Source organism: Scyliorhinus torazame, chromosome 9 (assembly GCF_047496885.1).
Source record: "Scyliorhinus torazame isolate Kashiwa2021f chromosome 9, sScyTor2.1, whole genome shotgun sequence".
NCBI lineage: Eukaryota > Metazoa > Chordata > Chondrichthyes > Carcharhiniformes > Scyliorhinidae > Scyliorhinus > Scyliorhinus torazame.
The window spans coordinates 70,898,990-71,011,708 of NC_092715.1; the positions used below are offsets into that span (position 1 = coordinate 70,898,990).

At 45.2% G+C, this 112,719-nt stretch overlaps 2 protein-coding genes across 7 annotated transcripts; one reads left to right on the forward strand and one right to left on the reverse strand.

Moving 5' to 3' along the window:
- Nucleotides 1–3,633: 3,633 nt before the first annotated feature.
- utp15 (UTP15 small subunit processome component) lies at nucleotides 3,634–26,277 on the reverse strand. Of its 2 annotated transcripts, none has more exons than XM_072516097.1 (13): nucleotides 26,121–26,277; nucleotides 23,169–23,306; nucleotides 22,493–22,585; nucleotides 17,913–18,097; nucleotides 15,949–16,127; nucleotides 15,055–15,180; nucleotides 14,440–14,575; nucleotides 13,042–13,126; nucleotides 12,499–12,651; nucleotides 11,721–11,822; nucleotides 10,715–10,848; nucleotides 8,694–8,752; nucleotides 3,634–6,075 (listed from the first exon to the last, which is right to left on the reverse strand). In XM_072516097.1, the coding sequence occupies exons 2-13, from the start codon at nucleotides 23,256–23,258 to the stop codon at nucleotides 5,846–5,848; spliced, it is 1,572 nt and encodes a 523-aa protein (XP_072372198.1). In that variant the 5' UTR covers nucleotides 23,259–23,306; nucleotides 26,121–26,277; the 3' UTR covers nucleotides 3,634–5,845. The 2 variants fall into 2 exon arrangements, with proteins under 2 accessions (XP_072372198.1, XP_072372199.1); XM_072516098.1 differs by having other exon boundaries at nucleotides 26,031–26,130.
- A 109-nt stretch (nucleotides 26,278–26,386) lies between these two features.
- Nucleotides 26,387–79,782, forward strand: LOC140429291 (ankyrin repeat family A protein 2-like). Of its 5 annotated transcripts, none has more exons than XM_072516101.1 (9): nucleotides 26,404–26,655; nucleotides 35,144–35,469; nucleotides 48,429–48,587; nucleotides 49,121–49,186; nucleotides 49,324–49,421; nucleotides 54,878–55,003; nucleotides 56,529–56,595; nucleotides 75,596–75,676; nucleotides 78,168–79,782. In XM_072516101.1, the coding sequence occupies exons 2-9, from the start codon at nucleotides 35,181–35,183 to the stop codon at nucleotides 78,221–78,223; spliced, it is 942 nt and encodes a 313-aa protein (XP_072372202.1). In that variant the 5' UTR covers nucleotides 26,404–26,655; nucleotides 35,144–35,180; the 3' UTR covers nucleotides 78,224–79,782. The 5 variants fall into 5 exon arrangements, with proteins under 5 accessions (XP_072372204.1, XP_072372202.1, XP_072372200.1 ...); XM_072516099.1 differs by having other exon boundaries at nucleotides 26,406–26,675; XM_072516102.1 differs by lacking the exon at nucleotides 26,404–26,655 and adding an exon at nucleotides 26,685–26,838.
- Nucleotides 79,783–112,719: the final 32,937 nt, after the last annotated feature.

Genomic DNA, 112,719 nt, shown 5'->3' on the forward strand with positions numbered 1-112,719 from the left:
GAATATCTGTGGGAGGTACTGGGACGGTTCGTATTTGGCCGAGTCTTAATTGACTGGGTCAGGTTGCTGCATCAGGCTCTTGTGGCGGGTGTACAGACAAAATCAGACTATTTTAGGCTGCAGTGGGGAACGAGACAGGGATGCCCCCTCTCCCCACTGTTGTTCACATTAGCCATAGAGCCGCTGGCAATTCCACGGAGAGAGGGGTGGGGGGGGGAAAAGAGGGGAGGAGGAGGAATGGAACAGAGACTCGCGTTATGCAGACGAGCTGCTCCTGTATGTATCGGACTGCCGTTTAGAGTGGTAGGGGGAAGCTTTTGGTATCTAGGCATCCAAGTGGCACGGAAATGGGAATGGCTGCACAAACTAAATCTGGCCTGACTAGTTGACCAAATGAAGGTCGATTTCCGAAGGTGGGACGGGCTCCCGTTGTCACTAGCTGGGAGGGTGCAGACGGAGAAGATTCCTGTTTGTGTTTTAGTGTCTCCCCATCTTTATTCCGCTGTTCTTTTTTTAAACGGGTCAACAAAGTGATCAAGGGCAGCACGGTGGGTTAGCCCTGTTGCCTCACGGCGCGGAGGTCCCTGCTCTGTGTCACTATTCATGTGGAGTTTGCACATTCTCCCCGTGTTTGCGTGGGTTTCGCCCCCACAACCCAAAGATTTGCAGGCTAGGTAGATTGGCTATGCTAAATTGCCCCTCAATTGAAAAAAATTAATTGGGTACTCTAAATATAAAAAAACAACAAAGGGATCACTGGTTTTGTATGGGCGGGCAAGACCCCACGAGTAAAGAGGGGGATGCTTGAGCAGAGCCGAGGAGTGGGCGGACTGGCACTGCCAAACATCTGTAACCACTATTGGGCGGCGAATATAGCCATGATCAGGAAGTGGGTGGTGGGGGAGGGTCGGCATGGAAGCGGCTTCCTGTAAGGGCACTAGCTTGGGGCATTGATAACGGCGCCTCTGCCATTCGCGCTGGCACGGTATCCACCAGCCCCGTGGTGCTGGCGGCCCCGAGAGTCTGGGGGCAATGGAGGAAGCATGTGGGAGCGGAGGGAGCATCGGTCTGGTCCCCAATTTGTAATAATCACCGGTTTGCCCAGGAAGGCTGGATGGAGGGTTCCGGAGATGGCAGAGAGCAGGGATTGAGAGGATGGGGGTTACGTTTATAGAGGAAGCTTTCCCAGCCTGAGGGAGTTGGAGGAGAAATTTGGATTGGCGAGGGGAAACAAATTTAGGTACCTGCAGGTGCGGCACCCCCTACGTAGGCAAGTTTCAACCTTCCCGCTCCTACCATCAAGGGGGATACAGGACAAGGTAGTTTCCAGAGTGTGGGTGGGAGAAGGGAAGGTCTCTGACATCTTTAAGGAGCTCATGGGGTCAGAGGATACGCAGGCTGGGGAGCTGAAGCACAAGTGAGAGATAGAGGATGGTCTCTGGGCGGACGCGTTGAGTAGTCAACGCGTCCACATGTGCCAGGCTCAGCCTGATGCAATTCAAGGTCGTTCACCGGGCTCACATGACAGTGGCCCGGATGAGCAGGTTCTTTGGGGTAGAAGATAGGTGTGCAAAGTGTGCGGGAGGACCAGCGAACCATGTCCACATGTTCTGGACATGTCCAAAGCTTAGGGGATTCTGGCAGGGGTTTGCGGATGTCATGTCCAAGGTGTTGAAAAAAGAGGGGTGGCGCCGAGTCCAGAGGTGCCGATTTTCGGAGTCGGAAGACCCAGGAATCCAGGAGAAAGAGGCAGGCGTTCTGGCCTTTGCCTCTCTGGTAGCCCAGAGACAGATATTATTAGCTTGAAGGGACTTAAAGCCCCCCGAACTCAGAGATTTGGCTAACCGACATGGCTAGCTTTCTCTGTTTGGAGAAAATCAAGTTCGCCTTGAGGGTCAATGTTAGGGTTCGCCCAGAGGTGGCAACCGTTCATCCACTTCTTTGTGGAAAATTAATGGCCACCAGAAGGGGGGGTGGTTACTTTAGCTTGGAGTAGGGGGTTAATAAAGGTGGGACCTGTAAGGGAGGGTGACGGCTTTTGCACTACGTTTATAGATTCATGCACAGTTTATTTTGTTGTTGTGAAACCAAAAATACCTCAACAAAATGTTTATTAAAAAAAAAAAACTACTTTGCATCGGTATTCGCAAAGGAGAGACACATGTTGATTGGTGGCACCTCAGAGGGATGTGTAAACACTTTAGAACAGGTCATTATTACAAGGGAGGAAGTGTTGGGGGTGCTGAAAAGCATTAAGGTAGAGAAACCCCCAGGGCCAGATGGCATCTCCCCCAGATTACTGAAGGAGACAAGAGATGAAATCATAAAGATAGATGTTTACAGCGTGGAAACAGGCCCTTCGGCCCAGCTTGTCCCTGCCGCCAAGTTTCTATCATTAAGCTAGGCCTACTTGTCCACATTTGGCCCATATCCTCTATACCCACCCTGCCTAATGAAAGGTTTAACTTTTTAAAAAAAAAAAAGGCAAATATTGTACCCGCCTCTAACACTGCAATTGCTGGGCCTCTAACAGAAATCTTTGTTAGCCTCGTTGGCCACAGAAGAGATCCCTGAGGGTAGCCAATGTTATATTGTTATTTAAGGGTTGCAAGGATAACCAGGGTAATTATAGGCCAGTGAGCTTGACGTCAGTGATAGTGAAATTGTTGGAAAAGATTCTCAGTGATAGAATCTATGTACATTTGGAAGTGAATGGTCTTATTAGCGGCATGGTTTTGTACGATTACAAACATAAAGACACCACCCAGCTACAGTAATTTATGTATAACACTTAATGAATTAAAACCCCTTTTCAAGGGCATGGCCCAACACTCTGCATTGGCACTTGAATAAGACTGGCTTTCCCAGGGAGTCTGACCGTCTCACCAGCAAATTTAAACCCTTCTGGAAAGCAAACTATAAAAACCCATCTGGTTCACTAATGTCCTTTAGGGAAAGAAATCTGCCATCCTTACCTGGTCTGGCCTACATGTGACTCCAGGCCCACAGCAATGTGGTTGACTCTTAACTGCCTCCTTAAAGGGCAAATAGGGATAGGCAATGAATGCTGGGATAGCCTGTGATGCCCAAGTCCGATGAACTAAAAAAAAAAAAAATTGCTGATGTTTACACCAAGGAATTTGAAGCTGTCCATCTCCTATACGGCACCATTGATGCAGACAGGGACGTGGACAACACTTTGCTTCCTGAAGTTGATGACCAGCTCCTTAGTTTGCAGACATTGAGGGAGAGAATGTTGCCAATGTACCATGCCACTAAATTTGCTTGCCAATGTACCATGCCACTAAATTCGCTAACTCCCTCCTGTACTGTAACTCGGTGTTTCCAGATCCGACACACTACTGTTGTGACATCTGCAAACTTATAGGTGGAGTTGGAGCTGAATGGAGTTGAATTTTGCCACACAGTCGTGTGTGTATAGGGAGCATAGTAGAGGGCTAAGTACGTAGTTTTGCAGGATTCCGGTATGGAGGATATCGGAGAGATTTAAGCTTTGAAAATTAAAGAGGACATATATAGCAAGGGCAGGATTGAAAAGTCAGTGATTTGAAAGCCAAATGTAGACAGCTGGAAACAATAAAAAAGGTAAAATAATAGCAGCCTTAGACACCATACTGAAGCTAAATTTATAAAGGATGATCATAAACAAGAATCAGGTACTTACAATGAAAAGTATAGCATTCTTCCTCGTTAAGAATTTAATTGATCATTCATACATATAAATTAGTCATACTTTACTGAACCAATTATATTTTTAATTTTTAAATAAAACCATGCTTTAGAAAAAACATCCATTGGATATTTTGACATGTGCTGGATTTAACACTGTTGCACACCATTTGAAACTCGCACTGAATGATTCCACAATGTTCTGACAATTATTTTTACAAAGCACTTGCTGTCTGTAGTTATTTGTCTACTCCATCATTGTGTTGCTAAGAGCAGGAGGGCAATGGGTTCTGGGTCTCTACCTCTTAGTACTAGGTACTATTAGAATGACATGGGCTCACCCCAACTTCTGATTTTTCCTTCTTCAGAATTAGACCACAGGAGATCAAGCTCTCATTACATGAATCATAACTCAATATTCAATTTGTGGCAAGATGATCACAAATCCACTGATGCGCTGCATAAACAAGTTTACAATTATTTCCTGATAATTGTACTGCTTTCCACCATCTAACTGCTAAAATCAGGTGCACAAGAAATTATTGAATGTGTTGCCAAGGACATATTGAAATGACATACAATAAAAAACCCTTTCTGAATCAGTGCTCCTGTTGATCACTATTGAACATCATGGCTCACGTGCTCACCTGCTGGTGCTACAGTTTTATTAAAATTATGAAATAAACTAAAATCCAAATGTCTACACTGGACAATTTGATGCAAATGACATCAAACGTTACACATATAAAGCCTTGACAATCTGATTGAACTTTACCAATGACAGTTAATTCCTTAAATCTTGAATGCCGTTAGTGGTCTAATAATTAACATTCTGTTCATATTGACCGCTTTCAGTCACTTCATATCCTTGTTTCTAATTCCCCTTACCATGCAGAACATTATTAAAAAGGTGCAAAAATTCTGTAATAACTTATATTGAAAACAGAGCAACAAAGATATCTCAAGATAAAATGACATGAAAGAGGAACTTCCTGACAAATAATCATTTCACCGTATAAATCAAATCTACCTTTTATAATTGGGTCACTATGCTTACTCGTACTTTTCAAAAGCTGATGTTAATTTTTATCCTTCACAAATTTCCTTCCCTCTATTATGAAAGAAGCACTTCCAGTGTGAGGGACGACTCCGTCCCTCTATTATGAAAGAAGCACTTCCAGTGTGAGGGACGACTCCATCCCTCTATTATGAAAGAAGCACTTAGTGTGAGGGACGACTCCATAAGTTCCTTTAATTGAGTGGTTAATTTAAATGTGGGTCTGGACAATAAGTACCAGCAGCGGAGAGCATAGGAAAGTTGAATTACCTCACTAAATATTCACTTCAACAGCAGTTAATAGATAGCAAATAGGAGCGAGAACAATGGTACATTTTTCTCTCCTTTACCCGGGGAGGATGAAGCCAATTATAGTTTTCCCATCACAATAGCTAGCTTAAGACATATCCTGCAATTTACTGACCTTTATGTTTCAGTACCATGGCACACAAGTATGCTTACACTGAACTGCTAGATGAGATTTGATACAATATACAACCATTCACCTTGTGACAAACATTGTTAACTTCCTATTCTTGTCTTAAAATATACGGCTCTTCTTGCGACTAGTTCAGTATAAATAATGTACAAAATGAACTTGGTCTTCCTGTGGGACAGTCAAACAGGAATGCTGTACTGTGAAAGCCCAGGGTGACCAAGGCAGACTGATGTTTAAAACTTCACTGTCCCCCATGATAGATATATAATTTTCAGGGCACAAAATGCAAGTTTCTGAACTAAAATATTAATTTTACAGAATACAATTGTCTCTTTTTCTACCCATCACTTAGAGCTGTGAGAGTTTGATGGCAGAACCCCACAATTAGAAAATATTCTTTACCTCAACTTGTACAACATCACAGTGTTTATTCCCCAAAGTATCTTGGTCATATAGAATTTCACATATCCTGTATTCTCTTTGCATCACCCCAAATATGAACAAGTTTGTCTTTGGCTATAACAGAATAGCAAATAAGTAGGTAAATGCTCCATTAGCATTTACAATGTTCACTTTCAATTCATTGGGGATTATTTCAGGATAGATTTGTATGCAAGTGTGCTTAATCCAGTTTTTAATGTTAGTGAAGAAGTGTGCCTTTAGGCAACTGCCATTGGTTCTTCTTGCTCAGGTCCAGCAACTACGGCACAGTTTTGATATCCAGGAACAACTACTTTTTTGGTTGTCATGGTTGCAAAAATTGTATCCATCATTCCAAGGACTTCGAGCAGTTCTTCCTGATAATCAATTTCTTTCTCCAGGAGATCTTTCAACTTCAGGAACTGGTTGTCAACTATTGATGACTCACCAATCACAGAACTATAAATATCTAAAGAAGGCAAAAATAAATGATTAAAGTGAATAGGCAATTTTGCCATCAACCCTTTCATTCCAAAAGGAAGGCACTTTCTCTTGATTTCAACTCAAAAAGTCTACCTTTTTTGTGAAGTTGCAAAGCCACTTAGAGGGTTCATTCTTCTGTATTCTCCAACACCCAGTCTGTCTTAGCCCAACTGAAATGGACCTTCTCCTAGGTTTCTTGCAATGTTGTTGAGTTTGGGATGTGGTCATGTGATGCTGGAAAAAGTGGGTGTTCATTTTTTTTGTTTTCCCTAATTCCCATCACTTTGTGAATGTATTAATAAGTGGGTTTGCAAACAATCACTTATTCATCAAATTACTCTACAATAAAATCACAACTCAAATCAGTTATTATAAATACTCATGTACACAGTTGTGAATGCATTAACTTGAAAATTAACACGTTCTAATTCCAGGTGAATTACAAGCAGGACCAGGAAATGGGCCCATACTTCAATAGTCAGCTGCCAGCTTTCACTGGCAGTTTCTGGATGGGAATGTTGTTTCAGTTGGAACCTTCAATTACCCATACACAGTCCTCTATGTCAGAGGAGGCCAGCACTCTCAGTACTAAGGGTTTCTTATATGCCACGTGACCTGTAGCTGTAGACCACTATGTCCTAGAAAAGGAGCTGCACTGACTTACTGTAGGATTGTGACAGGCACAATCCAAATGTGCAAACTGGGCCCAAAAAACATTTCGGCTAGAGGGACGCATCATCATCTTGTTTGGGCTTGCAGGTATCCAAGACAAGCCTTAAGTGGTGCATGCACCCAATGGCTCCATACTAATTAGGTGCCCTCCCACCTACCCTACACCCTGAAAGGATCAGTGCTAGAAGATAAATGCGTCTTATCAAGAGAATGGGGTGGGGGTGTTAAGAAACTTAAACATTTACCTCATATAGCTTGGTGAACCAACCACAATTTACCTTTTAATTCACATTACCTCATTCTTATCCTAAATGTTAGAGTATAAGAGATATTGGAAATAATTTTATCTTTCTGAACTTATGGTAAAATTTATTTTTTTGTTCAAAACTCATGGAAGCTTGTGGCATTATTCATTTAAATGTCTTGAATCTCATTATTGGTCCCTAACCAGATCTCCCCCAACATCTTTGGGTCTGGCCAAGGATCATAGCAGGGAAGGCGGCAGCAAAATATGGAACTGCAAATATGCAGATTCAAAGACCTTTTAGAACCATAGAAACGTTACACTGCAGAAAGAGGTCATTCAGCCCATCGTGCGCACTGGCCAAAAAAAAGTGTTTTTTTAATAAAGCTGGCTGTTCATTTTAATCCCATTTTCCAGCACTTGGTCCGTAGCCTTGCAAGTAACAACACTTAATATTGCCCATTTCACATTGAAATGCTTATATATAATAGACAAACTGCAAATTTTGACTGATGCAATAAAACTACTAAAAAAGTCAACATGGGAGCGTATATATGCATTTGTGTCACAGAACTATATTGGTAGATGAATAATGCATACGTTTACAGGAGTGAACTTTTTTCTTTCAAACAATATAAAAATGCATAACAACATTCTAGAGTGGGGTCATTTTCACCCCAGGCAGGCAAGTTGCCATCTTGCTGATCTTTCAGGGATGGAGGAGAAAACTAGGACAAGTTGCTTGCTATTGGCAGGGAGAGGAAAATGACTCCAAACTGATATGGAATACATTCTAGTGGCCAGATCAATAATGTGCTGTCCTGCACCCTCCCAAAAAGAATGACAGACAATGAATCAGGAAAATGTCCCAAGGTGTTTCAAAAGTGCATGCAGTTCTATATCAAGACACATACGGAGATATTAGGCCAGGGGCAGATTCCAAGCTGTGTCTAAAGAAGAGCGACGGAGGTGAAGAGATTTATGGAAAACTTCCAGAGGGCCCAGGCAGCTGAATGCCAATCACAACCCAAAGAAAACAAAGTGCACTGGTCAGAATTGGAGGAGCGTAAGGATATTTGAGGATTGTACAGCTGGAAGCAGTTACAGAGTTAGTGAAGGATTTGTAAATAAGGATGGGAATTTTTGTGCATGGGGGGGGGGGGGGGGGGGAAGAGAAATGAGTGAGCTGCGCTTAGTGTGAGCTAGGATACAGGCAGAGTTTTGGATGAGCTACATTTACAGAAGATGTAAGATGGGAGCTCACTGGGATAATTGAATCCAAAGGCAATAATTAATGGCATGAATGAGCTGAAGTAGGCAGTGCTCGAGGTGGAAGCAGGCAGATTTAGTGATGGACAAAATATGGGTCAGAAGCTCAGTTCAATTGGATGTCAAACTGGTGAAAGGTCTGAATCAACAGCCAATGGCCAGTAAGAGGGATAGAGTTCATAGTAAGGACCAAAGACAATAGTTTTGATCTCCCCAATATTCAATGTGTGAATTTACTTATTCAATACTGGATTTCAGACAAACAGCATGGCATATCAAAGTGCGGTGATCAAAAGAGGTGATATTGTAGATGTCTTCAGGCCAACCCAGACATTGTGTTTTCCATTAATGTCACTGAGAGGCAGGAAGCTGAAGATGAACGTTAAAAGCTAAGGTACAAGAAAAAAAAGCTAACTTACCAATTACAATCTCTGCAACATTCATCAGAACAGATGCAAACCTTGGATCGACAACATTTCTAAAAATAAGATATACAATAATTGTATCCAGTAATCCACAAGAAGCAGCAGCTTGATCTTTGTGCCAAATAAACCTCAATATTTATATTTTTGATGTACAAGGTTTCATATTTCCTCATTTCAGTACACAGCAACAAACAACAATTGTAGAGCACAAAGGTGAAATGTGCAGGGATGGTCTCAGCAGCTGTTAAAGCATATATTACCTTTACACACTGGGAATTCATATTAATGCAATGAACCATGGCTCTAATTTGCTGTTGTTTCCACTGGCGGGTGAAAGCAGAACTAAGGGGCATAGCCTCAAAATAAGGGGAAGTAGATTTAGGACTGAGCTCAGGAGGAACTTCTTCACCCAAAGGGTTGTGAAGCTATGGAATTCCCGGCCCAGTGAAGCAGTTGAGGCTACTTCATTGACTGTTTTCAAGATAAAGGCAGATAGTTTTTTGAAGAATAAAGGGTTATGGTGTTCGGGCAGAAAAGTGGAGCTGAGTCCACAATGGATCAGCCATGATCTCATTGAATGGCGGAGCAGGCTCGAAGGGCCAGATGGCCTACTCCTGCTCCTAGTTCTTATGTTCTCAAGAGCATGGTACTAAACATTTGATGTGGCATACAGTAATTCTTATCTCAAGTAAATTGTTAGGGAGAAGATATACCAAGTAAATATAATTCCAAGTAAACCAGGGAAGGTTCTCTCAATTGATAACAAAAAACAGATTATCTGATCATTAACAGCCATGCTATTTGTAGGAATTTGTGGTGTGCAAATTGGCTGCCGCATTTCTACATTATAACGGTGAATACATTTCAAAATTCAACGACAAAGGCCTGTCAGATGGTCATCTGTGCTGTTTGCGTGGCACAGTGGTTAGCATTGCTGCTTCACGGCTTAGAGGATCCGGTTACGATCCCTGCCTCGGGTCACTGACCGTGGGGAGTTTGTACATTCTCCCAGTGTCTGCGTAGGTCTCACCCCCACAACCAAAAGGTGTGCAGGCAGGCGGATTGGCCATGCTAAATTGCCTTTTAATTGGGGGAAAAAAAAGAATTGGGCAGTTTAAATTTAAAAAAAACATTAATCTGTGCTGCTCAGCTAGGGGTTCCAAAAATAGCACTGAAAATGTGAAAGAAAATTGATTAATTAGATACTCTTTAAACTCAGATGGGGAGTAGAGATCCTAGTAGTAATATTACCACAATCTGGGCACAAAAGACCATGACATTTTAAATGCAAGTGAGCTGGATCCAAGTCATTTACATTTGTGTTTTATGCTTGTTCAAAGTTCAATTTGCCCATATCAGGCTCGCCCGCAAAACTGATCACATAGGCAGGACAAACTGTGATATGCTGCTAATTGCATTGGTTAGAAATGGCTCTTCAAATGGTGCTCATTTTCTTTGGCCCACAGGCACATTTTAGAATGCTTTGCATATTGAATATTCAATGTAATCATAAACTATTTTGAATTCACCAATTAAACTGAAAGTTTCAGAATTTTTAAAAAAGTAATTTGTACAAATGAAAATTCTTATTTTTGGTGATAAACCCATTTTCAATTCAGATAACCATTCTTGAATACATCAAAGAATATAAAATAAATTATATTATGCTGCAGGATTATGCTGGTCAATTGGGATTAATTGAAGAGTTTTACACAAATGAATAGTAGAACGCTGAAGTGCAAATGAACCAACATAACTTCAAGTCCACTTTGAGTCCAATTTCTAGATTTCACATCATGCATGAATAATTGACATGTTACAAATGCCAAATCTTCTGCTATTAGCATGAGTACTGTTAACCCATGTTCACACAATTTACATCATGGTAAACGCATTACACTTGTTAGAAAAAAAGTAAAAGTCAGATTCAAAAATTAAGCAGCAATTTAATTTTGACAATTTATACCTATGGTGTATAGTTCTGAGAAGCACATGCAAAGATGAAGTCTCATTACCTGATAAGGAAGCCAAGGAGAATGCTAAGTTGTTTTTCATCTCTTCCTGCAAGTGCATTTTGAAGCGTCCCTCGGCGGTTAAGTTCTTGCATAACTCCTGTGGTAATCTCTGGTGTCTTTATCCTGATTTTTGACTTCAAGATAATATTACTCAGTTCAGAACAGCACAGGATGCCAAACTCACTAAATCTACACACTATGACTTAATAAAGTGGTGAATTTAGATGTTGCACACATTGCAAGATATAAATATAAACAATAAGAGTTCAATCTGTGAATTTTAAATATAGTTTGACCCGCTCTGCATTCACTCAAGGAGTTTACTCAGAACAGAAAAAGTTGTAGGTTCTCAGTCTGTGCAAGAAGGATAACTGATAATTCTCCGTACATACAACTCTGTACGTAGAGAACACCGAAATGATACAGGGCCTTGATTTAATTCAAGAAGACAGGGCCTTGATTTAATTCAAAAAGACAAAGTCCATTTCAGGGACCTTGTGCTGAACCATTAAGAGAAAACAAATACATAAAAATCCAGTTCAAATTGTTACTTTAAGAGTTGGAGTAGCTGATACACATTGCAAGAATCTAAATCTCATTAAAAGGGTACTTACACTGTCAAGTATCAGCCCTAACTTTCCAAGGTCAGTTTAATTGGCAATTAATATACTAATGTAGCAACTTTATGAAACTGACAGGGAGGTTCAGGGCGAGCTGCTATTTTTGGAAGCCGCACAAACCATCAGCAACTTGGTGACTCAGAACGTAGCTCTTATTTGCTACAAGTTGCAACACGCATTATTACATGTTCCATTATTTTAACAGCAAAATCTGAGCCATTACTTTTACAGCAGAAACACACTGAAGCTGAAGATATATTCCAAAGTTGAAAAAGCAATCAAATACCCTTCATTATGTTGTGTGATTCATTGCCAAAAATCCACTTAAGCACGAGTTGCAAACCAAAGATTGTGTATTGTGGAATCAAAGAGCTTTTTTTTTTTACCTCCAATACAGCATCGAGTGCCAGGGACACTTGGAAACTTTTCAATAGCTTGTCATACTTCTTCAGCTGCAACCTCACGGGATTACTGACCAAAACATCATCCTAGAAAATAAAAGAAACATGAAAATAAATTTGTTGCATTATTGATAAAAATATATAACATTGGTTAATTCTTAAAGCAAGAATTCATATTTTCAGCATGAAAAAGTGATCCATTTTTTCTAAATACAAAATATCTGATTGTTGAAGAAAAGCAGCTTCTAGAAATCACTCCCATCTAAACAGCAACAATGAATGCCAGAGTAAAATTCAAGTCTAAGCTGACACCTGTATAGAACATGTACCAATAATTAATGTGATAAAATAAACGGTAGATTAGAGGATCAATGCAAGCTGCCGAAATAACAGAAAATAGTTAAAATTTGAAAGCAGTCAAGCATGGGGTGGGGAAGATGAAAACAGTAAAGGAATATAGTCAAGGTGGAAAATGAACATCTAGATGATCACTGAAACATTTTTTTAAAAAGTTATGGGGAGTCATGTACTACAAGCTAATTTGTAAATCTTTTTATCCTTTGCTTGAAGATATTTGTCCCCATTGACAACATTTCCAGCACATTTTACAAATAAAATTAAACTAATTAAATTTGACCACTAAATAAAAAGAAACCTTGACACGTATGAGAGCACCCATTTATAAAGTACATTATTTCAGGTCTTTCTACAAGTTGACACATAAATAAAACAGCCATGATTATACATTTTACAAATATCTCACCTTTTTTGGCATGTAATCTTTCCCTTTTACGAAATATCTGTAAGATGGTCCCCTCTTCTTACTTGCAATGTCAAGCTTCTTTTCATTGCATTTCCGATGCTGGATATTCAAGACACTATTGGTCATTCCTACAACAATAGCTTCATCTTCAGGCTAAATTTGAATTAAAATATAAATTAAGGTATTTTGTATCAACGGACTTAACCGCTAGCATTTATTATTTTTAGAACCTTTACACTACACAGAAAATGTGACAACTGGCCTCAGTCCCCAAGCTTTGAGAAGGAGGGGAGAAATTTTCCTTTGCATTATCGCTCTTAATCACGAGCCAGCAATTAGTGACGTAAAACACACATCTAAATAAGTGTGGATAATAGCTACAAACAACCAATCTCAGCTTTGGTACCACACAAAAAGAACTGCTCGACCACAATACATCTAACTGTACAAATTTCAAAAAGCATAAGTAAAAGGATTTAAGTGATTCTGAATATGCTGGGGAAAGGCCATCGTCACCCATTTTGTAACAAAACATATACTTACTGCTAAAGCCAAGCTTAGGATGGCTGCTGCATAATCCAAACTGTGGACCACTTTGTACGTGGATGTACTATAGATTTTGACGTGCCTGCAAATTAAGATTCTAAAATATTATCAGCGTAGACACAAAAAAGCTTAATGCTAGTGTTATGAATGTGCGGTTTTAGAAGATGGTTGTTTTGGACTGTCTCTTTTATTTTAAGGTAAATAGGATGCTCTGGAAAAGGGAGGATAGTGTGAAGTTATATTGGGATCTGGGGAAAAGGCTGTCTTTAATCTGTTCACTTCCAGACAGAATGTGGATGGGAAAATGTTCTCTGATTGAGACGTGGAAATTTGATGACCCTGGGAGATTTATCCTGGCGAGGCCGGAGTAAAGAATCTCCAGAGGGAGATGTACTACTGGAAATTGTACAGGGATTTTTCAGAAGACTGATGGAAAGGATCTTTGACAGAGACTCTACATTATGACTCAGCGAAACAAGGAGAAGGGAGCCTGTTGGAAGCTGGGAGTAACTTTGGACTGTTTCACGTAAACACTGAAATTCTGCAGAGAATATGCTGTAATGTATAAATGTGGTATGTGGTTTTAGAGTGGGTTAAAACTAATGAGGGATGTATTTTCCATACTTAAGAGTATTAGTTGCCCACGTGATATTTTGATTTCACATTGCAGTGTTAATGTAAGCCTATTGTGACACTAATAAAGATTATTATTAGTTATTTTGTTTTAGTTTACCTACTTGTTGAAACAAGTCTTAAAACTACGAATCTGGTTGTGCAATTCCTTCAAGTTCTTGAAGATATCAGTTTCTGAGGATTTTAACACTACCTAGAAAGCCCATATATCAAAGAGCACCAACAATAATACCATTAGGACTGCCCTGTCCGATGAGAGTTGTCCTATCTCAATTCAATATCTTCCCCATTTTTAAAATATTTACCCACTCCACTTTAAAATCTATTTGCCCATTCTACCACCATAAATCTGAGAGTCTCTCCTTTCAATTATCTTAAATTATATCCCCCAACTACTGACTAATGTAAAATGCTGTTCCCTATTTAGCTCCTCTTAAATTTTAAATATTTTAATCTATAAACTCTCAGAATGAACATAAATGGAAAATCAGATTTTAACCAAACCAAATTCAATGGGCTGGATTCTCCGTTGGCGGGATCCTCCGCTTCGCCGGCAGCGCACTCCCACTCTCCGATTTCCAAACGCCGTGGGGGTTCCCACAATGGGAAGCCCCTTTGGCTGGCTACCGGGTCGGAGGGTCCCGCTGCTGGCAGGGCCTCGCCACAGCAGAAAACGGGTGCAGCGGGACGGAGAATCCCAACCAATACCTATCTTAGAAAAAAAAAGCACAATTTACATGCTGATTCCAATGAGATTCCTACCTATCAAGAGAGGCTGAGAGTAGCCTCTGTCCCGACTTGCTCAGACATAGACACGTGACAGTCTTGTGATGGTTTCGTAATGAAGCCAGCAGCTGTCCTCCTTTCAACATATCCCAGACTTTTACATACCGGCCACCTTTATAAAAAAAAGTTGATTAGGAGGAAAAATTAACAAACATACATAAAAGCTTTGGCTATTATTAAGCCAGTAGCTAAAGTTTTTGGAGAAAAATGTGCTGAATAATAAATAGATTTTATAAAGGAATATATTTCAAAAAGCCAGTGCAAAGGTTAACTCGTGTCAGCAGCTGCATCAACAATTTTGCAGTTATAGAAAAAGTGACTACGGATACAAAAACAAAAAAATATTCTCTAGACTGCAAAGATTGGAAAGTATATTAACCAAGAATTGGTTTACTCTCCAGGCTGCAGGGCACCGAATGATGTACGTGACACAATATATTGATCTAATGTCAATGAAGACCATGGAGAGAGGGAGAAGATACGAAAGGCAGTCAACTCAATTAAAACTAGGAGGCTACCTGAGCCGGCTCCTTTATATTTGACAACAGCTAAATAAAAACCACTAGTTTAGAACAACCAAAGTATACTGACCTGCTGATACCAGAAGACCACCTGATGGAAACATCAACACACTCTCTACTGGTTGCCCATGTTCCATAGTTATCACACTTTTATCTATTCGGGCATCAAATACCTTCACTGTATGATCGTAGGAACCTATTATTAGGAAGAATATTATAAATTGTTGGAAGAGCAGATTCAATGTACAGCACTGAATGCGCGCAATGTGAACATTGATGCACTTTAAATCACAAATGTGTTCAAGTAATGACTAGTGAAAATATTTTTTCAATTCCCACGTTCAATGTCAATAACCGCAAGAAATCAGAGCTTAAGCAACAGTAGATAAGCATTGAATTATATTGCACTAGCAAACAGCCATATAGGCTGGAATGCACTAGCACCCAAGAGACAGAGCATATTTAGAATCACAGAACCACTACAGTGCATTTGGGCCATCGAGTCGGCACCGACCCGCTGAAAGAGCACCTTAGCTCCCTCCCTATCCCTGCAACTCCATAACCCCATCTAACCCGCACATCCCTGGTAGTAAAGGGCAATTTAGCATGGTCAATCCACCTAACCTGCACATCTTGGACTGTGAGAGGAAACTGGAGCACCTGAAGGGAACCCTGGGGAGAACGGGCAAACTGCACACAGATAGTCATCCAAAGCCAGAATTGAACTCGGGTCCTTGGCGCTGTCAGGCAGCAGCCTCATCGCGGCACCCAAGTTGAAAAAGAAAGATGGCTATTAAACACTATTTACATACAAATATAAGAATAAACATAGGAGTAGGCCATTTAGAAAGCCTGCTCCACCATTCAATAAGATGATGGTTGATCTGATTGTTGCCTCAAATCCACATTCCCTACCCCCAGTAACCTTTGACAACAGATTGCTGTACCAATAGGAACTACTTACCCGTAACAAAGAGGTCTGCATTCAAATTGCTGGTGCAGCCACACCGTATATAATCAGTATGTTCTTTAAAGCAGAGAAGCTCTGTTGAGGTTGAAATATCCCAAAGCCGCACTGAGTAATCATCTGATCCAGAGATCAAACGATAGTCATCAGATGTGAACGCAGTGACTTGAACTGCTCTGGAAAAGAGATTTTAGCAACTCAGTTGATGTTTATATTTACAAATATCAAGCTCGCTCCAAAACTTTTTCCATTCTGTCTGATGAAATGTCATCGATCCGGAACTGTACCTCATTTCCCTCCACAGATGCGGCTTGACCTGCTGAGTATTCAGAGCATTTTTGGTTTTTATTTCAATTTTTCAGCACCTGCGTTATTTTGTTCCTGTCTCTCCTATGTAATCTGATTAGGACTTTTTAAATTTATTAATTTGCAAGAGGCAGAGAGTACTGACTGTATTTAACCAGCTCGAGCTTGCAAAATTTAGAATGCAATGTCTAACAATAGATGTAATCCTGCGATTGGCACTTGTTGAATAATCCAGAATGTGCTAAGAATTACACTAACAGCCATTTTAAAGATCATCAGTCAGGTTCACAATGTAGCTAAATTATACTCGTTAGAAGCTGCATATGTTCATAGGCAGGAGTCTGTCTTCTGCAGGTAAAAGGAATATGTCCAAACATTGCACCTTCTTTGGACAAACAAAGCATTGGTCAACAACAATGCCTTGGTGCATTTGTCACGGCAATGTCTCGGACAATCACAGCAATGTCTCGGACAATCACAGCTGACTTGTCAACCAATCTGCACCCTTTTTCTCATGCAGTGAAAATTGTTGTTCCTTTGAAATATTGCATCCTTGCATCGCATCCTGATGAGGGCAAGACAAAAAGCTTCAACAATATGGTTCTTTTTCAGCAATTCACAAAAAGCTTCAACAATATGGTTCTTTTTCAGCAATTCACAAGATATATTAAATTAAAAACATAAGTAGATAGTTGTTTAACACGCAAGGCGTGTTTGATGGAGGGCGCGGATAATAGAACCGTGGTTCTGGCAAGAATGGGAAATGACAAAAGCTGTAGTGTGGAAAATGGAGCAGACATGGTTGAGGGTCCCATCAACCATAATGGAGGGACACCCACATTTAAGGAAAAGGAAGAAATATCAGAAGCATTGGTATTTAAGATGGCAGTGCCGGACAGCCGTAATGAAGATGAAGAAACTCAGAAAATAGAAGAGTTCTGAAAGGGAGCGGAGTGGAAGAATGTGTAATCGAGATAGCTGTTGGAGTAGGTGGGCTTTTAGTAAATATTCCTCGACAGCCTCTCTCCAGAAATGGGAGTACAGATGTCGAGGAAGGGAGGATAGACCATGTGGCAAAGTTGATGAAATTAAGCTGGAAAGCAAGGATAGGATGGGATATATATAGATTTATGCACAGCTAATAATTTCTAAAAACACTTACAAGCACATTAAAAGCTATCTGATTGTAAATTGCACACCCACTTCCAAGAGGCCAAGGGGCTTAATAATAACTCTGTAATGCAACTCCAGTAGATTTCCGATAAACATTGAAAGCAGACGATGGGACTTGTGGGAGGAAATCCATGCAGACACAGAGAACGTGCAGAGTCCGCAGACAGTGACCCAAGCCGGGAATCGAACCTGGGACCCTGGCGCTGTGAAGCAACAGTGCTAACCACTGTGCTACTGTGCCACCACTCCTCGGGGAAAGTTGGAGGGCAATGAAAATTAATCTTCAATGGGACAGAAAACAGAATTCTCACTCTGAAGGGAAGTGCAGAAGAGGGATCTCCACTCCAGGCAAAATATTTCTTCCAAAGTGAAACCTTTTAAAACTGGCATTAAGAATCTTTATTGACAATTGTCCATCATCAAAAGCATTTAGCCACATAAGCTACCTTCTCCACCAAGCCTGGTCTTAGAAAACAACTTACTTAGTGTGTCCACTGTACTGTCGGAGTGCTGCTCGGCCATCGACATCAAAAAGGCGAACAATACCATCCTCGCTGCCTGCAACAAGCAGCTTTCCGTCATTTCTGTACGTACCACAATATGCTGTGTCTTTAAATCGGGAGAATGTTTTTATGGGTTCTTGAGAATATCGACCATATATGTGGATCTAAAATATAATTGATATTATTAACTTATCCATCAAATGTATCGAGAACAACTCAGTGCAGCAGCTGTTATAAGAACATATGAAAAGTACCAATTATGCAATTCACCAAGTTTCCTTTTTAGAAACTTAATTTAGCACCAACTGACCCTACATCTGGAATTGCAGGTCATGAGGCATTGAGACTAAATTGCTGAGAACATGGAGAGGCTGAGAAAGGTCTGGTCATATTACTGCAACCATAGCATCTTCAGGAGCCAAAAGCTCGACTCCCAACGACCAAGAGGTTAAAGACCATGCACAAGTAATGGTCTTTGAACTAATGAACTACAGCTTGATTCACGGTAGCATGCTCATTTCTAATTCAGAAGACTGTGGGTTCAAACCCCACTCTAGAGCACATAATCCATGCACATACTTAACAATGTTAACGGTATCGCTGTATCGTCTGAGGTGCAGTCTTTTAAATGTAACATTAAATCAATGCCCCCTGTGGTGGATTGGAAATTGTCATGGTATTCTTTTTCTTTTTTCTGGTCTTTTTAATTTGATTCTGTTTGAAGGTGTTCGACTAGATAAGATTTTGTTAAGGGAGATGGGGTAGGCCTTTGTGCTCGGACCTTGGGAGGGACTGTTTGTTTGTCTTTTGCTCTTTGCCATTGTCCTGGGAACCTATACGAGTGGGGGGGCGGGGGGGGCACTGTTGATGAGGAGGGGACTTTCAAGGTGTTAGAGGAGGAGAGCGGACGACGGTAGCTGCCGGGGGGTGGGCCAGATGAGGTGCGGGGCATGGGCCAAGGGCTGGCCGAGGAAAGGTCATGGCTGATTGACAGAGGAGGAGGTAGTGTGCCCCGACCAGATTGGTCACATGGAACGTACGTGGGCTGAATGGGCCAGGCAAAAGGGCCCGTGTGTTCGCACACTTGAGGCAGCTGAAGGCAGACATGGCCATGTTGCAGGAGACGCATTTGAAGCTGGGAGACCAAGTTAGATTGAAGAAGGGATGGGTCGGGCAGGTGTTTCATTCAGGATTAGACTTTAAAACAAGGGGGGCAGCAATTCTGGTTAACAAAAGGTGGCATTCGAGGTGGGGAGATAAGAGGCAGACCCGGGAGGGGTAGATTTATTATGGTTAGTGGGAAACTGGAGGGAATGGCTGTGGTGCTGGTGAATATATATGCCCCAAACTGGGACGATGTCACGTTTTTCAGGAGGGTGTTGGGGAAGATTCCGGATCCGGACCTGGACTCGCACCGGCTGATTATGGGAGGCAATTTTAACATGGTTCTAGATCCTAGACTAGACCAGTCGAGTTCCAGGTTGGGAAAGGTGTCAATAATGGCGAAAGAGCTGCGGGGGTTCATGGAACGCATGGGAGGGGTGGATCCGTGGAGATTTGGGAGGCCCAGGAGCAAGGAGTACTCATTTTACTCCCATGTGCACAAGGTGTATTCCAGGATCGACTTTTATGTACTGGACAAAACACTGTTCGGTGGGGTGGTGGGCACGGAATATTCAGCAATCGTGGTGTCGGATCACCCCACACTGGATAGACCTATGAGTATGGCACAGAAAATACCCAGCGTCCACAATGGAGGTTAGATGTAGGGCTGTTAGCAGAGGATGAGATCTGTGAGGTGAGGGAGGCCATCAAAGGGTACATAAAGAGCAACGACACAGTGAGAACATGGCAGGGGTGGTTTGGGAAGCACTGAAGGCAGTTATCACAGAGGAATTAATCTTGATTCGGGTCCACAGGGAGAAGACTGAACGGGCGGAGCTGGACAGGCTGGTAGGGGAAATTTTACAGGTGGACAGGAGATATGCGGAGTTTCCGGATGAGGAGCTCCTGAAGGAGCGTCAAAACTTCAAATGGAATTTGGGCAGCTGAGGAGGGTAAAAGGGGAGGTGTACAAATATGGGGAGAAAGCTAGACGGATGTTAGCTCATCAGCTGAGGAAACAGAAAGCTGCGAGAGAAATTGGGAAGGTAAAGGATGTGAGGGGGAAGGTGGTGGTGGACCCAAGAGCAGTAAATGGGTTTCGTGAATTCTATAGTCGACTTTATAAATCGGAACCCCCGGCCGGGGAGGAGGGTATGAACCGATTCCTTGGGGGGGGGGGGGGGGGGGGGGGAGGTAATCGGTGAGGATCAGACTGGATTTGTGAAGGGTAGGCACCGGATGTCCAACATTAGACGACTCTTAAATGTCATAATGATGCAATCAGAGGGGTGCGAGGTTAATGTGGTAGTAGCCATGGATGCAGAAAAAGCCTTTGACCAGGTGGAGTGGAAGTACCTATGGGATATTCTAGGCAGGTTTGGGTTTGGCCAGGGATTTGTGGATTGGGTCCAGTTGCTGTACCAGGCTCCGGTGGTGAATGCAAGAACCAACCGAGCCCGGTCAGAATATGTTAGTCTTTGTATGGGGACAAGACAAGGGTGTCCGCTCTCCCCACTGCTGTTTGCCCTGCCAATAGAGCCCTTGGCAATAGCCCTTAGGTCATCGAATGTCTGGCAGGTGATAGTGAGGGGGGAGGGGGGTGGAGGATAGGGTCTTGTTCTACTCCTTTATATCACAGACCCGTTGGGGGATGGCTGGAATTATAGAGGCACTGGAAGAATTTGGGCGGTTTTCAGGCTACAAGCTAAATATGGGAAAGAGCGAGGTGTTTGCAATTCAGGCATGGGGGCAGCAAAGAAGATTGAGGGAGTTACCTTTTAATGTAGTGGGGAGCAATTTCAGGTATCTGGGGATTCAGGTGGCTAAGGATTGGGGGCAGCTTCACAAGTTAAATTTGGGTAGAGCGGTCAATCAGATGAAAAGGGATTTCCGCAGGTGGGACATGCTGCCACTGACACTGGCGGGGAGTGTACAGACAGTGAAGATGAGTCCTCTTCAGGCTGCTGTTCTTTTCTCAATGTCTCCCGATTTTTGTCCCGAAGGCCTTTTTAGGGAAATAAATGTGGTGACCTCGGGTTGTGTGGACTGGTAAAACCCCCGAGGGTGAAGAAGGCACTCCTGGAACGGGGTCGCGGGGAAGGCAGGCTTGGCCCTCCCGAGTTTTAACTATTAGTGGGCGGCCAACATATCGATGGTCAGGAAGTGGGTAGTGGGGAGGGGTTGGTTTGGGAGCGAGTAGAGGCTGCATCTTGTAAGGGCACGAGCTTGAAGGCTTTACTAACAGCACCCCTGCCGTTCTTGCTGGCTCGGTACTCGGCGGTGGTGGCAGCACTGAGGGTGTGGGGGCAATGGAGACAGCACATGCGATTGGAGGGGGAGCAAGTGTGGCCACCGATGTGATAATATTCGTTTTGCTCCGGGGGGGGGGGGGGGGGGGGGCTTTAGGAGGTGGCAGCGGGCAGAGACTGAGAGATTTGGGGTTTCCCCGAGCCTGGAAGCATTGGAGGAGGAGTTTGTGTTGCCGGGTGGGAGAAATGGTAGTGTAAGACAAGGACAGGGAACTTAATATATGGGTAATCAGGAGTTGGGCGGGGGGGTAGTAGGGTATGTTATTTTAATATTGTTGCATGTGTTGGCCCGCTCGGTTATTTAAGAAATAATAAATTGTTAAACTGAAAATTACAAATGCTTCATATATATATAATTTTTTTTTTATTTTTTTTTATAAAAGAAAATTGTCATGGGTTCTTCTGCAAGAGTGGGGGAGTTTGCCAGGTGGCCAGGCCAATATTCATCGCTCAACCAACACCTGTTTTTTCACAAAAAAAAAAATCTAGTAACGCATCGCATTGCTGTTTCTAGGATCTTGCTGTGTGCAAATTGACTGCCATGTTCCCTTACTTTGCAACATCGACGACACCTCAACTGCACTTAATTGGCTGAAAAGCACTTTGGGATCTCCTGAAGTCCCGAAATATACTATATAAATTTACTTTCTTTCTGCAAATTATATTTGGTCTGTCACAAATCCTATCCAACTTATTCAATTTCTATTTTAAAGTTCTGTGAAATTTCTTCCAATTCCCAAAGAATCAAGAAAAACACCTTAATGCTAAGCTAATATAACATTTCTGACCGATTGCATTCCACAAATTATTCCGCCATTGCAAAAGCACTTGTTCTTCAAATGTCTTTTCATTTCTATCCTTACAATCTTCAAACTTATTCAATATATTTATCTGTACAGGTTGTCTTTTTTAAAATAAACTATTACCGACAGATACTGGAAACACAGAAGTTATAAAACAAAGTTTTTAAATGAAATACTCTACCATGTGTAACTATACCTCTCGGAACACTAGATTGGAATGGTTAATGTGAGAATGTTGTTTCAGATCTGAATACTTTTGAAAATCACAGACAGATTGGTACTACCAAATGACACAATTGATCAAATCTTATTTATTTTTAATCTAAAAGAATGCTGGACTCACCCTTGTAGAAGCAGTTACCGCATAGTTGTAGGGAGCAATCGGAGAAAAATCTATATTTGTCACAGCACCAAACTCTTTTATTTGAACTGGAGCCTGAAACACAAGATAAAGTTAAGCCATTACTGGCATTTCCATCAGGTGACCGTTTCATCTGTTGGTGATGTAGGGCTACAGATAGATTCTTTTGCATAAGATATGCAATATATCAAAATTCAGAGATGTGGACAGAGTTTTAAATATCATTACTCACATAATTCCTAGTCTCATATACTGTAAATAAACATGACAAATCTTTCAATTCCAACAAAGCGGGCAGATTTTCCGGCTGCTCCTGCTGGTGGGATCTTCCGGTCCAGCCGATGGCGACCCCTCCAGCACGAGTTACCTCGTGGCGGAGGGTGCGAACAACAGGAAACCCCATTGCCGACGGCAGGGTGTTGCCAAAGGCAGGCCACCTCCCCCACAGCAAAACATGCCACAGGGAGTGCGGAAAATTTTGCTCTGTATGTGTAACAATGACATTGGGATGGTGGCCAATTGGCTTAAATAAGGAGCAATGGTTTACAAGATTAATGAATTAGCATTTGCACCAACAACAAATAAAGACACAACATAATATCCTCACAGGTACTAATTCTGCTTCATGAGCAGCAAAACTCATCCATTCTGATCTTACCTTGTAATTTTTCCAATATACCGTGTCTCTAGTGACCTTTTTTCCAAGTTTTGGGTAGCTGGAAATCACAGCTGGTTTGTATGAAGCCATCTCTTCTAATTTTTGTTCTAGCAGAAGTTGCACCCCTCACTCTGACACCTGAAAAATAATCAAGTTAGTATTAATTTTGTCTTTTTCTGAAGAGATCAAACAGACCAGCAGCACAAGCAGCTCCTTTAATTTTATCATGATTATCATTCATCTCCTTTAAATAGCTCAGTAAACACCTGATTTGACTAAAAGAGTACAAGGACATTATCTTGCAGTTCCAGCAGCAAATGTTTCTGGTTATGGCTCAGTATAAATTAAGGTTCCCCATCTTTGGAGGCCTCCAGTAGAGTCATAAATATGAATTGCTCAGTCCAATTCTCAGCCTCTCTTTTAACCAAGAAGAACTTGGACTTTTGGGCTCCTTTTCCCTGAACCATTCTACAGAAGCTTAAGTACCTAAAAACAGTCCATCATTAGAGAAGAGAACAAATAGCCAATTTTAAAAATGGTCGTAACATCCAGGAGATTCTGAGCATTCTCTGCCATACCCACAGACATTTCAAACATCTTGCATTTATTATAGCACCTTTCAACATGAAAATAATTAAGATGGAGCAGGGGTTTAGCAGAACCAAAAGCAAAGTTCAAAGAATAGTTTGAGGCTGTAAGGAGAATTTAGTTTAGTGAAGGGATTCTAGATAGCCGAGAGCATAGGATGCATTCCAATGCGGTCTACATAATTTCTTTAGTTTCTTTATTAAGTTGACATCCCTCCCTTCAGCTCACAGCATTCAGAAATCTCAGACATTAATCCAAGATAGCTACTAATAAATCTAATAGGGAAATAATGAGAAGTTTCTTGACTCAATGGTTAGAATATGGAACTCAATCATAAGAAATGGTTAAGGCCAGAGGCTTAGATGCTTTCAAAAGTAAACATGTTGAGCATATGGAAGAAAAGGGAATAGAAAGAAAAGATGAAAGGCTAAGGTGATGCAGATGGAATAAGAGGATACTCGTGAACAGTAGAACCACAGACTAGTTTAGCCAAATGATTGGTTTCTGTGCTGTAATGCTTTTCATCTAATCTCTGGACTGTCCAATCAAACTTCCAATTCGTCTTCTTATTACTTCAGCCTTTAAAACTATTTCTCAAAACCCATCTTTCAGACACCTTTTTAGCTTTCACTGGGCCCACTTTTGCTACTCTTTTGTTAAAATTAATTTCTTCCTGGATAAAACACCTGTAGCATTTTTGGCATTAAAGATAGTATGGGATGCAATTTTTTGTTCCAAGTCACACTTCCTCACATTATACCCCACTTGCCACCTCACTGCGCACTCACGTAACCTGTCTGCATCTTCTTCCAGCCTCTTGTGTCTTTCTCACAACTCCCACATTGCTGTGTATCATCAGTAAACATCGATACAATACTCGCAGTCTATCCGTCAGTCATTAATGTAGATTATAATAGCTGTGGCCCTTGTGGTGCTCACTAGTCACAGCCTTTCAACTTGAAAATGCCCCAGTTATCCGCACTCTCAGCTCCCTGTCCGTTAAACAATCCTCTGTCCATTGCTAATATATTACCATTGATGTTGGTTGAAACTTTGATCAAGACAGTGAAAAGCCCCTGTTCCACCAGAAATAGTAATGGAATCTTTACATGCATCTGAATGCAGGTGGGGTCTTGTGTTAATGTCACATCCAAAAGACAACATCTCTGACCGTGCTGCATCAAAGTATCAGCCTAGATTAGGAGCTTTGACAAAGAGTCATTTGATTTGAAACGTTAGCTCTTTTCTCTCCCTAGAGATGCTGCCAGACCTGCTGAGATTTTCCAGCATTTTCTCTTTCGTTTTGGATTCCAGCATCCACAGTAATTTGCTTTTATCAGCCTAGATTATGCGCTCAAGTGTCCAGAGTGCTCCCACAGCCTTCTGCCTCAAGGGTGGGAATGATTTTTACTGAGCCCAGTGAGTGGGAACCCCGCTTACCCGCTGAACCCCAGCACAGGGCTAAATCGTTGGCTTTGAAAGCAGACCAACGCAGGCCAGCAGACCGGTTCGATTCCCGTAACAGCCTCCCCGAACAGGCGCCGGAATGTGGCGACTAGGGGCTTTTCACAGTAACTTCATTTGAAGCCTACTTGTGACAATAAGCGATTTTCATTTCATTTTCATTCAAACACTGGCTTTTAAGCTGCAGCTGCAAAGAATAAAACACTGCAATAAAAATAGAAAGGGTGCTGTTCGCAAAAATGAATCTCAGGAAGAGGGGTTTTGGTTACATGGATGGATTGGAGACACTGGGGGTGGTCTTCTGAAGAGAGAAGGTTGAAAGGAGACATGATAAAGAGGTATCCACAATCAACAGGGATTTAGACTGAGCAGAGAGAAACTTCCAATTTTCAGAAGAGCCGAGAATCAGGGGACACAAATTTAAGACGAATAGCCAAATCACCAAAGGCAGCATGAGGAAAAATTACAGGGAAATGAGTAACAGGGGACGGGGGGTGGGGGAGGTGAGCTGCTCTTGCGGAAAATACAGAACAGGTGGACGAATGGCCTCTTTGTGGGCTGCACAACCACCCAGTGCGCCTTTAGCACCGCATGGGTCTGGGGCGGGAGAAGTAATACTGGACACCTCTCCATACAGAATGGAGATGTCCATCGCTGCACCTTTACCAAGCAGGGGATGCGGAATCTGCGGGGAGGGGTAATGCTAGTAAAACAGTCTAAGCCCCGCCACACAGCCTGCATCTTGCAAACTCTGAGGCAGCGCTGGCCCCAGGGGGCCGGGCTCGCGCCGCCCAGCCATGCTGTAATTACCGAAAGTCATTCGAACGCCGCTCGCCTTTTAAACGCGAACCGTCACCCGGACACCGGCCCGCGCTGCCACTCACGCGGCTCCCCACTCACCCTATTCCTCCACCGACAGCCGCCATGCCGCTCTCGACACGTCACGTCCGCCCCTCTCAATCAACTTTATCAATACCGACACATCGAAAAGCAGAGTTCGAGCTTTGTTTGATGTGTCCGAGTTCTCCTTATTGAAACGGTGCTAGTTCCCATGTTCGAGTGTATGATGAAAGTTCTGGCCTCGAGATGATTTTCTTTTGTGGGGCGGGAGAAAAGGAGGAGGGAGAACGCCCCGTACAAAGATGGCGCCCAGACCAACAGGCATTTCCTGAACTTGACAGAAAATACTCAGCAAGCTCAGGAGAGCATCTGTCTGGAGAAGGAGAGTTAATGTTCCAGGGCAGTTAACTTTCGTCACGTTGTTTTCTATGAGTTTGGGAAGTAACCGGAGTTTCCTCTGTCGGAGGCGAGTGCTGCCAATTTTGAACAAACTTTATTGACATCGACATTGGTTGCTGCTGGGACTCATGGGAAGAGGGAGAGGAATCGGCTGATGACATTTAAACAGCGGAGCCACTGGGGGGGGTTCTCGCAAGTAAGCAACACTGATCACAAGTAAGCAACACTCATTAAATCGAACTATTCACAGGCCCTCTCGTCGGCCTTCACAGATTGAATTTGAACAGCCAGCCGACCTTATGGTTAAATTAACGGAGTGGTTGTTGACATCGTAGGCGCCCTGTCTCCATCAGTGGGTCCTGAAATCAGAGACTTGACGGTAGGATCCCTCATCGCCGCTGTTTTGTGCGCACAGAGGGGCCTGAACTTTTTGCAGAATGGCCAGTAAGTGGGCGCACGAGCAATTGGAAGAGATAACACCTGAGTGAGACAATCAGAGTATGCATATTTGGGAATTTGGTGCCATGGGGAAAGAGTTGCTATTTTGCTTTCCAGCTTTTTCATCTTCAGAAAGTGGCCTTGCCCTGCTGCAGGAATAGAGGCTACAAGGGGGAGAGCAGGGGCTGGTTTAGCACAGTGGGCTAAACAGCTGGCTTGTAATGCAGAACAAGGCCAGCAGCGCAGGTTCAATTCCCGTACCAGCCTCCCCGAACAGGCACCGGATCCACCCCAGAATACTGAAAGAGGCAAGAGAGGAAATTGCTGAGGCCTTGACAGAAATCTTTGGATGGTCTTCAGGTGATGTCCCGGAGGACTGGAGAATCACCAATGTTGTTCCTTTGTTGAAGAAGGGTAGCAACGATAATCCAGGGAACTACAGGCCGATGAGCCTTGCGTCAGTGGTAGGGAAATTACTGGAGAGAATTCTTTGAGACAGGATCTACTCCCATTTGGAAGCAAGTGGACATATTAGCGAGAGGCAGCACGGTTTTGTGAAGGGGAGGTTGTGTCACACTAACTTGATAGAGTTTTTTTGAGGAGAACACAAAGATGATTGATGCAGGTAGGGCAGTGGATGTTGTCTATATGGACTTCAGTAAGGCCTTTGGCAAGGTCCCTTCATGGCAGACTGGCACAAAAGGTGAAGTCACACAGGATCATAGGTGAGCTGGCAAGATGGATACAGAACTGGCTAGGTCATAGAAAGTAGAGAGTAGCAATGGAAGGGTGCTTTTCTGATTGGAAGGCTGTGACTAGTGGTGTTCCGCAGGGCTCAGTGCTGGGACCTTTGCTGTTCGCACTATATATAAATGATTTGAAGGAAAATGTAACTGGTCTGATTAGTAAGTTTGCAATGACACAAAGGTTGGTGGACTTGCGGATAGCGATGAGGACTGTCAGAAGATACAGCAAGATTTAGATTGTTTGGAGATTTGGGCAGAGAGTCGGCAGATAGAGTTTAATCCGGACAAATGTGAGGTAATGCACTTTGGAAGGTCTAATACAGGTAGGAATAGAACCCTCAAGAGTATTGACAGTCAGAGAGATCTAGGTGTACAGGTCCACAGGTCACTGAAAGGGGCAACACAGGTGGAGAAGGTAGTCAAGAAGGCATACGGCATGCTTGCCTTCATTGGCCGGGGCATTGAGTATAAAAATTGGCAAGTCATGTTGCAGCTGTATAGAACCTTAGTTACTTGGGAGTATAGTGTTCAATTGTGGTTGCCACACTACCAGAAGGTTGTGGAGGCTTTGAAGAGGGTGCAGAAGAGATTTACCAGGATGTTGCCTGGTATGGAGGGCATTAGCTATGAGGAGAGGTTGAATAAACTTGGTTTGTTCTCACTGGAACAAAGGAAGTTGAGGGGTGACCTGATTGAGGTCTACAAAATTACGAGGGGCATAGACAGGGTGGATAGTCAGACTTTTTACCAGGGTAGAGGGGTCAATTACTAGCAGGCATAGTTTTAAGGTGCGAGGGCAAGGTATAGAGGAGATGTACGAGGCAAGTTTTTTACACAGAGGGTAGTGGGTGCCTGGAACTCGCTGCAGGAGGAGGTGGTGGAAGCAGGGACGATAGTGACATTTAAGGGGCATCTTGACAAATACATGAATAGGATGGGAATAGAGGGATATGGACCCTGGAAGTGTAGAAGATTTTAGTTTAGACAGGCAGCATGGTCGGCGCAGGCTTGGAGGGCCTAACGGCCTGTTCCTGTGCTGTACTTTTCTTTGTTCTTTGGAATATGGTGACTAGGGGCTTTTCACAGTAACTTCGTTGAAGCCTATTTGTGACAATAAACGATTATAAATTTTAAAAAATTTAAATATATAAAATAAATGAGAAGGTAACGGGTAAATTGATTTCTCCACTTTAAAGCAAGAGTTATAGCTTTTTAAAAAAAATAACCAAAATAATTTTGTACTTGACATGAATTTAAGAAAGAGTCTTGTCACTAAAAGTATATCAGGGGAGCCCAGTCCTGTGTTTTGCACAGCCTGCAACATGTTGGAATTCTTACACAGTCCTTGCAGCCTGGATGACAGGAAGTGACACCGGTTTGACCAGCTTGAGAGATTGTTTTCGGTTCTTGAGCACGGCGATGCATCCACAAGGTTGAGAAGTTTGTGGATAGCACGTTTTTCGTCGTGGTCATCTCGCATTTAAGTGCAGTGAGAGAGTGAATGGGTGACCAGCAGTCGGAAGAAGAGGAGTGGGGGGAGCAAACTAGTTGTCAGGAAAGCCCCAGAGTGTATCTCACTCAACCATTTTTCTGTGTTGGAAAAAGATGAAAGTGACGGTTACTTTGGGAAGTGCAGCCAGAGCCAAGTTCACGGCACTGTGGGTGGCTCAGCTGCACAAAGAGAGAGGAGTAAGAGTGGAAGAGCAATAATGGTAGGAGACTCAATCGTGAGGGGTGCAGACATGACTCCTGGTGGTCGCAGATGTGACTCCCGGATGGTCTATTGCCTCCCTGGTGCCAGGGTCAAGTGTGTTACTGAATGGTGCAGGATAATCTGAAGAGGAAGGGTGAACGGTCAGAGGTCATAGTTCACATTTGTACTAATGACATAGGTAGAAAGAGGGAAGAGCATATATTTATGGAACTAGGTAGCAGATTGAAACTGGGATGCATGGACAAGCTGGGACGAAGGGCCAGTTTCATGCTGTAAACATCTATGAGTCTATTGAAAAGCAGGACCTCAAAAGGTTCTAATCTCTGGATTACTCCGAGTGCCACGTGCTAGAGCGTATAGGAATAGGGGGATAGAGCAGATGAATACGTGGCTGAAGTGATGGTGCTGGAGAGAGGGATTACTGGGTCCATTTCTGGGGAAGGTGAGACCTGTACAAGTTGGACGAATTGCACCTGAACTGAAATGGGACTAACATCCTTTCATGGAGGTTTGTTAATGTTGTTTGGGGGAGTGGGGGTTAAGCTAATTTAGCAGGGGGTGTGTTCGGAGTGGCGATAGAGTAGGGGATGATGCACAGCCAAATAAAAACCGAGACTGTCTGGAGGGCAAAGAAATGATATCTTAGCAGGCTTGAGACAAAATGGGTGGAACCTAACAACAAAAAAGGGACAATCGCAAAGAACAAAAGAAAGAAAAGTACAGCACAGGAACAGGCCCTCCAAGACTGCATTGACCATGTTGCCATTCTAACCTAAAATCATCTACACTTCTGGGGTCCCAATCCCTCTATTATTTATTTATTTATTATAATCTTTATTGTCACAAGCGATTCTATTCATGTATTTGTCAAGATGTCCCTTAAACGTCACTATCATACCTGCTTGACCACCACCTCCAGCAGCGATTTCCAGACACCCAGTGCCTTCTGTGTAAGAAAGTTTCCCTCTTACATCTCCCCTAAACTTTGCCCATCGCACCTTAAACCCATGTCCCCTAGTAATTGACTCTTCCACCCTGGGAAAAATGGGAGTGCACGATAGATGGCAAAAAGTCTGAGAGAGATAGAAGAGCAGATGTGGAGGTAAATCTCAGAGAAGTGTCAAAATAATGGAGTAATAATAGTAGGGGATCTCAGCTTCCCCAATATTAATTGGGATGGGCAAAGTGTGGAAGGCTTACAGGGGACAGAAGTACATTCAGGAGAGCTTTTTGAGCCTGTACGTAGAAGGTTCTACAAGAGAGGTGAGGTACTAGACCTAATTTTAGGAAATGAAGCTGGGCCGGTGATAGTGTCAGTGGGAGAGAATTTTACAATGATAAGACTGGATCTGGCCAAAATGGACTGGGAACAGTTACTTATAAGAAAATCCGCAGCAGAGCAAGGGGTATCATTTAAAAAGGAAATAAAGAGTACAAAGCCAACATGTTCTCGTGAAGGTAAAGGGTGGGACCAACATGTCCTGGAAATCAAGGGAAATACAGATTGGCTAAAGAAAAAAAAGGAGACTGATAGTGTAAAATGCATAGAACCCCTACATGCAGAAGGAGGGCATTCAGCCCATCGAATCTGCACCAACCCTCCAAAAGATACATGGGCTAGTGGAAGCCCGAGAGGACTATAGGAAGTGCAGGGGGTATCTAAAAAAGAAAGGAGAACGAAGAGCGGGTATGAAAAAACATTTGCAGGCAAAATAAAGGAAAATCCCACCGTGTTTTTATAAGTATTTTAAAGGCAAGAGGGCAACCAGGGAAAGAGACTGGCTCATTAGGGACCAAAGTGGCAACCTGGGTGTGGAGCGGGAAGACTTAGGCGACGTATTAAATGAATATTTTGCATCTCTGTTCATTATGGAGAAGCATGATGTTGGTATTGAAAGCAGAGAGGGGGACTAAGATATAATTGAATAGATTAGCATAGAGAGGGAGCAGGCTTAAAAGTGGATAAATCCCCAGACCCAGGTGAAATTATCCTAGGCTGCTGTGTGAGGCAAGGGAAGAGATTGCAGGGACTCTTGACACTAATTTTCAAATGCTCTCTGGCCACAGAAGAGGTGCCAGAGGACTGGAGGCAGCTAATATGGTATCATTATTCAAGAGGGGAAGTAGGGAAAAACAGGTAATTACAAGACAATGAGTCTCACATCGATAGTTGGAAAATTATTGGAAAAAATTCTGAGGGACCGAATGAATCACCACTTGGAGAGGTGAGGATTAATCAGTGATCATCAGCATGACTTTCAGGAGGTGACTAGCTGTGTAGATGAGGAGAGTGCAGTTGATGTAAAGGTAAAGTCGCCATCGTCCCAGATGACTACAGACTGCTTTCCCCTTTGAGGATCACCGCACCTCAGACGAGGGGCAAGATTGAGAAGGCGGGTCTTCATTAGTGGATGTAGTCTACATTCAACTTCAGTAAGACTTTTGACAAGGTCCCACGTGGGGGAGACTGATCAAGAAGATAAAAAAGCCATGGGATCCAGGGCAAATTGGATCCAAAGTTGGCTTAGTGACAGGAGGCAGAGGATGATGGTCGAAGGTTGTTTTTGTGACTGGAAGCCTGTGTCCAATGGTGCTGGGTCCCTTGCTGTTTCTAGTGTACATTAATGATCAGTCCAAAGATATGCAGATTAGGTGGATTGGCAACAATAAATTGCCCCTTAGTGTCTAAAAGGTTAGGTGTGGTTACTGGGTTATGGTGATAGAGTCAGGGCATGGGTACTCTTCCCAAGGGTTGGTGCAAACATGATGGGCTGAATGGCCTTCTGCACTGTAGAGATTCTAAGATTCTAGACTTGAATGGGAGGTGTGAACAGTAAGTTCACAGACAACATGAAAATTGGTGATGTGGTAAATAGCGAGGAAGAAAGCCTTAAATTGCAGGATGACACAGACAGGCTGGTCAGATGGGTAGAACAGTGGCATTGGAATTTAACCCTGAAAAGTATGAGGTGATGCATTTTGGGAGGACTAATAGGGCATTAGAACACACAATGAGCGGTAGGACTCTAGGAAGTACAGAGGACCAGAGGGACCTTGGAGTGCATGTCCAAAGATGCCTGAAGGCAACAGGACAGGCAGAAAAGGTGGTTAAGAATACATATGAAATACTTGCCTTTATGAGCCAAGGCATAGAATGTAAGAGCAGTTAGGTTATTATGGAGCTGTTTAAAATGCTCGTTAGGCCACAGCTAGAGGACTGTGTGCAGTTATGGTTGGCACACAATAGGAAGGATGTGATTGCACTAAAAAGGGTGCAGAGGAAATTCACCACAATGTTGCCTGGCTGGACGTTTCAGCTATGAGGAGAGGTTGACTGGGCTGGTGGTACTTTCCTTAGAGCAGAAAAGTGTGACGGGGAACCTGATTGAGGTGTACAAAATTATGAAGGACATAGATAACGTAGATAGGATGAACTATTCCCCTTAGTAGAAGAGTCAATAAACAGCGGGCTTACAGTGTAAGGGAAAGGAGATTTAGAGGGGATGTGAGGAAAAACTTTAATCCACATGGTGGTGGGAATCTGGAACTCGCTGCCAGAAAGGGTGATGGAAGCGGGAACCCTCACAATATTTAAGAATCATTTAGATGGGCACTTTGAAACATCTTATCATACAAGGCTATGGACCAAGTGCTGGAAAATGGGATTAGAATAGATGGGTACTTGCTGGCCTGTGCAGACACGATGGACTGAAGGGCCTCTTTCTCTGCTGTAAGACTCTATGACTCCATGGCTCTATAGCTGTCAGGAGCAAAGAACTTGTAACCCATTTTTCCAATCTTATTTATTCTTAACATATGAAAACACCGCAACAGACCCTTTAAACCAAAATTATTAAAAGTCTATAGATATGTTTGTCAGGGTGAGTGAGCAGTGAGACATCAATTGAGTGTGTAACCCCAACTTTTTAGCCTAATTAGGAATGTCGGGTGAAAATTCTTAATTTTTCACATTTCGTGGCCTTTGTAACCACTCTGAGAACTCTGCGTTCCTCTTGTTCTGGTTTTGTGTATCTCTGTCACACCCTTCATTCAACTATTGGGACTATGTCTGCAACTGTTTAATCTCCTCCGTAAACCTTTCTGCCTTTCCTCCTTTAAAATCCTGATTGAAACACATCTTTTAGCAACTTATCTCTATTTAGCTCAGCTTTTATTCTTATCCTTCTCTGAAGTAGTTTGGGACATATTTTTTGATATTAAAGGCAATATATTATGTAAATTATTTTGTTACATTTTAATTTAATTAATTATATTAAAGTCAATCAATATGTGGAACAAATTTAAACTTGATGATACCAAAGCAAAATACCATAGATGTTGGAAATCTGAACTAAAAAAACAGAAAATGCTGTCAACAATGAGCAGACCAGGTGCATCTGTGCCCCAAGCTTTTTTTCTTTCTGGGTCTGCTTTGGTGTCTGCCCAGTATAGCCATCTACAGATCCATAAGACATAGGAACAGAAGAAGGTCATTTGGCCCATTGAGTCTGCTCCACCATTCAATGAGATCATGGCTGATCTGGTATAATAGTCCTTAACTCCACTTTCCCATCTTACCCCCATAACCCTTGATTCCCTTGCTGATTAAAAATCTGTCAATCTCAGCCTTGAACATACTTAACAACCCAGCCTCTAGAGATCTCTGCAGTAAAGAATTCCACATGGTTCACTACCCTTAGAGAAGAGATTCCTCCTCATCCCCGTTTTAAATGGGCAACCTCTTACTTTGAGATCATGCCCTCTGGTCCTAGACTCTCCCACAAGAAGAAACAGCATCGACCCTGTCAAGCCCCCTGAGAATCCTATATGTCTCAATAAGATGCCTCTCATTCTTCTAAACTCTAATGAGAATAGGCCCAACCCATTCAACCTCTCCTCATAAGAAAATCCGCCCATACACCCGATCAGTCTAATAAATCTCTGGGCGTCCTCCAATGCTGTTATCTCTTTACTTTTTTTTAAAGAAATTTAGTGTACCCAATTCGTTCTTTCCAATTAAGGGGCAATTTAGCGTGGCCAATCCACCTAGCCTGCACATCTTTGTGTTGGGGTGAAACCCACACAAACACGGGAGAATGTACAAACTCCACACGGACAGTGACCCAGAGCCAGGATCGAACCTGGGACCTCAGCGCCATGAGGCAGCAGGGCTAACCCACTGCACCACTGTGCTGCCCTTGTTATATATTTCCTTAGATAAGATTGGACACAGCCCCTGGAGGGGGGGCTGATTTAGCTGCACGTCCGCTTCTGTGGCTTTATCTGCACCAAGATGGCCCTAAAGAAGTAGAATGCAGCATCCATATTGGTTCTTTGCAAAACCAACTATGCTAGTCCCACGACTCTGCCCTGTTCCCGTATCCCTATAAATTGTTTCCCTTCAGACCCTTACCCCCCACCCCCCCCGGCATCGTTTGGTCCCTCTGTACTTGCTTTCCTTGCCCTCTGGGTGTTGCCTCATCTTCCCCTGTGGACTTTAACCGAGTGTTGTAAGACTTCTTACCCAGCCCAGTCCAACGCATCTCCACATCATGTTTTAATCTATGAGAGCTGGTTTAGCTCAGTGGGCTAGACAGCTGGTTTGCAATGCAGAACAAGGCCAGCAGCGCAGGTTCAATTCCCATACCAGCTTACCCCAACAAGCACCGGAATGTGGCGACTAGGGGCTTTTCACAGTAACTTCATACTTGTGACAATAAAAGGATTATTATAGTGTTCAAATTCATGTCAGCTAACCGAAAGGTAATTCAATGTTGTACCAACAGATGGAGTAGCAGATTGTACCAACTGAATTGAGCAGCAATGGCTGAGGTAGGAAACCCAGCCACTGACGCTGAACCTTCCGGAGGTGAAAACGGGAATCATTCCTCCTTTGCTGAAATTCCATACATCAAGGTGGAGCCACATGCAGATATTCATACGGAAGGTGGCCCTTCCCACAATGTTGCCATGGGAATGAAATTTGTCCTGCCCAGTAGATTTGATATGAATGTCTGCTCTCGATTTGTGAAATCTCTAAATGAAGAAGAGAGTAAAAACATTCAGGATCAGGTGAACTCTGACCTAGAAGTCGCCTCTGTGTTATTTAAAGGTAGGTAATATATCAGCAATTTAGTTGGGCTCCAGAACAGCAGCACCAACTAGGAAGAAACTCTTTTGCTCACTGATTTCCCCCATTAGAAGGAATAGTTGTCATATATGCCAATTCCATTCCTTATTTTGAATACCCCTAACTTCAAGAGATTGTGTAATCAGCTGTGGCTCAATTTAGTTCTTTCTCCTCTTGAGTCATAGATTGTGGATTTAATTCCCGCTTCAGGACCTGAGCACAAATATCAAAGCTGACAATCCAGCAATCCAGTGCAGTACTGAGTAATTGCTGCATTGTCGGAGGTTCTATCTTTTGGGTGTTAAACTGAGGCCTCATCTGACCTCTCAGGTGGATGTAAAATATCCCATTGGCACTATTTAAAAGACATGTAGGGGAGTTATCCCCAATGTCCTAGCCTATATTTATCCCTCAACCAATATCACAAAACAAATTATCTAGTCATTATCACATTGTGGTTTGCGAGAGCTTGCTATGTGCAATTGGTAGTACCTACATTACAACTGTGACTACACTTCAGAAGTACTTCATTGGCTGTAAAGTGCTTTCATAGAATTATAGAATTTACAGTGCAGAAGGAGGCCATTCGGCCCATCGAGTCTGCAACGGCTCTTGGAATGAGCACCCTACCCAAGCCCACACCTCCACCCTATCCCCATAACCCAGTAACCCCACCCAATACTAAGGGCAATTTTGGACACTAAGGGCAATTTAGCATGACCAATCCACCTAACCTGCACATCTCTGGACTGTGGGAGGAAACCGGAGCACCCGGAGGAAACCCATACACACACGGGGAGAAAGTGCAGACTCCGCACAGACAGTGACCAAAGACCGGGAATCGAACCTGGGATCCTGGAGCTGTGAAGCAATTATGCTAACCACTATGCTACTGTGCTGCCCTGCTGTGGGACATCCTGTCATCATGAAAGGCATAAAATAAATATAAATTTCTTTCTCTCTTTCATTCTCTCTCTTTCTTTTTCTTGCCCTTTCTCTCTCTCTCGCTCTCTCTCTTATTTTCCTCACCGAAAGGGAATGCAACTCTAGTTTAATGGATTGCCTTCTTATAGCCAAGTGCCTTTAGCCTAGGTATTATCCTGGTTAAAGAACAAAACAAATTATCGAAAACACTGGATCAACTCAGCAGGTCTTTCAGCATCTGTGGAGAGAGTGTCATGTGAGAGTACCTTTAAGAAATGGCTGTTTATAAAATGGGTTTGTATATAAATATCTGTAGTGAGAGTACCTGTAAGAAATGGGTGTTTATTACTACAGTGATGTCAGAGAGTGGGTGGAGCTGGGCTGTCTGTCAGCTTTTTACTTTAGTTTTAGGCTTTTAGTTTCGTTTTCGGAGCTGGATAGCTGCAGTCACAGCCAGAAGGTGTATCAGAGTCTCTCTCTGTAATCTAAAGACTGTAAATTGATCCTGGTGATTTAAAACTAATAACAGTAGTGACTTTAACCTGATGTGCCTCAGGTAAAAGGTGTTTTAAGTCTTATGGATGTTAAAAGGAAAGCTTAAACAATTACTGCGTGTTGTATTCTTTGAGGGTTGTATTTGAATTAATGGTTGCTAAGATGTTCACTGTATGTTTTAAAAAGGTTAACTTGAGTTTGTAGAATAAATATTGTTTTGCTTTAAAATATTCTTTTCCATTTCTGCTGTACCACACCTGTAGAGTGGGCCGTGTGCCCCCATAACGCAACCTATTAAAAGTTGTGGGTCAGGTGAACTCCATGATACACTTTGGGGTTCTCTAAACCCTGGCCCATAACAAATTGGGGGCTAGTCCGGGATAAAAGTCTATCTATTGGATTGGCTTAGTGAACTTAAAAACAGTGAGGGGTGAGCATATTGTGGTTGCTTTTCAGGTGTGGTATTTTAGTTTAAGTAGGGAGTGTGTTGTGGACAATGGCTCTTTCAGAGGCTCAGAAGTTTTTAATGGTGGAGACGGTCTCATGCAGTACCTTACGGACAGAGACTAAAAGCAGACTGTTAGATTTGGCAAAAACATTGCAGTTAACGTTACCTGACAAAATGCAAAAAGATGAGGTCATTATGGCGGTGGCTAAGCATTTAAAGTTGCCTGAGATACAGTTTGACTCATTGGAAATGGCAAAAATTCAGTTACAAATTAAACAAATGGAACATGAGAAAGAATTAAAGCAGCTTGAATATGAAAGAGAGAGAGAGGAAAAAGAAAGAGAGATAGAGAGAGATGAAAGGAAAACAGAAAGAATAGCCCTTGCAGAACAAAAAGAAAGAGAAAGGGAGATACAGATCAGGGAAAAAGATAAAGAGAGAGAGTTTGAAATTCAGAAAATGACCATGAAACATGACAGTTAAAATTGGCAGACGTAAAGGGAAACGTACAGTTGGTGGATAGTGATCAAGATAGTGAGAAAGAGCGGCAAAGTCGAAGGCTTGATGGGGATCTATTTAAATATGTCCAAGCATTGCCAAGGTTTGATGAGAAGGAGGTAGAAGCCTTTTTCATTTCATTTGAGAAGGTAGCTAAACAAATACAATGGCCATAGGACAAGTGGGTATTACTGATTCAAACAAAGCTGGTAGGTAGGGCGAGTGAAGTGTTTGCACCACTACCGAAGGAGGTATCTGAGACGTATGAGGAGGTGAAAAAAATCCATCTTAGGTGCATATGAACTAGTGCCTGAAGCCTACAGACAAAGGTTTAGAAATTTAAGGAAAGAATTGGGTCAAACATACATGGAGTTTGAAAGGATCAAACAGTAATTTTGATAGGTGGATAAGGGCTTTGAAAATAGACCAAACGTATGAAGCTCTCAGAGAAATTATACTTTTGGAGGAGTTTAAAAGTTCAATTCCTGATGTAGTGAGAACTCATGTGGAAGAGCAGAGGATTAAAACTGCGAGATTAGCAGCAGAAATGGCAGATGATTATGAATTAGTTCATAAATCAAAGCTTGGTTTCCGACATCAGTTTCAGCCTGTGAGGGATAGAAACTGGGGACATGAGAAATACTCAAGTGGTAAAGGTAAAGGTGATCTGATGGGAGATAATAAGGAGAGTGTACCTCAGATTAAAAAATAAATCCAGTAAGGTGGAAATGAAATGAAAAATGTAAATGTTTTCACAGTCACAAACTAGGCCATGTAAAGTCACAGTGTTGGTGGTTGAAGAAAAGCACTGGGAAGGCTGATGTGGTAAAACAGGACGAGACAGTGGGGCTTGTTAAAGTGGTAAAGGAAAGCCCAAGTGAAGCGAAGGAGGTGCAAAGGATTGTACAGCCTGATCAAGAGGTGATTGATAAGAAGGTGCCAGATCTCTTTCAAGAAGTTACTTGTGTGGATAAAGTTTACTCGTGTATCAGGAGGAGCAGGTAAAGAAGTCACAGTTTTAAGAGATACGGGAGCTAGTCAATCTTTAATGGTAAGAGATGAAGAGTTATGTAGTTTAGGAAGAATGTTGCCAGAAAAGGTGGTAAGAGCGTTAGAAAGGTGGCACCAGACATTAAAGACAATGTTGAGGGCTTATTGTCAAGATTATCCAGAGGATTGGGATAAAGGAATTCCATTCGTACTGTTTGCAATTAGGGATGCACCTACTGAGTCAACCAAATTTAGTCCTTTTGAACTAATTTTTGGTCATGAGGTAAGGGGACCACTTAAATTGATTAAGGAAAAATTGGTGAGTGAGAAATCGGAAATTACATTATTGGATTACGTGTCAAATTTTAGGGAACGATTAAATAGAGCAGGTGAATTGGCTAGACAACATTTAAACGTTGCACAAAATGTGATGAAACGGGTAGCGGACAAGAAATCCAAAGTTCGTAGTTTTGCCAGTGGAGATAAAGTTTTAGTGTTGTTACCCGTGATAGGTGAACCTTTAAAAGCTAGGTTTTGTGGACCTTATCAGATTGAAAGGAAATTAAGTGAAGTGAATTATGTGGTTTAAAAACACCGATAGAAGGAAAACTCACCGAGTGTGTCATGTGAATATGCTTAAAATGAAAGGGAAGGAGAGAAAAAGGAGGAGGTTTTAATGATTCTAACTCAAAGTGATGAACCAAATCCAAATGACTGTGAATTTGACATACCTCAAATTAAATTGGAAAATGAGGATGTTAAAAATTGGGATAAATTGTTGAGTTACCTTCCAGAGGAAAAACAGACTGACCTGAAAGATCATAGAATTAACAGCGCAGAAGGGGGCCATTCAGCCCATCGAGTCTGCACTGGCCCTTAGAAAGAGCACCCTATTATGCCCACACCTCCACCCTATCCCTGTAACCCAATAACCCCACCGAACCTTTTGACACTAAAGGGAATTTAGCACAGCCAGTCCACCTAACCTGCACATCTTTGGACTGTGGGAGGAAACCGGAGCACCTGGAAGAAACCCACGCAGACACAGGGAAAATGTGCAGACTCCACACAGACAGTGACCCAAGCCAGGAATTCAATCTGGGACCCTGGAGCTGTGAAGCAACTGTGCTAATCACTATGCTACCGTGCTTCCCGTAAAGAGTTATTGATATAACGTGGGCAAGTTTGTAGAGATAATTTGGGAAGTACTAAAATGGCTATACATGTTGTAGATGTGGGAAAGGCTGTTCCAATCAAACAACATCCATACAGACATAACCCTTTAAAATTGGCACAGGTTAACAAAAGATTGAGAGTATGGTTAAAAATGGCATAATTGAAGTGGGTTGCGGCCAATGGAGCTCACCCATAGTGATTGTACCTAAACCAGACGGTACCCAATGGTTGTGTGTGGACTATAGAAAGGTTAATGCAGTTACAAGAATGGACCCTTATCCTATCCCACATTTGGAGGATTGCATTGAGAAAGTGGGACAATCGGCTTTTATTTCCAAACTGGATTTACTTAAAGGTTACTGGCAGGTACCTTTATCCGAAAGGGTGAAGGAAATTTCAGCTTTTGTGACTCCAGATGGTATACACCAATTCAAAGTTATGCCATTTGGCATGAAAAAAGCCCCAGCCACATTTCAACGGTTAACTAACAAAGTCTTTTCAGGATTACCCAATTGTCCGGTAAACTTCGACGATCTGGTAATTATCATCCAGACATGGAAAGAACATTTAAAACATCTGATGGAGTTATTTGATCGACTTCAGGGGCGGGTTTGGTGAATAAACCTAGTCAAAAGTGAATTTGGAAAAGTCCAAGTCACTTTCCTTGGCCATACAAATGGACAGGGTCGAATGGTCACACGGGATGTGAAACCCAACAGTTATTGAGGAGTTTCCAATACCCTCAAGACGAAGGGAAATAATGCGATTTCTTTGCATGAGTGGATTTGATTGAACATTTGTGCAAAACTCTTGTAGCGTGGTTGCTCCACTGATGGACTTGCTGAATAAACGATAAAAATTTCAGTGGACAGCACACTTTCAACAGGCATTTGACTGCCTGAAAGCTGTGATAATCAATGCACTTGTGTTGGAGAATTACAAGGGACTCTGTGATCAGATTGAACTAAAGTATCTGACTTTAAAGAGAAATGCCGAGGCATAGAGAAATGGATGGATCGTGCAGAGACCTTCTTGTTCAAAGAGACTGTCAATCGAGAAGGATTTCAGTTGGAGGAAGAAGAACAAAAATGGACTATATTATTGTGCCTGTTTGCGTGTGTTGGTTTTTTTGAAACAAAAAAGTATATTTACTGTGTGCATTTCTTAAAGGATAGTGAAAAGGTGAAAAATGAAACCATCTTGAAGTTGATGGTTTATTTATTTTTTCTTGGGTGGAGGTGTCATGTGAGAGTACCTTTAAGAAATGGGTGTTTAAGAAATGTACCTTTAAGAAATGGGTGTCTTTCAGTGATGTCAGAGTGTGGGTGGAGCTGGGCTTGTCTGTCAGCTTTTTACTTTCGTTTTAGGCTGTTTGCTGCAGAGTGTGTTTTAGTTTCGTTTTCGGTGTTGGAGTTGAAGCCTGACAAAGCAGGTGTACTGCTGTTCTCTCTGCCATGGAAAGACTATCTCTTGATCATTTGGTGAATTCAGAATTATAAATGTTCTCAGTAGTGAATGTAAAACTAATGTGCTTCTGTTAAAAGGTGTTTCTTTTGTCTTCTGGATGTTGTTTGGGAAGTTATTAAGGATTACTTCGTGTTGTATTATTCAGGGGTTATATTTGAATTGATGGTTGCTAAGATGGTCACTGTATGTTTTAAAAAGGTTAACTTGAGTTCATAGAATAAACATTGTTTTGCTTTAAAAAATACTTTTTGATTTCTGCTGTACCACACCTGTAGAGTGGGCCGTGTACTCCCCATACCACAATCTATTTAAAAGTTGTGGGTCAGGTGAACTCCGTGATACACTTTGGGGTTCTCTAAACCCTGGCCCATAACATCTCAAAGTGGTTCACAGTCACTAAATACCTTTTGAAGTGTGGTCACCCTTGCACAAACAAGAGACGGCATTCTCTAGCCCTTCCTTCCGGTCCTGCCGAACCTGACCCTCGCTGTGGGTTCCCTGGCAGTAACAATGGAAAAACCTGTCGCGGGGGGGGGGGCTGGAGAATTCCACCGAAAGGCGACAGTCAATTGGCACAGGTTCTCTTTTCGATTTGCAGTGATTAAAATTTGACATAATATTCTGACTAAGATCTTAACAGTATAATCTGCAATGAGCGGCTCTTTGATTTTATCAAGAGGCACAGACTACAATGCTCCATCAGTCTCCTAATTGTTCTTTGCATCTGTGGGTCTGAATCTCTAATATTGTTGTCCAACTTCCTCCTTTAGAGTCCTTCATAGTTGCAGTCTAATGATTCATTAAATGGCATCTTAGAACAACGAAAGGTACAGCACAGGAACAGCCCTTCGGCCCGCCAGCCTGCGCCAACTATGCTGCCCATCTAACCTAAAACCTTCTACACTTCCAGGGTCCATATCCCTCTATTCTCATCCTGGTCATGAATTTGTCAAGACGCCCCTTAAAGCCTTCACATCCTTCTGGTAGTGTGGTGACTAGAATTGAACACGATATTCCAAGTCTGGCCCAACTAAGGTTCTATACAGCTGCAGCATCAAGGTCAGTGGGCTAGACAGCTGGTTTGTGATGCAGAACAAGCTAGAAGCGCGGGTTCAATTCCCGCACCAGCTGAGAATTCTGAATTCTCCCTGTGTACCCAAACAGGCACCGGAATGTGGCGACTAGGGGCTTTTCGCAGTAACTTTATTGTAGTGTTAATGTAAGCCTACTTGTGACAATAAAGGTTATTAACTTATATTTATACTTTATGCCCTGACCAATGAAGACAAGCATGCCATATGCCTTTTTGACTAGCTTATCCACCTGCATTGCAACTTCCAGTGATTTGTGGACCTGTACGCCCAGATCTCTCTTCCAGTCAATACTCCCAAGGGTTCTGTATATTTCCCACCTGTATTAGACCTTCCAAAATGCATGACTTCACATTTGTCTGAATTAAACTCCATCTGCCATCTCTCCGCCCAAGTCTCCAACGGATCTAAATCCTGCTGTATCCTGTGATGGTCCTCATCGGTATCCACAATTCCACCAACCTTTGTGTCATCTGCAAACTTACTAATCAAACCAGTTACATTTTCCTCCAAATCATTTATATAAACTACAAACAGCAAAGATCCCAGCATTGATCCCCGTGGAATACCACTAGTCACAGCCCTCCATTCAGAAATGCGCTGTTCCACTGCTACCCTCTGTCTTCTATGACTGAGCCAGTTCTGTATCCAACTTGCCAGCTCATCTCTGATCCCGTGTGACTTCACCTTCTATGCCAGCCTGCCATTAGAGACCTCGTCAAAGGTCTTACTAAAGTCCATGTTGACAACGTCCACTGCCCTACCTTCATCAATCATCTTCGTCACTTCCTCGAAAAACTCGATCACGTTAGTGAGACACGACCTACCCTTCACAAAACCATGCTGCCTTTCGCTAATATGTCCACTTGCTCCCAAATGGGAGTAAATCCTGACTTGAAGAATCCTCTTCAATAATTTCCCTATTACTGACATAAGGCTCACTGGCCTCTAATTTCCTGGATTATCCTTGCTACCCTTCTTAAACAAAGGAACAACATTAGCTATTCTCCAGTCCACTGGGACTTCACCTGCAGCCAGTGGATACAAAGATTTCTACCAAGGCCACAGCGATTTGAAAAATGAAATGAAATGAAAATCGCTTATTGTCACAAGTAGGCTTCAAATGAAGTTACTGTGAAAAGCCCCTAGTCACATTCCAGCACCTGCTCGGGGAGGCTGTTACGGGAATTGAACCCTGCTGCTGGCCTGCCTTGGTCTGCTTTAAAAGCTAGCGGTTTAGCCCAGCCCCTCCCTCCCTTGCCTCTCAGTATTCTGGGGTAGATCCCATCAGGCCCTGGGGACTTTATCTACTTTAATGTTTTTCAGGGCGCCCAACACCACCTCCTTTTTGATATCAATGTGACCCAGACTATCTTCACACCCTTCCCCAGACCAAGTCCTTCTCTTTGGTTAACACTGACGCAAAGTACCCATTTAGTACTTCACCCATTTCCTCTGGCTCCACGCATAGATTCCCTCCCCTGTCCTTGAGTGAGCCAACCCTTTCCCTGACTACCCCCTTGCTCCTTATAAATGTATAAAAAGCCTTGGGATTTCCTTAATCCTGTTTGGCAATGACTTTTCGGGACCCCTTTTAGCCCTCCTGACTTCTTGCTTAAGTTCCTTTCTACTTTCCTTACATACCTTGTGGGCTTTGTCTGTTCCCAGCCTTCCAGCCCTCACAAATGCTTCCTTTTTCTTTTGGGCTAGGTTCACAATATACCTCGTTATCCAAGGTTCCCGAAACTCGCCATATTTATCCTTCTTCCTCACAGGTACATGCCGGTCCTGAATTCCTATCGACATTTGAAAGCCTGCTGCATGCCATATTTGATTTAGTTCCTGCCTAATATTGTTATAATTAGCCTTTCCCCAATAAGCCTTCTCCTGCGGTCTACTCTTATCTTTATCCAACAGTACCTTAAAACTTACTGAATGATGGTCACTGTTCCCGAAATGCTCCCCTAATGAAACTTCGACCACCTGGCTGGGCTCATTCCCCAGAACCAGGTCCAGTTCAGCCCCTTCCCTAGTTGGACTATCTACACATTGTTTCAAGAAGCCCTCCTGGATTCTCCTTACAAACTCTGCCCCATTAAGCCCCTAGCACTAAGTGAGTCCCAGTCAATATAGGGAAGTTAAAATCACCCACCACAACAACCCTATTGCTTTTACACCTTTCCAAAATCTGCCTACATATCTGCTCCTCGATCTCTAGCTGGGTGTTGGGAGGCCTGTAGTAAACCCCCAAAATTGTGACTGCACTCTTCCTATTCCTGAGCTCTATCCATATTGCCTCGCTGCATGAGCTCTCTGAGGTGTCCTCCCACAGTACAGCTGTGATTTTCTCCTGAACCATCTTAATAATCTTTATTATTATTGTCACAAGCAGGCTTACATTAACATTGCAATGAAGTACTGTGAAAATCCCCTAGTCGTTACAATCTGGTGCCTGTTCGGGTACACTGAGGGAGAATTCAGAATGTCCAAATTACCTAACAAACCATTTGGGACTTGTGGGAGGAAACTGGACCACCCAGAGGAAACCCATGCAGACACGGGGAGAACGTGCAGACTCCGCACAGACAGTGACCCATAACGGGAATCGAACTTGGAACCCTGGCGCTGTGAAGCAACAGTGCTAACCACTATGCTACCGTGCTGCCCAACTGTGCTAGCAGTAGTACAACTCCCCCATCCCTTTTACGTCCCCTTCTATCCCACCTGAAACATCTAAATTCTGGAAAGTTTAGCTGCCAATCCTGTCCCTCCCTCAACCAAGTCTCTTAATGGCAACAACATCATAGTTCCAAGTACTAATCCAAGCTCTTAAGTTCATCTGCCTTATCTGTTATACTTCTCAGGCCAGCAGCACGGTTCAATTCCCGTAACAGCCTCCCCGAACAGGCGCCGGAATGTGGCGACTAGGGGCTTTTCACAGTAACTTCATTTGAAGCCTACTTTTAACAATAAGCGATTTTCATTTCATCTCCCTGCCTGCTCTTTGAGTCTTATTGGCCCTGGTCTCTAGTTCCCCCTCAGTTATTTCACCATCTGACCTCTTGCTCCGGTTCCCATCCCCCTGCCACACTTGTGTAAACCCTCCCGTGTGACACTAGCAAACCTCGAGGCCAGGATATTTATGCCCCTCCAGTTGAGACGAAACCGATCCTTCTTGTACAGGTCCCAACTGCACCGGAAGAGATCCCAATGACCCAGATGTCTGAAACCTTCCCTCCTATACCACTGTTTAGCCATATGTTTAGCTGTACTATCTTCCTATTTCTAGCCTCACTGGTACGTGGCACAGGGAGTAATCTCGAGATTACAATCCTCGAGGTCCTGTTTTTAACTTTCTACCTGACGCCCTGAACTCCTGCTGCAGGACCTCATCACTCTTCCTGCCTATGTCGTCAGTACTAATATGTACCACAACCTCTGGCTGTTCACCTTCCCCCTTCAGAATGCACCTTGTCCGTTCAGACATCCTGGACCCTGGTACCAGGGAGGCAACATACCATCCTGCAATCTCTTTCACGTCCACAGAAGCACCTATCTGTGCCCCTGACTATAGAATCCCCTATAACTAATTCTCTTCTGCACTTTGTCCCTCCCTGGTTAACAACAGAACCAGCATGGTGCCACTGCTCTAGCTGCTGCTGCTGTTTTCCCCTGATAGGCCATCCCCCGCAACAGTATCCAAAACTGTATACTTGATAAAGAGAGGGACAGTCACAGGGCATTCCTGCAATGACTGCCTACGCCTGTTAGCCATCTACCTTCCTGCACCTTGGGTGTAACCACGTCTCTAAAACTCCATCTGTGACGCTTTCCGCCACCTGCATGCTCCTAACTGCATCCAACTGCTGCTCCAACTGATTCATGCGGTTTGTGAGGTGCTGCAATTGGGTGCACTTCCTGCAGATGTAGTTGTCCGGAATGCTGAAAACTTCCCTCGTCTCACAAGTGAAGCATTTTACCCCTCTAACTGCCATTTCCAGAACAAATTAATACATTCATTTTTAAATAAATGTTTATTAAATTATTAATAAGTTACAGTTAGCTACATGCTTCCTAGCACCAGATTTCTGCTATAAATGTAAAATGCTGAATACAGTAATCTCCTGCCTCTGGTTTAGATACCCCACTACTTATGATTAATTAATTAATTAGGTTTTATTTTCAAATTGAGTGCAGATTCCCTACTAGCCAACAGGTCACAACTTTCCTGTGATGTCACATTTTTTGTTTTTGTTCACCTGAGGTCAGTTACTGTGTTTACTCACTGGCTGGAACTCCGTCCTCCGACTCTGCTCCCAGTCAGCTGACTCACACTCTTGAGGTACTGCAGGAAATGAAAGGGGTACCTCGCTTCCCCCTCACCAAACTTCCTCAGTCACCAAACTCCCACTTTCGGACTCTAATGCACTCTGAAGTCAGTACTCCAGTACAAAATGTTGCTATCATTCTGTTCACTTGGTTAAGCTATAGACTTTTACAATTTTCTATGTGTTACCATTCATTGTATCTTTGTAGCATCATCTATAAACTCAAATACATTCTTCTATTTCAAACTTCTGAAAATTGTAGCAAGTTAGGAGCGATTGGGTACCAAAGTGGCAAAACTGTGGTGATATGCATCACTGTAAATACACAAGGGGTTAATGCAAATACACTAAGACTAAGTAAACACTAGAGGGAGCACCAGAGACATCATGCCATGCAGACATACAGCTAATGAACACATAGAATAGGACACGACCAATGGGCAGTCAAGACGCCCAGAGGTGACACTACCACAAGGGGGCAACCCATATAAAAGGACAGGGCACACATGCTCTTTCTCTTTCCACAGGCGACACTCGGAGAGAAGGACAGGGGCAGATCAGAAGCATCACACCCACCGCATGGCTTAGAGCAGACTGGTTAGTTAGACTGAGTTACTATAGCAAGATTAGCAGGAGAGTCCAACTCAAGTAGGAGAATTGTTAACTGTTCAATAAATGTGTTAAACCTATCTCCAAGTCTGAACCTTCCTTTGTCAGAGCATACATCAAGGAAGCAGCTTATGCTACATAGAATTTATCATAGAATTTACAGTGCAGAAGGAGGCCATTCAGCCCATCGAGTCTGCACCGGCTCTTGGAAAGAGCACCCTATCCAAGGTCAACACCTCCACCCTATCCCCATAACCCAGTAACCCCACCCAATACTAAGGGCAATTTTGGACACTAAGGGCAATTTATCATGGCCAATCCACCTAACCTGTACATCTTTAGACTGTGGGAGGAAACCGGAGCACCTGGAGGAAACCCACGCACACACGGGGAGAACGTGCAGACTCCGCACAGACAGCGACCCAAGCCGGAATCGAACCTGGGACCCTGGAGCTGTGAAGCAATTGTGCTATCCACAATGCTACCGTGCTGCCCTTACATGAAGAAACATAACATAACATGGCAACATGGTACCAGTGAGTACCTGTTGAATCTATATAGTTCAAAACACAACAGCAAACTTCAGTCGACTGGATGACGTTTTGGGAAAGATTGTAACTCATCCAAAATAGTTTCACATGCACAAAATTTAAAAGGAAGCCTGTTATCTTTGTTAGATCTTCTAACATTTTGTGGGTAGGGAAAAGAGGGAACATTGTTGCATTATTCTGTGGCCTGATCACTAAGTTAAAGGAAGAGGCACAGAGACGTGCAACAATTTAAAGCAAAAGAGTTTAGGAAGGCTGCTTACAATTGCAATTTACTTGGAATTGTAAACGTTAGTGTGTGAACAGGAGTGTCAGGTTTCTTATATTGTCAATTTTCTGGTGTTAAATTTACTTCTGTTGTTTGCAGCTGAATGCAACATACACACCTCTGCTTCTCCTGGAATTCAAGTAAGACACGTGTACACGCCATCGGTAACCAAGCATTTCTCACCCATTAAACAGTCAACAACCCTGACGAACAAACATCGTGGAAATGAAATCTCTGCGGCACCCTTACTCTTGCACTGTAAGTCTCGTGTAAACATAATTGATTTTCATGCAAGTAATGTTGGATTTAATATGTACTGCTAAACTTAATCTTTGATAATAGTTACATAAATGTTTGAAGACTAGATAGCTCACCAGTGCCAAAGTCTAAATCGGTTGTTGTTTTACAAAAGAAAGGATCAAGTTATTTTATGGTGTGTTTTCACCTTCCCTATATTTTTAAATGAATATATCATATTTCCTTTCCCTTGTTTGTCTTTTCGTCAGTTGAGGAAGTAGTTAAACTGTTATCAGGCTTCTAAATGTGCTATCTGTACTACTTTCCAGGATGTGCATGCAGTGGCATGAGGTGACAGCTCCACAGTGAAACAAGGAACAATTGGAGTGAAAAGAAACAAAATTGGGGGGGGGGGGGGATGTGGTTAGTTTTGATAAGTGGTAGTTCTTAAGAAAACTACTGCTCTAATGAAACTTGCTCCTGGTGTGAACTATATGAAATAAATCACATCAGCAGATTTCTATTGTGCACTAATTTTAAATGTATTTTTCTAGCTTTGTCTGTACATCAACTAGCAGCGCAAGGGGAATTAATTCATTTGGCAAGCCGTATAGAGCAAGGTAAGACCGTAACGGTTTATTTTATTATGTTCTATGCACCAGTGATATACAGAAATTGCAAAATTATGTTGATGCCCATTGAGTTTGTAACATGACCATAGACTGGCATGAACACCTTTATTTTATTACATTTCTAGACAATCTGCTAAACATGCAAGATGAGCAAGGCTTTACTCCACTGATGTGGGCAGCAGCTCATGGACAGATTGCAGTGGTGGAGTTTCTGTTACAAAATGTAAGCAATTTACTTCTTTTCTTTCTGGAATGTTTTTAATAAATATCAAAAATATATTCAAAAATTATTAGAACAGACAAAATATGACCTGCAAGGTAAGATTTATGTTCCTTTGCATGTGAAAGGGGAATAGACACAAAAGGTGTATTTTGCTTAATTTTCTGATGTTGGAATTGATGCTGTTCATGATCTGGATGCTGAAACATGATAATTGCAGGTTGAAAACATCAGCCCTTGGGCTCTAGCCAATATCCCACTGAACTAATAGATTATAATTGCAGGTTGAACACATTAGCCAATATCCCACTTGTAGCCACTTAAAATGGCCAACTCCCGATTCAAAATGGCGAACGGCAAAGGCTGATGGGAAAGTCAGCCAACAATACAAAAATGAGCAGCTGCAGGTTGGCTGTGTATTTACCTCTGGAAAGGCCAGACACTATCGATACCAGCAACCATCAGCATAACAAAACACCAGCCATCTGCATACTAATGAGCAATCCCCGGGAACAATAAGCAACATTTAGACACACAAAGCAAAACCAGACTCTTCGGCGCCAGCAGGAGCCGACACAAAAGGAGGTGAATGAGCACCTCAAGACCGCCCATCGATCAGGGAACCGCTCCAGCATTGGAGAAAATCGAACCAAGCGATTGGGACAAAGTCCAATCACTTGGGACCAGGTACAGGGTCCGCCCCGAAAGGCGGGAAGCTCCTGGGGACTATAAGAAATGAGCCCCAAGTTCAAATAGCTCTTCTCTTCCTCTCCACCTCTTCGAGCTCTTCGTCCTGCCCGGGTCACCCAGCAACAACGAGCCAACATTGACCGTGACCGGAGCAGTGAAGATTGAATCGTAAGTTTAATTCAACACTCGCTACGAGATAGGCGCTCCTAGCTACCAATCTGTACTTACTTCGAATCCCGCAGGCTCAGAACCCGAACGAAAGGCCATTTGTTTCCCTGACCTGGTGGGCCAGTTCCAAGTTAAATATAGGCCTGTTAGTTGTAGAAGTGGCTTAGACGTAGAATTTGTGCATGAGTAGCGATTACTGTGTATAATAAATGTGCTTTGATTTAAACCTTACTAATCGGTGTATTGGATTATTGATCATTACTCGGACTTGAACCACGTGGCGGTATCATAAAAATACCTGGCGACTCAAGAGCAAAGGTAATAAAACAGAGCAATTGAACTAAGGCAAAGTTAGCATCACACTCCACTAATAGATGATAATTGCAGGTTGAAAACATCAGCCTGTGGGCTCTAGCCAATATCCCACTGCACTAATAGATTATAGTTAGATCAAATCCAACCACTGATAGATAAGATAATCCAGGACGAGAACGTGAGGAAATGGGGGAAAACGCAGTGGTCAGTGAGAGAGAGAGAATTGAAGTCCCATTTATGTAGTTTATTGTGCCGGTGTAAGATTATGATTTGTCGTGTATCTGCCTACGATTTTTGAATCTGGGGTTTATTTTTGTTTCTTTTTAATTTCAGTTCTGTCCAGAAGGTGCTGTCCCAAGTATGATTTAATGGCTGGTAGCCTTCTATGTGTAAGCTTTAACAATGAGAGTCAGAAGATGATTTAACCCACCCCTTTTTGGACAAAAGAGAGACTTTCCCCACCTCCGTCCACTCCTTAAACAACTGAGAATGGCTCAAGGCCAAGTCTATCTCAGCAATTGTGTCAAAATTGCACATCCACTAAGGTTAATGAAATCAGTTGCAAATTTAATGATCTTTATGAAATTGTACAATATTGGGCAATTTATTTGCAAGGGCATTGAAGAGCAGTGAGATTTATGTTGGTAATGGTACTTTTTTTCCTCTTGACCCAATTGAGTACAGGTATTTGTTAAATATTCAATTAGGCAGTGAGAAGGAAAAATAGACTGTAACGGTCAACACAATTCAGTGATGTGGAATAGGATCATGTGCAAAGGACATCCTTTGGAGGATGTAGAGGCTTTAGAGAGGGTGCAGAAGAGATTTACCAGGATGTTGCCTGGAATGGAGGGCATTAGCTATGAGAAGAGGTTGAATAAACTCGGTTTGTTCTCACTGGAACGACGGAGGTTGAGGGGCGACCTGATAGAGGTCTACAAAATTATGAGGGGCATAGACAGAGTGGATAGTCAGAGACTTTTCCCCAGGATAGAGGGGTCAATTACTAGGGGGCATAGGTTTAAGGTGTGAGGGGCAAGGTTTAGAGTAGATGTACGAGGCAAGTTTTTTACACAGCGGGTAGTGGGTGCCTGGAACCCGCTGCCAGAAGAGGTGGACATTTAAGGGGCATCTTGACAAATACATTTTTAGGATGGGAATAGAGGGATACGGACCCAGGAAGTGTGGAAGATTGTAGTTTGGTCGGGCAGCATGGTCGGCACGGGCTTGGAGGGCCAAAGGGCCTGTTCCTGTGCTGTACTTTTCTTTGTTCTATCCTTGTTTTAATCATTCTTTGAGATGTGGGCATCTTGGCAGGCTGGCATTTATTACATATATACTACACACTGTAGCCACAGTACTTTTGTGGTGGGGGTTATTTTTCTGAAGCCAGTGGATGGAATGCTGATCAATTATCTTGTGTTGGAGGACATGTCAATTGATGGAGCACATTTGAAGAAATCCTGCAGAAATGTCCTGGGGCTGATAAGATTGGCCTCCAACAATCTGAACCATTTTCCTTCATGGTTTTATGCCAGGCATAACTCCAGCCACTGGAGACGCATCCCATCCTTGCCTGATCACTCTTTAGTAGGGCTGCTGGATGCCACACTAGTCTGAATGACCTCTTAATATCATTACTTCCATTATTTTGCTAACAAATGAGCGTAAGGTGAGGGGGTAGTAAATAGCTGATTGAATTTGTTCTTTTGTTTTTGTTAACTGGACACACTTGGACAATTTTACACTTCATCAGGTAGATGTCAGTGTTGTAGGTGTCGTGGATCAATTTGGCTAAGGGCTTGGCTAGTTCCAGGCAGTAGCACTCCCATTTCTGAGTCAGCAGGTTCCAGGGTCAAAGCCCACTCTAGGACTTGAGCACAAAAATCAAGGTCAGTACTTCAGTGCAATACTGACGGTGTGCTGAACTGCTGGAGGTGCTGTCTTTTAGATGAGAGGTTAAACTGAGGCCCTGTCTGCCTTTCAGTTGGATGTAAAAGATCCCATGAAAATATTTTAAAGAAGATTGGGCAATATGTATCCCTCGATTAGCATCACAAAAGCCTATAGTGCTGTTTTAGAACTGCTGTTTTTGGAACTTGCTATGTGCAAATTGGCCACGAGTTTCCTACATTACAACAGTTAAGTATTTTGTTAGCAGGTCTTACAAAAAACAAAATCAAGGGGAGGCTAGCCCTCCCAAACCTACAATTCTACCACTGGGCAGCGACGGCCGAGCGAATAAGGGGATGCATTAAAGAGCCAGAAATCGAGTGGGTGCGCGTTGAAGAGGCCTCCTGCAAGGGGACGTCCCTCCAGGCCCTCGCCACGGCGACACTCCCATCCCCACCCAAAAAACACTCCAGCAGCCTGGTGGTGATAGCCATCCTCCAGTCCTGGAACCAATTACGGCAGCAATTTGGCCTGACCAAAATGGCGGACAAAGCTCCCATCTGCAACAACCATTGGTTCACACCAGCACTGACTGACGCCACCTTCAAAAGGTGGAGACAGGACCGGGGGACACTGACAGGGACCTATACACCAACGGCAGGGTCGCAACACTGGACGAACTGACAGAGAAATTCCAGCTAGCCAGGAGGAACGAGCTAAGGTACCTGCAACTCAAAAACCTCCTATGAAAGGAGACAAGGACTTACCCACAACCGCCACGACAGACATTACTGGAAGAGTTACTGGACGCAAGCATATTAGAGAAAGGAAACTGTAGTGACATTTATGACCGACTGGTAGAAGGGGCCAACACCGTACTGTACTGGACGCAACAAGAATGAAATGGGAGGAGGACCTGGGGATCAAAATAGGGTGGGGACTCTGGAACGAAGCTCTGCATAGAGTCAACTCCACCTCCACGTGCGCAAGGCTCAGCCTGACGCAACTAAAAGCGGTACATAGAGCCCACTTAACAAGAACTCGTATGAGTAGGTTCTTCCCGGAGGTGGAGGATAGATGTGAACAGTGGCAAGGAGGCCCGGCCAACCACGCCCACATGTTCTGGTCTTGCCCCAGACTTGTGGAGTACTGGACTGCCTTCTTCGAGGCAATGTCCAAAGTGGTGGGGGTGAGGGTGGAGCCATGCCCGAAAAGTGGCGGTCTTCGGGGTTTCAGACCAGCCAGATATATTTCTGGGGAGGAGGGCGGATGCCCTTGCTTTTGCCTCCCTGGTCGCCCGCCGTAGAATCCTGTTCGGCCGGCGGTCACCAGCATTATCCAAAGCTGCAGACTGGCTGTCCGACCTCTCGGAATCTCTACAAATGGAGAAAATCAAATTTGCCATCCGAGGGTCAGACGACGGCTTCCACAGAACGTGGGAGCCATTCGCCCAATTGTTCCGGGACTTGTTTGTGGCCAACAAACAAGCAGATGAATAGCCAGGTAGGCAAAAACCAGGGGAAAGCAGCAAAAGCATGAGAGGGAGAGATAGACCAGGGGAGGGGGGGGGGGGGGGGGAACAGCTCAATCTAAGAAGAAGGAAAGGCGAACTACAGTGGGGGGGGGAGGGGGAGAGAGATAGGGAACAATAGAGGAGAGCCAGGGAGGTAGGTGGGGGGAGGGGGAGAGACAGGGAAACGTTAACTAACTTGACATTCACAGGAACAGAGAAAAAGGAGAATACAGGCGGAGGATGGGAGGGCCGACTGAAGCGGTAGTGAGCACGAGAGGGCAACGGCAGCAAAATCCGTCTGGGAGAAGCAAGGGGCAACACCGGCACCAGACCCATTCGAGGATTGCCCTCCGGAATTGTCTCTCCGGCACAAACAGATGCCTACTTATATACTCATATAGCTCCTGTGTACATAACGGCAAATATACTTTGTTCAAAAATCCAATAAAAAACATTTATTTTTTTACAAGTATTTTGTTAGCGATAATGCACTTTGAGATGTTCAGTAGTCGTGAAAGATGCGATGTGAATGCAAGTCTATCAGTCTATCTTTCACTCCTTCTTTCTGGGGCTCCAATCTTCAGGGCTACAGCTGCTGCTGGGCTGCAGAGCCTTTGGTGTATCTTGTGGCTAAGCCATTTCTTGATATCACACTGGCTATCTTAAATTTCCTAATCTACTAAAATAGCTGCATCATGAAATTGTAATCTATGCAAACCGTTTCTTATATGTGGTAAATAATTCTACTCCTGTTTAATTAATTTATGACTTCATCCTTATAAAATTATACTGTGTGCTATTTTGACTAAAGGCCATCTATTAGTGCAGTATTTTCATGCTTTGGAAGTTAAACAGCAACTTGTGTATTTATTTTTGAAAGGGAGGTGATCCACATCGTTTAGCAAATGGGAGGGAGAGTGCACTGTCATTGGCCAGCAGTAAAGGCTACTCTAACATTGTAAATATGCTGCTTGACTATGGGTGTGATGTGAATGAATACGACTGGGTAAGTAACATCGAGGGCATATCGGTCAATATTTTTCTTTATAAAATAGAAATAATATTTTCAACAAAATCACAAGAGCAAATTCAGTAGAAGGTAAAACCTTCAGCTGGGAGCAATTAATGTTGAACTTATAGTCATTTATCAAATATACCCTTCCAGTTCCCCTCTATCTGTTCATTCAAACCATATATTCTGATGACATAATTGGGAAATTTGCAAGCAGTTACTGGGCCTGGCAACCTAATGTAGCTGAAGAAATTTCAGTAAGGGTGGTCATTAACCTCCTATTTCATCAGTTTTTAATTTCAGATGTACATATTAATTAACTTTCCCCACATTGCCAAGTTTACTATCTTTTTCGGGTTTGTGCATACAAGATATTCATTAATCAATTTCAAGTATTCAGAAAACCAATTCCCAGAAAATAGATTGTGATAATTTAGAATTTTCATTTGTAAATGATGAGATTGTCTCTCTTTGAATGCTCCTAATTTATGGGAAAATTCATTTGATGTAGTAGCTATATCCATGTGCTTTGCTTAAATTATCTCAGAAAATATAATTGTATTCTTTGTTTTTGTTTAATGCAACTAAACTGTTTTGAAATATCTTTTGTATCTCTGAAATCCAAAATAGAATACATAATGATGATGATATAAGTAATATGTGATTGTTCAGTACCTGTCTCCCAAGCATATACTTCTAAATTGAAATTGTCACAATAGAAACTTTGCATTTTTAAATAGTAATTGTGGTCATTGTCATTTTATAAATTATACCAAGTTTTTTTTTAAAATTCCAATTAAGGGGCAATTTAGCGTGGCCAATCCACCTGAGACAACATGCCGCCCCACTCCCCATATTGCTCAGGAGGGACTCTTAAAACTGGCTGACCACTTGGGGAAGGGCTTAAAATATGCTGGGCAGTTGTTTAATAACCAATTACATTTTTTGAGGGCAGTGGAAAGAATCAGGACATAAAAATTATTCGCTATACTTGGGTGTTACTGGCCAGGCCAATATTTCTTTCCAATTCATAGATGCTCTGAGAAGCGAGTGGTGGGCCTTCTTGAACTATTGTATTTTATCAAGGCTAGCTGGACCATTTTCAGAGGACCATTGGAGTACGTTCTGATGAAAGGTCATGAACAAAAATGTTAACTCTGTTCCTCTTCCAGATGCTGCCACACCTGCTGAGTATTTCCAATATTTTCTATTTTTATTTCAGGTTTTCAGCAGCTGCAGTATTTTGCTTTAATTAACGAGAACAATTTAGTTTAGGACTGGAGATATATAAAGGCAAGACTAAGTGAAAATGACAGGTTTTCTTTCCTTCAGGATATCAGTTAAACCAATTGAGATTTTACAACAATCCGATGGCTCCTTGGTCACTTATACCAAGGATTCACACTGACCTATTCCATTTATAAGCAATGATTATGATAAATTTTCTAGTTCTTAAATTTAGGTGAAATATCTAGTGGAACCTTTTTGAAAGATTTACTGCTCTGTGTCTGTTTTGCAGAATGGGGGAACTCCTTTGCTTTATGCTGTACATGGAAATCATGTGAAATGTGTGGAGACTCTGTTGGGTGAGCTAACACAATATCTGATAATGTAACTTTTAAACTCTACTCCAATAAATTTATTTATCTGAGGTTTTTAATACACCTGTATGAAATAGAGCTTATGGCTGTTAAAATTACACAATGTTACAATTTAAAAAAATGTTTGATCATAACTATTTTCTTTTTAATTTCTATGGGAATTCTCGTTTTGAACACCTTTCCCCTGGCTCTTCCAACCTCACCTCCAATAATAAGTGTGAGGAGATAATGGACTTCTTTGTAACAAAGATTGTGACTATCTGACCACTGGGCCAAACATCTCTAGAGCTGTCTCCTGCCCTAGCCTTGAACTTGCATATTTTGTTAAGTTTTTCTTCAATAGTCCCTCAAAAATTCTCCAAGCTCATTTTGTTCATGAGGCGCATCATCTGCTCCCTTGACCCTATTCCCATTCTAAACTGCTGACCACACACCTTCCTTCCTATCCCCACGATAGTCGGTATTGTTAACAGTTCTCATCGCTGGCACTATCTCTCTTTCCTTTGAAATCTTCTGTTGCCACAGCTCTCCTAAAAAGAAAAGCCAAATTTGATCCATCATCCTTGCAAACTATCATTCTATTTCTAACCTCCATTTCCTCTCTTGAACGTGGTGTCACTTCCCAAAACCATGTCAATCTTTCATGGAACTCCATGTTTGAATCCATTCAATCAAGTTGCTGCACCTGCAATAGGACCAAAACAATTCCTATCAAAGTCACAGCTGATATGCTATGTGACTGACAAAAGTCAACTTTCCTGTCTTCAGGCTTTGATAAGATTGACCCCACTATCCTCCTCCATTACTTCTTCACTGTTGTCCACCCAGTTCTATTCTAATATATCTGATCATATTCAGAGTATCACTTGCAGTGGCTTCTCTTCCTGATCTTGCACCATTACCTCTAATGTTCCTCAAGGATCTATCCTTGCCCTCCTATTTCTCATTCCCATCTTACCCCTCAGAACTCTATCCAAAAGCACGGCTTTGGTTTTCACACGTATAGTGATGACACCAACTCGATCTCCTGATCACCTCTATCAATTTCTCGAGTGTTGCTCAATTATCAGACTATTTATCTGACATCCAGCATTGGGTGAGCAGGAGTTTCCTTCAATCCAGCATTGGGAAAGCCAAAGCCATTGTCTTCAGTCCACACTACGGACTCCATGCCCTTCCCTGACAACAGTCTGAGACTAAAGAATCTGTTCACAGCTTTGGTGTCATATTTAGAGAAGAACTTCTGACCACACATTGATCACTGAGATCATCTATTCCTGTGTCTGTAACAAGAGAGTAAATGTTGATCCCATAGAAGCAGAAATAGGTGAAATTATCATGGAGAACGAAGAAATGGCAGATATTTTGAACATATATTTAGCATCCGTCTTCACAGTAGCAAACGTAAATTACATAACAGAAGTAGGAAGTAAAGGGGTGAATGAGAAACATAAGGTAATTAATAGCAGCAGAGAAAAGATTGTAGAGAAACTTAAGGGACTAAAAGCCGACAAATCTCCTGACTCAATGACCTGCATCCTAGAGTTCTAAACAAAGTAGCTAGAGAGATTGTGTATGCGCTGCTTATGATTTTCTACAATTCCCTGCATTCTAGAATAGTCCTGGTGGGTTTGCTATATAAGACTTGTTCAAGAATAGAGGGGGAGAGAAAACAGAAACCTATAAGCCAGTTAGCCTGACATCATTCATCAGGAACATGCTTGAATCTATTATTAAGGATTCACAAGGTATGATCAGACAGGGTCAACATATCTGATGAAAAGGGAATTGTTTTTACACAATTTAGCTCGTAGAATAAATATAGGGGGCCAGTAGATGTACTATAATTGGATTTCCAAAAGGCTTTAGATACATCCCGCCCCGACACGAAGCAGTGAAGTTTAATTGGATTGGGGATGTTGCATCAGGGGAGGTTCAGAAAGTGGAGCAAGGAGGAGAGATTATTTACATATTGGTGACTTTGAGGAAGAGATTGAGAGTCGAGAAAGAGATTGAGAGGAGTGTATCTAAGGATGAGCAGCACGGTGGGTAGCACTGTTGTTTCACAACTCCAGGCTCCCAGGTTCGATACCTGGCTTGGGTCACTATCTGTGTGGAATCTGCATGTTCTCCCCATGTCTGCGCGGGTTTCCTCCCACAAGTCCCGAAAGACGTGTTTGTTAGGTGAATTAGACATTCTGAATTCTCCCTCTGTGTACCCGAACAGGCGCCGGAATGTGGCGACTCGGGGATTTTCACAGTAACTTCATTGCAGTGTTAATGTAAACCTACTTATAAAAATAAAGATTATTATTATTATGTTTGCTGACAAAGCAAAGTCAGGTGGGAATGTAAGTTGTGAGAAAGACACATAAAGGCTGCAAAGAAATATGGACAGGTGAAGTATGCAGGTAATAAAGGTGACCAGTAGTGTATAATGTGGGAAATTGTGAGGTTTTTCATTTTGAAAGTAAGTTTAGAAATAACAAAGACATAACGCCTTTTAAAAGACATTAAACTTTTAATTCTTTTTTTAAAAAAAATTTAGAGTACCCAATTCCTTTTTTTCAATTAAGGGGCAATTTTGCACGTCCAATCCACCTACCTTGCACATCTTTCTGTTGTGGGGGCGAAACCCATGCAAACACGAGGAGACTGTGCAAACTCCACACGGACAGTGACCCAGAGTCGGGATTGAACCTGGGACCTCAGCGCTGTGAGACTGCAGTACTAACCACTGGGCCACCATGCTTCCCCAAAACTTTTAATTATTGATGTTCAGTCAGATTTGGGTGTACTTGTACAAGGTACAAACAGGACGTTTGCATGCAATTAGGAAGGCAAATTACATGTTGACCTTTATTGCAAGGGAATTGGAGTAGAAGAATAAGGAAGCCTTGCTACATTTGTACAGGGATTTATGATGATCACACATGCAATACTGTGCACAGTTTTGGTCTCAATATTTAAGGAAAGATGTACTTAACTTGGAGGCACTACAATGAAGGTTTATTACATTGGTGCCTGGGATAAGAGCATTGTCCTATGATGAGAGGCTGAAGAGATTTGGCCCGGTTTACTCGCTGCAGTGTAGAAGAATGATAGTTGATCAAGTTGAAACATACAAGATTTCTGAAAGGATTTGACAGGATAGAGGCTTAACGGTTGCTTCCCCTGGCTCGGGAACTTTGAGCATGGCGGGGGCAGGGGTGGGGGGGGTGGTGCATACTTTCAGGACAAGACATTGATCATTTAAAACTGAAATGTGGAGGAATTTCTTCTCTCTGAAGGTTGTGAATGTTTGGAATTCTCCACCTCGGGGCTGTGGATGCTCCCTCATTCAGTATATTTAAGACTTAGACAGATACCGTAATGTTTTTGTCGGATAGCCTGATTTATATTACAAGAACACTTGTAGCTAAATCTCTAAACAATTTATTAACATTAACTGTGGGTCAAATATGTACAAAACAACACATGAATAACAGTATGAACATGCACAAGCAACCTCTCTCCCAGCTCCCTGGTCAGTCGGAGGTCATCTGACTCTAACATTTACTTATATACTAATGAGACTTCTAGTGGTCAGTCAGTGAATTACAACACAATGATGATATCACTACTTCTCCTTTTCTTTGAAGAAATAAATTAATACGTTATCATCAGTATATTTACATGTCATATCATTAGCCTGTCAAAGACAAAGGGTCATCTGGACTCGAAACGTTAGCTCGTTTCTCTCCCTATAAATGCTGTCAAACTTGCTGAGAATTTCCAGCATTTCCTCTTTGGTTAACAAATATATATATATATATATATAATATACATACAAGAACAGCAAGCATAGTATGTACAAATTGAGTCGATCAGGTTTTCTTCTGACTCTGGTTGATCTTCTCAAAGTTTGACCTTGGTGCTCAGAACTTGTAGATTCAATGTTCACCGTGACATTCTCATGCTTTGGAACTGCTGAACTATCTGACACTGCAGCTGACGTTGATTCTGATATAGATTCGTCATTCATCACGTTGTTGCGAAAGTATTCTCTGGTTTTCAAGAGTGCGTGACGATTTCTTCGTAAAACCAACCCACGCGCGACAATTTCTTCTTAAAACCAACCCTTCCTCTCTCTGTACATATTAGGAACAAGGTGCTACTTCTTCAAGTACAATGGATTTTCTTGACCACTTACCTGAATCTTCTATTTTCACAATGTCATCACTACTCGGAGGTGGAAAGTTCTAGACACTCTTATCATGGAACTGCTTTTGTTTTGCTTTAATGTTTTGCAATTCCTGCAGTATCACTATATTCTTCTCCTTTTCCAATATGGAAGTGTGGTACACAACCTTCTATTCATGAATAACGCTGCTGGCAATCTACCATGTGACAATGGTAATGCTTTGTAACGTGATTCTGCAAATATGGATCAGATTTGCTGGTCATTGCTTTCTGTAATGGTTGTTTTACAATATGTACACTTTTTTCATTAAGATCTTTGGGATCCATGCGTATACGAACATCACCATTTTTTTGTTTCACACATACCATGGAATTTACCCCAATGGTAGGTTCTTCTATCTTCTTGTTAACTTGTGGTTTCATATCTGATACATGTGGTAGGGTAGAAACGAGATTGATATCTGAAGCAATTTCACGACCAATAGTTTGTAGCGATGCTTTAGATAATGCATCTTTTTAAAATTGTATCCCGTTGGCAAATGGTAGTGCACTAAAATCAGTGAACACATCGCTGAATTTGCTGTTAATGTTCTCAGAATCGTTGAAATCTTGATCCAATCCTTTGTGGATGCTGTGTACTAATTGCACTAGACCTAATTCTTCACAGGACTAATCACCTAATAATGAATACAAGCCATCCGATACAATACAGAATGGAATAGAATACATTTCTTCACCACCATACTTGGGTCACAAGCACCACAACATTTATGCTTGAACCATTATAATCACTCAGATATTTTCTGATTTCTTCTAATCGGCTGAATTTTTAGATTTTTAAAAAATCAGTCATGCTGATTAAATTGGCTTTGGCACCAGTGTCTAGCTTCAATTGGACCACTACCGTTCACTTCAAGTGGTAGCAGCTATTTGTTCTCATCAACCGCATTTATTTTAAATGGAGCATCAGTTTGCATTTTTTTAAGTGCTGGTGAATTTTTTTAAATCTCCAAAACATTATTATTCTCTGTTATTACTCCAACAGTGATGATTCATCACTGGAGCCTGTGTCTTCCACTGTGCTGATCTGGGGTTGAGCTTAGAGTAACAATTGTGAGCAAAGTGATTTTCTCTTTTACCATCTGGAGGAAAACCTGCCAAACACTGGACACTGCCTTAATTTGTGCCTTTGACCACATCTTTTACACAGAAATACTTTATCCTGATCTTTAACCAGTTTGCTGGTCTGCGAGGAGCTGCAGGAACTTTCCCGTCTTTTTTTTTAAGTTTCCCGCCTGTTTGGAAAAAGGGCGGCAACCGGAGTGCTTCCCTCCAAGAAGACGTCGCCATTACTGACAAACATTTTAGAATGCTGCGTTGCTAGCTCGTGAGTCTGACAAATCTTAACTGTATGTTCCAAAGACAGCTCCGTTTCCCTCAGTAACCGTTCCCTCAGCTTATTTTCATTCCCACCAAACACAATCTGGTCCCGAATCATGGCAGAAAAATTACAGGTTTTAGCTTTTAACTTTAAATCAGTGATGAAAAGATCTATGGACTCTTCTGAAACGTGATTGAAACACATACGTTCATAAATTTCACTCTTTCTGGGGGTACAATTTTCATCAAATTTTCTAATTACTTCATTATAATTTTTACTATCTTCATCGTTTGTAAATTTAAATGCATTAAACACAGCAATTGCTTTGGGCCCTGCCACTGTTAGGAGCATCGCTACCTTACGTGAATCTGATTGATCTCCTAAATTTACTGCAGTAAGAAACAAATTAAATTGTTGTTTAAACACAGGCCAGTTCCTGTCCAAAATACCATGAAATCTGAGACTTATTGGTGGCTTCAAAGACTCCATGTGGTTCATTCTTGCAGTCTGCTTCAAAATAAAAGCTTCAAATATATGTGGACCTCCTGGAAGGCTGATAGTTTTTTCTCAGTGTTGAATACCTATCTATCCTGGTACCATGTAATGTTCTTGTCGGCCTGATTTATATTACAAGAATACTTGTAGCTAAAGCTATAAATGATTTATTAACCTTAATTGTGGGTCAAATATATACAAAACAACAGATGAATAACAGTATGAACATACACAAGCAACCTCTCTCTTCAACTCCCTCCAGTCAGTCTGAGGTCACCTGACTTTAGCATTCACTTATATACTAATGGAACGTCTAGTGGTCAGTCGGTGAATTACAACACAACCATGATATTACTACAGATACATTTTTGATCTATCAGGAATCAAGAGATTATGGGGGGCAGGCAGGAAATCCGGAAATCTGTTGCAGATTTCACAAACTTGGGCGAGATTCGCCGACCCCCCCACCAGGTTGGAGAATCGCCGTGGGCTGTCGTGAATTCCGCCCCCGCCGCCCGCCGAATTCTCCGAAGGGAGAAAAGTCGGCGGGGTGTCAATCGCGCCGGGGGAGGGGGGTTCGTGCCGGGGAGGGGGTCGGGGATGGGGGGGGGGGTTGTCCATGCTGGGGAGGTGGCCTGGGGGGGGTGGGGGGGTCCGTGCCGGCGAGGGGGACGGAGAGGTGCGTGCCGGGGGGGACGGGGGACGGGGAGGTGCGTGCCGGGGAGGGGGGATGCGAGGGCAAGTGAGTTGGTCCACCTGGCCAGGTGCCAGCCTCCAACAGTCGGACCCATGCAGTCCATGCCACCTGGCTGGGGGGAGGAGGGGGTATGGGCAATGATGACATGTCCCCGCCCCCCCCCCCCTCCCCCCCCCACCCAGCCAGCGATGTTGGCCGCCGTGGCGGCAGCCGCTAATGTCTATGTTGCCCTGGATGAGGAGGAGGAGGAGCGTGCCAGAGAGGCGGCGCAGGCTGCCGCAGAGGGGCAGGCGGCAGCCGACCAGGCTGGAAGGACACCCGCCCGACCAGGACGAGGAGGGGGAGGAGGACGTCGCGGCCCCACGGCAACGGAGGCACCCGAGGACGCCCCGTGTGTACCGGCCCCGGCTGTCGTACCAGGACCTCACGGACCGGGAATGCAGGAGGAGACTCCGGATGAGCCGGGAAACCGTGGCACACATCTGCCACCAGCTGGCACACCTGTCACTGCGTGGCACTGGCGGGGGACACCCTCTCCCCGTGTCCGTCAAGGTTACGGTGGCCCTGAACTTTTATGCAACGGGGTCATTCCAGGCACCGAGTGGGGACCTGTCCAGCATATCGCAGACATCGGTGCACCGGTGCATCCGGGAGGTGACAGATGCCCTATATGCCATTGCGTACTGCTACATCCGCTTCCCTGTGGACCGGGCCAGCCAAGATGCCCGGGCCGTGGGCTTCTCTGCCGTGGCCGGGTTCCCCATGGTCCAGGGCGCGATTGATGGGATGCACGTCGCCGTGCGGTCACCTGCAGATAACAGGGCCGTGTTCACCAATAGGAAGGGGACCTATTTGATGAACATACAGGTGGTCTGCGACCACTGCATGATGATCCTGCACGTCTGCGCCCGCTACCCGGGCAGTGTACACGACTCATACGTGTTGTCGCGGTCATACATCCCCGGCATGTACGAGGGACGCCATTCCCGGCTGAGGGGCTGGTTGCTGGGCGACAGGGGCTACCCATTGTGATCTAGGCTGATGACGCCTATACGGAGGCCACGCAATGAGGCGGAGAACCGCTACAATGATGCCCATGTAGCGACAAGGGGAGTGATAGAGAGTTGCTTTGGCGTGCTGAAGATGCGTTTCAGGTGCCTGGACCTCTCTGGGTATCGGTCTCCAGTATCGGTCAGATAGGGTCGGCCGCATCATTGTAGTGTTCTTCGTCCTGCACAATATAGCCCAGCAGAGGGGCGATGTGCCGCAGGCAGAGGACGGCGGAGTGGAGGAGCAGCAGGAAGAGGCGCAGTCCTCCCCAGATGAGGGGGATGGGGGCAATGGTCAGGGCAGACGGGCTAGACATGGGCGGGTGGCTGTCCACCGTTACCGGCTGGGCCAGCGGGCACGGGACAGGCTGATCGACGCCCGCTTCACTGACTAGATGGGCGTGGGAATCGGGTAGTATGGCCAAAGACCGCACACCATGGCAACACCCGACGACCCACACCCCCCCACCCATCCACCCAGCACCCTCACCCCCCTCCCCAACCCCCCCCACCCCACCCGCATGCACACCACCCCCCCATTGCCGATCCACCTGCGGCACAACGGCCGCGCTCACACAGTTGCCGGTGGGCGCGTGTCTATTGCAGGCCATGGAGGATGATGACAACCCGCTCTGCGATGAGCTCCTGGCTCCACATTGTTGGACGATGTCTGACCCATGGCCACAGTACCACCATCCACCCGGACCATCCCTGCATGCGGCTGTGACACTGCAGCGCACGGTCCCGTCCTCTGCCCGGGGGGATGTTGATGGTGGCCCAGGGGGAAGGGGGCAGACTCACCTGGGGCTGAGATAAGACCACCCCTCACACACGCACTTGCGCTCAATGTACATGACACCCCCGCACGCTTTGGACAGAGCACAAAGGCAGCTTCTGTAGGTGTAACATTGACTTTAATAACGAAAGGAGTTCATGACACGTGCCCTGGCCCCTAAAACTCATCTGTGCCCTGCACCCGTGCCAGCTTACTCAGTGTCTAATTGTTTGGCCTTACGGGCCCTTTGACTACGCCTAGGTGGTTCCCCAGACGGTACAGCAGAACTGGAGGTGGACTCCTGCGATTCCTGCCCTCTGACACGGGATCCCTTTGGCGGCCGTTTCCTGGGGCGTCCTGGCCTAGATGGGCCAGGCTGCGGCCCGGGCAACTGGGATGGCAAGCTGCCAGCCCCTCCTGCCCGTTGCCCACCCGATGCACCTGGGACGGAAGGGGGGAAGCCCGAGGTGTTGGGGTGTTCCGGGTCCTCCCCGACAATGGGACCCGGAATGGGCCCCAGCACCTCCTCCTCCCTCACGGTGCCCGATGGCCCCCAGGCCTCTACATGGGTGGGGGATGCGAACGGACTGGCCATCCGACGCCCCCCCCGACATCTGGCGCTGCCAGTCCTGGAGGCCCGTGCTGGTATCGACAGGGGTCTGCAGGTTTGCAGCCATGGAGCTCAGGGGGTTGGCAAACCCTGTCTGTGACTGTGCGATGCCGGCTCGCACATGGGCAATGGCGCCGATGCCCTCAGCGATGGCCTGCTGAGACTGGGCCATGGCCTGCAGAGACTGGGCCATGGCCTGCAGAGACTGGGCCATGGCCTGCAGAGATTGGGCCATGGCCTGCAGAGACTGGGCCATGGCCTGCAGAGACTGGGTCATGGACTGCTGAGACTGGGCCATGGCCTGCTGAGACTGGGCCATGGCCTTCAGAGACTGTGCCACGGAGTTGAGCCCCTTCTGCCATCTGCCGCTGGCGCTGGCTCATGTCCTGGGCCACAGACGCCGCCTGCACGGAAAGCCCCAGGCCCCGCAAACCGCTCGCCATGTCTGACACCGTCGCACCCATTGCCTCCACCGCAGACGTCACCCGTGCGGTGTCGGCCTGGGTGGCACGCATGACCGGCACCACTGCCAGCTCCTGGACGCGGGTGGACTCCTCCACCTGCGACTGCAGCCGCTGCAAGCTGGCCGTCACCCTCTTCGCTCGTCTCAGGTTCGGTGGTTGCATCGGACCTATGGGTGGGTGTGGTAACTCCAGGAACCCGGGATCCATCTGGGCGGCAGATGTTCGCATGCGCCGGGCTGCCCTCCGACCGCCCGGCCCCTCTGCTGCTCCTACCTCCACCTGCTGTACCGGGACAGCTGTGTTGTGCGCACCAGTGAGTGTACCAGACGCCTCATCACTAAAGTGCCCAACCGAGCTGAGCGGTGGAAGGTGTTGGTGACAGCAGTGGCGTTGTGTCGTGCGCATCGTCCGACTCTGAGTCCATGGCACTTTGGGGTGGCAGTTCGTCTCCACCCATCCAATCTGTGTCACTACTGTATTTCGGTTTCCTGGGTAGGGGTGTCATAGAACATAGAACATAGAACAATACAGCGCAGTACAGGCCCTTCGGCCCACGATGTTGCACCGAAACAAAAGCCATCTAACCTACACTATGCCATTATCATCCATATGTTTATCCAATAAACTTTTAAATGCCCTCAATGTTGGCGACTTCACTACTGTAGCAGGTAGGGCATTCCACGGCCTCACTACTCTTTGCGTAAAGAACCTACCTCTGTCCTGGGTTGTGGTTTCGTGGCTCGGCTGTAACGGGGGCCTGTGGTGCCCCTCTCGTCGCTGGGTGGCACATGAGATGGGGGCGCCATCTCCCTGTTGCTCCAGGTCTCTCCGTCTCCCGTGGTCGCCGAGGGGCATCGTGCGGGCGTCGCATACCAGAGGGTCCGGGTCTCTCCGTCTCCCGTGGTCTCCGAGTGGCATCGTGTGGGCGTCGCATGCCAGAGGGTCCGGGTCTCTCCGTCTCCCGTGGTCTCCAAGGGGCATCGTGCGGGCGTCGCATGCCAGAGGGTCCGGGTCTCTCCGTCTCCCGTGGTCTCCGAGGGGCATCGTGCGGGCGTCGCATGCCAGAGCGTCCGGGTCTCTCCGTCTCCCGTGGTCTCCGAGGGACATCATGCGGGCGGTCTGCATCTGCGGGGATGGGTGCCTCGACATTTGCTCCTGCGATACACAATGAAGCATGCATGGTTAGACACGCAGGCAGTGATCAGGTGATTTGGGGGAGGGGGGATATGGGGGAGGGGGGATATGGGGACGGGCCGTCGGTGGCTCACTTGCTGGTGGGCCCCCGACCTCTGCATCAGCAACCTCCCGGTCCTCAGGTCCGCCAGCCAGATCCAGTGGCCTCTCATCAGCTGGGCCTCCTCCAGTCCTCACATGCGTCCTGGTGTTGTGTGCGCGCTTCTCCTGTGGGGGGTGGTGGCAGGGGTAAAAGGCAACAGTGTTAGACAGGTATATGAATGCACGCCATCGGTTGCACGTGTATTGCAGAGGTTAAGGTTAGGGCTGGATTCACTTGGGGATATGGGGGAGGGGGGATATGGGGGAGGGGATATGGGGAGGGGGATATGGGGGAGTGGATATGGGGAGGGGGATATGGGGGAGGGGGATATGGGGGAGGGGTATATGGGGGAGGGGGGATATAGGGGAGATGGGGAGGGGGGATATGGGGGAGGGGGGATATGGGGGAGAGGGGATATGGGGGAGGGGGGATCGGGGGGAGGGGGGATATGGGGTATATGGCGAGGGGGGATATGGATATCGAGCAGGGGGGGCTCACCCTGGCTGCCCTGTGGGGAGGGGGGATATGGGGGATATGAGGAGGGGTGATATGGATATCAAGCAGGGGGGGGGGGGGGCTCACCCTGGCTGCCCTGACGAGGTTGTTTGCCTTCTTGTGGCACTGGGTGCCTGTCCGTGGTGTCAGGGCCACAGCACTGACGGCCTCTGCCACCTCCCTCCACAGACGCCGGCTGTGGCGTGGGGCGATTCTGCGGCCGTGTCCGGAATACAGGGCCTCCCTCCTCTGCTCCACTGCGTACAGGAGCGCCTCAATGTCGCGGGACTGGAACCTCGGGGCTGAGCGGCGGGCGGCCATCCGGTCGGGTCTTCTGGTCGGGTGGGGGGAGCAGCGCGCCTTATAAGCCGTCACGCCGTGCGGCGTGCATGACGCCGCACGGCGTGAACCACATGAGCCAGCGCGGATAGTGTCACGTCGCTGCTAGCCTATTCCAGGCCGGAGACTTTGCGACATTTGGGGCGGCGCAATGCAGGTGTGATTTGCGCCGTTTTGGGCGCCGGTCGGCGGACATCGCGCCGATATTGGAGAATCCCGCCCCAGAATCAAGAAGAGGGAATCAATTGCACAATTCGTGGCTATATTAAAAAGACTTGCAGAGTATTGTGAGTTTGATAATGTATTAAATGATACAAGACTGATCTATGGTCCGAGAGTGAGGCAATACAGAAATGGTTGCTAACCGAAAATATCCTTACTTTGAAAAAGGCCATGGAAATTGCTGTGTCAATGGAACTGGCAGCCAAAGAAGGTCAGAAACTGTTTGAGGGTACACACAATGTTGGCTGAGTCACTGCCTAACAGTTTCAAAACTCAAACACGTACATGCCACAGGTGTGCGAAGACAGGATATTCAGCTGCAAAATGCTGGTGCAGGGATATTTCATGCAGAAGCTGTGGAAAAAGCGAGCACAGCGAGCATTCCCATGGAAACAAAACAAAAGAAAGTGATCAAACATTGCAAAAGAGTTGAGAGGAACAAGACATTTCGCAGTCTGAGAACGAACTGTCACTGAATGTGCGAGCCATTACTGGTTTTACGAACAGATACTGGGTCGCTCCACTGCTGGACAGACAGCCAGTAAGGATGGAAGCCGGCACTGGGGCAGCAGTCTTGCTGATAACCGGGACTGTGTATAAGGAAACATTTAGACACATTCCTTTGAAGTCTTCGAGAATTGTATTGAAAACAAACGCTGGTGAAGTGGTGCCATTGCAGGGCTGTACTGACGTACCTGTATAACTGAATGGATGGACAGCAGATTTGTCTTTACAAAAAGTAATAGGCAATTATACGCCATTGTTGGATTAAACATGGTTAGAAAAGTTTCAAATAAATTGGGCCGAAGTCAACCTGATGACTAATGCAGAATCAGGCCATAGAAAAATTCTTAAGAAACACAACAGCATGTTTGACAATGAGCTGGCAAGTATGAAAGGCATCAAAGGAGTTCTCCCAGTGAGCCAAAGAAGACAGACCCAGGAGTGAGACACAGCTAAGAGTGAGTTTGGGAATTTGAATCTAGGTGGGAATTCGAAGCTGGGTAGGGAGGAAGTGCTTTTTATCCCTGGTACGTGACTGGTAAGTAGTGTTTCTGTTTTTCTGTTTCTTTTCATTGGTATATTTATTTATTTTTTCTTTGTTGTTTTTTTTGTTGAAATTGTAGTTGTTGAAGTTAACCGAAGGTTTAATACATGGCAGGAGATCTCAGACTCGTGTCATGCTCCTCGTGTGCGATGTGGGAGCTCAGGGACATGTCCACTGTCCCTGGCTCCTTCACGTGCAAGAAGTGTGTCCAGTTTCAGCTCCTGTTAGACCGGTTGACGGCTCTGGAGCTGCGGATGGACTCACTTTGGAGCATCCGCGATGCTGAGGACGTCGTGGCTAGCACGTTTAGCGAGTTGGTCACACCGCAGGTGAAAGGTACTGAGGGAGATAGAAAATGGGTGACCAAAAGACAGAGCAAGAGTAGGAAGGCAGTGCAGGTGTCCTCTGCGGTCATCTCCCAGCAAAACAGATATACCGCTTTGGATACTGTTGAGGGAGACTGTTGAGGCAGATGGCTCACCAGGGGAAGACAGCGGCAGCCAGGTTCATGACACCGTGGCTGGCTCTGCTGCGCAGCTGGGCAGGAAGAAGAATGGCAGGGCTATAGTGATACGGGACTCAATTGTAAGGGGAATAGACAGGCGGTTCTGCGGAATCAATCGAGACTCCAGGATGGTATGTTGCCTCCCTGATGCAAGGGTCAAGGATGTCTCGGAGCGGCTGCAGAACATTCTGTGGGGGGGAGGGTGAACAGCCAGCTGTCGTGGTGCACATAGGCACCAACGATATAGGTAATAAACGGGACGAGGTCCTACAAGCTGAATTTAGGGCGCTAGGAGTTAAACTAAAAAGTAGGACCTCAAAGGTAGTAATCTCAGGATTGCTACCAGTGCCACGAGCTAGTCAGAGTAGGAATGTCAGGATAGAGAGGATGAATGCGTGGCTCGAGAGATGGTGCAAGAGGGAGGGATTCAAATTCCTGGGACATTGGAACCGGTTCTGGGGGAGGTGGGACCAGTACAAACCAGACTGTCTGCACCTGGTCAGGACTAGAACTGATGTCCTAGGGGGGGTGTTTGCTAGAGCTGTTGGGGAGAGTTTAAACTAATGTGGCAGGGGGATGGGAACCGATGCAGGGAGTTGGAAGGTAGTAAAACAGGGACAGAAATAAAAGGCAGTAAGGGGGAAAGTGTAAGGCAGAGAAGCCATAGTCAAAAATCAAAAAGGGCGACAGTACAAGGTACAGTGACTGAGGGGAGCTCAGTGAATAGGACCAGGAATACTAAAAGAAATAAAACAGGAAGTGAAAACATTAATGGTAAGCGACGCGGCAGGTTGTTACATGAAGATATGGGTTCAACGACAAGGAAAATTAGGAGAAAGGTTAAGAGGAAATATAACTTAGGAGAGGTTACTGATCGAGGTGTTAAGATTCAGAACAGAGGTAAAAAAAAAAAGCCAACATAAGTGTACTTTACCTGAATGCTCGTAGTGTTCGGAATAAGGTAAATGAGTTGATGGCGCAAATCATCGTGAATGACTATGATTTAGTGGCCATTACTGAAACATGGTTAAAGGATGGTCACGACTGGGAGTTAAATATCTGAGGGTATCAAACTTTTCGGAAGGACAGAGTGGATGGTAAGGGAGGTGGTGTAGCTCTGTTATTTAAGGATGACATCCGGGCAACAGTAAGGGATAACATCGGTGCTATGGAGGATAAGGTTGAATCCATTTGGGTGGAAATCAGGAATAGTAAGGCGCAAAAGTCACTGATAGGAGTAATCTATAGGCCACCAAATAGTAACATTATGGTGGGGCAGGCAACAAACAAAGAAATAACAGATGCATGTAGAAATGGTACAGCAGTTATCATGGGGGATTTTAATCTACATGTTGATTGGTTTAACCAGGTCGGTCAAGGCAGCCTTGAGGAGGAGTTTATAGAATGTATCCGCGATAGTTTCCTAGAACAGTATGTAATGGAACCTACGAGGGAACAAGCGGTCCTAGATCTGGTCCTGTGTAATGAGACAGGATTGATTCAGGATCTCATAGTTAGGGACCCTCTCGGAAGGAGCGATCACAATATGGTGGAATTTAAAATACAGATGGAGGGTGAGAAGGTAAAATCAAGCACTAGTGTTTTGTGCTGAAACAAAGGAGATTACAATGGGATGAGAGAAGAACTAGCTAATGTAGACTGGGAGCAAAGACTTTATAGTGAAACAGTTGAGGAACAGTGGAGAACCTTCCAAGTGATTTTTCACAGTGCTCAGCAAAGGTTTATACCAACAAAAAGGAAGGACGGTAAAAAGAGGGAAAATCGACCGTGGATATCTAAGAAAATAAGGGAGAGTATCAAATTGAAGGAAAAAACATATCTGCAAATGAATGTAGACCAGATATCTCAAGAACTTCTGATGATTGTGACACACAAAGATTTGTTTTCCGTATCGAAAATTACCATTTGGTATCACATCAGCTCCAGTATTGTTCTAAAGAGCAATGGACCAAATCCTGAGTGGGTTAACCCAGAGTCCAGTGTAACCTAGATGACATTCTGGTAACTGGTAAAGATGAAGAAGAACATCTTCAGAAACTGAATGCCCCTCTTCAAAGATTGGAGGACTACAGATTGAAAGTCTGCAAGACCAAGTGCGAATTCTTCCAGTCTTCAGACGAATATTTGAGATATGTGATAGATGCCACAGGCCTTTACAAATCTCTTTCGAAGGTCAAGGCTATTACAGAGGTGCCTACACCTCGAGGTTTTTTTAAAAAATTATTTTTAGTGGACGCATTTTCAAATATATACATAACAAAAACCAATCGCAGCAAGCACCTCAATGTTAACACATTGCGATCCTTCTTAGGATTATTGAACTACTGCGGAAGATTTGTTCCAAATTTGATGACCATTTTTAAACGGTTGCATAACCTGCTTTACCAAAATAAGAAGTGGAAGTGGTCAGATCAGTGCAACAATGCATTTGTGCAAGCCATGGAGGCTTTGCTGAAATCTGAAGTCCAGACACATTTTGAACCAAACCTATCTCTACCGTTAGCATGTGATGTATCTCCCTATAGTGTTAGAACAATGGTATCCCACATCATGCTGTCGGGTGTAGAGAACCCCATTGCTTTTCTGTCCAGAACATTGAGGAAAGCTGAAAGTAACTATGCACAAATTGAAAGAGAATCCTTAGAAATTATCGTGGAGTGAAGAGATTCCCCCAATTGATGGACCAGCTGCACTGAGCACTGTATCATGATATATACATGAAGGCATGGCGCCACCAGTAGTGGACGTCACCAATTGCTAGCATGGATAACTGTGCAGAGTAAAGAAGCAGCCTGTACTGAACATACATCTGTAATAAAGCTCCTTTAGTTTGTCCGCCTCCGTTCCTCCTATCATCAATCATGCGGACACAACAGTTTGGATTTCTTGATATAGGTTGATCGGTATTTATGTGCATGGAACCTACCTGTCTTTTGCACAACTGCCTTGGCTACTTTCAAGTCACCTTGTTGGATTTTTGTTGTACATCAGACAGGCTTTGCTTTTTGCTTCAATGGTAGATGTCACCTCTGCTGAATCGGTCGCAAACAGTCTCTGTTGCGGGTTCTACCTGCACCAAATTTTGCTCATACTGTGTTGTGGATGATTGAACTCTGTGACTTCCAAACTTCATCAGTATCAACCTTGGCATTTCCTGGTGAGCCTTTAGCAGGTAGCAATTGTTTGAATGCCAAAGCTAACTGCTGGTATTTGGCAACATTTCTTGCAACAGGGATGTTGATGCATGACAAGCCACTGTGTTTGCACCTGTGAAATCTTTGGATTGCACTTTCGCTCTGCTATTGAAAAGAGAGTGGTCAGTATCACAATCTACACTGTGGTAGGTGCAGTAATGCATACCAAGTTGGTGCTAATGGCCAGATCGTGGATGATGGCAGCCACAGTGTCTTGTGGCTGATGTTTACTGTTGTGCTATGCTACTTTGTGTAACATAACCTGCTTCCTTAGTCGCTATGAAAGGATGCTTCAGACTATGAAGTGAATTCAACGTGTTTATTGAACTATTAACACAGTTCTTAAATGAGTTTGACTCTCTGCTAATCTAGCTGTAGTAACTCAGTCTATCTTACCAGCCTACTCTAAGCCATATGCTGGGGTGTGATGCTGCTGATCAACCCTGATGTACTCTCTAGATGTCTGTCTGTGGAAAGAGGCAGAGCATGTGTGCCCTGTCCTTTTATATGGGTTGTGAAGTGTCCCCTTGTGGTAATGCCACCTCTGGGTGTCCTGATTACCCATTGGTTGTGTTCTGTTGTAATGACCCATTGGCTGTATGTCTGCATGTCATGACATCTCTGGTGCTCCCTCTAGTGGTTACTTAGTTGTAGTGTATTTACATTGACCCCTTGTGTATATACAGTGATGCATATCACCACATTTACCATAAAAGAAAGCATTGGTGATGCAGCGTTCATTCTGGACACAGAGTTCAGTCATTACCCATTGTTATTGATCTTGCTCACCCCCTGATGATCATAGAATTTACAGTGCAGAAGGAGGCCATTCAGCCCATTGAGTCTGCACTGGCTCTTGGAAAGAGCACCCTACCCAAGGTCAACACCTCCACCCTATCCCCATAACCCAGTAACTTCACCCAACACTAAGGGCAATTTTGGACACTAAGGGCAATTTATCATGGCCAATCCACCTAACCTGCACATCTTTGGACTGTGGGAGGAAACCGGAGCACCCGGAGGAAACCCACGCACACACGGGGAGGATGTGCAGACTCCGCACAGACAGTGACCCAAGCAGGAATCTAACCTGGGACCCTGGTGCTGTGAAGCAATTGTGCTATCCACAATGCTACCGTGCTGCCCAAGGCTTGTTGGCCATTAATCTCTATCCAGTACAGCATGTGCACTGAAAGTGCCTAGGACAGATAACTTCTTGCTATCGGAAATGTGTTCCAGAACAAGGAGGCTGGGCTGTACAAAGTTCCCTTAATTTCTGATTCACATTGTCTGCATCAAAGCAAAGTGCCTCCACAGTTGGGTTGCCATGTCTGCATAAATATCTACTAAAGCATTTAAATACTATACAAAATGTAGTATTCCACTCACAAGTGCTTCTGCTTTTGATTATTATATGAAATGCTCATCATGAAAGCTTGAGCCAGTGACTTGTCACATTTTCCCTACGTTTATGAAATTCACAGGTGACGTTTCACTGCATAATCTTTCCTTTATTATTCAGCGCAGGGAGGAAAAGTGCAGTGAGCTGAATCAGCAGCTGTTTGCACACTTTTCACTATTCAACAGTTTTGAGGAAATGTAATCATCTTTATTATCGCAAGTAGGCTTACATTAGCACTGCAATGAAGGTACTGTGAAAAGCCATATTCCGGCGTCTGTTCGGGTACACAGAGGGAGAATTCAGAATGTCCAAATTACCGAACAGCATGTCTTTTGAGACTTGTGGGAGGAAACCGGAGCACCCGGAGGAAACCAACGCAGACACGGGGAGAACATCCAGACTCCACACAGTCAGTGACCCAAGCCGGGAATCGAACCTGGGACGCTGGAGCTGTGAAGCAACACTCTGCTACCGTGATGCCCACATGTAGTGCCATGTCCTGTCAAGCATTTGAGAATCTTTTGTCTATCAATGCTAGGGATTGCTGTTTTCAAACAATTCCTAGCCTCAGTCTCCCTGTCCAAACATGTTGCCTCATCCTCCAGCCAGAGTATCGTCCAGAAAATCTAATGCAAAAATACTGGATATTTAGCAGAGAGCGTGCTTCATTTTCAGTTGATGAGCAAACCTTTAGAACTTTTCTGCTGTCCTCTATATAATGCATCACATAAATAAAAACTATTCAAATAACTAGTTCTAAAGATATAAAAATGCAACATCCCATGAATGAAGTTATTGTTTGATCTGACAAGTTCTTACTCTTTTTACAGAATATGGCGCTGATCCAACTGTTGAAACTGATTCAGGATTCAATGCTATGGATATGGCTGTAGGTTTAGGTTTTAAAAATGGTAATTACTAAGTTTCATTTTATCAATGCATTTTTATTTCAATGTAGTTAAAGTAAAGATTACATCACTTTTGGATGCACTTTTCTTTTTAAAATATAACTGTTCAATATCCATTTTACAAAACATAATTCTTGACTCAAATCTTATGGGATATTTTATTCCCTTCTTCATCCACATAGCTTGACACCTTTGTATCCAACGGGACAACTACAACACATTTCCAGGTCAGGGTCAGTGCTTTACGGTCAACTGCAGGTGACATCAAGAAAGGGTTAGGGTGGCGATTTTATTTTTGCTCTCCAATTTCTTTCCCATGCCAGAGATGCCACAAACTTTATTTGACACCTCTGCATATGATATGACTCACTCAGGAATTAATTTGAACAGGACTTGAATCTGAACAGGATTTGAGGGCCTTTCCCCCTCTAAATGTTAGAGCATACAAGTTAGCATACAATGCTGGTTCATCATCCATTCAAACATTTTTAGTTCATGTTACATGTGTTTTTTTATTTTTATCCATTTTTAAAATATTCAATTCTTTTTTTTCCAATTAAGGGGCAATTTAGCATGCCCAATTCACCTACCCTGCACATCTTTGGGCATGGCCAATTCACCTACCCTGCGCATCTTTGGGTTGTGGGGGTTGGACCCACACAAACACAGGGAGAATGTGTAAACTCCACACAGACAGTGACCCAGGGCCAGGATCGAACCCGGGACCGCAGCGCTGTGAGGCAGCAGTGCTAACTTCTGCGCCCCCGTGCCGCCCTCATGTTACACAGGTTTCACCTACTGGTGTGGCTACAGTTATATGATACACTACAAGAAGTACTGTCCTTTGCTGCTGTCATTAGTATGCAGACTTCAGTACAGTAGTGGAATAAACAACTAGGTGGTCTGTTGAGTCGTTCAGATAAATTCGGACGTGTAGCCTCAATTATTTTTTTAAGCTTCCTAATGGTGCACACCAAAGTTAGAAAGTATAATTGTACGAATTAATCAAATAAAAAATGCTAGTCCTTAGATTACTTCAATTTGGAAGTGTGATTTAGCACTACATTACCCAATTCCACTAGTTTTCTATGTATTTCTGACAAACAGACTTTGGAGATAGCCAAGTTCTTTGCAGATGTCAATGCTGTTAATATAAACCCTCTGGAACACAGCAATATGGGCAACGAACTGCAACACCCACTGGTAAGGCCAGCCCTGGACCCAGCAGTTGTTTAAAAGTTAATGTCCATATGGCACTCAATCGTAGAGCTGGGCAAGCAGTAACTGCAAGGTGGAATATTTTTTCTTAAAACATTCACCCAATGCAGTAGCAAAGATATCCTTTGGAAATTTCCGGTCCTCAGAAGATGTTCATCCCAAAAGCACCGTATGGGCGGCACGGTAATACAGTGTTTAGCACTGTTGCTTCTCAGCACCAGGGTCCCCCGTTCGATTCCCGGCTTGGGATTCACTGACTGTGTGGAATCTGAACGTTCTCACTGAGTCTGCGTGGGTTTCCTCCGGGTGCTCCAGTTTCCTCCTAGAAGTCCCATGAGACGTGCTTGTTAGGTGGACATTCTGAATTCTGCCTCCATGTACCCGAACAGGCGCCGGAGTGTGGCGACTGGGGATTTTCACAGTAACATCATTGCAGTGTTAATGTAAGCCTACTTGTGACACTAATAAAGATTATTAAAATGGGTGCCGACATGCTTTATATTAATTAATCCACCTCAAGAATTTGGGGTGCAATCGAATGCCAAGGTAAATTAGTGGATGGCAAGTAAAGTCCTGCACGACCACATTTCCAAATGCCTGGCAAAAATTTGGGGTATGTTTTCAGTATTTAGTATCATCAAGGAAAATAATCTGAACTATGGTTTAATTTGAGCCATTTAGTTAGTTTATAAACTACAGGATGTAAAATTAATCTTTTCAATAACAAAGAACAAAGAAAAGTACAGCACAGGAACAGGCCCTTCGGCCCTCCAAGCCTGCGCCGACCATGCTGCCCATCTAAACTAAAATCTTCTACACTTCTGGGGTCCGTATCCCTCTATTCCTATCCTATTCATGTATTTGTCAAGCTGCCCCTTAAACGTCACTAGCGTCCTGGCTTCCACCACCTCCTCCGGCAGCGTGTTCCAGGCACCCTCTGTGTAAAAAATCTTGCCTCATACATCTCCTCTAAACCTTGCCCCTCAGACCTCAGCAGAAAAGTTAAATCACCACCAGTTAGCTCTCTCTCTCAAAAAGGGAGAGCAGCCTGAGGCCATCTGGGACGATTATTACTTTCATTTCACTCTAAAGTGCTTTGTTTGGTGTTGTTTCTTTCTTGTTGGTAAATATTGTTAAACAGATATAACTAAATCACTGTTCAAAGTCTTGTCTTCCTGCTTATTCATTTATTCTTGCTTATGAAAGCAATGTTGCATTTTTATCTACCTTGAAATGGGGATTAATGCATTTTCTAATTCAAGAATGTTCCTCTCAGTTCAACAGGTTATAGAGGCTCATTTGCTGAAGTTGCTATTGAAAATTCGGGACTGATGGCCTGACACCTCTGGCAGTCAAATAAGAATAAATTACTTGAACCATTACACACTTCCTCAAGGGAATTATCCAAACGGTTTATGTTTGACAATATATCAAGCGACATACTGATTGTTGTAATTTATACATGGTAAAAGAAAGAAAAGATGATTCCTGATCCAGGTTTGCTTGTGATGGTGATAGACTCGCTGCTGGTGAACATGGTTAAAGGTTGGCTTTATAATACATTTATTTTATATACCAACATCAGTAGATTAGAGAATTCCATAAAGAATCCCACTTGTTAAGGGACAGAAGGATTAGTTAGACACCAAGATAACTGGCGTGGAAAAAGGGATTATACTTTCTACAGGAGAAGGAATTTCCTTCATCCTGCCTGATTCATTAATGAGTAGGAACCTTATTGAATGATTATCAAATTATTTTGTAAGCTGCTAAGGATGCGTGAAGTTTAGAAGACCTCTGAACTAAATTTTGGGCAAGAACAGCATTGGAATGACTATCCCTGTATCTCCTTTCAGGTTCCGAGTGAGGTGTAGTGGGTCTATAGGTTTGAGGTGGCTCCAGACAGATAAATCTGGGAATAGAAATTTAGAGCTAATTCGTCCATCAGTGTCAGACAGGTATTCTGATACGTGAGCTTAGCAAGTCTGCAATATTAACCAGTCAGCTTTTCTCCCTGGATATAAACCTATAACAGTTGGAGAGGGCAGAAACTGGCATTCTCAACACTGCTCCAGAAAGTCCCATAAGCCAGTACCCTAATGTATAGGTTGGACCTGGCTGGACAAGCAGTGAGAAGTTTACCAACTTATGCTGGTAGGCTTGGTAACCATCGCCAGAAGAACTCTAGTTCCCAGTGGCAGGCCTATTCCTCCCAAATTCCATTAAGAAGTTGGGTTGGCTGGTCAATCAACAACACTCGCCAGGGGTATTATGCCGAGCTCAAAACCTTCACTCTAGGTCAAAGGTATCTGGAAAGGGTGTTTGCCTATAAAGATAGTTCCCATTCTGGCCAAACAAAAATTGAACTTTGCTTAGAATTTCTTTAATTTGGACTTTCTGATCATTTCAGCCATCTGACTGACACCCAAAAATTGCACATTTGGAATTTTGGTTCTATTTTCAAAATTGTTGTCATAACTTCTTATTATGCTCTCCTAAGTAGCATGCAATCATCTAAGGCTGGAAGAAGGTCAGTTCTCCATCACATTATTGTGACTTGTTTTTGGAATCGAGTGTTGTTCTCAAAGTGGGCCATGTCTATTTGACCTGAGAGCAGTCCTGCTTATCTGCTTACTGAACAAGTTGATTTTGGAGTTAAGAAAAGATGTAGCAGCTATATTGTTTATATCGGGGGAATTATAAGATGAAATGTTTATGTAAGTTGCACTCATCTGTATTTAGGTTAGAGTGGTATCTCTCACACCAGGTCCAGTAAAGATTTCAAACCAGACTATTCTGTTGCATTATTGAAGAGTTGTAAATTTGTCCCATTCTCTAATTGACTCAAACTGTCTTTGAAAGCGACATAAAAAGAGTGTGTTTGGAAGTTTGCATTTTGTACACATCTTGTTTTATAGTATTATGTACTTAAACGATGCTTATTAGTATTGTAATCTGTATTAAGCTTCAAAACATTTTCAAAAATTGAAATGAGGAACAATTTTAGTTCTGAGTTTTCTGAACCAAGGTGCTATACAATAAGGAATATGCATGCAATCAAACATCACCGACCATTCTGTTTAAGATAGAACATATATACTGTAATGCCTTCCGATCTAGCCGCACCACAGAGCTTGCTGCTTGGCACATGATTGCTTCTTCTGTTTATGCTCTTTCCATCAAAGCTGCTATCATCATCTCCTGCTTGCATGGCCAATTTTCGATTCCACCTTCTCTTCCAATTGCCAATCTCTCAAGTTTTTCTTCCCTCCTCAGATTACCAAATATAAAAAAGAAAGACTTAGTGTCTGTCATGACCAGCAGACATCACAAAGTTCTTTGCAGCTAATTAAATACGTTTGAAATGTAGTCACTGTCACAACATAGGAACCCCAGCAGCCAATTTGTGCGCAGCAAGCTCTCAAAAACAGCATGGTGAAAATGACCAGATAATCTATTCTTGTGATGCTAATTTAGGGGTAAATCACCAGAAAACTGGTGATAACTCCCCTGCTCTTTCTTGAAATAATGCCAGGGAATATTTTACATCCACATACAAAATATTTTACATACAACTGCCAATGCTCATTTTAGTCTTCCTGCCCAGTTCACTAGGGCCAAATCTGTCCTCATGCCTATGTAATTACCTTTGTTTAACTCCAGAACACTAGTGTGGGACTCCAGTTTCTCATCCTGCTATGATCACTCTTCCTAGGGGATCCTTAACTATGAGGTCATTAATTAATCTCTCCTCATTACACAATACCAGATCCAAAAATCCTGCCTCCTAGTTGGTTCCACAACATATTATTCCAAGAAGCATCCTCTAATGCATTCAATGAACTCTCTCTCCCTCTCTCTCTCTCTCAGCTACCCTAGCCGTGCCAATTTGATTAACCCATTATTTATGCATACTAAAATCACCCATGATCAATGCCGTACCTTTCTTACAAGTCCCCAGTATGTCCTGGTTTATACTGTGCCCCTCTGCGAAACTAATGTTTGGGGACCTATAGATTACTCCCACCAGGAATTTCTTGCCCTTGCTATTTCTTATTTCTTCCCAGACTGATTCCACATCTTGGTCTCCAGTGACTATATAATTTCTCACTACAGCACTGATCCCTTCCTTTACTAGCAAACATACACTACCTCCATTTCATTTCTGTCTATCCTTCCAAAATACTGAGTACCCTTGGATATTCAACTCCCAGACCTAGTCTCCATGTAACCATGTCTCAGCAATGGTTACATTGCTCATGTCTTAGACGGAATTAGTGCATTAAAGCATGTCTAGTTCGTGACTAGTTGAATGTTTATTGATTAACAATAACGTGTCAGATAACAATATGAAAACTACTAAAACCATTAACTATTAAATTACTATTCTAAAATTATCCAAGAACTACTACAAATGCAACTATCCACAACGACAACTATCTCCAGACTCCCCGAGGTTGCAGTGATAGGTGGTTGTTCTTTACTGCCACCTGCTGGTTGGAGGTCATATATGTTAATATATTTACATAATTGCTTATGCATATCATAACATCCCTTTCTTTTGGGAATGAACAATATTTACATGCATTATTTAAATTCAATACACAATACATATGATATGCATAATACTTCAATTATTTACATATTCAATGTCCATCACAAATTCAGTCTGTCTGACTTTCTTCTGTGTCTTGTCGACTTCTGAGCACTGTTTGAGCTTGTGAATTTGACTGGCATTCAGATGTTTCTGAAAATGGTTCTTGCTGTGTTTCTGTGCTTAGCACATCTTCAGCTTGTTCTGTTTCTGTGTGCTGAGGTAGCATTTGTTCAGGTGTCCTGAGATTGTTCCCTACATCATTTAGTGATTCTGAGACAATGGGTTGCTGAACCTTCAGCAAGGCTTTCCTGTTTCTTCGTAGAACTTGCCCTTGATCCGTGACGATGGACCTGATGGTTGTATTACCTTTGCATACTTCAATCATCCATCAGGATCTTCTATCCTGACTGTATCATTCTTTGCTAACAGCTGAAGACATCTTGTAGATCTTTCATAATATTTCTTCTGCCTCCTTTTTTGAAATGAAAGCTTCTTCACGAGTTTCCGATTGGTTGGCTGCTTTGAAATACGTGGTACGGTGGTTCTGAGTTGTTGATTCATTAACAATTGTGAAGGTGATAACCCATTAATCAATGGTGATGCTCTATCGCTAAGTAACACGAGATATGGATCTTCCTGGCTGTCCATTGCTTTTTTGTTGCTTCACAATGTGAACATCTTTTTCAGCCTTCCCATTGGATTGAGGATAAAGAGGATTCGATGTCATGTGCGAACTATGTCCATTCATGGCTGCTGAAACATGGGCCATTGTCGCTCATGACAACTTGTGGTGTGCCGTGACGAGCAAAAATATCCTTGGCATGTTTGATGACACACCTGGCTGACGAGCTGGATAGTTGTACCACTTAGAGAAATAGTCGATCACTAAGAGATATTCTTTTCCTACGGCGCTGAGGATCCGAGTTCGATTCCGGCCCCGGGTCACTGCCTGTGTGGAGTTTGCACATTCTCCCCATGTCTGCATGGTTTTCACCCCCACAACCCAAAAATGTACAGGCTAGGTGGATTGGCCATGGCAAATTGTCCCTTTAAAAAAAAAAAGTATTCTTTTCCTGCTTGATGAAAAAGATCCATTCCCACTTTCTGCCGTGGGATCGTTATTATTTTGCCCAGTTGCATTGGTTCTTTTCTTTGCCTCTACTGAAATTTCTGACAAGTTGCACAGTTTTCTACCATCCTCTGAATGTCTTGATTTATGCCTGGCCAGTATACCAGGGGCGCGATTCTCCGCTCCCGCGACTAAGTGCCCACGCCGTCGTGAACGCCGTCGAGTTTCACAACGGCGCGAAACGACCCTGATTGCGATCGATTCAGGGCCCGAAAATGGGCTAGGAGTGGGGCCGCGAGGAACCCGGGGGGGGCGTGGTGCGAAAGCAGCGCCATAAGCGCGCGACGCCCGAATGACACAGCGCAGCACCATAATTGGCGCGATCCATGCACGGAAGGACCCAGGAGAGGGAGGAGAGATGGCTGAGCCCCGAGGAGCCGCACCGAGGTTCCGGGACACATAGAACATAGAAAAATACAGCACAGAACAGGTCCTTCGGCCCACGATGTTGTGCCGAACCTTTGTCCTCAATTAATCATAGATTATCATTGAATTTACAGTGCAGAAGGAGGCCATTCGGCCCATTGAGTCTGCACTGACTCTTGGAAAGAGCACCCTCCCCAAAGTCAAGACCTCCACCCAACACTCAGGGCAATTTATCATGGCCAATCCATCTAACCTGCACATCTTTGGACTGTGGGAGGAACCGGAGCACCCGGAGGAAACCCACGCAGACACGGGGAGGATGTGCAGACTCCGCACAGACTGACCCAAGAAGGAATCGAACCTGGGACCCTGGAGCTGTGAAGCAATTGTGTTATCCACAATGCTACCATGCTGCCCTTAAGAACAAATAAATTTACACTATATCATTTTACCTTAATCCATGTACCTATCCAATAGCTGATTGAAGGTCCCTAATGTTTCCGACTCAACTACTTCCACAGGCAGTGCATTCCATGCCCCCACTACTCTCTGGGTAAAGAACCTACCTCTGACATCCCCCCCTATATCTTCCACCATTCACTTTCAATTTATGTCCCCTTGTAATGGTTTGTCCCACCCGGGAAAAAAAGTCTCTGACTGCCTACTCTATCTATTCCCCTGATCATCTTATAAACCTCTATCAAGTCGCCCCTCATCCTTCTCTGTTCTAATGAGAAAAGGCCCAGCACCCTCAACCTTTCCTCGTAAGACCTACTCTCCATTCCAGGCAACATCCTGGTAAATCTCCTTTGCACCTTTTCCAAAGCTTCCACATCCTTCCTAAAATGAGGCGACCAGAACTGTACACAGTACTCCAAATGTGGCCTTACCAAAGTTTTGTACAGCTGCATCATCACCTCACGGCTCTTAAATTCAATCCCTCTGTTAATGAATGCTAGCACACCATAGGCCTTCTTCACAACTCTATCCACTTGCGTGACAACTTTCAAAGATGTATGAACATAGACCCCAAGATCTCTCATCTCCTCCACATTGCCAAGAACCCTACCGTTAACCCTGTATTCCGCATTCATATTTGTCCTTCCAAAATGGACAACCTCACACTTTTCTGGGTTAAACTCCATCTGCCACTTCTCAGCCCAGCTCTGCATCCTATCTATGTCTCTTTGCAGCCGACAACAGCCCTCCTCACTATCCACAACTCCACCAATCTTCGTAACGTCTGCAAATTTACTGACCCACCCTTCAACTCCCTCATCCAAGTCATTAATGAAAATCACAAACAGCAGAGAACCCAGAACTGATCCCTGCGGTACGCCACTGGTAACTGGGATCCAGGCTGAATATTTGCCATCCACCACCACTCTCTGATTTCTATCGGTTAGCCAGTTCGTTATCCAACTGGCCAAATTTCCCACTCTCCCATGCCTCCTTACTTTCTGCAGAAGCCTACCATGGGGAACCTTATCAAATGCCTTACTAAAACCCATGAACGCCACATCCACTGCTTTACCTTCATCCACATGCTTGGTCACCTCCTCAAAGAATTCAATAAGACTTGTAAGGCAAGACCTACCCTTCACAAATCCGTGCTGACTATCCCTAATCAAGCAGTGTCTTTCCAGATGCTCAGAAATCCTATCATTCAGTACCCTTTCCATAACTTTGCCTACCACCGAAGTAAGACTAACTGGCCTGTAATTCCCAGGGTTATCCCTAGTCCCCTTTTGAACAGGGGCACGACATTCGCCACTCTCCAATCCCCTGGTACCACCCCTGTTGTCAATGAGGACGAAAAGATCATTGCCAACGGCTCTGCAATTTCATCTCTTGCTTCCCATAGAATCCTTGGATATATCCCGTCAGGCCCGGGGGACTTGTCTATCCTCAAGTTTTCAAAATGCCCAACACATCTTCCTTCCTAACAACTATTTCCTCGAGCTTACCAATCTGTTTTACGCTGTCCTCTCCAACAATATGGCCCCTCATTTGTAAATACAGAAGAAAAGTACTCGTTGAAGACCTCTCCTATCTCTTCAAACTCACGACACAATCTCCTGCTACTGTCCTTGATCGGACCTACCTTCACTCTAGTCATTCTCATATTTCTCACATATGTGTAAAAGGCCTTGGGGTTTTCCTTGATCCTACCCGCCAAAGATTGTTCATGCCCTCTCTTAGCTCTCCTAATCACTTTCTTCAGTTCCCTTCTGGCTATCTTGTATTCCTCCAATGCCCTGTCTGAACCTTGTTTCCTCAGCCTTACAAAAGTCTCCTTTTTCCTCTTAACAAGACATTCAACCTCTCTTGTCAACCATGGTTCCCTCACTCGACCATCTCTTCCCTGCCTGACAGGGACATACATATCAAGGACATGTAGTACCTGTTCTTTGAACAAGTTCCACATTTCACTTGTGTCCTTCCCTGACAGCCTATGTTCCCAACTTATGCACTTCAATTCTTGTCTGACAACATCGTATTTACCCTTCCCCCAATTGTAAACCTTGCCCTGTTGCACATACCTATCCCTCTCCATTACTAAAGTGAAAGTCACAGAATTGTGGTCACTATCTCCAAAATGCTCCCCCACTAACAAATCTATCACTTGCCCTGGTTCATTACCAAGTACTAAATCCAATATTGCCCCTCCTCTGGTCGGACAATCTACATACTGTGTTAGAAAAGCTTCCTGGACACACTGCACAAACACCACCCCATCCAAACTATTTGATCTAAAGAGTTTCCACTCAATGTTTGGGAAGTTAAAGTCACCCATGACTACTACCCTGTGACTTCTGCACCTTTCCAAAATCTGTTTCCCAATCTGTTCCTCCACATCTCTGCTACTATTGGGGGGCCTATAGAAAACTCCTAACAAGGTGACTTCTCCTTTCCTATTTCTGACTTCAACCCATACTACCTCAGTAGACTGATACTCCTCGAACTGCCTTTCTGCAGCTGTTATACTATCTCTAATTAACAATGCCACCCCTCCCCACCTCTTTTACCACCCTCCCTAATCTTATTGAAACATCTATAACCAGGGACTTCCAACAACCATTTCTGCCCCTCTTCTATCCAAGTTTCTGTGATGGCTACCACATCGTAGTCCCAAGTACCGATCCATGCCTTAAGTTCACCCACCTTATTCCTGATGCTTCTTGCGTTGAAGTATACACACTTCAACCCATCTCCATGCCTGCAAGTACTCTCTTTTGTCAGTGTTCCCTTCCCCACTGCCTCATTACACGCTTTGGCGTCCTGAATATCGGCTACCTTAGTTGCTGGACTACAAATCCGGTTCCCATTCCCCTGCCAAATTAGTTTAATCCCTCCCGAAGAGTACTACAAAACCTCCCTCCCAGGATATTGGTGCCCCTCTGGTTCAGATGTAACCCGTCCTGCTTGTACAGGTCCCACCTTCCCCAGAATGTGCTCCAATTATCCAAATACCTGAAGCCCTCCCTCCTACACCATTCCTGCAGCCACGTGTTCAGCTGCACTCTCTCCCTATTCCTAGCCTCGCTATCACGTGGCACCGGCAACGAACCAGAGATGACAACTCTGTCTGTCCTGGTTTTTAACTTCCAGCCTAACTCCCTAAACCCGTTTATTACCTCCACACCCCTTTTCCTACCTACGTCGTTGGTACCAATGTGCACCACGACTACTGGCTGCTCCCCCTCCCCCTTAAGGATCCTGAAGACACGATCCGAGACATTCCTGGCCCTGGCACCCGGGAGGCAACATACCTTCTGGGAGTCTCGCTCGCGACCACAGAATCTCCTATCTACTCCCCTAACCATTGAATCTCCTACAGCTATTGCTTTTCTATTCTCCCCCCTTCCCTTCTGAGCCCCAGAGCCAGACTCAGTGCCAGAGACCTGGCCGCTAGGGCCTTCCCCCGGTTGGTCATCCCCCCCCCCAACAGCATCCAAAACGGTATACTTGTTTTGAAGGGGAACGGCCACAAGGGATCCCTGCACTGTCTGCCTGTTTGTTTTTTTCCCCTGACTGTAACCCAGCTATTCTTGTCCTGTACCTTGGGTGTGGTTACCTCCCTGTAACTCTTCTCTATCACCCCTCTGCCTCCCGGATGATCCGAAGTTCATCCAGCTTCTGCTCCAGTTCCCTAACACGGTCTTTGAGGAGCTGGAGTTGGGTGCACTTCCCGCAGGTATAGTCAGCGGGGACACCGGTGGTATCCCTCACTACCCACATCCTACAGGAGGAGCATGCAACTGGCCTAGCCTCCATCCCCTCTTACCTTACAGAATATAGCTGCCCTGTGGACCAACTGGATCTCCGCCCTCCGACTCTGCTCTCAGTCAGCTGCACTCTCGGTAAACTCCTGGCTCTCTTCTCACTCTTTGCGGAAATGTAGGAAACAAAATGAAAGGAGCACCTTACTCCGTCCTCACCTAACTCCCTCAGTCACCAAACTCTCACTATAGCACTCAAATGCACCAAATTCAGCACTCCCTCAGTCACCAAACTCTCACTATAGCACTCAAATGCACCAAATTCAGCACTCAGTGCAGAGGATCACTTTTATACTGTGAATCTAGCCTCTGAAAACTGGCCTAATCCAATTAACTAATTAACAAGCTCCAGCTGCAAGTACCTACAAGTAGAACCTTTGTTTAAAGCTGATTGAAAATTCACCTTCTAAACCAAACAGCAACTTTTAAGTGAATTAACTAAATAAAAGAAAGACTAGACTTTCGATAAAAATGAATCCTTATACTCCCTCAGTCACCAAACTCTCACTATAGCACTCAAATGCACCAAATTCAGCACGGACCTGGACACTCTCTTCAATAAGGTTGAAAACCGAAGGGCCACCCTCTGCCCAAGATGTGGGCATTGCCAGCCGTCCAGCACGGTGAGGCGTGAAGTTGGCACCGCTGTGGGCATACCCCCTGGTCCGGGGAGCAGTGTAGGAAGAAGCTGCACAACCTCAGTCGGGCTGCCAGGGTAAGTGCCATGAGGGTGCCCCCGGGTCACAACCAATCCCCCTCGGGCACGAGTGGGGGGGGGAGGGGGGGGGTTCAGTGTGCACAACATTGTACTCGACACACATGAGCACCGGGACCCCCCCCCCCCGGAGAGATCCCATGGCGTAGCTCCAACTGTCTCCCCACCCAGCATTAATATAGCCTATATCTGCATGTCCTGATGATACCCGCCTAATTGTGATGCTTTATCCAACCCCCCCCTCCCCCAGGACAAAACAGCTCACAACCAACGTGAGCGTCTGAGAACCGGAGGGTGTTCTCCTGTGCTGCACCCCCTAAACGTTCACGGGCAGAGGGCCCTGGACCTTGCTGGGGGATCCGCCACCTGGGAGGTCGTGACATGCCAGGTCGGAGGCGCAGAAGCAAGTGAGACAACCCTGCATGTCCTGACCCCCCCCCCCCCCCAACCCGTTGTAGCCACCTGAGTTGGCCACTTCCCGACTTAAAATGGAGAACCGCATAGGCTGAAGGGAAATTCAGCCAACACAGGCAAAGACTAGCAAGTGCAGAAATCATGTATATTGAAATCTGCAAAACAACCAGACAGCACGGAAACCAACAGCCATCTGCATAGTAATGCAGCAGCCACCTGCATAGTAATGAGCGATTCCAGGGCACAATGACAACAGTTAAGGTGAATAAAGCCAAGCCAGACTCCTCGGCACCAGCAGGAACTAAGACAAAGGAAGGCCAACGGACATTTAGGGACCGCCCAACGATCAGGGAACAACTCCAGTATTGGAGAAATCGATCCAAGTGATTGGAACGCAGTCCAATCACTTGGAACCAGGTACGGGGTCCGCCCCGAAGGGCGGGAAGCCCCTGGGGACTATAAAGTAAAGCCCCCAAGTTCAAATCGTTCTTATTTGGCAGGGTCACTCAGCAACTTGAACCAACCCTTGACAGTGACCTGCCTCGCTGCCTCCAACCAAGTAAGTCTCAAGTCAACGTTCGCTACGAGATAGGCTCTCCTAGCTACCAGTCCATACCAGCTTTTGAATCCTGCAGACTCAAGACCTGAACGAAAGGCCATTTGTTCCCCTGACCTGGTGGCCCATCCAAAGCTAAGTATAGGCCTTTTAGTGATAGGAATAGCCTAGAAAGTAGAGTTTATGCATGAGTAATGATTTACTGTGTATAATAAATGTGTTTTGATTTGAATCTTACTAATTGGTGTGTTGAGTTATTGATCATTACTTGAACTTGAACCTCGTGGCGGTATCATAAAGATACCTGGCGACTCTAGAGCAAAGGTTAAACAAACAGAGCAAATTACGATTTAAGAGCCAACCAAAAGTTAGCAACATATTACTGGCGACATCCTGACGGGACCCGATCTAGAAGTGGCTTAACCACTCCGGGAGAACCAACAATTTGAATTAGAAATACAATTGGGAACAGAAAAAACCGCAAGTGTTCAAACAGTTCTGATCAAACCTCATAATTCGAAGTGTGTTAATGCATGCGTAACTAACATGGCTATAAGGTAAACTGATCGATTTTTGTTGCGAAAAAACTGTCGGGAGTTTGTATTCTGGAAAATAGCGAAAGTCGTACCCGTAATTACAGCACCGCCTTAATACCCCATGTTCCAAATTTAAGAGAGCATTCAGACAGGAAAGATAGCAATGCAGGCAATGCAATGCCTCATGAACCCTGAAGAATTTGTGGTCGCAGCGACCAGCGGCAGAGTAGGTCAGTGTCCGGTTTGGGAAGAGGAAATCAGGAAATATCTCAAAGGGAAAGGATGGCCCCTTTGGAGTGAGTTCTGTGACAATGAGGAAACAGGACCCGGGAGTATAGGACATACTTGGTGGGAGTACCTGGCCGAGATTCATAAGAAAAGCTTGGGAAAAGCTCGCATGCCGATGGCAATCGAGTCCTATTTGGCACAATTGCGAGGCACAGAGGAGGTCATTAGGACGCTCCGTAAAGAGATAGAAGGAATACATCGAATGAGCAAGGTCGATGTAAGTAAGGTTGAGAAAGAGAACATAGAATTAAGAGGGAAGTTAGCAACAAAGGACGGAGAGGTGGATGATGCCAAGGGGGGCACACCAGTCTTGTCTGGCGCATTTAAGCAGCTTCCAGACACAGTACGAAAAGGCCTATCAGGACACGCAACATGCAGTGCTGGTAAGAGAGGAAACCGAGAAACAGGTAGAGGCATTGGAAAGGCAGTGTAGCGACCTGAAAGCAGCATTAAGAGCGCTCCATGCTACCACCATGGAGCACAGACAGAGCTCACTAGATCATGCAAAGTGCCGGAAGCAGATTGCAGAACTGCAGTCTTTGCTTTCAGTTCAGAATGGATTCCACAGCACCTTTGGATCCCAGTTAGATACAGAAGACGGCCCGGATTGGGAAGAATTAAATGAGACCGCGCATAGTTATGTTCTGGGAACATGTGCGCAAGGAAAGCCCCAGAAGAGAAAAGCGCCCCACCCCCCCACATCGTAGATAGTTCAGGCACCAATGAATCCAGTAACCACCTACCACACAGTCACATCGGACGGAGGTACAAAATTTCTTTATACCACCCCCTTAACCATGACCCAATTACGGGACGCGTGCGAGAAAATCACACCGTTCTTTCCCACCTCAGATCTCCACCGCTTCTTTGCCAGAGTAAAGCTCACAGTTTTGAATTTAGACCCTTCGATCGTAGCAGCCCTTCCCGACCCACAGAATGTAGGAGGAGGCACCCTTGCAGAGATGCACGCAGGTGACCCCGTAGAAGACCTGAATAAGTGCAGGCAGAAAAAGACAGAACACCCCACAGCGTTTGCTGGACGCCTGTGGATTCATTTCACAGCCGTTTTCGGCAATTTAGAACGTGCCATTTGTCCCAAGATGGTATGGCCAAATGGACCTGCACCCTTATCTCCCATGCCACAGAGGCAGGACAAAAAGCCTGTACGAATTATGACCCCTCAGAGGAAGCCCACAATGAGAAATGGGTTTTAAAAAGATTGTCCCGCGCCTGGGAGCAGTCTGTACAAAACAAACCCGCAGTTAGGGAACCCGAGGAACAGCAGGCAGAAGAAGACATCCACACAGTTAAAACGCACCAGAGCCCCGCATGGTGAACGAAGGTAGGAACAGCCCCCCACAAAAGCCACAGGAGTGTTACAACTGTGGACAGTTAGGGCACTTTGCACGAGAATGCAATGCCCCACGAAAGCCACAGAGAGCCCAGCAGGCAGGCACTCTGAATAAGAATAGGACAGAGCCCATACATAGTGTGAGCACCCGTTCAGACCAAGCAGACCTGAACGGAATGGACTGATGGTGTTCGGGCTCCCACAGTTGGATCTGCGACACCCTTTGGGATAGGTCCGGCTGACCAGTAGTTGCAGCAAAGATACGGGGACAGCCCATTGAATTTCTCTGGGACACAGGAGGGCCCCGCACCACAATCAATTCCTCCACCATATTCCAGAAAGACACGTGACCCACTACAGCCACCATCACCCTCAGTGGCTTCACAGGCCACTCACAGCAGGGACACATCACAGTCCCTGTACCCATTCAGATTGGCAATATAACGACAAAGCACCCCATAGTTTTAGTCGATCTACCCCACACAGCAGAACACATTTTGGGAATTGACTTTATGAACTCCCACCACCTTTCATTTGATCCAGTAAACCAGGGTGTCTGGAGAATGGCAAAATCCGCAAGAGCCCCCGCAACGCTCACAATAGGAGAATATGCAAACAAGATTAGTGCAGTCGACGAATTTGGTTTGACCCAACCACAATTAGCACAGACAAGCAGGTTAGGGCAGTTCTGCAGAAGCACAGGACAGCATTCGCGACCCACAAACACGACTGTGGCCGGATGACTGGTTCCGTTCAAATCACAGGACCTGACCCTAGACCCCAAAAGCAATACGGATTTCCCCAAGAGGCAGAGGGAGAAATCACAAAAGTGATCGACAGCTTATTAGAGCAGGGCGTACTCAGATCAGTAGCCTCCACTAATGCCCCGATTTGGCCAGTGAGAATGCCCGATGGATCATGGCGACTGACCATGGATTACCGGGAACTCAACAAAGTCACCCCTGCAGCAGCCCCCACGGTAGCCACATGTCCCAAGACCATGTTCAAACAGGGACTCAACTCACAATACTTTACGGTTTTGGACATCAGTAATGGATTCTGGTCCATTCCATTGGCAAAAGTGTGTCAATACAAATTTGCCTTCACTTTTAAAAATCAGCAATACACGTGGACATGCCTTCCACAAGGATTCCACAACTCCCCCTCCATTTTCCACCGACAGCTGGCAAATGGTTTGTCAAATTTTCTCGCCCCGACTGTCTGGTCCAGTATGTGGATGATCTATTACTGCAGACAGACACCAAGGCAGAGCACATCGAGCTTCTGGCCGAACTCCTGGAACTCCTACAGAAAATTGGTTGTAAAGTAAACCCCAAAAAGGCCCAGATTTTGGAAAACAAGGTGATATATTTGGGTACAATTATCACGCACTGTAAACGCGAGATCGAGCACAAAAGAATTGACTCGATTGCCAAATTGCCCCTTCCCCAGAGTGTTTCAGGACTGGTTGGCTACTGCCGAAACCACATTGACGGTTTCGCCAGCAAGGCAGCACCCCTCTCGGAACTCCTAAAGAAAGGAGCCCCTTGGGAATGGCTTCCGCAGCATACGGAGGCTGTGGATGCTTTGAAAAGAGCCCTCATTGCAGCCCCCGCACTACAAGCTCCAGACCCACTTTCCCCTTACGCTATAGAGATAGCTAGCACCGACCGCACCCTTTTGGCCGTGCTCCTCCAGGAACGGCACGAACAGTTAAGACCCGTGGCTTACGCCTCCAGACTTTTAGATCCTGTGGAGCAGGGATTTTCGGCCTGTGAAAGGCACCTGCTCGCAGTTTTCTGGGCAGTTCAGTATTTTTCTTACATAACCGGACTAAACCCCATCACAATCCTCACAGAACACACCCCCACCCAATTTTTACTTAACGGACGACTCAAGGACAGTACAGTTAGTCAGATTAGAGCAGCTAGATGGACCCTTCTTTTGCAGGGTCGGGACATCACTGTAAAAAGGACCAAGACCCACACAATCTTAGCAGATAACCTTCAGTACCCAGGCACCCCCCCATGAATGTGAAATCATCTCACCGCCCCACAACACAGGCCCCTTTATTGCAAAAACACCCCCCAGAAAGATAGGTAGTTCACCCCAGAGCCCCAGCCCACGGACATGTGCGAACCTTTAAGGATATGTGTGGACGGTTCTTCCACAGTATTAGAAGGGAAGCGCATTACAGGATGCGGCATTTATGTCGAGGACGCGCGGGGACGCGCCCTAGAAGAAATATCACTAAAGCTACCAGGCCACTAGCAGGCGGCAGAACTAGCAGCCGTTGCGTACATTGTGGATCACCCAGATTCCTTCCCCAACCCAGCAGACATATACTTGGACAGCCTTTATGTCTGCATTACCCTTACAGAATTCCTACCCCTGTGGAAAGCAAGAGGATTTGTTTCCGCAGACGGAAAACCCCTTCCTTCAGCCCCATTGATCCGCCACATTTTAGAAAAAGCACAGAACAGGACATTCAGAATCGTTAAAGTTCGCAGTCACCATCGTTCCTCCCCCCCTGGAAATGTAAAGGCTGACGCACTGGCGAAAGCAGGTTCCAGGCATGGATATTTTTGGACCCCCCCCCCCCCCCCGAAAGCGCACCAGTGAATGCAGTTCAGGTCTCGCAGACTAATATCGAGGATTTAGTGCAGGCCCAGAAGCAGGATAACAATCTCAGGGAGATTTTGAAAGGAAAATTTACGGCACCTTACGATAGATTTAAAAATGCGCTGACCACACATGACGGTGTGGTGTTAAAAGACACCCTTTTATGTGGTTCCTGAACAGGACAGGAATCAGCTCATTTGTTTGTTCCATGACAGTCATGGGCATCAGGGAATTGATCCCACTACAGCCCACCTCAGGCGCTCTGTTGGTGGCCAAGTTTAAAAGAAGACGTAACGCACTACGTTGAGAATTGCCTTATCTGTGCCCAGAACAATCTGGACAGATACGCAAAGAAGGCTCAGCTTAGTCACACCCGCCCCATTAACGGCCCCTGGACTCACCTCCAGATTGATTTTATAGGACTATTGCCCCCTTGCAGGAATGGTTACAAATACGTATTAGTCGTCATAGACAATTTTATGAAATGGGTAGAGGCATTCCCATCCAGAACGAACACGGCAAAGACCACCGCAAAGATCTTAACCACCACATCTTTACGAGATGGGGACTCCCCCGCAGCATTGAATCCGACCAAGGTTCCCATTTTACGGGATGTGTCATGAAGAACGTCCTCACGATATTTGTCATTACCCAAAAATTCCACATTGCATTCCACCCCCAGCCAAGTGGTATCATGGAGCGCATGAATCGGACCCTAAAATCGACCCTCAGAAAAATGGTCCAACAAAACAACACCACTTGGGATTCAGTCCTCCCTTTGGCGCTGATGCTTTTGAGAAATACTGTCTCGACATCCACAGGTTACACACCACACACTCTCATGATCGGACGCCCCATGAAAGGCACAGAATTTTTATTTGGATTGGACTTGACCAGCCCCGAAGTGACGGCCCTCACACACGAGAACGCAGTAAAACAACTAGTTGAGAATGTAAAAACGGCTCAGCTAGCAGCCGCAGTAAGATTAGGCACACGGAAGAAACAGAGCAAGGCCTGTTTCGACAAGACAGTGCATGCAACTGAGTTTGAGGTAGGACAGCAAGTCATGCTCTCAATTTACAACCCCAGCACAATCCTGTCACCGAAGTATTCAGGTCCGTACTCCATTGCGGACAAAGTAAGCCCTTCCGTCTATAAAATTAAGTACCCCAACGGAAAGACTGTGTGGTTCCATATTAACCAGTTTAAGACATATGGCCCACAGTCTAACCACGCACACCACGTCATGCTCGACGCAGCAGACCACGCCCCGCCCACAGCCAACGTATCCCTACCCTCCCCCAACACGCCCACCAGATCCACGGACTCACCCTCGACTCCACCCCTGACCTCTAGACTCCGCCCCGGAACGCCCACAGACAGCAGCAGCGACTGTGACACAGACAACAGCCACAGCATGCCTCCCTACTATCCCCAGGCAACAGGGCCCACACCCAGCGAATCTGACCACGATTCGAGTGATCCCTTCCTCATCACGTTCCTCAACAAACTCCACCAGACACCACTGCCCTACAATTACGACCCCGACTCCGTCCCCACAGAACTAGACACCACCTTTTGACACCGCGACAACTCATTCAGGCTCGTCCAGAACGACGAGATATACCCCAAATCGCACCATGCAGCCCTATCAGCCCTTACATATTCCAGAGTATGGCATCCGGGAGAAGATGACGACTTTGAGTCTGACTCCCAAAGCGAGAACCCCTTTGCGACCCTGTTCGCAACTGATAACTGAGGTGTCCAGATGATGTTTTAAAAAGGAACCGTTTGGGAGAAAATGGTGTCCTTTCTGATGGAACCTGCAGCATGTTGTTTAATGTTGTTACTGTTAGTGTTAAATGTTGTACGTAAGATCGGAATTTTTTTTTTCCACGGCCCCACGCCATATTTTTCGGACGAAACCTTTGAGAACTTACCCGCATGCTCATCGGCAGAAACCGCTGAGAGCTTGCCAAACCCCCGTTCATAACTGCTCTTCTGGTTCGAAGGAAGAACCTTTACGGCAACACCTCACGATTACTACATTTTTTGCCCGTTCTTGTCGGTTGCTCAGGCAGTGGAGAAACGGCATTGGTCTCCGCCCTGCCTGAGGACCCCCCACTCTGGTCAGCTACGCTTGGATAGAGAACACATTGGTCGCCGTCCTACCCGGGGATTCCATCCAATTCTTACCCGTCGCGGCCCATACGCACTTCATTTCTGCACTTTTGGTTCAAAAAGTTGTGTTTTGTTTTCAGGCGACCCTTAGGTTGCCATCCCTATGCTATTTACATCCTCAAACATTTGGATGGTAAATCGCACAGCCTGCGAGACGGCTCGCACTGTTTCAGTATTTTTAAGTGTGTCTTGTCCTGAATATTCGGTTTTTTTTTAAATGAGGGAGTCACACATGGTGACAAATTGTAAAGGGAGAATTGGGACTGAAGGACAGACATATTAACGCACAAGATATTAACCAAGATAGTAACAGAAACTATGCTTGATCCCACAGAACCCCAGAAGCTCCAGGAAAAGAGACGAAACGGAAAGGAAGAGAAGAGAAGAGAAGGAAGAAGACAACATTGAAGACGGCATACGTGTTTTTTGTCATAATGTGTACCCGGTCGCGTGCGAACCCCCTGACCCCAACCCCACCCCCCAGCCATTAATGATTCACTTCCCCATAGCACCCAGAGCCCAGTAACAGGCAACACCACACCATCATGGTGTGATAAGCTCATAACGTGGTACTCCCTTTCCTACGTAGTCGAATCCCTATTCGTGTTGGCGATACTCTTTAGCATCGTGCAGACTATCCGCATGAGGAAATATAGAAGGAGAGCCTACCGCGCTCGCACCCCGGTATACAGGATAAGATCCCCTATGCTCAGTTATCCCCAGGCCCCGAACCCCTTGATCTATAATAAAGGACATTCGTTTGCGTTTTTCTGTAAATAAAGAAATGGAAAGATTGTACAACACTGTGTTTGAATGCCAAGCCAGGAAAAATGTAAATGCGGCTATTTTGTATTGTTTAGGAAGTTAGTATGCTTGAATGTTTAGTGAGTGTAGTTTATTAAGGACAGTTAGAGGTACCATTTTTAAAAATTTTGTAATGCATGTCCCCGTTTTGACATAGCGCCACTTAGAAATTGTTAGTTAAAATTTTTCTTGCATAGATATGGTCAGTGTAAAGGCCATAGAAGAGTGCACGCCGGGTCAGGGAATGAAGACAACGCAGTTATGTGATCCTTCATGCTTCGCGTTAGGATCACAAGGAGGGTGTGTAGCCACCTGGGTTGGCCACTTCCCGACTTAAAATGGAGAACTGCAAAGGCTGAAGGGAAATCCAGCCAACACAGGCAAAGACTAGCAAGTGCAGAAATCATGTATATTGAAATCTGCAAAACAACCAGACAGCACGGAAACCAGCAGCCATCTGCATAGTACTGAGCGATTCCAGGGCACAATGGCAACAGTTAAGGTGAATAAAGCCAAGCCAGATTCCTCGGCGCCAACAGGAGCCAAGACAAAGGAAGGCCAACGGACATTTAGGGACCGCCCAACGATCAGGGAACAACTCCAGTATTGGAGAAATCGATCCAAGTGATCGGAACGTAGTCCAATCACTTGGAACCAGGTACGGGGTCCGCCCCGAAGGGCGGGAAGCCCCTGGGGACTAGAAACTAAAGCCCCCAAGTTCAAATCGTTCTTCTTTGGCAGGGTCATTCAGCAACTTGAACCAACCCTTGACAGTGACCTGCCTCGCTGCCTCCAACCAAGTAAGTCTCAAGTCAACGCACGCTACGAGATAGACGCTCCTAGCTACCAGTCCATACCAGCTTTTGAATCCTGCAGACTCAGGACCTGAACGAAAGGCCATTTGTTCCCCTGACCTGGTGGGCCAGTCCAAAGCTAAGTATAGGCCTTTTAGTGATAGGAATAGCCTAGAAAGTAGAGTTTATGCATGAGTAATGATTTACTGTGTATAATAAATGTGTTTTGATTTGAATCTTACTAATTGGTGCGTTGAGTTATTGATCATTACTTGAACTTGAACCTCGTGGCGGTATCATAAAGATACCTGGCGACTCTCGAGCAAAGGTTAAACAAACAGAGCAAATTACGATTTAAGAGCCAACCAAAAGTTAGCAACCCTGTCATCGCCCCCCTCACACCCTGGCCACTGCACCCCTGATCCTCTCCCCCCTCACTCTCTGGCCACTGCACCCTCTATCCCCTCCCCCCATACACTCTGGCCACTGCACCCTCGATCCCCTCCCCCCTCACACTCTGGCCACTGCATCCTCGATCCCCTCCCCCTCACACTCTGGCCACTGCACTCTCGATCCCCTCCCCCCTCACACTCCGGCCACTGCACCCCTGGTCCCCTCCCCCCCCCCACACACTGCCCCCACCACCATCATACACCCGGCCCAGCGTGTCTAACGAACCCCGTATCGTTGTGTCCCCCAGGGCCAGCCGCCGAACGTCCAGGGTCGTCTCGGCCAAGACACAGCCGACCATCTCCAACCTCAAGCGCACCCAGGGACACACGCCAGAGTGTGGCAGTCGGTCGGACAGGAGGGCCATCCTCTCAGTATGGGACGCTGGACGGGGACGTACATACGACGGACAGAGACAATACTGAGGGGCACAGGACGGACAGTGACAATGGCACACAGAGAACGGCCACACAGTCCACGGAATCACCTGGAGGGCAACATGACATGGGCCGCATACACCTTGCGCTGGGCCATGAGGGGGACCAGTACACACCAGACTTCCTAACGGACGATGACCTCGAGCTAGCGGCACTGCTGTCTCCCACACCATCCACCATTGCAGAGACACCTCGGTTGGGCAGATAAGTGATGAGGCTCCCGGGTCACGGTCTGGTGTGCACCACACAGCCGAGCCGGTACAGCAGGTGGAGTTTGGAGCAGCCGAGGGGCTGGACGGTCAGAGGGCAGCCCAGGCCCAGCAAACAGCTGCCGCCCAGATGGTTCCCGGGTTCCTGGATGTAATTGACCCACCCGGACAACCGATGCATGTGGACACCCAGGGACTGAATAACGGGATGAGAGCCATCTTCCAGGACCTGCACACACAGTTGGAGGAGTCCATTCACGTCCAGGAGCAGGGAGTGGTGCCGCTCATCGCAGCCACCCAGGCCGACACCGCACGGGTGGGGTCCGCGGTGGAGGCAATGGGTGAAACGGTTTTGGCCATGGGTCAGGTTCTGCAAGGCGTTGGGCTTCATGTGCACGCGTCATCCATGGCCCAGGAGAGGGCTGCCCTCTCACAGGCAGCCATGCGCCAGAGCCAATACGACATTGCCGCCGCTCTCCGGGACCTGGCCGAGTCTCACCATGCCATGGCCCGGTCCCAGCAGGCGATGGCACAGTCCCAGCAGTCAGTCGCGGAGAGCATAGACCACCTGTGTACGTGATGGATGTCGTAGCGCGCTCACAGGTAGAGATAGCACAGTCCCTGGCAGGAATGTCGCACTCCCTGGGCTCCGTCTCTGCGAACATTTGGACCGTGGTCGATACCGCTGCAGGCCTCCAGGACTGGCAGCGCCAGATGTCGGTGGTGCGACGGGGCATGTCTCCGATCGCACCTCCATCCCATAGTGAGGCCCGGGGGCCACCGGGCCCCCCGAGGGAGGAGGAGGTTCTGAGGCCCGTCCCGGTACCTCCAGCAAGGGACGTCCCGGTACACTCGGCCTCCCCCCGTTCCATCCCTGGCGCATCTGGTGGGCAGCGGGCAGGACAGGGTGGCACCACGCCATCTAGCATGTTCGCTGAGCAGCCTGGCCCATCGAAGCCAGGCCGCCACGGAAACGCATGCCGATGGGGAGTCATGTCGCAGGGCGTGATTCTCAGCAGTCCGCCTCCACTCCTGCTGTACCATCTGGGGAGGCACCTAGACGTAGTGGTATGGCCCGTAAGGCAAAGAAGTTAGGAACATAATAAGTTGGCACAGGTGCAGGGCACAGTTTAGTTGTCGGGGGTAGGACATCTGTATGTGAATGTCACAAATAAACTCACTGTTGCACTTAACTTGTAAGACTCTGTGCTATGTCCGGTGCCAGGGGGCTCGTGAGGGTGACCGAGTGGCGCTGTGGTTAACGAGCGGTTCAACGTCAGTGCCGGATGTGCTGTCCCTTTCCCCCCTGCCTCCCAAAATATGACACCGTAGTCCTCGGCACTCCGACAGCAGCTACCCCACACGGGCACGTGATGAAATGTCCGTTACGAAGGCTGTGACCACCCGAGTTCATGGTTCAGCTATAGCCATGAGTCAGACCTTGGCTGGCGAATTTGAGCTGTCATCGTTCAACATGGCTCTGATCACAACCGCTAACACAATCATCAATGTTGTACAATCCCGTAGTGCCGCAGTGGTGCGGGAGTGCGGAGTGAGTGGGGGGGGGGGGGGGTTGGGTGCTGTGTGGTGCCTGTGTGCAGGACTGATGGTGCAAGTGGCAGTGTTCAGCGAATCCCTCCCCCACGGTGCGTGAGCCGTGCACGCTGTCCTCGACGGTGCTGTCGTGCAGCCTCCTGGACGTAACCAGCACCCGGGCAGTGTCTGGGTCCTGCGCCCCTCCCCTCACCCTGATGCACGCCATCCTCCACTTCCACCTCCTCCTCCTCTTCATTTGCATTAGCTCCGGTGCCGTCGGGTCCTCCCTCCAACTCCCCCACCAGGGCATTTCCCCTCTGCATGACAATGTTGTGCAGCGCACAGCAGCCCACAACTATGCGACTGACCCTGTCAGGCCGGTACTGCAGGGCCCCTCCGGAACGGTCCAGGCATCTGAATCGCATCTTCAGCAGGCCGAAGCACTGCTCCACCACACCCCTGGTTGCTGCCTGGGCCTCGTTATATAGGCTCTCCGCGTTGGTCTGAGGCCTCCGTATTGGCGTCATCAGCCATGACCTCAACGGATAGCCCCTGTCGCCCAGCAACCAGCCCCTCAGCTGGGTGGGGCATCCATCGAACATTGCGGGGATGAACGACTGTGCCAGAATGTAGGCGTCATGCACACTCCCGGGGAACCTTGCACACATGTGCATGATCTTCATGTGGGGGGCGCAGACCACCTGAATGTTCATGGAGTATGCGCCCTTCCTGTTCATGAACACTTCCCTGTTGTCTGCAGGTGGGCGCATGGGGACGTGCACACCATCGATGAAACCCTGGACACCTTGGAGAATCCACGTGCCCGTACTTCCTGCTGTGTTCGGTCCTCGGGGAATTTAATGTACCTGTCCGCGATGGCGTACAAGGCGTCGGTCACAGCCCTGATGCACCTGTGGACCGATGCCTGTGAGATCCCGGATAGGTGCCCGCTCGGCGCCTGGAAGGAACCGGTAGCGTAAAAGTTTAGGGCCACCGTCACCCTGACGGAGACTGGTATAGCATGTCCTCCACCCGTTAAAAGTGGTGTGAGGTGCGCCACGAGGTGGCATATATGTGCGACCGTCTCCCTGCTGAACCGAAGTCTCCTCCTGTATGTGATGTCCGGTAGGGCCTCGAACGACATTCTGTCACCGTACACCCTAGGCCTTGCTGGATGCCTGTGGCGCCCTGGCACCACTATCAGTGGCTCCTCCTCCTCCTCCTCCTTCTCCTCCTCCCCCCCAAGGACTTCGATATCAGTGCCCGCTTCCTGTGCATTCCACGCCGTCGGGGGGTCAATGTTCCCCTCGGCATCCCCCTGGACATTCCGGGCCTGGTGCCTGTGGCCTGCACGGCGATGACGGGCCATCCCCTCTGCTAGCAGCAACCGCTGCAATGGCAGCCACTGTGGGCCGTCTGAGTCTACGCTGCCGGATGGCCACCTGCAGTGCTGCAGCTCCAACCACGGCAGTGAACATCGCTGTCTGGTTGGCATACATGGTGACCTGCAGGAGGGTGGTGGGGGGGCAGAGAGACAACATGTTACACGGAGGTTCTTCCACACCTCGTCAGCCGGGCTGCATGGGATACCTGTGTGTCCCGGTGGCCTGGTCGCGCTGCAGATACGCAGCCAGCCTAACACCTGGTCACTGTGTGCGTCCAACGGTCAGTTCACACCGTCCTCCTCACCAGTGTGCCAGTCGCCTGTGCCCATCAGCGACACGACAACCTGCGGCCGTGTCCTCGTCACCGTCCTGCCATATCAGGGCGGCTGACATGTGGCATCCGCGGATGGACGACACCCTCCACACTCTCCCTCACCCCTCCTCCCACCTCCACTCCCTCCCTCACCCCCCTCCCACCTCCACTCCCTCCCTCACCCCTCCTCCCACCTCCACTCCCTCCCTCACCCCCCTCCCACCTCCACTCCCTCCCTCACCCCGCTCCCACCTCCACACTCTCCCTCACCGCCCTCCCACCTCCACTCACTCCCCCTCCCAACTCCACACTCTCCCTCACCCCCCTCCCACCTCCACTCCCTCCCTCACCCCCCCCCACCCCCCACCCCCCACCCCCACCCCCCACCCCCACCCCACCCACCCCCCGTTGGCCGCAGTGTTCTCGGGGAAGCCGACCCGGTCTGCAGGAGCTCCAGAATAGTCCGCTCACCTCCTCACTGCTCAGTGCTGGCTGACGACTTTATTTACCAGGTGTGAACGGCGACGGCGTGAACTGGGGTCACGCCGTCGGGACTTCGGCCCATCAAGGCCGGAGAATAGCGGGGGTAGCGGAGAATCGCCATTTTGGGTGTCTCGGGCGATTCTCTGGCCTTCGCCGCGCAGAACTCGACGGGGCCGATCTCGCCGCTTGGGTGAATCGCGGGAGGGCGTCGGACCGGCGTCGCGTGGAAAAATGGCGCGCCAGGCGATTCTCCCAACCGGCGCGGCATCGGAGAATCGCGTCCCATGTCTCTAGCTCTTAGTTTGCATTTTCAATGCCTAAGTGCCCCTCATGAATTTTCTATAGAATGATAGATCTTAAAGATTGTGGTATGCCAATCCTGTTTTGCCTGAGCAAATACCCATTGACTGCATTTAGTTCCGCTCGAATGTTGTGACATTTGGAACAGGATCCTTTTGGCCATCCCTCACTGAGATGTTTTCATAGATCATAGATCATAGAATTTACAGTGCAGAAGGAGGCCATTCAGCCCATCGAGTCTGCACTGGCTCGTGGAAAGAGCACCCTACCCAAGGTCAACACCTCCACCCTAACCCCATAACCCAGTTACCCCACCCAACACTAAGGGCAATTTTGGACACTAAGGGCAATTTATCATGGCCAATCCACCTAACCTGCACATCTTTGGACTGTGGGAGGAAACCGGAGCATCTGGAGGAAACCCACGCACACACGGGGAGGATGTGCAGACTCCGCACAGACAGTGACCCAAGCCGGAATCGAACCTGGAACCCTGGAGCTGTGAAGCAATTGTGCTATCCACAATGCTACCGTGCTGCCCTTTGTAGCATCCTTCTTGGTTTCTTCTTTGATCAACTTTGATTTTGCTTTGGTCATTGGAAGTGTCTCTGTCTTTATGTATATGGGGTGGGGGGGGGGGGGGGGGAGAGGGGGGGGGGGTTTGTTCTTTTCTTTCTGTATTTGATTGTTGATATTTTGTGAAAATTTGACTAAAAATGATTTTTTTTTTAAACGAAGTGTCTCTGTCACAAGGTTTACTTGTACTTGGACATCCTCATCCGTCATCGTTCTTCCACCATATCCGTAGCTCATGAGAGTGCATCAGCGACTATAATTTTTCCTGGAGTATGAATAAAATTGAAGTCATCCTCTGGAGTTTATCCATCATTCTCTGTATTCGCGGTGATATCGCATTCAAGTTTTTCTTTATAATTGCTACTAGTGAAGGGCAGCATAGTGGCGCAGTGGTTAGCACTGCTGTCTCACACCGCCAAGGTCCCAGGTTCGATCCCGGCTCTGGGTCACTGTCCTTGTGGAGTTTGCACATTCTCCCCATGTTTGCGTGGATTTCACCCCCACAATATAAAGATGTGCAAGGTAGGTTGATTGAACATGCTAAATTGCCCCTTAATTGGAAAATAAATAAATTGGGTCCACTAAATTTATTAAATGAATAAATAATTGCTACTAGCGGTCTATGATCTATTTCAACCAAGAATGTTGGTAGGCCATATACATAATTGTGAAATTTTTCAAGCCATTGATCAGACCTAAACATTCTTTCTCTATTTGAGCGTATCTACACTCTGTGTTAGTCATTTGACCTAGAAGCATAAGCAATTTACTTCCAATTTTCATCACTGTCTTGCTGCAATAACACTGTTCCTAATAAATATTTCAACGCATTAGTCAAGATTTTCATCTTGCTTGTAGGGTCAAAGAGTGTCAGCACTGGAGCTGTTGTCAATGCTATCTTCAGAGTTTGCCACTCTTGCTCATGTTTTTCGGACCATTGGAAAATAGTAGCCTCTTTGACTATTTCCCACAAGCATGTCGTTTCTGCTGATAAATTAGGAATGAATTTACCTATGAAATTTATCATACCTAGCATCCTGAGAGCTTTTTTGCTTTGTTAGACGTGGCATGTTTAAAATCGCCTTAATTTTCAACTGGGCTGGTTGTACACCTCGAGCAGATAATATGTCTTCCAAAAATGTAATATCTTCAACATCAAACTGGCATTTGGCTTTATATAACCTGAGACCATTTTTTTAATGCTTCTTAATACTGTAATGAGCCTATTGTTGTGTTCTTCTTTTGTTGAACTCCAAATGATGATATCATCTACCTATACTCTGAACACCTGGAATTCCTTCTACAATGTGTTCCATTGTCCTTGCCCTATGAAGAATTTCAGATGCTGAAATAATATCAAATGGCATTCTGAGAAAACAGTAGCACCCGAATGGAGTATTAAATGTGCACAGCTTTGTGCTTTCCTCATCCAATTTAAGCTGCCAAAAACCCTGCGATGCATTTAGTTTGCTAACACCGCTCCTGACATCTCACTCATAATCTCTTCACGTTTCGGAATTGGATAATGTTCTCGCTTTGTATTTAAGTTGAGGTCTTTAGGATCCATGGAGATTCTCAAGTCTTTGTTTCGTTTCTTCACTCACACCGTATTGTTCACCCAATCTGTTGGCTCTTCAAATTTTTTTATCATCCCCTGATTTGTCATCCTCTCCAGTTCAGCTTTCAGCTGATCCTTTAATGGTGCTGGTACTCGCCTTGGAGCATGTATAATGGGTTGCGCATTCTCTTTCAGTTGGATCCGATAAGTGATGGCAAAACTCCAAATCCTTGGAATATTTCTGGAAACGCTTTAATGATTGAATCCACCAATGTATTGTGCGTGGTTAAAGTACATTCAGCTTTAACAATATATTCTCTTTACCAATTCAGGTGCTTCACATGCTTCCACACCCAGTAGTGATTCACGATCTGCTTCCACAATCGAAAATCTTACTTTATGAATCCTGTCCTTCACTTCACCGTCCATTTCACATACACCAAGAGTGTTGATTTGTTTACCATTATAATCTTGCAAAAGTACCGATTTAAATTTTTGGTTTAACTTTAATTTCTTGAATGTCTGACAAACGTATAAGATTATCTCTCGCTCCCGTGTCGAGTTTAACAGTCACTAATGCTTGATTAATCATGAGAGAAACTATCCAGTTATCTTTATGAACAATCGCAATTTCATTACTATTACTGCAGATTTGGTTCAAAGATTTTTCAGTTTGCTTCGGTTTATAAACCTGTCTTCGCTAGATACAGCATTGATAAAAAACGTGTCTTCCAGATTTATCTCATCAACAACATTTATCGACGTGTGCACTTCTATTTTTTATTCGTAAAGCACTGTTTTGCAAAGTGATTCTAGCCTTTGTATTAGCACACACTTTTTCAAAACCTGGACATTGCCTTTGCACATGCCTGTTGCCGCATCGTTTGCACAAAATGGTGGCATCGGGTAATCATTTAAAATGGGCGCCACTGTTAAGACAATCTTTCACGACCATTGTCATTGCTGATACCGAACACAATCTGATCTGGGATCATGGAGGCTTGCAAACTTCCATGTTTGAGCCTTTAACCTCAAGTCTGTTTGGAAGCTGTTGAACAATTTGCCTGCCCGTTGTGAGCATGTTTGAAAAATGTACCATTCAAACATTTCGTTCTTTTTAGGTGTACAATGTTGATCAAATTTTTTTATGACTTCGTCAAAATTTTTCTTATCAGCTTCGCTATCAAATGTAAAGGTATTAAAGATTTTGATCACCTGTGAACCTGCTACAGTGAGTAGCAATGCTATTCTCTTCATCGGGCTGTGCCTGAAGATCTAGAGCTGCCATGTAGAATGTAAATTGCTGCTTAAAAGCGCGCTTATTCACATCTACAGTACCAGTAACTCGAAGCTGTGTGTCTTCACACCATCCATCATTGACTTTGATGACTAGTAGTGCATTGAGCTATATCTGTCAAATGCTCTTAGTGGTTAGTAGAAATTCTTCTTTGTTACCTTGGTCTTTCAGATCTTCAGATCACCAATCCTGGTACCATGTTACATTCTGGTGCTTGGCCGAACGGAATTAGTGCACTAGAGAACGTCTAGTTCATGACGAGTTGAATGTTTATTGATGAACAATACCATGGGTCAGATAACAATATGAAAACTACTAAAATCACTAACCATTAAATTACTATAATACAATTATCCAAGAGCTACTACAAATGCGACTATCCACGACGACGACTATCTCCAGACACCCTGAGGTTGCAGTGTCAGGTGTTTGTTCTTTACTGCCACCTGCTGGTTGGAGGTCATATCTGTTAATATTTACATAACTGCTTATGCAAATCATCACAAAATCATACCCCTTTTTCTCTATTTGCGCTATTAACTCATAATGCTTCAACTATCACCAGATGCCCCCCCACACATCTTGATTCCCCTCTACTACCTCAACTACCACCTGACCATCCTCCACCTTGGACCACTCCCTGTGACCCCCTGACAAGCACCTACTTCCTGATCCCCAACCCCCACCAATTGACTACCTCCCCCCCCCTGTATCCATATCCCCACCCCCTGACTATACTCTGACTATAACCCCGTACCCACAACCCATCTAACTACCTCCCCCGACCCATCCTTCACAGAAGATTCGACCCAACATGAATAGGCAGCACCAATGACTACATTTTCCAATGGAAAGCCCATGATGGGCCATCTGTTCCAGGGGTAAGTTGGATAACATTTAAGATTTTGCACTCACCTGACTGCTCAATACAGCCCCAATGCACAAAAGCAAAACCACCGATTTCCAGGCTCTCAAATTAACCTTCCTAATGGCCTTCCTCATATCCGACTGAATCATCCAACCAACTTTGGGCCTGTCTCCACCTCCAAAGTATTTCCAAGGTCAGCGGCCACCACTACTATTGCACTCCCATCCACGGACTGAAAATGTGACCATCTGGGTCAGTTCTTCAGGAGTCACGTTCATGGAGACGGAAATTCTCCTGACCCTGGTCATCTGACACGAGAGCAAAAATGCATGGAGGTTACTTAAAATGTAAATGAATTTTCCAGATGCAAATTGATCACTTTCACCAGTTCAATGGAAGAGATTTAACAGACGATGGTTGCAGTCGTGGCAGGGTCATGAAGATGGAATATCAAGTAAAATCTTCTTGTGACCTAATTGTAACTTATATATTGATGGGTTATGAATCATTTCACCATTTTGTATAAATCCCCTCAGCTCCAACCAAATATGTGGACAATGAGAGGCACTGAAGCATGATCAAAACTAACTGGAGAGGAGTTGAGACCTTGGGCGGGATTCTCCGTTTCTGAGACTAAGTGTTGACGCTGACGCAGTATTCATGGAGTTTCACGACAACAAAACTGGTGCCGAACCTGAATCGATTCAGCACCAGTCTAGCATTGGTGCCACTTGGAACACAATCGATTCCAATGAAAAACAGTGATGGATTTGGAGGGTCCATGATTGACACTCGGGTGGCTGACAAGCTGCTGCCGCATATACACATTACAATCCCCACACACACTCATCCCAGCCGACAAATGCCCTGGTTGTGCTGGAGCGCGCCCATACAGCTGATGGGTCGGCTGGGGCCGGAGGGCATCTAGGCAGGTGGCTTGGGGGGGGGTGGGTACCTATACAACCCATGGCCCCAAGTTCAAAGTAGACTTACAGCGGCATGCGCAGTTGCATGGCTGCCTTTCCAGCTGCAGCAATTGTGTCCCGTGCCCATCCACCCCAACTCCACGGCCCACCTCCTGGCCACCCCCTGCTACTCCCTCAGCCCTGGCAAAAGCCCCCCGGCCTGCGGCACAACTGTGAGCAAACTATGGCGATGTTGGACACTTTCTGTACCCCCTCTCCCTCAACAGCCACGACGCTGGTTTCACAATTCTTAAAAGCAAAAGTGAACCACGCCATCGGGAACCCGCCGCATCAGAGGCAGAGCATGGCGGAGGCCCTGGAGAATACCGGGTCAGGCGCTCATGATATGTAAGCAGTCTCTATGTGCATTCTGGACCACATTGACACAGTAACTTCATTGCAGTATTAATGTAAGCCTATTTGTGACACTAATAAAGATTATTATTAGAAGACTGAGACACCAGAAAGATATCTGAACTGATTTTCAGGTTTGTGAGATTTTACTAAACTCTTTGGAACGTGAATTAAGTAACTATGGAAATTGGTGGCTGGATCTTGGAGTTTGTGTAAAATAATAATAATCTTTATTGTCACAAGTAGGCTTACATTAACACTGCAATGAAGTTACTGTGAAAAGCCCCTCGTCGCCACATTCCGGCGCCTGTTCGGTTACACAGAGGGAGAATTCAGAATGTCCAAATTACCTAACAGCACGTCTATTGGGACTTGTGGAAAGAAACCGGAGCACCCGGAGGAAACCCACACAGACACAGGGAGAACGTGCAGACTCCGCACAGACAGTGACCCAAGCTGTGAATCGAACCTGGGACCCTGATGCTGTCAAGCAACAGTGCTAACCACTGTGCAGCCATGCTGCCCACAAGTCTGCTTCATGTTTATTCCTGAATACTCAAAAGGTTTAAAACACATCCTCTAAAATGCATCTTGTTGAGCACAACTGAAAGGTGAGGAGAAAGATTATCCCACAATCTCCCTCTCTCTCGGCAGTTAAACTGTATTGATGTGCTGTTTTAACAGAGGGTTTTTGAATAGCAAATTCAAACAAGCAAGTCTTTATTAAAAGTAAATCTGACAGATTAGAAGGTAATTATTGAGCTGATCACAAACTCTGTTCCCTGAACACTGACTCCATTCCCCTCTGGCCACTCTTTGAGGCTGAACAGACTATTTTCAACTTCCCCACCCAATGTGACCCTGTGCTGAGCTTCTGAACCTATATCCTCTCCTTCACCAAAACCACCTACTTCCGCCTTGCTAACATATTGATCTCTGCCTGCCTCAGCTTGTCAGCTGCTGAAACTCTTATCCATGCCTTTATCACCTCTAAACCCAACTTTTCCATTGCTCCCTGACCAGAATCCCATCTTGCAATCTCTGTAAAATTGAGTTCACACAAAAATGTGAATTTAATTAGCACCAAGATCTGTTCACCCATCACCACTGGGCTTGCAAACTTTCATTGGCTCCCGGTTCAACAACGCCTCAATTTTACAATTCTCAACCTTGTTTTCAGGTTCTTCTGTGACTGTACTCCTCGTCTCTTCGACTTTCTCCTACACCTTCAATTTTCTGTACTCATTGAATTCTGATCTTTTGAGCATTCCCAATTTCCTTCACCCCACCCTCGATGGTCCTGTCTTCAGCTGCCTAAACCCTTAGTTCTGGTTTCCCCTCCATAAACAACTCCACCTTTACACGTCTCTGGGCTTTTAAAAGCTTGGTCACTTATTCTAATATCCCTGTTGTAGCTTCATGTTGATTTTGTTTGATAATGCTAAGGTACTATATAAATATATGCAGGATTTTTAGATGGAATGCAGTAACAAATTACAATGGATCAGATAGAGCAAGCATAAAGAATGAATTAATAAACTGATGAAATGCTTTATTTTCACAAAGTGTCTCGAACGGAGTAATTAATCCACACTGAGCAATATATCAAGCCTTACTGCAGACAACTAGACGGTACTGACTTTATTTTAATTTGGACCTAGATGCAAGTACAGGAATTATATTTCACATAAATAAGTTTTAGTTCTTGTTCATCTCTATTCACCCCTAGTAAGAGTGACTACCCTTGATATCAAGGCCGCATTTGACCTAGTGTGACATTAAGGGCCCCGAGCAAAACTGAAGTAAATGGGAATCAAGGGGGAAACTCTCCACTGGTTGGTGTCATACCTGGCACAAAGGTAGGTGGTTGTGGTTGTTGGAGGTCAGTCATCTCAGCTCCAGGACATCACTGTAGGAGTTCCTACTGTAGGAGGTGGGCAGCACGGTAGCACAAGTGGATAGCACTGTGGCTTCACAGCACCAGGGTCCCAGGTTCGATTCCCCACTGGGTCACTGTCTGTGTGGAGTCTGCACGTTCTCCCCGTGTCTGCGTGGGTTTCCTCTGGGTACTTCCGTTTCCTCTCACAGTCCAAAGACGGTCATGTTAGGTAGATTGGCCATGCTAAATTGCCCTCAGTGTCCAAAAAGATTAGGAGGGGTTATTGGGTTACGGGAATAGGGTGGAAGTGAGGGCTTAAGTTGGTTGGTGCAGACTTGATGGGCTTCCTTCTGCACTGTATGTTCTATGTTCCTCATGGTAGTGCCCTAGGCCCAACCATCATCAGCTGCTTCATCAAAGATCTTCCTTCCATCATAAGGTCAGAAGTAGGGAATTTTGCTGATGATTGCACAATGTTCAGCACCATTCGCAACTCATCAGATAGCGAAGCAGTCCATGTCCAAATGCAGCAATACCTGGGGGCTGACAAATGGCAAGTAACATTTGCGCCACACAAGTGCCAGGCAATGACCATTTGCAACAAGAGTGAATCTGACCATTGTTCCTTGATATTCAATGACATTACCATCACTGAATCCCCCCTATCGACATCCTGTGGATTACCATTGACCTGAAACGAAACTGGACGAGCCACATAATTACTGTGGCTACAAGAGCAGGTAAGAGACTAGGAATCCTGCAGTGAGTCACTCACCTCCTAACTTCCCAAATCTTGCCAACAATCCATAAGGCACAAGTCAAGAGTTTGATGGAATACTCACCCCTTGCCTGGATCAGTGCAGCTCCAACAATCATCAGCAAACATCCCCACTTCTGACCTTATGATGGAAGGAAGATCATCGATGAAGCAGCTGATGATGGTTGGGCCTAGAGCACTACCATGAGGACACTCAAGAAGCTTGACAACAGGCAGCCCAGTAGTGCAGTGGTTAGCATTGCTGCCTCACGGCCGCAGGTCCCAGGCTCGACCCCGGATCTGGGTCACCTCCGTGTGGAGGTCTCAACTTCTCCCTGTGTTCGCGTGGGTTTCGTCCCCACAACCCAAAGATGTGCAGGGTAGGTGGATTGGCCATGCTAAATTGTCCCTTAACTGGAAAAGAAATGAATTGGGTACTCTAAATTTATATTTAAAAAAAGAAGCTTGACCCATCCAGGACAAAGCAACCCATTTGATTGGCACCCCATCCACAAACATTCCCTCCCTCCACCACCAATGCACAGTAGCAGTAGTGTGTGCCATTTACAAGATGCACTGCAGGAACTAACTCACCAAGGCTTCTTAGGCAGTACCTTCCAAACCCCCAACTTCTACTATCTAGAGGGACAAGACAGCAAATACATGGGAACACCACCACCTGGAAGTACCCCTCCAAGTCATTCACCATCCTGACTTAGAAATGTATTGCTGTTCCTTCACTGTTGCTGGGTCAAAATCCTGGAACTCCCTTACTAACAGGGTGTACCTACACCACATGATTTGCATTGGTTCAAGAAGGCAGCTCACCACCACCTTCTCAAGAGAGTTTAGGGATGGGCAATTAATGTCAGTCAAGTCAGTGAAGTCCTTATCCCTTGAATGAATTTTTAAAAAATGACTTCAGTGCAGAAGACATTTCCCTTTAGTAGGACAGTGCAGCACAGTATGATGGCACAGTGGCTCAGGCACATCCACTAGATTGAGAACAGTCACGTGCCTAAGGGCTTTCTGTATGATGAGGAGCTGGAGCCAGCTAGGATGTCTGATGTTCCACTTCAACGATGCTTGCAAAGGTGACATGAAAATGTTGATTATCGCACTTGGGACCACTAACTGATGGCTGAGGAAAATGGTGATGTCTCCTGTGGGTGTGGCAACAGTTGCCATTGGTGAAAACAACAACCCACAAAAACACTTGGTAGCTTCACGTGTGGCATTTGTGGTAGAACCTGTCTCACAAGCATTAACCTCTCCGGCCAGCAGCAAAGGTGAAGGCACATGAAGGCACCCCACCTGAAATAGATTTGTTTGCTGTTCTGTATTTTCAAAGATTGAAGGATGCCAGAACAAGACAAGATTGACCAGGACAAGAGAGCTAACTCCCCTACTCCTCTATGAAATCTTGCAAAGGAATCTTTTTCATCCACCGAAGAGAACGAACAGTTTACATCCCAGTCAAAAGATGGCACCTCTAATAGTTTGGTGCTCCAGCCTCGGGAGTGAAATATGAACCCACAGCCTCTGAGTCAGAGGCAAAATGCTACAAACTGAGCCACAAAAAGACAAATCTTTCTGCAAGCTTACTTTCTGATGCATGGAAAGGTAAAAATGCAGATAAAAGTTATCTCAAACAAGTGCTGCAACTTTCTAATGTCCTGCTAAAACAAGGGACAGCAACCCACCTGAAGAGCCATTTAAAAAATAATTGACTAAAGTAGAAATTACTGGGAGGCGCATAAGGTGAAAGTTCTGCATTTCTAAACTGTCTTTGGTATAATGCATTATTTGCATCTATAATAAATAA

Bases quoted from the DNA above. Each gene is read 5' to 3' on its own strand.
- utp15 (XM_072516097.1), bottom strand. From the start codon at position 23,258: ATGGCTTCATACAAACCAGCTGTGATTTCCAGCTACCCAAAACTTGGA. The intron at 14,576-15,054 runs GTCAGTATACTT...TTTTTTATAAAG, and splicing joins TGGTCTTCTGGTATCAGCAG to GTGGCCGGTATGTAAAAGTC. The intron at 12,652-13,041 runs GTAAGTATATGT...ATTCAAATTTAG, and splicing joins TCCTAAGCTTGGCTTTAGCA to CCTGAAGATGAAGCTATTGT.
- LOC140429291 (XM_072516101.1), top strand. From the start codon at position 35,181: ATGGCTGAGGTAGGAAACCCAGCCACTGACGCTGAACCTTCCGGAGGT. The intron at 35,470-48,428 runs GTAGGTAATATA...TGTTGTTTGCAG, and splicing joins CGCCTCTGTGTTATTTAAAG to CTGAATGCAACATACACACC. The intron at 56,596-75,595 runs GTGAGCTAACAC...CTCTTTTTACAG, and splicing joins ATGTGTGGAGACTCTGTTGG to AATATGGCGCTGATCCAACT.